Below are 144,179 nucleotides of genomic sequence, written 5' to 3'. Positions count from 1 at the left end.
TAAATTTTTCTAATTTAAATTATCAATTTATTCAATCACTAAAATTAACTGTTAATGGCAATTGTCATTAGCAAACTTATTATACTAAACTTGCTTTTTAAGTTGTAAACTAAGTCAGATTCTGTTGAAGATACTGATAAAAATATATTTTATTAGTAATTAATTGACTTCGATATGCTAAGTTAAATGCGTTTAGAATTTCTTAAGATTAAATATTTATATTTTATAAAATTTAAAAGTTAAATACTTACATTTTCTTAGTTAATTAGTTTTAAATATTTGTATATGGAAAGTGCAATGATATTAATAAAAAAAATAACGTCATCTTGTTTTTTCTTTTTAAAAATTTTATTGTTTTAAAAGAGTTACTTACTTTTGGCCAGAAATTTTTTCTTTTTCATTTGTTAATAATTTTTAAGATAGCTTTAGCAATTACAACTCTCACAGCGAAAATAATCCAAATTTCCTTTTTTCTTTTCTTAATTTTTTTTAAAAATTTCAAAAAATTCATAATGATCATGAAATAATACATGCAAATATTAGATGATCTCCTTTGCTTTATTCGTTTAAAAATTATTAAAAGAATAAGTATTTTTTTTTAAATAAAAATTAAAAATTGAGGGAATAGAATCTGATAACTCTCAGATTTATTTAAATACACTTAGTATCGAATTAAATTTTTGAGTGCTAAAAGAATAAATATTAAATTACATATATAACTACTTATTCAATATTAATTGTAAATATACATTAGTGTGATATTTTACATTCTGAATAAACGTTCAAAATTAAACAATGAGAAATAATACTCCAATAAATTATTAGATAAATGATTACATTTAAATAAGTAAATTATAATTATTAATTATAATATATCTCAAAAAATTCTTAAATGGATCTAAAAAATAATAAAATGGATTCCACGTGGAACCCAGTTAGATGCTTTCATCGGTTACATGTTCCATTTGAAAATATAAAGCAAGTACTGGCATTGTGTTGTAAAGGTATTGGGTTTTGGTCTTGGCCTAAACAGGCAAAATGATGTTTTTCTATACATGTTCCATTTTATTGTTTCTTGTAGCTGCAACCTCCTTAACTTGGGATTATCAATACAAGATTATAATTATATTTTTGTTTATATAATTAATTGATTAATAATAGAAAATATAATTTATTTTTATTTTATTTTGATTAGTTTGATTATAATTGATTAAATATCTCAATTTTAATTTTAATTTTTTTTACTTGTAATTCGTTTTATTAATATTTTAATAGTTAGTAAAATTTCAGTTAATTAAAAAATGAATATCAAGAAATTTCTACTTTTAACATTATTGCTTGCATCTAATTAGCCAGTGATGCATACAAGACAATCCATTAATATATAAGATGCATGTTGATATCTCACATGCAAAAATAGAAAGACTTAGTCGGCGGGAGCTATGCTTTGGTAGAAGAAGACATCAGCAACCTTTAACTATGCGTTAGCGGCGGCCTCCAGTACCGGGGCCTGAATGAATTGAACCGCTTCCAGGCGCTGTAGTTTTACTTTCCCCAAGATACTTTTGTTGCATAGTGCTTTTCTCCTCTGAAACGACAAATTGATAATTAATTGAATAAGCACGAAGTTATATATATAAGATTGCATATAATTAAAACAACTGGAGTGAAAACTTACTGAATTTAGGGGTTTTGTAGTGGTTAGCAGTCACATGATCAGCTGACTCAGAAGAGAAGAAGAGAAACGAAAGCAAGATGATAATGCATACAAGTTGAAGATAAAAGCTTCTCTTTTCCATTTCCTATCGATCGATATATGAGGAGCCACCGATCAAGACTCGTTATGCATATATATAGAGCAAAATTTTAAGAGAGTATTTGGCTTTACTAAATAAAAATTAATTTATAAACTCTTACTAGTTATAAAGTATTTAAAACTTAAATATAAGTATTAATAAGTAATTGATATATTTAATATTAAGTAGTTTATAAGCATATTTATTATTAAGATTATTAAATATAATATTAATACGAGACAGAAAATTATAAACAGGAAGGGAGAAAAAATGATTCGACATTGATAATATATATGTTTGAAAAAAAAAATTTTTTTAATATGCGTCGTGGAACGACGGACAATGTTGAAGTCTTGACAGAAAATAATAGCTTGAAAGGGTGGTGGAGCTCTTGAAACCAGAGGTAGCATGGCCCCAAAAAATATTTTAAATAATTTTTTAATTATATACAAAAATTATAATTATATTTAATATTAATTCATCTTTTTAAATATTTATTTTAACCTAAAATTAGGATTTTATTTTTTAGAAAAAATTTCATTGTATATGCAATATACAATTTATTTAGATTAAATTTGCATATTGAATTATATGTACGTTAATTTTAATTTTTAGATTAAATTTCAAAAATTTATTCACACAACATCACAGTAAAAAGTAGGGGTGATTAGTATTCGGTTCAAAATGAAAAAATCGATTGAATCGAATCGATTTAAAAATTTAGTTCGATTTTTTATATATTTCGGTTCGGTTCGATTTTTAATTTTAGAAATTTTGGTTATTTCAGTTCGATTCGATTTTAATAAAAAAAAACCGGAAAAACAGAACCGAACCGATTAGTGATAATAATATATTTTTTCAATAATATAGAGAAATTAAATCATATTAAAGTTAAAATATTTTAATTAAATTTTAAAATACTAAAAATAAAGTGTAAAAAATAAAAAAATTATTAAAATTCGAAACCGATCAAACCGAACTGAATTGAACTGAATCAGATCGGTTCGGTTCGATTCGGTTTCTGACCAAAATCAGTTCGGTTCGGTTTTTATAAACACTAAAATTTGGGTTTTCAGTTTATTCGGTTCAGTTCGGTTTTGAACCAAACCGACCGAATGCTCACCCCTAGTAAAAAGAAAATAATAATTTCATGAGAAAAATTAAATTTAGACCTAACTAAAATTATATAGACTAATAAACATAACAACTAGAATTATATAGACCAGCAAGCAAATAGACAGTTGTGGTCAGGACTATCTCCTTGCTTACATAAAAAATGACAACAAGGAAACTCTATTTCTTTTCATTTTCTTTTTTCTGTTTCTTTGTATATTTTCTTTTTCTTTATTTTTTTTTTAACGAATTCTCCTGTCTACGTAACATGAACATTTCATTAAAAAATATATTTTTTTTCAATGGATATATATACTAAATAAATTTATCATATAGAAATATAACTTAAATTTATTTTATATATAATTTATAAAAAAAATGGCAGCACGTCCCCTCCACGCCTCTAGTCCTTGAAGGGCTCCATCGTCCTCCTCTTTTCCAACTACCTTTTTCTGTCAAAACTTTCACGACGCCGGTCATTCCACGGCGCAAGTAAACTTCACTTATTTATTTATTTATTGTTTTTAATAATATTAATGGTCAACACTTTTGGCCCACCAACGATAATTTCCAACATTAATAGTCAATATTGATTTAACTTTTGAGAGTTAGTCAATATTGATTTAACTTTTGAGAGTTAGTACTCTATTAATTAGGTGTTAATTGTATCCAAATTAAATCAATAGATTTTAATTCAACTCTTTCAATTCTCTAACTTTAATTCAAAAAATATTTTATTAATTCAAAATATTTTAACAACATGATTATTTTATTTATTTCATTAACAAAAAAAACGATAAAAACACTTTAATAGATATAGATATGAGAAAAAATAATAACGTTTTAATATATATGAGAAAAAATAAAAACGTTTTAATAAATTTTTAAAAATGTATAAATTGACTTGTTAATAATAACCGTATATAAGGATTAAATAAGATATTTTATTTAATAATAAAATAAAATTTTAAAAATTTAATAATAAAATTAAATTTTAAAAATTTTCTTCCTCCTTTTTTATCTAATTTTAATGAAAAAAATGACGAAATAACTATTTTATTGACGAAAAGAAAAAATAAAGACGTTTTAATAAAATTTTAAAAATATAAAAATTAATTTATTAATAATAATAATATTTATAAATTAAATTATAAATCTCTCTTTTATAAAGTTTATTGTTATTATTATTGGATGAATAAGCATTAAACTTTTGATCTCATTTTAAAACGAGTGTCGATTGTTCAATCTGTCTCATTCCAACGCCTCATTAATCACTCCTAAAAATTTTAATTCAATAAATTATTCACGTTTGTAATGTAATTGTACATATTTAAAAAGTATATTGTAATAACTTTTTTTTATAAGAGAATTTATAAGGTTTGCATGTATAAGAATTTACATATATAAATTATTTTTTAAATAATATTTATATTTATTTTATAATTATAATTAGTTTAATTATATATATTAAAATTTATTTTAATATAAAAATTTAATAATTAATAAATACTAGAAAGAATAATATCATCTAAATACAATATAAATTCTCATGGGATGAAAAAAAAAAACTCTAAAATTAACGCTGATTGAAAAGACAACTGTACATTATCTATCAATTATCAACGGTCTTCTGAGAGTTACTAAAAACAAAAATGAACGGTTTAGAAGCTTATAGGTTATTAACTGATCAGCTATTAGGGTAACCAAACACTTTTTATAATAATATTCATTGCTATGATTTTCTACTTAAAAAGAAACATAAAATTTTATCAATTATCACAATAAGATCACGAAATTCAAAAAAAATTATCCTTTCATTTGGTACAATTTATTTTATAAAAATAATTTAAATAAATTTTTATAAATCATGCATGTTTTTATTTTTTAAAAAAATTAAAATTTTACAAATTAAAAAATAAATGAATTCTTACCTTTCAAATAAGAAATTAATAAAAATGAATTAAATTTAATTCATTTTTTATAAAAAAATTTATTCCAAATAAGAGTATACGATAAATAAATCTTTTTTATTTATAATTAATTAATTAATATTTATTATTATATATATTTTGGACTTAGGAAGGGCAAATAATAATTTACATTTATTTTTAAAAATAATAAATCAATTCTTGAATATGATTTTTTTTAATAATTCTTGAATATGATATTATTACTTGGTGTATTTTTAATATTTGGGTATGTAGTATTTATTTCACAATTTGCATATATATATATTAGTTTTTCACAAAAACTACATAATTGAAAATTAACTACTCATCTTCTTAATGATAATTGCTAATTAACAATTACAATGATTCTCATACCAACACTGTTAACTCATACTTACAATTAATATTGTAAATATATATAAAATAATAATTTTTTAACTGCTACGATAAATTTATTTTTATATTAATGATTTTGCATTTAGAAATAGCAATATTACATTATTACGAATGTAATATATTTTTTCACTAATATTAATTAACGATACAAAGTTCATACAATATTATATATATATATATATATATATATATATATATATAATTTATTTAAATATGGGAATTTGGTGTTTTCCGCAGAGGAACAGCCCTGGGATAAAAGCTAGGTAGCGGGAGGCGCCAGTCCATGTGGTCCGCGTACTGAAGGACTTCCAGGTGCTTCAGTTTTACTTTCCTGAAAATTGTGTAGCTGCTCTTCTGTAACAACAGATAATAAATTATTATTTAGTATTGAAAACCACAGAGCTAGCTAAAGATGACGAGTGAGAGAAAGCAGCAACTGATGATAACTAACTCACTGGTTGTAGGGACCTGCAGGACTTGTCTGGCTAGCACCATCTCAGATGGAAACAGCAGAAACACAAGCAAGCTGATTATGTAAATAACAAAGAAGAAGAAGCTCTTGAAGCCCATATCTTCTAATGAAATAAATATTCTATGGTTAGGTCCTCATCCCTTGTATCTCTTTTATACCAGGCAGCTGTCTAGGGTAGAAATTTCCTAGAAAGAAATGTGAGTTGTTGGTAAATCCTCATCAACCATTATTAACATTGCCCCAGTTTTTCAAGGTTTGGTCGAATAGAAATTAAGTTGGGATCAACAGAGGTTTAAATTTTTTTTCTTTCGAATTTGCATTTAGCTTCATCATAGTATGAAGGATATTTAACTTCTTCTTCACCACCACCACCCATTATTATTATTATAAAAATTTCTTTAAAATCAATGTATTTGTATTAATTTTACCATATAACAGTTATTTGTATAATAATTATTTTTCTGATTCTATCTGTCATATAAATAGCTTGGTGACATGTTCATCATAAGATCTTGATTTAACCATTAAAATTACGTGTCAATACGGGGTTGGTTTTACTATATACAAACTTAATAATAAACTAGTTAGTTTTTATATACAAGTTTAGTAATAACCGTCTGCTAATGGCAATTGCAATTGCTGTCAACAGTACGTTGATGGGTTAACTTTTACCATTTATTGATTAAAGGATTAAAGTTTGATAATTAAAAATATTATAAATCAATCTTTGTCTTTTAGAAACTGCTAAATATTTTGAAAATAAAAATCTGATTCTTAAAAGTTAAATAAATAAAAAAACTTTTCATATTAAAAAAATAAATAATTGAACATTAAAATACTTTTCATCCTTAAATTATATTAAAATTGACATATATATATATATATATCTTTGTTCTTATAATTCAACAACTAATTAGCCTTTATCATTTGATGTTGTCAAACCAAAGGTCGCTGGTTGATATTTGAAAACAATATATATATATATTTTTTTCGGTTTATATAGTTAACTAATTTTTTTTTAAAAAAAATACAAATTTTAGTTTTGACACAACGTAATGATAAAAATATTAAGTTTTTAAGGGAATTTTGGTAAATTTATAATAAATTTTTAAAAAATAGACAAAAAGGCTTTAGTTTAATATAATTAAATTAAATTATTAAAATTTAAAAATGAAATAACACAATCTCTTAATTTTGATATGCTTGTTATGCAACAATGCATATTTACCTACTGTGATTGTAAAATAAAGTTGCAAAGTAAGTATTTAATAAATTAATATGCGCTCTAGCGATAAAAAAGAAAATCTAAACTACTATGGTTCTTGAAATCGAAACAAAAGAAAACTTGAACATTTTAGAATAAGTTGAACTCAAGTCGATTCAGTTCGTTAGAATTTACCCTCTTAGCTATAAAGTGAGACATTAGACACTGTAAAAAAATTATCAAAAACCGTTACAGTTTAAAATATCTCTATTATATGATCTATAGTTGCACGATTATCAACTTATTAGCCGATAATATTACTTATTAAGCAGCCAATTATATCGTTACTGAATTATCAATAAATACTATATTTATATCATTTTTTTGACGGTACAAAAGGAGAAATAACCCTAACCTTCATGGAGAGGAAACTAACATTTACAATACTTTTATTTTCCAAAAGTTATTTTCTTTATTATTTTCCTCGCTAGCATTCAAGGAGAGGAAACTAATATTTCCAACACTTTTATATTTTTCCTACTTATTTCCTTCTTTTTTTTCATCTAAAATGCTTGTCAGATATTAAAATGTAAGGAGAATTATTACTAAATTTCTGAAAATTGAGAAAATTTATTGGCTAAAAATTTAGATGGTGCAAATCTCATTTTTGCTCCTAAACTATGAAGCAATGTTTAATTTTGTTCAAAGTTAAGTTTTGGACTCAATTTGCCTAAACCTTTTAAATTAAGATCAAATTTGCCCATTTTTACCAAAATATATTAAAATAATATTTTTTAATTTTTAATAATAAAATCTTAATTTAATACTTTTATCGAATCAAACCGATTATGTAACATCCTAAATCAAATCAAAATTAAATGAATTTATTTGAATTTTTCATCCTTTAATTCAATCGTTTTGTATTGGTATATGAATAAAGAACCCTAATTTCATTCCATATTTTCGATTCATATGGCCTTCTCATCTTTCTCTTCTTTGTTCTTCTTCAATTCTTCTTGACCAATTTGCCTTTTCCTTCCTTGCCCCACTTTTTTCTTTTCTTTATTCGATCAATGTAATCGATCTGTTGCTTTTTCCTCCTATTGAGATTTTTAAACATAGTCCACTTTATAACCATTCTGTTTTTTCTTCGATTGAAGCATCAATTAAACACCATTGAGAAACATGTGCTCCTACAGAGATTCAAACTCTTTATATCCTTGCTGTTGTGAGTCTGTGAGTTGCTTTTTGTTCTATTGTGTTCGTGCTTTTAGTTCCTTTTTATGTTACCGTGCGCTTGCTCTTGTTGTATGTTGATTTATTTTTGTATTTTGATTTTTAATTGTTAGTTATTTTCTTTTATTTATATTTTATAATTGCAGATGAAATCTGAGTTATATTCTTGAATTTTTTATAAAATTTATTTTGAAATTTTATTAACTACAAAACTTATAATATGAGATTTGTTAATAATGATGAAATTTGGATTTTATAGTTGGATTTGTTTTGAGATTCATCGTGAAATTTTAACATTTGATCTTAATAAAAGTGTGCTAATAGCATAACTGATGAATTGAATTTACTTTTAAGTTCAATTTTCTTTTTATTATAAACCAATCAATTATACAAAATTAAATTATTAGTTTTTATTTTTAATTATAATAATAAATATAAAATTAATATTTCATTATTAAAAATTAAAAAATTATTATTTTAATATATTTTGATAAAAAAAAAGGCAAATTTGATTCTAATTTTAAAAATTTGGACAAATTGAGTCCAAAACTTAATTTTGGATAAAATTGAACATTATCTCATAGTTTAGGAGTAAAAATGAGATTTCTTTCAAATTTAAATACACCCAACTTTTCATGGAGTTTAAATAAACACAATTATTACCTTTTGAACCTTTTTTTCTAAAAATTTGTTAATTCATTATAATTTCAAAATTATTCAAATAATATGTCTTTTTAATTTATAAAATTCAAAACTTTTATTAGTAGTAAAATAACGTATTAGTCAATTTCATCATTGGAACAAAACAAAGCTTTAAATTTTAATTTTCCTTGTGTCGTGGAATGACTGGCCATGGCATCATCAAAATTTTGACGGACAATATAAGCTTCATACAGGGGGTGGAGCCCATAAGAGACTAGAGGGAGGATGGACACCAAAAAATTATTATTTTTTCTCTAGTTATGTCTAAATATTAAATTTTATTTATATAATATATTTATCTTGGATTTATTTTTAAAAATGTTTATTATTTTTATTGAAATATTGTTTTATTTTTTTGAATGATCTTATATAAAATATTTCACAAAAATAAATTTAATGTTTTTGATAAAAAAAATTTTAATTTGAAGACAAATTTAAACTTTTAAACAAATTTAAACAAAATAAATATTAAAATTAAAATTTTTTTATAATTAAAGAGTATTTTTTAATAAAAAAATAGATTTTAATGTTTTTGATTTTTTTTATAATTTAGAACAAATTTAACCTTTTAACTATTTATTTATTGATTTAAGTATTATATATTAATTTTTACCAATTGATTATAATTAAAAAAATATATGGTTTAAAAATGAAAGTAAATTATTATATTTTGATTTTATAAAAGTGAAGGTCATAAACAACTATTTAGATTCCGTTAAAAGTTTTATAAGAAAAAAAAATAAATTTAAAAATTAAAAGTCTTATTGAAACTCCTTTTCAATTATGAAACTTCTTTTCAATTATGAAACTTCTTAAAAATTGAAAAGTAGTTTCTAATAGTGAAAGAAATTTATTTATAATAGAAATAAAATTCTAATATACAAAGGTTAAAATTCAATCATTATCTTCTAAAGATTTTGATAATTTAAATTTTTATTATTTAAAATTAAAAAATTATAATACAAACATGAATTTATAAAAATAATTTATATTATTTTATTTAATAAACTAAAATTTATAAAAGACATGGGCCACAAATTTGATATTGGTGGATTCTAATTTGATTATAGGCATAAGCTAATTATTTGGGTGGAGTCTCAGTCTAGGGTAGAAATTTCCTTGTAAGTGATGTGAGTTTGGCAAATGCTCATCATAATTGCTCCTTTTTCGTGGTTTGCTTGAAGAAGTTGATGACAGTCCCATTTCAGAAAAAAAAAAAAAAAAAAAAATTGACATCAGGGGAGCTTTAATTTGCCAAGAACTTGTATAGATTATTAAAATATATGTATGTCTCTCTTTATTGTTGTACATATCAAATTTTTCTTTATTTATTTTGTTTTATTTTTAATTTTAAAGTTTATTATTTGTTGGAAATATGTAGTTAAAAATAATAATAATAAAAAATACAAGTACAACTTAAATAGTATATGTGCATAATTTATAGGCAGTTTTGAGATATTTCATAAATCCATTTATTTGAATTAAATCTACATTATCTTGTTTGAACATGATAAAATTTAGTTTATTTTTATTTTTAGACCGTGTAGTTTATTTAATTTTTTTAATTCTCTATTATTGATATTTTTCTATTCGTGTGGTAATATTGGATAAATTTATTATTAATCTTTTGAATTATTCTATTTTTTCATAGAATTCTTAAATTTGATCTATAGAATTCTGCACCACTGTAAGAACCTTTTTTATAAGAGTATTTATATGGTTTGCATGTATAAGAGATTCACCTGCTCCACTGGGAGCATACCACTTGGTGTGGAGGAAGATCTTCCCTCCATTTTTTTTATAAGGAAATAAATTTATTTTTTAGTACCAGAAAAAACAGCATGCCAAAGTAACTGAGAATCTATCAAGAACAAAAGAAAACTAACCTAGTAAAGACATGTTACGCAAAACAAAAGAAAAGCTGAGCAAGACCAAAACCAAACCTGCAGAAAAGAAAACAAAATCTGAACCACAGCAAAACAAAAAACTTAAGGAAAAAAACACCCAAGCTATTAGATTTGCTAGCCGAAGGAAACCCAGCCCAAGGTCAGAAACAGAGTATGCCAACGCAAGTTTAAAGGGAGACTGATAGAGATGCGCAAAATTAACCTTCTCGATTTGGGTAGACAAGCAATCTAGTAGAAGAACATGATCTTCAGGAAGTAAGCTTGCTTGAGAGCACCATTGTGTACTTGTAGCTTATAAATATTAATAATTAATTAAATTATTAAATTTTAAAAATAAAGTAACAAGCTTAATTTTGATATGAATAGAAAAGTAGTTTGGCCATAAATAGGTAATAAAGCTTACTGGTGTTGTGGGACGACGGATGTCATGAAAGTTTTCTTGGGTGAATTGAATATAAAATCAAACAACTCTCAGGGAATTCATTGAACATAACTCCTTCAGATTTAATCCAAATGGCGTTTTATGAATTATATTCACGTCATGAAATAAATAAATAAATAAAGCTTACTTGCATCGTGGAATGACCGGCGTGATGAAAGTTCTGACAGAAAAAGAATAGCTTCAAACCGGGATGGACGATGGAGCCCTTAAATGAATTAAAATTATATTAAAATGTACTTGTTATATTTAAGATAGACCCACTCAAAAAAATAATATATTTAGTGAACTGTTAATTTTATGATTTAAATATTTGTTAAAAATTTTAATTATTTTTATGAAAAATATGATTTGATGATTAAGAAAATAGCATATCATTAGTATATTTAAGAAAATATAATATATTATTATTTCACCGATTCAACAAATATTATTACATATAACTATAATATCAATAATAAATATATTGTAATCACTGATCATGCTGTGTCTCATATATAGAAACATATATCATAATCCTCTGTAGAGAAACAGCCTTTGATGAACCAGCTAGGGAAGACTACTCCCGGGATCAAGGGCCCGGGGCACCAGAACCTCCTCCTGGGGAAGAACTTCCACCAGCACCAACTTTACTTTCCAGAAAATTTTTAAGTTGCTCTTCTGAAAAACAGATAAAGAAATTAAAACAGATCATAAAACTACATATACAAAATTAGGGTATACATCAAAACCAGTGGGCTAGCGAAAGATGATGCAGCAATTGAAGGGAACTCACTGGTTTTAGGGACCTGGACTCGTGTAGCTATCACCATCTCAGATGGGAACGAGAGAAACACAAGCAAGATGATTGTGTAAATAACAAAGAACAAGCTCCTTCTATGCACCATTTTTATTTGATAAACTAAAATTTGATGGTTAAATCCTGATCCCTTTGATCTCTTTTATAGCTTCAGGCTGCAGAGCATGATAATGACATTATACATTTTAGTCAAAAAAATATACATTTTAGTAAAAAAAAACATGAGACATAAATTTGATGTGATAGCACTATCTTTTTTTTCTTAATCAGATATTTTGAATTTAAATTTTTTATATGTAGCACCTTTAAAATTCAATTAAAAATTATTTATATTGAATTTATCTAACTTGAAACCGAATTATTCAAAAAGCAGATGTAAAACAAAAAATTGACATTTGTGGTTTCTAAGGCATGGACTAGCTAATAAGGGTGCAGTCTTAGACTAGAAATTTCCTGGAATTTAGATGTGAGTAGTTGGTAAACCCTGGCATTATATCGATTTGACTTCGTGGCTCCTAATTAAGGATAGGCATAGGCTAATTGATTAGGTGCAGTGTGAGTCTAAGTCTAGAAATTAATTTCCTGGAAATTAAGAGAAATGAGTTGTTGGTAAATCCTTATCAGTCCATTAAACTTTGCTCCCTTTCATGCATGGTTTGGTTGAAGAAAAAGTTGCTAGCAAGAGCGCTTTAATTGCCAAGAACTTTTAGTGGATTCCCACATTGGGAAATTTTTTGAATGCGTAAAGGTTCACTATGCATAAGTTACTTCAATCCGAAAATTGCAAATGGGAAACCATATTATGAGATTTTATAGGTTCTCTGTAATTCATTTATCGTTACCCTACTCCAACTTAAACGCATTTTATTTAAAAGTTCTATGTATTCTTGCATTTTACCTTGTGCGAATGGATGTAAAGAAGCAAGAGAGTTTGCACTTTACTCTTTTGAGTTTCTCTCTCTGCAATGAGAGTTTTCTTTTGCCTTTTCCTCACCGGAAGGAGATGTAAACGGTATATTGTTTTACTTTTGTGATGGCAGCGGGCGCTTTTAGGAGTTTTTTTCTTTTCTTTTATGTGCCGGTGACGATGGTCAGGTGATTTGATTGATACATTCTCCCTCTCTCTTTGTAACCACCTTCCATTATCTCTTCCAGATCTGTTGATGCATGTGAGGTTGAGACATATTTGAAGGTTTTCTTTGTCAACGAGAAGTTGTGGTGCTCCCACCTCTCTCAATGGATTTTTTGTCTAGGGTTCTCTTAGTTTTGGCTAGAGCCATACTGGAGATCGACTTGATTGCAAAAGTTTTTTCTTCTCTTTTCGATGGTATTTGATCTGCTCCGTTCAACTCCATCATGCCATTACATGTGTTTACTGTAGTTAGTGTCATTCTCTTGCACTTCATTTTTTGTTATTGGTTACGGACTAAAGTTTTCCTCTCCTTTGCGTCTTTAATCGGTGATGTATGACCTAAGCTACTGTTGTGAGACTCTGTTTTTCTTCCGTCGGATATAGCATCGGTTCTTCAAGGAAGGAGTCCAACGTTCAGATAATTTTTGCTTCCAGGACAGGTTTTGGTTCAAGGGTTTCTAGGTCTTAGTATTCTAAAGTTTCATGGGCTGATTTTTTTTGGGGGGAGACGCTTTAAGACCGTAATCTAATGTTTTAGTCCTTAAGCTTATAATCTTGGCCAATGGACTCCTTTATGAATTTAATCCTAATGGCTTCAAATATTAAAGTCGATATTGACATTATTGTTTAAAAAAAGAATTTGAATTAGTTTTTATAAAATTATTTATAATTTTTAAAAAAATTTAAATAATTTTTTAAATTAAAAAAATTAAATTATTTTATTTTAAATAATAACCTTAATAAAAAAAAATGACTTAAAATTGAATGTTGTATTTGACAGAAAAAAATGTAGATGAAATATAAATAAATAAAAAAATCCTTCAGAAGAGATAAGGGAATACGCAAAATTAAGAGTTGCCCAATAAACAAATAATTTCATATTAAATTAAAATAAGTAGATAAATTGAAATATATATATATATATATATATAATTTGGGATAAAATTGAATATAAAAAATAAAATTTCATCCATAAATATTTAGGGCCTTCTCCATAGTCGTCCTGATGATCTCGTCTTCTCTGGTTATTCTTCTTCCTCTAACCGAAATTTCATCAAGTTTCCGAAATGCCACTTCTGAAACCCCAAATTCACCATTCCATCCCCTTTCTCTCATCTCCCACAGATGCCCTTCTAGCAGACAAAGCCCTAACCCTCCTTAAACGCCATCCTTACCACCTAAATTCCCTCTCTTCCCATTTTACACCTGATGCAGCTTCCTGTTTGCTCCTCAAATCCCAGCATGACCAAACCCTCACCTTAAAGTTCATCAATTGGGCTCAACCTTACCCTTTTTTCGATCCTCGCTCCAAGTGTATTGCCCTTCATATTTTAACTAGATTCAAGCTATATAAACCAGCGCAGACCCTAGCCCAGGACTTAGCTATGAGTACAACGGATGATACCGGTAGTTTTGTCTTTCAGTGCCTTAAAGAAACATACCACTTCTGTAATTCGAGCTCTGCTGTTTTTGATTTAGTGGTAAAGTCTTACTCCCATTTGAATTTTACTGATAAAGCTTTAAACATTGTAAATTTAGCTAAATTTAATGGATTTATGCCTGGTGTTTTATCCTATAATGCTATTATAGATTCAGTAATTAGGTGTCAAAAACCCATTAGATTTGCTGAGGAGGTGTATGGGGAAATGATTGCAAGTGGGGTTTCTTTAAATGTATATAGTTATAATATTTTGATTAGGGGTTTTGTTAGGGCAGGTAATTTGAAAATGGGTTTGAGGTTTTTTAAGGAAATGGAGGGGAATGGATGTTTGCCTAACGTGGTTACATATAATACGATGATTGATGCTTATTGTAAGTTGAACAGGATTGATGAAGCATTTAGTTTGTTGAGATCAATGGGTTCGAAAGGGTTGGAGCCAAATTTAATTACATATAATATGGTTATTAATGGGCTGTGTAGAGAAGGAAGGATGAAGGAAACTAGTGAGATTCTTGCAGAGATGCGTCAAAAGGGTTATGTTCCTGATGAAGTCACTTATAATACGCTGGTAAATGGATATTGCAAGGATGGTAATTTCCACCAAGCACTTGTTTTGCATGCAGAGATGGTGAGAAATGGATTATCACCCAATGTCGTTACATATACTTCATTAATTAATGGTATGTGCAAGGCTGGAAATTTGAATCGAGCTATGGAGTTTTTTGATCAGATGCATGTTAGAGGACTTCATCCAAATGAGAGGACATACACAACATTGATCAATGGGTTTGCCCAACAGGGGTTCTTGAATGAGGCTTATCGGGTTTTGAATGAAATGATCAGGAGTGGATTCACACCTTCAATTGTGACTTATAATGCCCTTATTAAGGGACATTGTGTTTTGGGGAGGACAGAAGAGGCCGTAGGATTGTTACAAGACATGGTGGGCAAAGGGCTTTCCCCTGATGTTGTAAGTTATAGTACTATTATAGCTGGATTTTCTTGTAATCAAGAGTTGGAAAGGGCATTTCAAATGAAATTGGAGATGGTTGAGAAGGGTGTTCTGCCAGATGCCATTACCTATTCATCGCTCATTCAAGGTCTCTGTGAACAGAGAAAACTAACTGAAGCTTGTGATCTGTTCCAAGAGATGTTGACTATGAGGTTGCCTCCTGATGAATTTACTTATACGAGTTTGATCAATGCTTATTGTGAAGAAGGAGATTTGAAGAAGGCTCTTCATTTGCATGATGAAATGATACAGAAAGGATTTCTACCAGACATTGTCACTTATAATGTGCTTATTAATGGACTTAATAAACAAGCTCGGACAAAGGAAGCAAAGAGACTTCTGCTTAAGTTGTTTTATGATGAATCTATCCCATCTGAAGTAACGTATAATACACTAATAGAAAATTGCTGTAATATTGAATTTAAGAGTGTGGTAGCACTTATGAAGGGATTCTGCATGAAAGGTTTGATGGATGAAGCAGATCGAGTTTTTGAATCAATGATTGAGAGAAACCACAAGCCAAATGAAGCTGTATATAATGTTATTATACATGGCCATTGTAGAGGTGGAAATGTTCAGAAGGCATATAAACTTTACAGGGAAATGGTTCATTTTGGTTTTGTTCCTCATACTGTGACTATAATTGCTCTGGTAAAATCACTTTTCTCAGAGGGAATGAATGAAGAGTTAAATCAAGTTGTAGAGAACATATTAAGAAGCTGCAAACTTACTGACGCCGAGCTTGCTAAAGTCCTTGTTGAAATCAACCATAAAGAAGGGAACATGGATGTGGTTTTTAATGTGCTTACTGAAATGGCCAAGGATGGGCTTATTCCAAGTGGTGGTATTGGAAATCCTCCTAATCCTAGGGAAAGGTCTGTTTGATGGATAATTAATTTTTTTCCATTTGCCGTCAATGTTCACAGAGCATAGTTTGTCCTAGAGAGGGCGTGTGTGCTAAGTGCCGTGGTTTGCCTTTCTGCTATCTCAAGGGTCAAGTGCTATGGGGGCCTGCAGAGGCTCCTTATTGCTTCCCATATTTTCCCGTTATTGAGATGCCAGTGAGTTATCTTATCCATGATCAAACTCGTCTTTCCTTGTCAATAGTTCATGATAGATGTAATTGAAATTGCAGGCACTAACTGTCCACTCACCATGATATAATTATAGGACTTCCATTGCATGAGTTTAAATTGCTTTCCCTGCATGCGTTGCTATTTTCATGGTTAATATATGTTGCCATAAGAGTTTTTCTAAGCTTTTCACATCTATGCTGTCTTCTGCTGGACCTGTAGGATTAACCTCTGATTATTGTGGTGCTATATCCAAAGAAAAAAAAAAGAAAGAGAGAAGGAAAGACAATAAAAAAAGAAAAAAGGACAACGATACACCCACACAATCTCTTCCCTGTTTCTATTTGGTTGATCCAGTAACTAGGATTCTCTAGTATGATGGCATCTCTTTTGTGCAAGTACTTCACATCTCTTTTTATTCACCTTTTCCCATCTATATCTTCATGAATATTGAGACTTCCAAGAAAATTCATGCAAAGGGCCCTCCTATTTTCATGTCTTTAGGTTTCTAGCCTCTTTTTGTTGTCATCAGGTTATTTCAACCTCTAATATAATATTACCACATTAAGATGGGATTCCTCTCATCAGGTAACTTCAAAGTATGTGGGATTATATAATATTTCCACAAGAAGATGGAATTCCTCTCATCAGGTAACTTCAAAGTATGTGGGATTTCCATGTGGGAATGCTAAATGCAATGGGAGCCATGTGCTGATGTTCCTCTCTTCCCTCTTCCTCTTCTCTGCTTTCATTTCTCCTCCTGTTAGAGTTGAATCTGCTTCTTAGAAAGTGAATGTTCTCAAAGTTTTATCCTGACTTGTGCTTTTTCCCTTGTTTCTCCAGCTGGTTAAATCGGGTGGCTGATGTTGATGAAATGCTACTCCAAACTTTTGAAGAATTTAGCTTCTGCGGGATTCGGCCTTCTTTGATGAATTAGAAATCTTCTGCATCATGTAGTCATAATTTACTAGTTTATTTTTGTTCCCTTCTGTTGTCAAGATTTCATCAGCTTTTTACATTCTTCATTAATTTGTAAAGGTTCATCAGCTTTTTACATTCTTCATTAATTTGTAAAGGCCCTCGGTCAATTGCTTTAACCTTTGAGCTTTTATGCTAAGGTCAACGTGAAAGAGCTTCTTGATTACTCTGGAAAGCTCCTATTGCTTTAGCAAATAAATTAAGCTGGGCCCTGTGCCCCGGAAATTTTCAGTCATCAATTATTCTGGCATATTTCATGGGGTTTTCTCAGATCATGAGATCAGAGACGGTTTTACTATTTATCAAAACAACAAGCTGAATAAATAGAAGAAGAGATGGAAGCGGAAGTACCACTTACACCAGGGCTTTTCTAGTAGCTGGAGTTGCTGTCCATTCAGTTACCAGTGGGGCTGCACAGTATGGACGGGTTGTGCTTCAAATTATAGATGGGAGTCAAAATAATGGTAGGCTACTTTCTTCCCTACTTTCTTCAAAAATCTGATGCTGTATTTGTACTGCTAGCCTTGCCAATTTTGTTCTGTCTTCAATGGCAGGGATGGAAATCTGTCTTACAGTACATGAGTCTGTTAATACTGCATTTTTGTAATAGAATATACTCAACCAATCTGCTACAGGGATAATATGACTTATTGCATTTCTACCTCCTCAGATGCCAAGTTTCATTTTAATCGATTGAATGTATTGGGGCTTCATGCTGAGTTCTTTGCAATTCAGCTTCTCTTAAACAAACTACCTTTGCAGGATTTGGCAGGCGTAACCATTTTGTAGCATACTGTTAATATAAGGTAAGTTGCTTTTTTTTTCTCTCTATTTTTAGGATATTTTACAATGTATTATTGGGAATGACAAAATATGTTAACAAAATTTAAAAAGAAAAGAAGTCCTCGAAACATATTATTTTAACATGGCTTTTCAGCCAGAGCAATTTAACCGACCAAGAGTTCATATAAAACACATACAAGATCAGAATAAAATCATCAAGTTTATCTCGTTCATGAACTCTGATGATGATTGAGAATTCCATTCCAAGATTAGGTTGAGAAACCTCCATTTGCTAATCAATTAAACTAATATAATCAAAGCAACAAAAAAACACCATGATACCCAAAAAACATAAGACATAAGAAACATATAATGAATAAGAGGGAGAAATCTTCGTTTGGCAGTTAAAGACGTTGTTTTAGAACACCTCAAGCAGGCATGTGGCATGTCCTGGATATTATGGGTATGCTTTGAACATGTTCTGTCATAATTTCTTCCCAAGTTTGAATAACAAAATATGTTATTGTTTTTGGATATAGGAACTTGAAATTGGGCTATTTGACTATGATGAACTGATGATGCATATGTTCCATTGATTGATTGGATTCTAAAATTTAGGTTAGATTCATGAATGTGAATAGAAACTTTGTAGATTTGAACTACTTATAAAAAAAGTGGTGTTTCATATCTCCCTGAAATAAGTGCTTGTTCATAAAACTTTCCTTCAGAACAATTTAAACTAGTCATTTCCAAATCCCCTCATTTGAAATTCTTCTATCTAAATATAGCACAGGTGGATTTGGATTTTGTTTTCAATAATATGGAAGAATTGCTTTGCTAGTATCCTTCTCAGCTTGAACTGTTACTCGTCATTCTCATTCTCTCTTCACCTGTTATATGAGTTGGTTCCATACATGATCCTCATTGCGCAAAAGTATTGTGGTCGAAAACTGTCGTTGCATAACAAGTCAAATAGTTCCTTGTTCATGTTGGCGAGGCGAGACGCCCCAGCAAGAGGGGCTAGAGGCGATGCCTCACTAAAGCAAGCTTTAAAAAAAAAAAATGCAAGAGAGAAATTCTAGTCTCTTTTCATCTCTTTCAAAAAGCAGATAACACTTCTAAAATGTAAATTTTTTACACTTTTTTCTCCAAATACCATTAATCAGATATGTCTCCCATTTCTCTCTTCTTCTTTTTTTCTCCTCTCTCAACTGTACCTGCATAGCAGAATGTCTTCTTTTTTTTTTTTTCTTTTCTCCTTTTTTCCTTCTCTTCCTCTTCTGGTTGGACCTGGCGCATCAGCAAATTCTCTTTCTTTTCTTTTTTTTAATTTCATTTCAACATGTAATTTTTCTTCAATTGAAATATATATATATATATATATATATATATATATATATATATATATATAATAAACTTGTGGCTTTATCGCCTTTTTTAAAAAAAGAGTGTTGCCTCGCCTCGCCTCTCCCTTAAAGAGATAGAGGGATCCTGTCGCTTTTATCGTCTTTCGCCTTAGTATCGTCATAACCTACCCCTACGTCATAAACAACCTTTACCTGAAATGTCGGTTGCTGCTTTGTCAGACATAGTATTTAGCTCAGGTGAACTGGCCCACATAACAAATAACAATTGACTGCTTCAATCCAGACTTCACATTCTCATCGCTGTGGGTTTACCGTGATGTAAATTTCATAATTGGAGGAATTTAAAGAAGCATATAACTATGGAGAAAATTTAAATGGATATAACTGAAGAAAATGTCAAAAAATTATCATTGTATCCATAGCTAAGGATAAAATTTCCTCCTGTATCTGGATTGCATGATTGAAAATGGATGCTAACTAGTTCCCTGTGGGTAGGGTCATATGTCGAGAACTAATGCAGAAGTGATATGTTGTAATGATATTAGAACATTAAGGCATCGTTTGATTGAAATGTTTACTTCTTGACAGATGAACTTTCCAAAACCTAATTTAACTAGGTTAATGGATATAATTTAGTGAGAGCCTATCAAACAGGAAATTTGAAATTATTGAGTTGTGTTACCTAATCAATCAAGGCCTAAATAGTTGAGGGGATTCAGTTGCTCTGTTCTAATTGCCCTTTTTTTTCTCTGAAGGTAAGGAGAATCATCTGGCAGCCAAATAAGAAATGGTAGAATCGCATTTGCAACCTGCAAAAACGGATGTGTTATATTATTGAAATCTTTTTCGGCTCCTGAGATGTCTTTGCATATGCTCACAATTTGTTTTTTCTAAAGTATCACTGCAACTCTGCAAATAAATTCTAGAAATGAAAAGGAGTTCAGCAATTCAGCAGAATTGTGACTGGTAAAACCCAGATGACTTCTGACAACGTTCAAAGCCTGCCTGTTGTTTACCCAGTTTTTTGCATCTAAAAATGCGAGGAAAGAATTAAAATAACATGCACTTTTCTTTTATTTTAAAATTTTTCACAGCATCTGCACAGCCCACCATTGACTTGGACGATTGTGTAGGCCATGGAAATCGGCTATGGACACTGACATGACAAAGGAAAGGATTAAATTTCAACTCTGTCTTCCAACATGTAGCAGCAGTAGGCAAGTAGGGACTGATGTTGATCATTCACGGCTGTTGAATCCGTCCATTAAAACATGAATTTATAGATAGGATATTTTAATTCTGATTAATTTATATAATTGCTTGAATAAAAAAAATAATTTTATTTTGAGTAAGAAAAAAATTTAAAAGAAAAATAAATAATTAAAATATGATCTAGATTAATTCTGTAGTTTTTTTTTTTTTAACTTTCACTCAAAAATTTATTCAAAATTAAATTTTAAATAAAAATTAATTATTTATATAAAATTATAATAAAATTATAAAACTTAATAAAAAAAAAGTGTTGAATTTTACTACTCATCCTGTGGTGAAACCTTACAAGTGTTTTTGAGTCTTCTCGTTCAACCTTTGAATTTGCTTGGAGTCCAAGACAGAAACAAGACCCGTTTCACATCTTAATCAATTCTGGTCCTTGTTAATTATTCTAGAATAATGTAGACAGGAGGGATTTTTAATGTTCTTAATCACAACAGAAAATATTTTTAATTGTTTATTTTATTTCCTTTTTTGCTAAAATTTTTTAGCTGTTGGATCACTTTATTTTCTGTATTATATGTAACAGCTTTTGACAGTAACTTTTTCTAAATGATTTCTCTGCAATGCTTCCCACTCAAGCTTTGAATTGAATTAATAATCTCCATGAAAGCTAGTGAAAAGTTTTTAAATCCCAAGTCAATGAAGGAAATTGATTAGCAGAAGTATTAAGGTAATCAAGTATAATTCCTATAATTATCCATAATTCTTTTCCAAGCATTTGGATAATTGCAATTATACATAAAAATTTTCACTAGAGCAGCCATCTTATATCCAGTTTTATCTTTCTTATGATTATTATTATTATTTAAGTTTGATTGAATATGACTTTAATATAACTAGATTGAAGCTTATTAATTTAATTCTTTTATATCTTTAAATTATTTTTTTAAAAACAGTGTCATGATATGAATAGTAAGTCTCTACATATACCTCTTTTGGGAAAAAAATCATATTTTATTTTTCCTTTTAGAAAATTAAAGAAATTATTTTTTTTCCAACTATTATTTATTTATTCCTTACTTAATTATTATTCGTTTCTTCTTATAATTTTTATTTATTTTAATTTTTTATATATATTAAAAAATATAATATTTTATTAACTTTCTAATTATATTATTTTAAAAATATTAAATTTTATTAAATAATAAGAGATGTTTTGATAATTTTCATGGGAATAAAATAAAATAAAATAGAATTATCATTGTCAATTTATATATTATTATATTGTAAAAAAAATAGAGAATAATTTTAAAATAATAAAACTAAAAGAAATTTAAAAAGTAAGAAAATGATAAGAATACTATAAGATATTTTAGCAAATTATTAATACTTTTATGAAAATGATTTTATCCAATCATTTCCTATAAGATGGACCATTAAGCTACTAAGATAAGGCAAATATGTTAACCGTTTGATTTTTTTTTTCTTTAAAAAAAGGAGAAAATTGAGGTCTCTTTGGAAACTAAAGTTTCTGTACAAAACTTGAAATAAAACCTATGGTGGAAACGAAAGTAAGCAATTTCAATTATTTCTTAAGTTGACATAAGGTAAAGCAAGTTTGGCAGAAGAATGACTCTCTTTAACTTCAATCACTAGCTGAGGAAAAAAAAAAAAAAAACTTTTCGTCGTTGCATATTTCCTCGTACACCATATTTGATTTGGTTTGGTTAATAATTTTAAAAATATTAAATTTTGATTTGATTTAACTAATTTAACGATAAAATTGAATTAATCGAATCGATCAAATCAATAAATTAAGTTATTTTAGACCTATATCTCAAAAATTGAAAATCATAAGAGACACTTCATTCCCCAAAAGTTGACTCTTTCTCTGCTTCCTCAATCCTTTTACTAGAGTCTTAGAATTTTCTTCTTTCTCATTGGTCTCTCAATACCGCTCATTAGTTCTTTTATTTATCTCATCTCTCCCGCTAAATCACTCTTCATTTTGGTGACTCATTCTGTAAATCCATCATATGTTGTCTTTCTTTCTTCCTCGCATAGTCACGATGGAAATCTAAAAATGATTTCCTGAAGGTGATTGCTCTTTGCCGCTTATCTTTACTTTGCATGTCTTAATCTAAAGGTATTATTACTTTTCTAAGTTTTATCACATGTGGATCTCAAATTATATCAGAATTCTCACTGTTCCTCCTTTCTCTTCTTTTTTCTTTTGCAGATGTCATTGTGAAGATGCTCATTACTATTTTGATTTTTTTCTCGAATTTTTTTCTCGAAATATATGAGATTTATTATTGATGAAAATTGATTTTGTAATACCCGGCTAGAGTCCGGCATCGGAATTCTACTTTCCGGTGGAATCCAGGAAGTCGAAACCCTCTAGAAGGGTAATAGATATGTTTTCTAAATTGTTTTAGCATGTTTGAATGGTTTTAAGTGTAAAGGAAATAAGTTGTTTTAAAATAAAAGAGCCAAGGAAGAAATGCAAGGTTCGGCCGCTGACGGTGAAAGTTCGGCCGCCGAACATGCATGAGTTTGGATTCACGTTAGGCCGCCGAAGGTGGTCTGGCCAGCCACCTATAAAAGGCCCTAGGTCGGTGAAATGGATAAGTTTCTTACATTTTCACAGGTAGAGGTGAGACCATGCTCTTCCTTGGGTGATCTTGACTTTTACAAATCTTTCAAAGTTTTGATGAGTTTGTATGTTGTTTTGAAGGTTTTGAGCTAAAAACCAAGATTTTAAAGCTTGGAGACTTTGAGAGAGAATTGCTCCATATCTCCACGTTAGGATCACATATCCTCTAGATCTTCAAGAGGTAAGTGTAGATCCTTAGCTTCTTTGATGTTTTATGAAGGTTTTATGGAGGTTTATGGGTAGAGATGCATGATTAGGGTAAGTTGAGTTTTTGGTTGATTTGTGGTCAAAGTATGTATATGTGTTTGGTTGTGTTGTTTGTTGGGGTTTTAAGTTAGTTTTGGACCCCTTTGTGCCTATACTTGAGTATATGCAGGTTGTGGAATGTTGGGTTGCATGTTTGAGTGAAGATTGGGTACGTTTGCATGAAGCAGAACAAGTTTCTGCCTTACTGGCGAATCCAGTTTCGGCCGCCAAAAGAGGGTTCGGCCGCCGAACATGCTAAGGAGGTGGTTTCGGCTGCCTAAGCTCGCCCAAGCTTGCCCCTGAAAGTTTGGACTTTCGGCTCTGGAGGGGAGTTTCGGCCGCCGAAAGTGCCGCCGAACATGCATGAGTTTCGTCTCTAAGGAGGACTTTCGGCAGCCGAAGTGCCGCCGAAAGTGCTTGAGTTTCGGCTCTGGAAGGGACTTTCGGCCGCCGATCCTGCCCTGTCCAGCCTTCTTTTGCTTGTTTTTCTTGATGCTTTGAGGATGTATTAAGGGGGTTTTGGGGAGTTTTATAGAGTTGTTCTTGAGCTAGTTTGGTCCCTCATTTGAGTCCACCTGTGTAGGAACGGACCAGAGGCACCAAAGAGATCAGCAGTGAGCACTGCTTCAGAGTTTTCAGAGTCAGCCAGAGGTGAGTGGAACTAACCTTCATCTTTTAATATGAGAACTTAAATGTTTTTAGCATGTTTCATGCACCATGATTATGCCATAGGTTGAGTGCATTAGACATCACGAATATGTTGCATTGCATTCGATGTTGTTGATATGGGTGATAGTGGATGATCCAGTAGTCCCTGAGTAAGACCAGGACCCCATTCTACGGCCTGGCACGGTAAATAAGGAAGTCCAGGACCCCATTCTACGGCCTGGCACAGTATATGGTAAGTTATTATGATGTGTACAGGAAGACCAGGACCCCATTCTACGACCTGGCACGAGTTTAGGATGTCGGGACTATTTGGGGACATGTTCACTCGAGATGATGTGAATTATCTGTGATGTGATGCATTTCATGAGAGCATGTTTATAACATGTTTTATCTGTTCTACTCACTGGGCTAGTATAGCTCACCCCTCTCCCTTAACCCCATGTAGGATCAGAGTACAGGGGAAGTCAGAAGAGTACAGAAAGAGTAAAGAGTTTTGTAATAGTATAGTGTGGACATGTAATATGTACAGATTAGTATTGTGCTAGACCTCAATGTGTTGTCAATCCTTTTGGTATACATGATCTGTTTATTGTATGTAAATATTTTTATGAGTATGGAAACCAGGCTTACCATTGAGTTTAACCCGTCTAGAGCAAGCTCTAGTAAGGGGTTCTATAAGTACAGAGATAGTGCATGCACAGGTAGAGCCGTGGTTCAGAGCAGAGTTTTATACTTTTACAGAAAATGTATGATCATGTATGGGATTGTACAGGTACACAGACAGTATAGCAGGCTTGCTACGGGTCCCGGCGACCTTAAGTCGACCTGGATCCTAGCGCCGGTAGCGGTCTGGTTTTCGGATCGTTACAAATTGGTATCAGAGCCGTAGGTTCATATGGTCGGACCTATAGAGAGAGTGTCGGGCTCATAGGGTGTAGGTCAAGCACAATAGGAAATCATGTCCACTAGGATAGGATGTAGAGTCCTGTCTTTTTGATGCATGTGCATTGTTGTTATGTGATGTTTATTTGCTGATATGTGCTGTTATGTGTTGTTTTCCAGTAAGCTAAGATGAGAGGAACTCGTCGATCTGCACGATTAACTGGAGTCCTACCAGAAAGTGAGGGTACAGCTGCTCGTCCTCCTGCGTTGCCAAGGGCGAGATCTCAGAGATCAAGCAGGGAGGGTACGTCAAAGGACCCTAAAAGGTCTTTTGACGAGAGCAGAAGAGGAACAGATAGAGGAGGAAGGTCAGAGGAAGTGAGGGAAGTTATGGCTGTGGATCAGTCAAGAGAGGAAAGCATGGGTATGGATAGGTCGGAAGAGGGTATGGGTGAGTCTCAAGAAGGCGCTCAGGCTTCGGGGTTTGGTTATCCATCCCATTATCCACCCTTTTCACAGGGCCCGAGGTATCCGATGGAGGGTACGTCGGATTACTCTGGTTTTATCCCATATCCTACCTACATGCCTTACATGCCTTATCCTCCTTTTTACCCACCATATCCCATGTATCCACCCACACCTTTCCATCCCAGTTCAGCATACCCTGAACCAAGTGATACAGTACCTCCTCCACCACCAGAACCAGAACCAATAGTCCCTGTTGTCCAGGTACCTCAACCTAGCTCAGCTGAGGGAAGCAAAGTAAAAATGACAGAGTACCTGAAATTGGATGCTCCTAAATTCAATACGGGAGATGATCCATTTGAGTACCTCAGAACGGTTAAGATGATAACCGATGAGTTAGGAGCTGATGATAGCAGAGCCATTGAGATGGCAGGGTTCACACTGAAATGTAAGAAAGCTCGAGAGTGGTTCAAGAATTATGTGGACCCCAGGTTGGACAGCATGTCATGGGGAGAGTTCGCCAATGAGTTTGCAGGGTGGGCTTTTCCTGACAGTTCCAGAGAGCTGAAAGTGATAGAATTTGAGCAGTTGAGGCAGACCGAGGAGATGAGTGTAGATGAATACATAGATAAGTTCCTGGATCTGCTTCAGTATGTGGGTCAGGCTTATGACACTGACCAGAAGAAGGCAAGGAGATATACCATGAGACTTCATCCCAGGTATTCCTCCTTGATTCTTCCAGCAGAGAAGGAGAGTTTTCACTCTATAGTGGATGCCGCCAGGAAGATGGAGGCGAGTGCCATTATTCAGGGAATAGTAAAATTGCAAGTGGCACAGCCTTCGGGTTCTAAGACCCCCAGTGCAGCAGCTTCGGGCAGCAAGAAATGGGGAAAGGCAAAAGATACAAAGAATAAGTTTTGGAGCAAGATCAAGTCTGGTCTGGGAATGGGTAGTGGCTCCAGCTCTAGCGCAAGCAGTCCAGTATGTGGGAGATGTGGGAGACCGCATCAAAGAGTTTGTCGGTTGGGATCTACAGCCTATTATAAGTGTGGACAGGAGGGACATTTTTCACGGGAATGTCCTCAGGCGACCTTTATGGCACCATCCCAGCAGATGAGCTCAGGCAGTGTAGCACAGCCAGCAGCTCCAGCCATGCCTCAGAATAGTGGCAGAGGTAGAGGGAGAGGGTCAGCCTCTTCTCCAGCAGCAGGTTCCCGAGGTGGAGGTCCTGTAGCCCCAGCACGGATCTTCACTGTGACTCAGGAGGAGGCAAACACGTCGAACACAGTGGTGTCAGGTAATCTCATCATTGGGTGTTTTGATGTGTATGCTTTGATGGACCCCGGTGCTTCTCACTCTTTTATTGCTTCTGGAGCCGTGGAGAGATTGGGTCTGATGATCTCTGAGTTAGAGTGTCCTCTCTGAGTTAGAGTGTCCTCTCTGGGTTAGTGGACCCAAATGTGACCCATCAGTGGCAGAGTTAGTCTGTCGCTTCAGTCCAGTGTTCATAGAGGGTAGATGTTTTCCAGCTGACCTTGTGATTCTAGATTTGACAGATTTTGATGTCATTCTAGGGATGGATTGGCTATCTACATATGGAGCTACCTTGGACTGTAGAGACAAGGTAGTGAGTCTCAGAGACCAGGATGGGTCAGAGTGTGTCTTCAGCGGAGACAGGAGGGGTACTCCTAGAGGTTTGATCTCAGCCCTTCAGGCTCGTAGGTTGCTTAGGAGGGGTTGTCAGGGGTTTCTAGCTCATGTGAGAGAGTTAGATAGTCAGGTGAGGGAACCAGCCTCAGTACCAGTAGTCCGAGAATTTCTAGATGTCTTCCCAGATGAGCTTCCAGGACTACCACCTGATAGGGAGATGGAGTTTGAAATAGAATTGCTGCCTGGTACCAGACCTATCTCTATTCCTCCCTACAGGATGGCGCCAGCAGAGTTAAAAGAGCTGAAAGAGCAGTTGCAGGAATTGGTAGATAAGGGTTTCATCTGCCCTAGTACCTCACCTTGGGGTGCTCCAGTGTTGTTTGTCAGAAAGAAGGATGGATCCCTTAGGCTTTGTATCGACTACAGGCAGTTGAACAAGGTCACTACCAAGAATAAGTATCCCCTACCTAGGATCGATGATCTATTTGACCAGCTAGCTGGAGCAGGTTGTTTCTCTAAAATAGATCTGAGATCCGGGTATCATCAGTTGAGAGTCAAAGAGGCAGATGTGCCAAAGACAGCTTTCAGGACCAGATATGGGCATTATGAGTTCTTAGTAATGCCGTTCGGGTTAACTAACGCCCCTGCAGCATTCATGGATCTCATGAACAGAGTGTTTAGCGAGTATCTGGATCACTTTGTTATTATCTTCATCGATGATATCTTAGTGTACTCCAGAGATGCAGAGGAGCATGCCCAGCATCTGAGGACAGTTCTGCAGACACTGAGAGAGCATGGCTTGTATGCCAAGTTCTTTAAGTGTGAATTTTGGTTGAGGAGCATTTCCTTCTTGGGGCATGTAGTATCAGCAGAAGGTATTGAGGTAGACTCCAAGAAGACAGAGGCTGTAGCTAACTGGCCCAGACCCACCTCAGTGACAGAGATTAAAAGCTTTTTGGGTTTGGCAGGTTACTACAGGAGGTTCGTTCAGGACTTCTCAAAGATAGCTGCTCCTATGACCAAACTGACTAAGAAGAATCAGAGGTTCGTGTGGTCGGACCAATGTGAAGAGAGCTTTGAAGAGTTAAAGAGAAGATTAACATCAGCACCGGTGTTAGCTCTGCCTGTCAGTAATGAGGACTTCACAGTGTTCTGTGATGCGTCCAGAGTGGGATTGGGTTGTGTTTTAATGCAGAACGACAGGGTGATTGCTTATGCTTCTAGACAGCTGAAGAAGCACGAGTTGAATTACCCCACCCATAACCTAGAGATGGCAGCAGTCATCTTTGCACTCAAGATGTGGAGTCATTACCTTTATGGGGTTAAATGCGAGATCTTCACCGATCATAAGAGTTTACAGTACATCTTGAGTAAGAAGGAGCTGAATTTGAGGCAGAGAAGATGGGTAGAACTGCTCAGTGACTATGATTGCAGGATGCAGTATCATCCGGGTAAGGCGAATGTTGTGGCAGACGCCCTAAGCCAGAAATTACTAGGCAGTTTGTCTCATATAGCAGCAGAGAGAAGACCAGTGGTGATGGAGGTTTACAAGCTCATCAACGAAGGGCTACAACTAGAGTTATCTGGTACAGGTGCGTTGATAGCACAGATGAGAGTGACCCCAGTGTTTCTGGAGCAGGTGGCTCAGAAACAACATGAGGACCCTGAGTTAGTGAAAATTGCCAGGACTGTTCAGTCAGGCAACAGCGCAGAGTTCAGATTTGACAGCAAAGGGATCCTCCGCTATGGGAATCGACTATGTGTACCAGATGACATCAATTTGAAAGGAGACATTATGAGGGAAGCTCATAATGCAAGGTACAGTGTTCACCCTGGAGCCACCAAGATGTATCGGGATCTGAAAAGAGTGTATTGGTGGCCAGCCATGAAAAAAGAAGTGGCACAGTTTGTGTCCGCCTGTGAGGTTTGCCAGAGGGTGAAACTGGAACATCAGAAGCCGGCTGGAATGCTTAACCCACTACCGATTCCAGCGTGGAAATGGGAGAATATAGCTATGGATTTTGTAGTGGGCTTACCGGCAGCGTCCAACAGGATAGACTCCATATGGGTGATTGTGGACAGAATCACGAAATCTGCTCATTTCATCCCTGTGAGGAGCAACTACTCTGTGGACAAGTTAGCACAGGTTTATGTGGAGGAGATAGTAAGATTGCATGGGGTTCCCGTATCGATAGTGTCAGACAGAGGACCTCAGTTCACCTCCAGATTTTGGCGGAGTCTGCAGAGTTCTATGGGTACAAGGTTGGATTTTAGCACTGCTTTCCATCCACAGATTGACGGTCAGTCAGAGAGAACCATCCAGACCATAGAGGATATGCTCAGAATGTGTGTGTTAGACTTTGGCGGTTCTTGGAGGCAGCATCTACCTTTGGTGGAGTTTGCCTACAATAACAGCCATCATGCTAGCATAGGGATGGCTCCTTATGAAGCCTTGTATGGAAGGAAGTGCAGATCACCTGTTTGCTGGGAAGAAGTAGGAGAGGCGGCTCTAGCAGGGCCGGAGCTAGTAGAGATCACCAGTAGAGTGGTGCCCATAATCAGAGAGAGAATCAGAACTGCACAGAGCAGACAGAAAAGCTATGCAGATGTCCGCAGAAAGCAGATAGAGTTTCAGGAAGGTGATATGGTATTGCTGAAGGTGTCTCCAATGAAAGAAGTGGTTCGGTTTGGGAAAAAGGGTAAGCCAGCTCCACGATACATTGGACCCTTTGAGATCTTGCAGAAGATCGGGAATGTGTCGTATCAGCTGGATTTACCTGCTTCTATGGAGAGAATTCACCCGGTTTTCCATGTTTCTATGCTACGGAAGTTCTTGTCAGATCCGAATACGGTTCTTAGTGAGCCTGATGTGGAGATCCTTGGAGATCTCACCTATATAGAACAGCCATTGCGGATCCTTGACATACAGATCAGAAAGCTAAGGAACAAGGAAATTCCAATGGTGAAAGTCCTGTGGAACCACCATAATCTAGAAGAGTGCACCTGGAAGACATGGGAGTCTATGCTCCAGCAATATCCATATATGTTTTAAGGTTAGTTTTCCTCCTTTTTATGTGTTTTTTTGTTTGAGGAACATTCGGAGACGAATGTTCTTAAGGGGGGGAGATTGTAATACCCGGCTAGAGTCCGGCATCGAAATTCTACTTTCCGGTGGAATCCAGGATGTCGGAACCCTCTAGAAGGGTAATAGATATATTTTCTAAATTGTTTTAGCATGTTTGAATGGTTTTAAGTGTAAAGGAAATAAGTTGTTTTGAAAGAAAAGAGCCAAGGAAGAAATGCAAGGTTCAGCCGCCGAAGGTGAAAGTTCGGCCGCCGAACATGCATGAGTTTGGATTCACGTTAGGCCGCCGAAGGTGGTCTAGCCAGCCACCTATAAAAGGCCCTAGGTCGGTGAAATGGATAAGTTTCTTCCATTTTCACAGGCAGAGGTGAGACCATGCTCTTCCTTGGGTGATCTTCATGACTTTTACAAATCTTTCAAAGTTTTGATGAGTTTGTATGTTGTTTTGAAGGTTTTGAGCTAAAAACCAAGATTTTGAAGCTTGGAGACTTTGAGAGAGAATTGCTCCATATCTCCACGTTAGGATCACATATCCTCTAGATCTTCAAGAGGTAAGTGTAGATCATTAGCTTCTTTGATGTTTTATGAAGGTTTTATGGAGGTTTATGGGTAGAGATGCATAATTAGGGTAAGTTGAGTTTTTGGTTGATTTGTGGTCAAAGCATGTATATGTGTTTGGTTGTGTTGTTTGTTGGGGTTTTAAGTTAGTTTTGGACCCCTTTGTGCCTATACTTGAGTATATGCAGGTTGTGGAATGTTGGGTTGCATGTTTGAGTGAAGATTGGGTACGTTTGCATGAAGCAGAACAAGTTTCTGCCTTACTGGCGAATCCAGTTTCGGCCGCCGAAAGAGGGTTCGGCCGCCGAACATGCTAAGGAGGTGGTTTCGGCTGCCTAAGCTCACCCAAGCTTGCCTCCGAAAGTTTGGACTTTCGGCTCTGGAGGGGAGTTTCGGCCGCCGAAAGTGCCGCCGAACATGCATGAGTTTCGTCTCTGGGGAGGACTTTCGGCAGCCGAAGTGCCGCCGAAAATGCTTGAGTTTCGGCTCTAGAAGGGACTTTCGGCCGCCGAACCTGCCGCCGAAAGTACCCTGTCCAGCCTTCTTTTGCTTGTTTTTGTTGATGCTTTGAGGATGTATTAAGGGGGTTTTGGAGAGTTTTATAGAGTTGTTCTTGAACTAGTTTGGTCCCTCATTTGAGTCTACCTGTGTAGGAACGGACCAGAGGCACCAAAGAGATCAGCAGTGAGCACTGCTTCAGAGTTTTCGGAGTCAGGTCAGAGTCAGTCAGAGGTGAGTGGAACTAACCTTCATCTTTTAATATGAGAACTTAAATGTTTTTAGCATGTTTCATGCACCATGATTATGCCATAGGTTGAGTGCATTAGACATCACAAATATGTTGCATTGCATTCGATGTTGTTGATATGGGTGATAGTGGATGATCCAGTGGTCCCTGAGTAAGACCAGGACCCTATTCTACGGCCTGGCACGGTAGATAAGGAAGTCCAGGACCCCATTCTACGGCCTGGCACGAGTTTAGGATGTCGGGACTATTTGGGGACATGTTCACCCGAGATGATGTAAATTGTCTGTGATGTGATGCATTTCATGAGAGCATGTTTATAACATGTTTTATCTGTTCTACTCACTGGGCTAGTATAGCTCGCCCCTCTCCCTTAACCCCATGCAGGATCAGAGTACAGGGGAAGTCAGAAGAGTACAGAAAAAGTAAAGAGTTTTGTAATAGTATAGTGTGGACATGTAATATATACATATTAGTATTGTGCTAGACCTCGATGTGTTGTCAATCCTTTTGATATACATGATTTGTTTATTGTATGTAAATGTTTTTGAGTATGAAAACCAGGCTTACCATTGAGTTTAACCCATCTAGAGCAAGCTCTAGTAAGGGGTTCTGTAAGTACAGAGATAGTGCATGCACAGGTAGAGTCGTGGTTCAGAGTCGAGTTTTATACTTTTACAGAAAATGTATGATCATGTATGGGATTGTATAGGTACACAGACAGTATAGCAGGCTTGCTACGGGTTCCGACGACCTTAAGTCGATCTGGATCCTAGCGCCGGTAGCAGTCCGATTTCTGGGTCGTTACAGATTTGGACCATTTGGTATAGAATCTGCATATTAGTCTTGCAATTGACAGCTTATTGATTTTAATTTTTTATTGAATAGTTGATTTACAACTTTTATTGAATTTATTGATTAAATATTTAAATATGTATAAATACACTGAAAATTTTAAGTTTGTTGATTTCGATTTGTTTTAAATATTTTAATATTTAATTTAAGTCAATTTTAATATTCTAAATTTAAATTTTGATTTTATCCATTTGATTTAATTTAGAATCAAATTAAATTTGATTAGAGATTATTATTATGAGAATCAAATTTAAAATATTTGATAGAGAATTCATCTATACACCCTTAATCAACAACTATCATCACCATCAACAACCATGCAATGAAGCCATGAAGATAAAAAGGAATGATGTGGTACCATTATCTACCTACATGGACAGATTTCAAATATGAGTAAGTTGAAAAAATTATTTATATATATATATATATATATAAAAGTATATAAAAATATCATATAATTTTATATATTGATTTTTCATTTTAGAATTTACGATTCAATATTAAAATAGTATTTGTTAATATTATGTTATTAGCAAACCGCGGCGACGGCAAACCCTATTAAAAACCGGTGATGTGAAAATTATATTATTAGTTATTTATTTTGTATTATAATTTTTGTTATTTTTTCACATATTAATAAAAATAATTTTTTTTAATTTTTTAATTATATTTATTTTAAAAATATTAAATTTTACTCAATCTGTTATATAATTTTTATCTACTTTTTCTTTTTTAATTGTTATAAAATTATTATTCATTTTCATTTTAGAATATAGTAATATATAAATTGATTATTATAATTTTATTTTATTTTCAACAAACCTCTCAAAATGTTTATTAATATTTAATAAAATTTAATGTATTTAAGATAATATAATTATGAAAGTTAATAAAAAAATTCTATTTTTAAATATGTATGAAAAAATAAGGTGGATAAAAATTATGAAACGAAATGAGTATTAGATATTAAGTGATGTTTTGAGAGATTTCAACAGATGTTTTAGAAATAAGATAAAATTAAATAAAATTATATTAGCTAATTTATATATTAAAAAAGTAAAAATAAGTTGAGGACATTTTAAAAGAAAGGTAAAAAAATTATGGGATACTAAGAGTATTATTTTAATAAAAATTAAATCACATATTTTAAAATAAAAAATTGATAAAATTGCGTAATATTTTTTTTATTTTTTTTAAAATATTAAAAAATATTAATTTAATGTTTTTTAAAAGTGTTAAAAAATTGTCTCTGTTTATTAGTAACATACTGTCATGAAATATTATTTTAATATAAGTTAAACCATCACGTATTTTATATTTTTTTTATATATAATTATTTAGATATAAAAAGTATATTATGAATTAAAATTTTAAAATAAAATTATTGATTAAAATAATTTTTTAATTAAAACTATAAAATTAAAAAATTTAGATATTAATGGAATAACAATAATAGAATTTAGAGATAAGGTTGAAGAGTTAAAAGTAATAATTGAATTAGAAATTGAGTAAATTGATTTTGACAGGTAACCTATCCATTGTCATTACTGCTTGTTCCTCTACAAAGAATATAAGTGGAATTAAGAAAGTGAAAGTGCAAGGAATTATGAGTTTTCTCCTTTATAAAGCTATGTTGCATTCCAATTGCATGCATGCCTGTAACTCCCCTTTTCCCTACACAACTGCCTTTAAAAACCTAAACCCTTGTCCAAATATATTGTGTTTATTTTATTTATGAGAATATAAAATTGAAATTATTTTAATATTTTGTTTGACAAATTGGTGCCAAAAACAAATTGCAGGGACCTTTATACTGTATATGATAATAATTATTCCACAAAACTAATGATTATAGTAAAGGAAATGTGTTTGCAGCCATGTGTGCTGCCTTTTCTTTTTCGTCTATTGCCTTGCCATGTTAATCATTCTCCTCACCATTTCAACTTTCCGGAGATGAAGCTGGGAAGATGCCGTAGCCCCTCTCCTCTATGTATTTTAATTTCAAATGCCAACCCTTCTTCCTCCTTTTCATCACTTCAAAATTCACACATCTCACACACAAATCCTCAAATACCAAACTAGTTTGTGGGTACTCAGAAAATCAACTCTCCGTAATTATTATTGAGAGTGCTCATGCACAGGATAGACAGTAACTTCCAAAACTTCTGCTGGAAATTTAAGATCGAAAACGCTACAATCATAATAAATTTCTGTCTTTTTTTTTTTCTCTTAATGATTATGTATTTCTAACACAATTGTCTGTTATCATATAGATGGTGACACACCATTTGATTCACTCTAAGCAACAAATATGTCGAGATGAACGTTAAAATTCAGAATCATGAATAAAAGAAAAGAAAAAGAAAAAGAAAAAGAAAGAGCTATGTGCTTGGCTAAGAGAAACTGATCAATGGATCTGAATCATCCACGTGTCAAAGACCCAACTCCTCTGGTGATCTCATGCAGTCCAGGGTTGAATCCCAAGCAACCCAATAGCCCGTGCTTGTAAGGCAAAAAAGTTTTCCTTTTCATCTCCTCTGAAACTGCTCTGTTCACAGTGTAATGTAATTCATGAGCCGACACAGGAGCTCTTCTTCTGGAGGAGCCGCCCACGCTACTGTCTGTGGATCGAAAACTGCAATTCTTGACATCCTCTGCTATGTCTCTTTTGGACAAGACTGAATATTTTGTTAATGGATCTTTTCCTGTTGCTCTTCCTTCTGAGGCGCTTCTGAATAGCAAGAAATCCTTGAGCTTCCATTTCTTGTAACCTTTCGATGAAAATGATAGAGCTGACAAGAAAGAGGATGCATATGAAGTGGTGAAGGAGGATTTTGGATTGCTGCTTGTCGGAGCTGAAACTTTTTCATCCTGGGAATTCTCCTCTTGATCGAGCATGAGATCGTCCGAGACTCTTAAAGGAGACAAAGATCTGCTTCCTTTGTGTTTATAATTTGAAGACTTAGCAGAAGAAGAACTAGAGATGCTTCTTTCTCTTCCACGCTGCTGTTGTTTTTGTTTTTCTCGATGTTGTTGCTGTTTTGATTCCTTTCTTCTCGTCTCTTCCATGGCAGCTTGAAATGGGTCAAAATCTTTTTTCTGTGAAGTTCTTGATCTTGGTGACCTGGGAGAAGAAACAGTAGATACTGAAGAATCATAACCAGGCGGTGGCTTCAATGGCCGGATCTTGCCTCCATCGAAGAGCTCATCAGCAGATAAAGAAGTCCTATCTAACTGACCACTAAAACTGAACTCAAAATCATCATCACCATCATCATCATCAAAATCTTCAAGACTATGATCATTCTTGCTGCTGTAATTGCCTCCCCGACTTCCATTTCTTGATTTGGGTGTTCCAGGCTTCTCTTCCCAATCAAAAGGAACGGAAGAAGATGAATTGGTGGCAAGAGAAGCATCATTAAGCTCACGGTAGAAAGTGGAAACACGAGAAGGGCTAGTGGGAGCACTGAAGAGGTTGCCGAATCTCTGAGGACTAGAAGGAGCAGTCATGTAAGGGGAAGAACAAGTACTATCAAAGTTGAAGTCCACCGGCGGCACTGGCACCACCACCTCCATTTCCATTGAGACGAGGGCGAATTGGATTTTGCCGGTGAGGGATTGGTTAAATTGTGAGATTTATAGAGATAGGAGGAGGAGGAAGAAGAGAGGAAGCAGAGAAAATTTGACTCTGAGAAATTGGTCTTGGCTTGATGATAAGGCGGCTATATAAATCAACCAATTCTGCTGCACTTTCCATAGATTAATATTAATAAAAAAATAATTATTATGAATTTATTTTAGGAAATTAAATTACTCAACCATGGCTTATTTTACATTCAGTAATATTATTTATTTCTACGTGCTTTTGAAATTTAAACTTAAGAACAAATTCCATGAAATAAAAGCAAAATTCTCCAAGCTTTTTTTTAAATAAAAGAAAAAGGGAATTAAAGGACGATGAGAAGGCCAAGATGATTGAAGAATATCTGTCCTTATGTCCAGCTAGCTACTAATTAAGATTCTTTAAATTAAAAATATATTAAAATTAAATAAAAGGACTATATATTCTCTTGAATCATCATCACTTCACCTGATTTAATTTAATTTAATTTTAGCTCTTTAATTTATAAAATGGGTGCATTTCGAAATACATATTAAGATTGAGAAGAGGAAAAATGATGAAGATTCATGTGATGGAGATGTTTAGAGGTGGTAAAAAACATACATGCATGCTCCTCGGTATACGTATATTAATTGAAATTAATTCAATTAAAATAAAATTAATGTATTTAACACTTAAATTTATAAAAATTATAATAATTAAATATAAATTAGAGTAAGATAAAAAAGGTAATAATGGATTTGTTAGATGATTGTGCAGTGCATGTGTCACCCACCAGACATGACATTGATCTTCACTATTTCTGTCTTCTTGCCTTTTTACATGAATTTTCAGTTAATTTTACCTACAAACACTCCCTTCCTTTTCTTCTGTCTTCACTGCCATGTCTTGATACATTTGGGAACAGACATCATATTTTTAATGCTTCATGATTTTCTTTCTTTTTTTTTTAAAAAAAAAAAAAAGAAAAGAAAATTGAGCAATGGGCATAACCCAGTAAAGGGTTTTAAGATTGTTCTTAATTTTCAAAAATAATCCTTAGCACACCATATGACATTTGCAGAAATAGTCATATCTGCATAACAATTTTCCAATTACGGCTCTTCCATTTCTTATATTTACGCACACAAACGAAATTTAAGAATCCAAAATTGCCTTCTTTTTTTTTTTTGTTTTTTCATTATTTGCAACATTAATTTCAATATATCTAGAATATGAGCAAACATCAAATTTGATGGCTAAATTTCCGCTTAGAGACAGTAAATTATAAGATCTGTCATTGTTCTAATTTATCAACATTTGATTGTTTGTTATAGTCAACAAATGATTTTTTTTTTTAAATCTCATTTTAAAGAAAAAAAATACAAGGGCTCTAGGAAATGGGTGGATTCATTTGAGGCTAAAAGTTGACATATTTTCATATTCTGTTTACATGGGGAAATAAGAAAATGGTTAATTAAAAAAAAAAGAGTTAACCTCATTTTGTTTCTATTCGCTGCTTGAAAAATTTTTATATTTAAAAACATTCTTAAATATTAATAAAGAAAATTTCAATTTAATTGAATTAAAATATGTAAACTAAATTGTTGAATTTTAAAATTAAGCAACATATTATTCCCATTTGCTGCTTAAAAACAAAATAAAATTGGGAGAATTTGATGATACCACCATGATATTTATCTAGTCTACTCATCTACCAATCAAATAATAATTTTCAATACCATGTGGCTTTTGACTTTTCTGGAGCAAACAAAATAACGTAAAATTAAACTTATAATTATTTTATAAAAAAATTATTAATTAACTTATTTTCCATTTATTATTTTTTTTCCTTATTTTGTTTTGTTTTTAATTTGACATTGACAAATTAAGCATTGTTTATGAATGATAACTAATCTCAATCATGGTGTACTTAAGAAACTAATCCAATGTTGTTATTATTAGATGAACTTGAAACCCATTATTTATTTAGTCAATCATTTTAAAAATAAATTAAAATAATTCAATAATCATGCTGGCTCTCACTTTAATTAATATCATCTTAATCCCTAATCTTTTATTAGAATCACAGGTTTAATTTGCTTGCAAATGTTAGGTTTTGGTTCATGAACAATATAAAGAAACAATTTATTAAATAAAAATCATGATGCTTTGTCAAATACAATTAGAAAAGCTCATTAAAGTAAATGATTATTCCTTTCTTTCCCTTTTTTTCTTTTCTTTTCCAAAAGGAAAATAAATAAATAAATAAACAAGATCAGCGTCAGTTTGGCAATTTAAGAAATCTCATAATTTAAGATAAATTTTCTCTATAGCTACTACCAGTGTGTACTTCTGCAAGAGCTTCATGTTCTGCTTCACCATGCTTTACTGGATTTATGCATTGCAAAGTTCATCTGTCAAGCACTTCAAAATCTTAACTTACTGCTATATTTCTTTCAGGAAACACAAGCTATCCTTTTTTTAATCACCATAACCATCAGACAGCAATATTGAAGAAAAATGGCTGTCCTGAGAGGAGACGTTAACCACAACAATACAACAGAGCAATTCTAAACCAAGTTGATCGAGGCTTTCTAGTTTGTTCATATAAATAGAGCCACCCATAAGAGTTTCATATGTCTTATCAACGTAACTAAGTATCTCTAACATCATTTTTATCCTCAGGTTTTTGTTCCGAGAAAGCAAACAGAGAACCGTAAGAGGGAACGGTAGTAGAACAAGTCACAATAAACAGATGAACAACTTCAGAGAAGTGAGGATTTGGGTAAACAAATTTAAACAACAACATCCAGGGAGCAGCATGATTTCGGAATATGAGAAAATGAAGAAGAAGAAAGTGGATTGGCAGACGGCGAAAGAGGGAGCTTGCTTAATGCTTTAGCTGTGTCTCTGTTTTTCTGCCATCGAACTGTATAGCTTCTTTCTTTTCACTTTCCAGTTCCCTTTTGGGCCAGCTTGTAGCCCATGGAAATCTAGTTAATGAAATTGGGCTGTTTGAGCATAGTGAGAGATTCTTTATTAAAACATTTTTATTTTTCTCCGTGATAACGAAATATTCATTATCATTTTTTTATTAAAAGTATTTTTAAAATTTAATTTTACATTTAATAATTTTTTTATTAATAAATCAATTTTTATATTTTTAAAAATTTATTAAAATGTTTTTGATTTTTTTCTTCTGCTAATTAAATAATTTTTTCTCATTTTTTTTAAAAAAAGAAAAAAAAATAAAATAAAATAAAAAAAGAAGTAATTTAATTTTTTTACTGTATTTTTAATAATAAAAATAAGTAAAGTTAAATGAGAAAATTATTTATTGACAAAGAAAGATAAGAATATTTTTATAAATTTATTAAAATTGTAAAGTTGATTCGATAATAATAATAATAATATTTAAAAGTTAAATAATAAATTTAAAAAAACAGTAAAAAAAATTATAACAGGAGACGTGGCATTCTTGAGTATAAGATTATCTTTATGTCCACAAGGCTTCCACATGCCAAGCTATTAGTGGCTCTAGTGATCCCAGCATGCATGGCAAAAATCCACTAGGGATAAGTTGTGTCTGTGTTCGAGTGTCGCCCAAGTGTATGGTTGAATGTCCAGCACAAACATATACCCGATGCCCATCATGCAACTTCATTTCCAATGGCCATTTCCAGATCTCCAGACTGGTCAGTAGCTTCCATTAATTCTTGCAGAAACCCCCACCACATCATCATCTTCTCTCCTTCATGGAAGACCCTTTCGTTTCTCTCCCCCACATGCTCCTCCAATTTCCCTCTTTTTCATGTCAACTCTTCCAGTTGCCCATCTCCAATCTTGGAGGAGCCTTCCAGTGCAAATTTTCCTGTGGTTCAATGGGACTCGAGTGTTCAAGATTCTCAAGAACCCGACTCGGAGAATTTAAACGACTTCTTATGTGGGGTTCTGCAGGATCCACGAACTGAACACTTAGCATATGAATACTACAAGAAAGCAACAGAAAGGCAAGAATTTAAGCCAGAAAAATCAATGCTTAAGCTTCTAATGAGGTACTTGATAAGATCAAAGAACTGGGGTTTCATTTTATCAGTTTCTGATGATTTCGTCAAGTACAATTCGTTGCCTGATAGTCATACTTGTTCAATACTTGTTAGTAGTTGCGTCAAAGCTAGAAAATTCAGAATTGTGGAGACTTTGTTGGAAATTTTCAAATCTTATGGTGAAATTGCTGTCTTCGCTTTTGATTCCGCCATGCGAGGCTATAATAAGCTACATATGTATGGCAGAACAATTTTTGTTTACGAGAAAATGAAATTGACAGGAATTTCTATGGACTCTGGGAGTTATTACCAGATAATGAAGGCATACCAGAAAATTGGTGATACAGAGAAAGTTCTTGCATTGTTTCATGAATTTGAGAGTAGAAAATTGGAACATTCAAGGCCAGTTTTGATCCAAATTTTTAGGGTATTGTGTGAAACTTTAGGGAGATCGGGCAGAGCTTTTGAAGCTCTTGAATACTTCGGAGACATGAGAAAGAAAGGGATTTTAGGGGACTCTAAAATTTACTCTTCTTTGATCTGTTCATTTGCAAGCATTCGAGAGATAAACATAGCAGAAGAGATATTCAAAGAAGCTGAAGAAAAGAAAATGTTGAGGGATCCTGAAATTTTCTTGAAACTTGTCTTGATGTATGTGGAAGAAGGGCTAATGGAGAAGACTCTTGAGGTTATTGAGGTGATGAAGCGTGTAAAAATGAGGGTATCTGATTGCATTTTCTGTGCAATTATCAATGGCTTTGCTAGAAGGAGAGGGTTCCACGCTTCAGTGAGGATTTATGAGGAGTTGAAATCTGATAACTGTGAACCAGGACAGGTGACCTATGCTTCGATTATAAACGCATATTGTCGAACCGGGTTGTATTCTAAAGCAGAAATGGTGTTCATGGAGATGCAGAAAAAAGGGTTTGACAGATGTGTGGTTGCATATTCTAGTATAATTTCAATGTATGGGAAGACAGGGAGGCTCAGAGATGCAATGAGGCTCGTGGCGAAAATGAAAGTACATGGGTGCGAACCAAATGTGTGGATATACAATTCTCTGCTGGATATGCATGGAAGAGTCAAGAACTTGAGACAGATTGAGAAGCTGTGGAAGGAAATGAAGAGAAGGAAAGTAGCACCAGATAAGGTAAGTTATACTAGTGTTATTAATGCCTACAACAAGGCAAAAGAGTTTGACACGTGTGTGAGATACTACAATGAGTACAGAATCAATGGAGGCACGATTGATAGAGCAATGGCAGGAATAATGGTAGGAGTTTTCTCGAAAATTGGGCGAATCGACGAGGTGTTGAGGCTTCTTCGGAACATGAAAATAGAAGGTACACAGTTAGATGGGAGGCTTTATCAGTCTGCTTATAATGCATTGAGGGACGCAGGCCTGCAAATGCAAGCAAAATTGTTGCAGGAAAGCTTTGAGGCAATGTAAAAATAGTGCAGGTTTTATATATCATAGCCAATTTTCTGCTACTTTTCAAGGCAATGAAGGGTGAGAAAATGAATATGTTCTTACTTCTTAGGAATATATTGGATAAATTATATAAAGTGATGATTCCATGTAAGCAATTTACAAGCAATGGCAATCCATTTTTATAGAAATGCACAAAATGCATCTTTGGTATGGAACTTGCAGGTAATAATTTAGAAAATTTTTGCAAATTTGATAGAAGATATAAGATCTTTATGCTGTTAGGCTCAATTTGAAATGGGCTACGCCCAAGCCCAGATCGCCAAATGGGATGAACTAATAGATTCTGTATGCAAAAGAAACAATTATTCTGTTAGATTTATGGTGGATCAGGTCTATTTAATAATTTTTTATAAAATAATTATTTAATTTTTTAAAAATTAATCGTGTATTATCATTGAATTAATAATTTAATAGTTTTACTATATAGAAGCGATTCAAGTGGTTACTGTTTAAAAAATAATAAAGTGAAATAAAAAAGAATATAAAAGTTGAATTTATGATGTTTGAATGAAATTTCATATAAAGTGATTGAAATTAAAATTATATTTGATGAGCTGTTCTGCTAAGACTGCTTCAGCCTTCAGAAGTAGAAGTGTGAATAGAGACAAAATCATAGATACGAAGATAAAAATTATTAGGATTTTGCTTTTGCTTTGGTCTAACTCGTTCTATGAATGGGGGAAAAAATCCAAAATTTAATCCACTGCTGAGTTTGAGGATTGTTGAATTTTTGGTGCAAATAATCCCTTTCACATTTGGCTGACGCAGTCATTAATTAATACCACCTTTAATTCATGCAAAGACAATTTCACGTTAAAATCATAATATAAAAAAAAATAAATATAAGTGGTTTGAATTATAATATTAAATTAATTAATCATTTTAATTTATAAATTAATTTAATCATTTAAATAAATTTATAATTAATATATCTACAATTTCTCTAAATTTAACATTTATGGAAAAAGCTTTTTTAATTTTGATTTGATAGGTTTCCACATAAAAATTTCGTAAGATTCATTAATTTATATTTTAAATTTTTTATAAAACAGATTTAAATAAAAATTATTCAAATTAAAAATTGTGGGCAACAATAAGTCACAATCTACTTTTAAAAAGAGAATTCGAATTCAATTCAAAGAAAACATAAACATATAACACAAATGAAATTCACGTATTCATATTTAAAAAAAGTTTACTATAAGAAAATTTTTTAATTAATTTTTTAATTTTAAAAAATATATTTAAATATTTTTAAATTTTGAAAAATTTATTAATTATTTTATTAGTGTTAACCACCATTTAATTTGTAGTATGAAAAATTTATTAATTAATTTCTTAATTTTATAAAAAATCTATTAATTAATTCTTTTTTTGAAAAATATTTTAAATTATTTAACAGCTAGAATTAATAATAAAAAATTAACTAGTTTGATTTTTTAAAATTAAAAAATTAATTAAAAAATTTTTTATATTACAGACATCAAATAATAATTTTTTAATAAATAAAATACAAACAAAATTTTCTCATTGGTCAAAACTAAGAATCGTAATAATCTATATAAATTACAATTAATTTAATAAGAAAATGTGGTGGTCTTGAAAAACAATGTGATGCATGAGAAATCTTCTTGTTTGACAATTTGAACAAAAAGTTAAAATAGCATAAATTGAACTTGTACAGTAATGGAGGAATGAAATCCAGCTTTAATATATCCTACATTGGGGTCACATTCCAAATATGAATTTTATTATTATAAATTCAAATCCCCAAATTCATTAAAGACAAATTATACTTGGGAATATGGCTGCTAATCAATAAATAATCATTATCTTTGAAAGTACAGCTGCAATGGAGCTAGGTTTAATTAATATATAATTTAAATAAACGAATGTTTTCTAAGTCCATAGATTCTCAAAAAAAAATCTATTAACTCATTAGATTATTTTTATTCATATATTGTAATATAAACAATTGAAAATACCATGTCATTGTGTCATGTACTACTCTTAGTATATTATATAATTTTCCCTCACTTTGCATGCATGCGGCAGCCGAAGTCAATTTCGGAGATTTGGTCAGAACAAGGAACCGTTCACTGTAGCATCTTAGAGGTATCAAAGTTGAATTTCCGAAGTTTTTTAAAAAAAAAGGGGTAAAATGATGAATAGCTGCTACGCGTAATTGCCCAGCCAAACCCAGAACGCTGACCTTGCCCAGTATATATAAGGTGGCGAGCTTTCTTTCTTCTCCATCTTCAAATCACATCTCAGTTAATTCTTTTGCTTCTGTTTTCCTTCCAGAGAAGAAAATGTCAATTTCAGTTCTTAACATTTCAATATCTCCTGCAAAAGCTGCAGTGTTCTTGTTTATGGTGATGCTGTTTAATACTGCATGCCAAGCTCAGCTCACCTCTATGTTTTATGACAATTCTTGTCCAAATGCACTCAGTACTATCAGAACTTCCATCAGAAATTCAATTGCTGCAGAACGGAGAATGGCAGCTTCTCTCGTTCGTCTTCACTTTCATGATTGCTTCGTTCAGGTATACTTAACCAACAATCAAATGCTTGGTTTTCTTCTCTTATATATATAACATGTACCTGCAAATCCATGTGAGAAGTATCTAAAGCATCGTAATTGGTTTTTCAGGGTTGTGATGCTTCAATCTTGCTTGACGAGACTTCATCTATTGAGAGTGAAAAGACTGCAATTCCAAATAAGGATTCTATAAGAGGTTTTCAAGTCATTGACAAGGCAAAATCTGAAGTAGAAAAGATATGCCCTGGAGTTGTATCTTGTGCAGATATAATTGCTGTGGCAGCAAGAGACGCATCTGCATATGTAAGCATATATATTCAATATATATTCTTTTCATGTTATATCCTATTACAGCATCATGATAAATATATTTTTGGAAAAAAAAAATTAGGTTGGAGGTCCATCCTGGACAGTGATGCTTGGAAGAAGAGACTCGACTACTGCGAGCAGAACTCTAGCAAACAATGAACTGCCAAGCTTTAAAGATGGCCTGGACAGACTTATATCTCGCTTTCAGAGTAAAGGCCTTAGCGCAAGGGACATGGTTGCCTTGTCAGGTACCCCCATATACATTTTTATATATAGATAAACTTGAGCTCAAGGGCTTAGAGACTAATTGTTAATTTGCAACTGCAGGTGCTCATACCATTGGTCAAGCTCAATGCTTTACATTTCGTGATAGGATATATGGTAATATTTCCATAGACGCTGGATTTGCAAGCACTCGCAAGCGTACTTGTCCAGCTGTTGGTGGTGATACAAACTTGGCTCCCTTTGATTTGGTGACACCAAATTCTTTCGACAACAACTACTTCAAGAATCTTATACAAAAGAAAGGTCTTCTTGAATCTGATCAAGTTCTTTTTAGTGGAGGTTCTACAGACAGCATTGTCTCAGAATATAGCAGGAGTCCTGCAGCCTTCAACTCCGATTTTGCATCTGCCATGATTAGAATGGGAAATGTCAATCCTCTCACTGGTACTGCTGGGCAGATAAGGAAGATTTGCAGTGCTGTGAACTAATTTTTCTGCTTCCCTTATGTTTCATTCCATGCCTTCCTTTCTTCAAGTTAGATTGCATAAGCATGTATTCCTTTTACCTGAAGAAAATTTTGTCATTCTTTTTTTCCCCATTAAGTGTAAGGACAAAATATGTCTTTTTCATCTCATTTGTATTTCAATTGGTTAATTTATTTGAATTTTTCTTACCTAAATCTAATTGATTTTTCTCTTGGGACTTAACTCATGAAAATTAGCTTAATATTTATAAATTATTTAAAATTAGCTTTAAATTTTAACATGTTTGATAATAAATAATTTATAAATATATTTATTATTAAAATTATTAAAAAGTACATTAAATCAATTATGTGGCGAAGTTTTAAAATTAAATGAGAATATTATAATAAACTATTTAATCAAATTAAATTATAAATTCAGTTTTATAAGCACTATAATGAAAAGTCAATCCCTCAAACTTTTGGCTTATAGGTTAAACTTATAAATTTAAATAAATATTATAAATATATCAGATCATTTTTAGAACTTATAAGAATCAGTTTGACATTACTATTAGAGCTATAGTTGAGAAAATAATTTTTCTTTTAAAAATAATATCTAAAAAATATTTTTGATATAATTCAGTTATAAAAACACCAAAATAACAAAATTATTTATACTAAACTGTTTTTTTTAAATAGCATCTGATGATCTTCGGGTTTCACCATCCTGAATAAGACAAAATCCAAGAAAAACAGCGCTAACCCAGAGTCTATAGAGCCTTCCTTAGTTGTCCAGTTCAGTATTCCTGGCCCTACTCCAGATGCGCGGAGCAGGCCGGATTGTCTGTAAATCCATATCCGACTAGAAGAAATTCGGGCTTTTTATTTTTTCAAGTGGAAAAAAAAAAATTTCTCAAATCATGGTCCAAGAAATAATTTTTTCCAGATCAAAGTGAAAAGTGACTCGCATTTTAAAAATGCGTAGAGCCTACTGTATTTCAAAAACGCGGTAAGAAAGAATAAATAAAAAAAAAATTTATTTAGATATATTAACGTTATGTAAATATAAATTTAATTTTTATTTATTTAATTATATATTAAATTTATAAAATATAATTATAAAATTTATATTAATATTAATATTAATTAATTTAAATTATTTATAATATAATATTATATTTATTAATTTATATAATTTAGTTATATATTAAATTTATATAAATATAATTATAAAATTTATATTAAAATTATTATAAATATTAACTATTTTAATTTATTTACGATAAAATATTATATCTTCCATATCTATAATAATATTTTATTATTTTTATTATAATTAATTTATAAATATTTATAAATTATAAAAATTATAAAAAATTAAAATTTATTTTATTTCATATTTTTTTTCATGTGAAAATATTTTATAAATATTGATTTTTACTATTTTTATAACCTCCATAAATATTGATAGCCGAAAGTGATAGTATAAATGATGACCACTGATTATATATAACTCCACAATCTCAAATAAGAAAGAGACGTTTATATGGCACGAGAGGATATTTGATATTTTTAGTATTATTTTTTAATTTTATCATTTGTATATATTTTGATTTTATCATTTATTATTATTAGTATATATTTTGATTTTATCATTTATTATTATTACATTTTACCGTTTTTAAATATTTATATGTATTTTTTATTTAATTTTTTTATACTTTCTACATTAATATATATGATTAATAAAATAAATTGTATATATTCTTAATATTAATTAATACATTTATAAAATAAATTATATTAATACTTTTTTTTCTTAAATCTATTTAGATGCACATACCACCAGATTAAGTATGTAAATGTAGGGATGGCAGGCGAGCGGGTTTTCACGGGTACCCGATCCGCCCAAACCCTATTAGGACGGATTTTGGTTTTTACAAAACGGATTTGGACGGATTCGGGTTTGAAAAATTTTACCCGTTTCGGATTCGGGTAGGGTTCGGGATTAGGTGATCGGATACCCGTTACCCGAACCCGATTAACTATACTAACAAAACTAACCCTAATCTCTAATTCATTTTTTCATTTTACTCTTTCCTCTCTTCGTCTACGTCTCTCTCTCTCCCTCGCTTCCCTTCTCATAGTTCTCAGTCACGCCTCTCCCCCACTTCACTGGGAAGTTCTCAGTCACGCCTCTCTCCCACTTCATTGGGAAGTTCTCAGTCACGCCTCTCCCCCACTTCACACTGCCGGCAGCCCAGTCGTCACCGGCGATGTCACCGGCGACGTCTCCTTTCTCTACCCAATCGACGATAAATCTTCTCTCTCCCCCGTCAGCAATATCTCCTTCTCTCTCTCCAACGGCGACATCTCCGACTTTCCAGTTGAAGACAACTCTTCCCTCTGCCCGGTCGGCGTCGGCGATATCTCCTTCTCTCTCCCCAGTCGGGTGAAATCTACTCTTTTCGATTTACGCTTCTCTCCCCGCACTTCACTGACGCTAGAGACAACCCTTCTCTTCTCAATCGGCGACATCTGCTTTGACTATGACTCTCTTCAAGTTTCAAGATCTTTTATGTGTATGTTCTTAAAGAATTTTATAATTTATGAACTATTAATCTGATTATTTGGATATGTTAAAAAATCTAATTATTTGCTATTTGATTAATGTAATACTGTTGATTTTTAAAATTTATGGACAGTTAATCTAATTATTTGATTATAAATCATTATTTGCTGGGTTGCTGAGTTGCTGGTTCTTGTCATTTCTCCTCCTACTGGGTTGTTGTGCAACTGTTAGATAGTTTATTTGATTTTGTCATTGAATTGAATTAAAAAAATTATTTGCTGAGTTGTTGGTTTGTATCGGATTCGGATATTGTGCGGGTATTGTTAAACGGGTTTGGGACGGGTTCGGATAGTAAAATTAAAATATTAAACGGATTTGGGACGGATTCGGAAATTGTATATATAATCGGGTTCGAATTTGGGTACTCTCAATTTTGCGGGTACCCTACCCGTTTACATCCCTATGTAAATGCTATATTAATACATTTATATATATTCTTAGTATTAATTAAATTATATAAATTAAAAAAATAAATTAGTAAATATGATAAATATAATACTATATTATAAATAATTTAAATTAATTAATATTAATATTAATATAATTTTTATAACTATACTTTATAAATTTAATATATAGTTAATTAAATTAATAAAATATAATATAATAATTAATTAAATAAATATTAATTAATATTAAAACAATTTTTATAACTATAATTTGTAAATTTAATATATAATTAATTACATTAAATATAATAATTAATTAAATAAAAATTTATTAAATAATATTATTATAATTTTTATAATTATATTTTATAAATTTAATATATAATTAAATAAATAAAATTAATTAAATATAATAATTAATTAAATAAAAATTAAATTTATACTCATTGCGTGCGGCTGAGCCGCACTCATACATTACCGCTCACAGATGTGGTAATGTATCTAAATAATTTTTTTTTATTTATTCTTTTCTACCGCATTTTTAAAATGTTGCATACTCTAACGCATTTTTAGAATGAGGTAGACTCACTTTCCACCCTGATTCAGAAAAAATTATTTCTCATACCATGGTTTGAGAAATTTTTTTTCTTTTTAACTTGAAAAAGTAAAAAGCTCAAGAAATTCAGTCACATAAAAATATACGAACATACTGGCATAACAGAGATAGATAGCACTATAACAAATAGACTGTTAGATATTACTAGCAGATAAAAAAAAAAATAAAAGGAAGGAAATATTTTCTTCTTTGGCTAAATTTATATTGGCACTGTAAAATTTATTTTTTAAATTTCAGAACATTGACATTTAAAATAATTTTTTTTTATTTTAAAATATTTTTGTTGACTTGTAAACTCAATATCAAACGGGTTTTAAATTGATTTTACCTGTAAGATGATAACGTCCACTAAGTATCGCCTTTTAGAATTGCCTGATGAAAATTCAAAACCAGTAGTTTTATGATCAATGCATGTTACGATTTGTATTTAAAATTGATGAAATTATTTATTATTTATTTTAATGTTAATTAAATTTCTGATCGTGAAAGAATATATATCCTGTCCCAGACAAAAGAAAATCACTAAAGTAAGATAATTGAAAAATAAACATTAGACCGGATGGAAAATCTACGAGAAAGTGACATTTGAATGTGTATTATTATTATTATTATTATTTTAAAAGTTTGTGTCTACGTTGCCTTCTCTTTTCAAAATTATTAAAAAAATAAAATCAATATATATATTCAACCAATCTAAAAATATTATACATATCTAAAATTTAAAAATCAAAATATAATTTAGCATAAGTTAATCTACTTGATTATCTCTCCATGCCCACTGGTTGCCTGGAATGTTATAGCTAGCTAGCCAGCTAGCTGTACTTTCTGCTTTCTAATATCTCTGACCAGAAAATGAGGATTCGGTCGCAAAAACAAAGCCGAAGCGGCCTACGCGTTGTGGCTCAAGATAGAGACTTGGGCAAACCCATTGCGCTGACCTTTTTTTTTTTTTTATCTATATAAGCTTGTCACCCTTTTATCATTTCTTCATCTTCTATCATTTCTTTATTCTTTTGCTCCTCTTCATATCTTTAATTTCAAAAGCTGTTTCATTTGCTTAGTAAAGAAGTGTGCGTAGCTTGTTCTTGATCTCGAGGAAATAAAAAGAAATGGAAACTTCAGTTCATAACGTTTTGACATCTCCCGTAAAAGCAGCAGCTGTTGTATTTGCGGTGCTGCTCTTGAGCACTGCATGCCAAGCTCAACTCACCTCTACATTTTATGACAATTCTTGTCCAAATGCACTCAAAACTATCCGAACTTCCATCAGAAATTCAATTGCCGCAGAACGAAGAATGGCAGCTTCTCTCATTCGTCTCCACTTTCATGATTGCTTTGTTCAGGTACTATATATATATTGCTCTGTTCTCCTTCCAAAAATAATTAGTTTTATTCTATGAGCATCGCTTAATGAATTCTTGATCTTGCAGGGTTGTGATGCATCCATCTTACTCGAAGAGACTCCAACTATCGAGAGCGAACAGACTGCACTTCCCAATAAAGATTCCGCCAGAGGTTTTCGAGTCATCGAGAAAGCTAAATCTGAAGTAGAGAAGATATGCCCTGGAGTTGTATCTTGCGCAGATATCGTCGCCGTGGCAGCAAGAGATGCATCTGCATATGTAATTAACTATATTTCAAACTCTTGCGTTCAGATGCAATACTCTTCTCAAGTTATTGTTTATTAATTTTTTTGACATTTTCTTCTGAAATATATCAGGTGGGAGGTCCATCTTATACAGTGATGCTTGGAAGAAGAGACTCAACAACTGCTAGTAGAACTCTTGCCAATAGTCAACTTCCTAGTTTTAAAGATGGCCTGGACAGACTTATATCTAGCTTTCAGACTAAAGGCCTTAGTGCAAGGGATCTGGTTGCCTTGTCGGGTGCTCATACTCTAGGCCAAGCTCAATGCTTTACATTTCGTGACAGGATATACAGCAATGTCAGCATTGACGCTGGATTTGCTAGCACTCGCCGCCGTGGTTGTCCAGCTGTCGGCGGTGATGGAAATTTGGCTCCATTTGATTTAGTCACTCCTAATTCTTTCGATAATAATTACTTCAAGAATCTGATACAAAAGAAAGGTCTTCTTGAATCTGATCAAATTCTTTTTAGCGGAGGATCCACGGATGGCATTGTAAGAGAATATAGCAGGAGTCCTGCAGCTTTCAACTCAGACTTTGCTTCTGCTATGATTAAAATGGGAAATATTAAGCCTCTCACTGGAACTGCTGGAGAAATTCGGAAAATCTGCAGCTCTATCAATTAGTTTATGCTTTTCTTTTGTATAAGTTGATTAACAGTAAATATGTGGCCGTGTAATCCATTTCTCAACCAATTTTTTCATTGTTTAATTACTGAACCTAAATCCTTGCATAGTTCAAGATCGAGCCGGATTTAAAACATGGATAGATCAACTGTCAGAAATCGATACTTTTCGGAAAAAACCTTTTGAAATTCAATTGTCAAACTTAACATTGAAGGCAATCATTTTTATATTAAAAAATAAAAAAAACGTGATCAAGAAATCATTTTTTTTTTTTAATTTTCTGATACGCAAAATTATCTTTTTATGTATAGCCCAATAAAAATATAATAAATATAATATTTCTAAGTAAAATTTATTTATACATCAAAATTTTTTAAAAAAACTCATGATATAACTAGGTACATTATAATGAGCCTTTTTTATAATTTTCTGATTAATAAACCTATTTCAAATTAATTTTTGTTCGATGAATGAAAGAATTACACATTATTTTCATGACTTTATATAATTCAACAATTTACTCCCTGTAGTATAAATATATTATAAATACAATAAATTAGTCCTTAGGAAATATTACAATAGTAGTGATTTAACTATATTTTTCATAACAGAGGATAAATTACTGATTCTAAAATTCTAAGAATTAATTAGTTTACTTTTAAAAATATAAATATTAAAATTTCACAAAACCATAGGTACTAAATTGTAATTCACCATAAAATGAACTGTGAATGGAAGATCGCTTGGACCAGCAGCGTGAGTGCACACCGCCTGGCCAACCGCAGTCCGCATGAAAAATAATGTCTAATTTTTTAGTTTTTTTTATTTAAATACAAAAATCAATTTTTAAATAGCTTTCTTTTGCTTGAAGTTTGGATGATTGCGACAATTAGTTAGTGTCATATGGATTATGAAAATGGGATAAAAAGCTTTCCTTCCTTGGTTTTCTAGAATTATGTTGTAACTGTTCAGAAGCTTACTTTCTTCAGATTGACAATTATATTAATTATAAAATTTAGTAATTTAATAATTTTATTTTACTGCTAATAGCAGTTATGTAATACAATATAAACCATATAATATAATTTTATGTTATAAATAAAAATTTGATTTATTATAAATATGATTTTATTTAAATTTTATATAAAAAAACTCAAATATTTATATTTTAAATTGAATCTATTCTAAATAAAAATTATCCAAAATATTATGCAACGTCAAAAGTAAACAGAATCAACAACTTGAACCGAAATATTAAGTTAAGGTTACTTGCTATTTACATATTATCAGCTGCGTGGAATTTGCGATTCTACTGCATTCTAAATTAATTTTTTTAACAAATTCAAACCCAAATTTCATTAAAGACGAATTATACTTTGTGATCCATAACTTTGAAAGTACAGCTGCAATGGAGATAAGTTTAATATATATTGTGAATTCTAATGAAGAACGAATATTTTCAACTCCATATATTCACAAAGCACAAAGCACAAAGCACACAACTTCTACGTGCATGCATGCGGCCGCCAAAGTCAATGTCCGGATTCGGTCAGCACAAGGAACTGTTCATTATAGCATCTTAGAGGCATCGATGTGGAATTTTCAAAAAGAAAAAGAGTTGCTGGATAGCGGCTACGCGCAATTACTGGGACCCAGTCAAACCCAATCGGCTGACTTTGCTCAGTATATATAAGGTGGTGATCGCTTTCGTTCTCCATCTTCAAATCACTCCTTCCTTAATTCCTTTGATTGTTCTTTCCTTCCGAAAAAGAAAATGGCAATTCCACTTCTTAACATTTCAACATCTCCAGCAAAAGCTGCATTGTTCGTATTTGTGGTGCTGTTGTTTAACACTGCATGCCAAGCTCAACTCACCTCTACATTTTATGACAGTTCTTGTCCAAATGCACTCAGAACTATCCGAACTTCTATCAGAAATTCAATTGCTGCAGAACGAAGAATGGCAGCTTCTCTCATTCGCCTCCACTTTCATGATTGCTTTGTTCAGGTACTATACATATATTGCTCTATTTTATATTTCCTTCCATATATAACTAATATCATTCTATGAGCATTGCTTAATGAATTCTTGGTCTTGCAGGGTTGTGATGCGTCAATCTTACTCGAAGAGACTCCAACTATCGAGAGCGAACAAACTGCACTTCCCAATAAAGATTCCGCCAGAGGCTATCGAGTCATTGAGAAAGCAAAATCTGAAGTAGAGAAAATATGCCCTGGAGTTGTATCTTGTGCAGATATCCTCGCTGTGGCAGCAAGAGATGCATCTGCATATGTAATTAACTATATTTCAAACTCTTGCATTCAGATGCTATACTCTTCTCAAGTTATTGTTTATTAATTTTTTTGACATTTTCTTCTGAAATATATCAGGTGGGGGGTCCATCTTATACAGTGATGCTTGGAAGAAGAGACTCAACAACTGCTAGTAGAAATCTTGCCAATAGTGAACTTCCCAGTTTTAAAGATGGCCTGGACAGACTTATATCTAGCTTTCAGAATAAAGGCCTTAGTCCAAGGGATCTGGTTGCCTTGTCAGGTGTATATGCTAAAACTATATTCATATATTTTATATAATCATATATATTACAAATCTTTTTCTTAGCAACAAAACATTTTCTTGGCCTTTATATGCTAAAAATATTTTAATTTCCAATTGCAGGGGCTCATACTCTAGGCCACGCTCAATGCTTTACATTTCGTGATAGGATATACAGCAATGTTTCTATTGATGCTGGATTTGCAAGCACCCGCAAGCGCACTTGTCCAGCTGTTGACGGTGATGCAAACTTGGCTCCCTTTGATTTGGTCACACCTAATTCTTTCGACAACAATTACTTCAAGAATCTCATACAAAAGAAAGGTCTTCTTGAATCTGATCAAGTTCTTTTTAGCGGAGGCTCCACAGATAGCATTGTCCGAGAATATAGCAGGAGTCCTGCAGCTTTCAACTCAGACTTTGCTGCTGCCACGATCAAAATGGGAAATATCAATATTCTCACTGGCACTGCTGGGGAAATAAGGAAGATCTGCAGTGCTGTGAACTAATTTTTGTGCTCCTTTTATGTTCGTCCAATGCCTTTATTGTATAAAAGCATGTATTCTTTTTACCTGAAAATTTGTTAATTTTTTTATTATTTCATTTAGTGTAAAGACAAAATGCGTCTAGTTAATATCACTGTATTTCGATTCATCAATTGATTTATATTCTTCCAGATTGAAATCTCCAATTTAATATGCTTAAATATAATTTAGATAACTTTGTATTTATAAAAAAGTATTGATAATCAACTAAAGTATTTGTAGTACTTTTACATATTTTTGTCCACCTTAGAAGATAAATTTTTTATTAACTTTTTAATTTTATACATTTTAAAAATATTAAATTTTATTAATACTAAAAAAATATTTTAAATATTCATTTTAAAGTTATTTTGAAAATAAAATAAAATAAAATAAAATAAAGCTATAATAATAAATTTATATATTATTATAATATAAAAAAAATAAATGAATAATAATTTTACAACCATTAAAAAATATATATAAAAATTATCGAACGAAAATGAGTAATATTATTATTCAAAACGGGTGAAAAAAATCTCCAAAAAAGTAACATAAACGATGTGAATACATGGATTGTGTACTTTATTATTATTTTAAAGTTTTATGTCTAAGCTATCCTTAAAAGAAAAAAAAAAAAAAGAAATATGTCTAAGCAGCCTTTCTTTTTCAAAGTTACTATCGGCTAAATCTTACAACTATGAATTAAATTTTAAAATCGCTGTCATTAAGGGGCTTAACTTCAATACAATTCTCTACGATGTAAATTAAATAGTAAAAGTCCTTTTTTATACGCTGACTGGCAGAGAAAAATAAAATAAAATAAAAATTATAGGAGGATTGAAGCATAATTCAAATTACCCATGAAATGTTCCAGATGAATGAATTTAAAAAAAAAATTAAAAAATATATATTAGTTAGTTTAGTAATTATTAAATAATTTAGATTAATTATTTTAAATAATATAAAATAATTATGCAAAATTAGTGAATTTGTAAGGAGAAGACTACTCGTGAAATGATATGGACTACTCATATGAAATGATATGAGTGATCCGAAATACTAACAAATCACAGTACTCGAGAGTATTTAGTTCAGCACAATACGATTGCAATAAGATTATCATAAATTTAGCGAGAATGTGAAATCTGTAGTAAATATGAAATTTCATACTATTAAATATATATTCTGAATATTTTGAATCAGATATAAAATAAATTTAAAAATTATTTAAATCAGTTTAAATTTTACAACTACGTAATTCAGTTATGATATAATAGTTTATATTATAAACCACTGAACCAATAATATCAGTGTATTAATTTTAGAAGATAATAAATATAATTAAAATCCATGTGGGAGAGGATATGAAGACTGTCCTCGTGGTATTTTTAAAACCAAGCTAGAAAATGTCCCCAATTCACAAATATCGTATTTTGCAGATTGGATTCCTAACGCAACTTTAAAACGCTGCCAGATGCAATGGTTGCAAATTTTCATTAAGGGTCATGGTGTATTTGCCATGAGAGCAAAGCATTCTACTTTTCAAGGAACACACTATGAGGAAGACTATTCCTGCGGCAACGAGGAAGAAGCAGCTGTCGGTAATGACGATGGCTTTTGGAGGATGAGAGAAGCGTGACAATGGACTACAATGGGAGGGAGAGGTAAAAGAGATTGGGGTTGTGGTGAAAGCTAAAAAAATAAGTTTGGACAAAGAAATTAGGGATTTAATTTCTCATCGATTTGACGGGCAGAATCCCTTGCAATCTAGCACAAATACTCCCTCACTCTCAAAGTTTAAAAAAAAAAAAAAAAAAGCAAACTGAGTCAACAATTTACACCAAACTGATTAAGCTAAGGTTACTTGCTATTTACTAATCAACCACGTGGAATTGGCAATCCCACTGCCATCACTTGTTTTATTTTACATCCACATAAGGTCAATTTCACATGTTATTATTAAAAAATTCAAATCCCAATTGCATTAATTAAAGACAAATTATACATTAAATTATGGCTGCTAATGAATAAATAATCCTTATCTTCGAAAGTACAGCTGAAGTGGAGATAAGTTTAATAAATTGTATTGTAAATTCTAATCACGAACGAATATTATCAACTCCATATATTCACATAGCACAAAGCACAAAGCACACCAACTTTGCATGCATGAGGCCGCCAAAGTCAATGTCCGGATTCGGTCAGCACAAGGAACTGTTCATTATAGCATCTCAGAGGCATCAACGTTGAATTTTCAACCAAAAAAAGGAGTTGGTGAATAGCGGCTACGCGCAATCACTCGTTGTACAGTGACCCAGCCAAACCCAATCCGCTGACTTTGCTCACTATATATAAGGTGGTGAGCGCTTTCATTCTCCATCTTCAAATCATTTCTCACTTAATTCCCTTGCTTCTGATTTCCTTCCAAAAAGGAAAATGGCAATTCCGCTTCTTAACGTTTCAATATCTCCAGCAAAAGCTGCAGTGTTCGCGTTTATGGTGCTGCTGTTTTACACTGCCTGCCAAGCTCAACTCACCTCTACATTTTATGACAATGCTTGTCCAAATGCACTCAAAACTATCCGAACTTCCATCAGAAATTCAATTGCCGCAGAACGAAGAATGGCAGCTTCTCTCATTCGTCTCCACTTTCATGATTGCTTTGTTCAGGTACAATATATACATTGCACTCTTTTATATCTCCTGCCCTATATAATTAATTTTATTCTATGAGCATCGCTTAATGAATTCTTGATCTTGCAGGGTTGTGATGCATCAATCTTACTCGAAGAGACTCCAACTATCGAGAGCGAACAGACTGCACTTCCCAATAAAGATTCCGCCAGAGGTTTTCGAGTCATCGAGAAAGCTAAATCTGAAGTAGAGAAGATATGCCCTGGAGTTGTATCTTGCGCAGATATCGTCGCCGTGGCAGCAAGAGATGCATCTGCATATGTAATTAACTATATTTCAAACTCTTGCCTTCAGATGCTATACTCTTCTCAAGTTATTGTTTATTAATTTTTTTTGACATTTTCTTCTGAAATATATCAGGTGGGAGGTCCATCTTATACAGTGATGCTTGGAAGAAGAGACTCAACTACTGCTAGCAGAACTCTTGCCAATAATGAACTTCCCAGTTTTAAAGATGGCCTGGACAGACTTATATCTAGCTTTCAGCGTAAAGGACTTAGTGCAAGGGATCTGGTTGCCTTATCAGGTATATATGCTAAAACTATTTTCATGTATTTTGCATTATCATATATCTTACAAGTGATCTTTTTCTTAGAAAAAAAACATTTCCATGTCTTCGATATGCTAAAAATATTTTAATTTCAAATGCAGGAGCTCATACCCTAGGCCACGCTCAATGCTTTACATTCCGTGATAGGATATACAGCAATGTTTCAATTGATGCTGGATTTGCAAGCACCCGCAAGCGCACTTGTCCAGCTATTGGCGGTGATGCAAACTTGGCTCCCTTTGATTTGGTGACACCTAATTCTTTCGACAACAATTACTTCAAGAATCTCATACAAAAGAAAGGTCTTCTTGAATCTGATCAAATTCTTTTCAGTGGAGGTTCCACAGACAGCATTGTCCGAGAATATAGCAGGAGTCCTGCAGCTTTCAACTCAGACTTTGCTGCTGCCATGATCAAAATGGGAAATATTGATATTCTCACTGGCACTGCTGGAGAAATAAGGAAGATCTGCAGTGCTGTGAACTAATTTTTGTGCTCCTTTTATGTTCGTCCAATGCCTTTATTGTATAAACACATGTATTCTTTTTACCTGAAAATTTGTTAATTTTTTTTATTATTTCATTAAGTGTAAAGACAAAATATGTCTAGTTAATATCATTGTATTTCAATTCATCAATTGATTTATATTCTTCCAGATTGAAATCTTCAATTTCATATGCTTAAATCTAATTTAGATAACTTTGTATTTATAAAAAAGTATTAATAATCAACTAAAGTATTTGTAGTATTTTTACATATTTTTGTCCACCTTAGAAGATACATTTTTTATTAACTTTTTAATTTTATACAATTTAAAAATATTAAATTTTATTAATACTAAAAAGATATTTTAAATATTCATTGAAAAGTTATTTTAAAAATAAAACAAAATTAAATAACGTTATAATAATAAATTTATATATTATTATAGTATAAATAATTTTACAATAGTTAAAATTATCTAACGAAAATGAGTAATATTATTATTCAAAACGGGTGAAAAAAATCTCAAAAAAAGTAATAGCAACGATGTAATTGTGTACTTTCTTATTATTTTAAAGCTTTATGTCTAAGCTATCTTTGAAAGAAAAAAAAATATATATATATATTTAAGTGGATATTATCGATTAAATCTTATAGCAGCCTATAATATTGAAAATTTAGTCAATACATTACGTTATTTGAAGTTAAAATATATATGAAATCAACTATAAATTCAACTATATTACAGTTCTATTAGCAGCATTTTATAAATGTAAAGGCCTTGCATAATAAGCTCATTGAAAATCAAAGGTGAAAGCAATAAGATCAATAGGATATAATATATATTGTAGCAGCTCCAAATAATCTCTAATATTTGAAAATTTTCCATGGATAATACCTTGAATTAAATATTTGAATGATGATCAAAGATCCAAGTTTAAAGTAGAAAAAAATTAATATACTCAAAAGGATTACAATTATTCAACAGAGAAAGCAACTAATATCAACTAATAGGGGAAGGAGTTAGGGATTTAACTCCTCATCGATTAATTTTTATATGAAAATATTCACATATAGTGAAATGGTTTTAAGTAAGAATTATCCAAAACATTATACAACAGTCAAAAAGCACACAGAGTCAACAATTTACACCAAACTGTTTTATTTTACATCCACATAAGCTCAATTTCACATGTTATTATTAAAAAATTCAAATCCCAATTGCATTAATTAAAGACAAATCATACTTTGAATTATGGTTGCTAATGAATAAATAATCCTTATCTTCGAAAGTACAGCTGAAGTGGAGATAAGTTTAATATATATTGTGAATTCTATAATCACGAACGAATATTTTCAACTCCATATATTCACAAAGCACAAAGCACAAAGCACACCAACATCTATACGTGCATGCATGCGGCCGCCAAAGTCAATGTCCGGATTCGGTCAGCACAAGTAACTGTTCATTATAGCATCTTAGAGGCATCAATGTTGAATTTTCAACCAAAAATGGAGTTGGTGAATAACGGCTACGCGCAATTACTCGTTGTACAGTGACCCAGCCAAACCCAATCCGCTGACTTTGCTCACTATATATAAGGTGGTGAGCGCTTTCATTCTCCATCTTCAAATCATTTCTCACTTAATTCCCTTGCTTCTGCTTTCCTTCCAAAAAAGAAAATGGCAATTCCACTTCTTAACATTTCAATATCTCCAGCAAAAGCTGCAGTGTTCGCGTTTGTGGTCCTGCTGTTTAACACTGCCTGCCAAGCTCAACTCACCTCTACATTTTATGACAATTCTTGTCCAAATGCACTCAAAACTATCCGAACTTCCATCAGAAATTCAATTGCCGCAGAACGAAGAATGGCGGCTTCTCTCATTCGTCTCCACTTTCATGATTGCTTTGTTCAGGTACAATATATATATTGCTCTGTTCTCCTTCCAAAAATAATTAGTTTTATTCTATGAGCATCACTTAATGAATTCTTGATCTTGCAGGGTTGTGATGCATCAATCTTACTCGAAGAGACTCCAACTATCGAGAGCGAACAGACTGCACTTCCCAATAAAGATTCCGCCAGAGGTTTTCGAGTCATCGAGAAAGCTAAATCTGAAGTAGAGAAGATATGCCCTGGAGTTGTATCTTGCGCAGATATCGTCGCCGTGGCAGCAAGAGATGCATCTGCATATGTAATTAACTATATTTCAAATTCTTGCGTTCAGATGCTATACTCGTCTCAAGTTATTGTTTATTAATTTTTTTGACATTTTCTTCTGAAATATGTCAGGTGGGAGGTCCATCTTATACAGTGATGCTTGGAAGAAGAGACTCAACTACTGCTAGCAGAACTCTTGCCAATAATGAACTTCCCAGTTTTAAAGATGGTCTGGACATACTTATATCTAGCTTTCAGCGCAAAGGCCTTAGTGCAAGGGATCTGGTTGCCTTATCAGGTATATATGCTAAAACTATTTTCATGTATTTTGCATTATCATATATCTTACAAGTGATCTTTTTCTTAGCAAAAAAAAAACATTTCCATGTCTTATATATGCTAAAAATATTTTAATTTCCAAATGCAGGAGCTCATACTCTAGGCCACGCTCAATGCTTTACTTTCCGTGATAGGATATACAACAATGTGTCCATTGACGCTGGATTTGCAAGCACTCGCAAGCGCACTTGTCCAGCTATTGGCGGTGATGGAAACTTGGCTCCATTTGATTTGGTCACACCTAATTCTTTCGACAACAATTACTTCAAGAATCTTATTCAAAAGAAAGGTCTTCTTGAATCTGATCAAATTCTTTTTAGCGGAGGTTCGACAGATAGCATTGTCCGAGAATATAGCAGGAGTCCTGCAGCTTTCAACTCAGACTTTGCTGCTGCCATGATCAAAATGGGAAATATCGATATTCTCACTGGCTCTGCTGGGGAAATAAGGAAGATCTGTAGTGCTGTGAACTAATTTTTTTGCTCTTTTTATATGTTCATTCCATGCCTTTATTGTACAAGAACATGTATTCTTTTTACCTGAAAATTTGTTATTTTTTTTTATTTATTTCATTAAGTGTAAAGACAAAATATGTCTGGTTAATAGCATTGTATTTCAAATCATCAATTGATTTACATTTTTCCAGATTGAAATCTCCAAATTTAATGTGCTTTAATCTAATTTAGATAACTTTATTTTTGTAAAAGATATTAATAATCGACTAAAGTATTCTATATTATTTTTCACATTTTTTTTTATTTCTTTAATTATATATATATAATTGAGTATAAAATATTAAATTTTAAATAATAATAAATAAAAGTAAATTTGAAAAATAACGAGTAATTTTTTTTAATTTTTTAAAAGAGTAAATTACTATAAGTTTCTTGAATCTTTATAGAATTAATTAATTTATTTCTATTTCAAGATCATTTAATTAAAATTTCTCTATATATTTTTTAAAATTTAACCTCTTATTTTTTTCTGTAAAAAAACTGGAGTTATTTTTAATTATTTATATTATTTATATAAATAATAATTATTATTATTTATATAAATAATAATTATTGAATGATTGGTAATTTTTAATTATTATTTTAAAAGACTTTACTTTAATGGAATTCTCAATTAAATGTGAAATAAAAAAAAAGTTTATATCATGATGAAAATATAAATTAAAAATTAATTAAAGAAATAGCACATAAAATCGGGTTAGTTTTAGTCGAAATTAAATATCTTAATTTTAAAATATTAAACATTAAATTTAACTTAGATTAATTCTAAAATTTTTATATAATTACATTATGTTTTTTAAATTCTTTGTTAATATTTAAATATGATAATTTTTAATCTTCTAATCATAATTTCAATCAAATGGATACGTAGCAAGGGCAAATCTCTCACTTACGCTGGAACATACATACATCTATTTAATTAATAATTTATTAAAATACTAGTCAAACCAATTATAAAACATAATTAATCTAAGAATATAAAATTCTATCTTTTGAACTACGTTCTTAAATTTCAAAAGTAATTAACAGAACTGATTTTTTTTTTTTTTTGAAAAGGAGGGATAGAGCCCTTTAATTTATTATACGATCATGAAAAATATTCATACAGTCAGCATTCAAGAGGAGCTTAATACTAGATGAAGGCAAATCAATAAGACTCATACCAAAAACTCCACCATGCGCACTATTCGCAAGATAATCAGTTACCATATTAGCTTCCCTATATATTTGCTCGACCTTATCCTCCCATTCCCGCCGGATAAGAGCTCTGCAATTAATAACTAAAGACTGCAATCTATAAACACCACTGTCTTGACCTTGAAGAAGCTGAACAACAATTTGAGAATCAGTTTGAATAACAATTTTCCGCCATCCCCTACTCCAAGCCACATTCAAAGCATGATATATAGCCCATAATTCTGCCTCAACCACACCACAAACTCCCAACACACAACGAAAACCAAGTAGCCATTTACTTAATTTTTTGGAAAGGATCAATAGGAGTAGAAACCAATCGGAAAAGAGGTCCAACCGAAAGCCAATCATCTTGCCAAAACTTAACATCAATACCACTACGAACGTCAATAGAAACACCGCTAGAAACTAATTGGAGGCCCCAGCATAAAGCCTTCCAATTCATAGAGGCACCAGGAGGTACTCGAAGATTCCAAGAAATTCTATCATTATTATATTTCCAAAGAAGACATGAGATCCATAAGTCAGATGGGTTCATAAATGCCGGCCAACATAATTTACCCATCATAGCTTGATTCATTAATCCAAAATTCCAAATGCCTAACCCACCATTTTGCTTTGGATATAGCAAAGTTTGCCAATTAATCAGATGAACAGCAGAATCCCCACTTTTACCATGCCAAATAAAATTATGGCAAAGCCGCTCCATTTCCTTACAAATAGACACCGGCAATTTAATAGATTGCATAGTATAAATAGGAATGGAGTTCAAGACTGATTGGACCAGTGTTATTCTCCCTACTCTAGAAAGTGCACCCGCCTTCCAACCAGCAAGCCGGCTTCGCATATCATCAACCAATCCACGAAATTGTACCTGAGATACTCTATCATGAAGAGATGGTACACCCAAATAACGCCCAAGGTCAGAGACCAAAGGAATCCCTGATTTAGAGGATAAACGAGAGGCTGTAGATGTACTCACATTCGGAGAAACAAAAAGGCTTGACTTTAAAAAATTCACCTTTTGTCCAGAAGCATTACAAAAGACAGTTAAACAATTAATAATAACATCCAGCTGTTCTTCCGTAGCTTCAGCAAACAATACCATATCGTCGGTGAACATGAGATGTGAAATCAACGGACCATTATTGGAAATAGGAAGTGGATGCCACTCCCCTTGTTCCACCGAATGTTTAATAATATTGGAAAGTTGCTCCACACAAAACACAAAAAGATAGGATGATAAAGGGTCGCCTTGCCGAACCCCACAAGTGGGCAAAAAAGACTCCAACTTCTCATTGTTCCAAAGAACTGACATAGTAGCAGAATGAACACAATGTCTCACATTCGTTCTCCATAAACTGGAAAAATTAGCTTTCTCCAAGCTCCAATCAATAAAGCTCCATTCCAACCTATCATAGACTTTTTCTAAATCAATTTTCAAAGCCATAAATCCATTGCCACCGTTCATTTTCCCCATAGTGTGAAGAGCCTCTTGGTAAATGACTACATTATCCGTGATTTGCCGACCCGGAACAAAACTATTCTGCTCTGGTCCAATTAATGAATTAAGGACTTGTTGTAACTTGTTCACCAAGACCTTCGTAATAAGCTTATAAAGCACATTACAGAGGCTAATTGGCCGAAATTGAGTAATAAATTCAGGGGTAGCCATCTTCGGTATCAATACCAAAACCGTCTCATTAATCATGCTTGGGAGCTCATTGCCTTGTAAACAAAAAAGAACAAAATCAATCACCTGAGTCTCAACTATTGGCCAAGCCTTCTTATAAAATTCAACAGTAAAACCATCGTCGCCAGCCGCTTTACCACTCGCCATCTGGTCCAATGCTAGCTTAACCTCCTCTGGAGAAAATGGTCTATCAAGTTCTATAATTTGTGTCGTGGAGAGCATAGGATGGGCATATTGGAAAGGAATATCCAAAAGCTCACCCAAATCAGAAGTATACAAATTGCGGAAAAAATTGATGGCCATACCTTTAAGAACCGACGGATCAGTAACAACCTCCCCCAAATCATTCTTTAAAGCAGAAATACAGAATTTTTTCCGTTTGATAGTAGCTGCTAGATGATAGAAATGAGTATTCCGTTCGCCGTTCGCTATCCATTCCTCTTTTGATTTCTGAAACCAGTACATCTCCTCTTGGCGTAGAATCTCTTCCAATCTGCGTTTCAATTTAAATTCAAGCTTTACAAGGCTCCTTGTCCGGCTTTCAGCAAGATCTCTCTGAACACCACCTAACCTGCGTAAAAGCCTTCTCTTGTTATCAAAGATATTACCGAACTGAGTCCTATTCCACTCTCCAAGCTGAATTTTTAATGTGCTCAGATTATGAATTAGGGAACGATTTGGATCCCAAGAGCATGCAACTACTTGATCAAACTGAGCATGTAGTGTCCAAGCTGTTAAAAACCGAAAAGGACGAACTCCAAAAGCTAGAACCCCTTGACATTTAATCACAATTGGGACATGATCTGAATGCAATTTAGGTGGATGTTCAACAATAGTATCAATATAATCCAGTCTCCAATCAGTAGATACAAAACATCGATCTAACCGAGCAGCTTGATAGGGAACATTTTCGCCACTTCTCTGCCATGTAAAACCACTCCCAACAAACCCCAGATCAATAAGAGAGTGCTTGAAAATCCAGTCTGAAAAATCCTGAGCTCCTGGAGGATTAGAAGAAGAATATCCGCTTTGTTCAGATGAGTCCACTACAGAATTAAAATCACCCGCGACAATCCATTTAGAAATGGATAGACTATTTTCTCCAGAAAGAGATTGCCAAAGCTTCCTCCTTAAATAAATATCAGGACTTGCATAAACTACACTAAACAACCATTTCTCTCCAGTAGAAAAATTAATTGCTACCGTAATGAATTGAGGATCGGTAACTGTAACGACCCGAAAATCGGACCGCTACCGGCGCTAGGATCCGGGTCGACTTAAGGCCGCCGGGACCCGAAGCAAGCCTAACATAATACCTGTAAACCTGTATAATCCCATACATGATCAACAATAAGCATAAGAATTAAAACTTTTCTTTGCATACACACCAACCAAACTCAACCTGTGCATGACATTAATATAACTATGATCCCTCTGTGGGATTTCATCTGTACCCCCAATGGGTAACATAACCTGTGTTGAGCTGGTCTACATAAACATTATCAAAATCTCTAAGATCATGTATAAAGAGGGATACAACATTCTATGGTCAAGCACATACTAACATCCATAAAACTCATTACATAACTATATTGTACTTTTACATTACAATTTTGATCATGTCCATTGCTATCTATTACATAAACATGACTTCTTTACTCTATCCGGACTCCCGCTCTATACTGTACCTGCAATCCTGGGGGTAAAGGGAGAGGGGTGAGCTAAAAGCCCAGTGAGCTGAACTATTAAAACACATTAATACTATGCTCTATGAGAATGCATCATAACACAAACAATTCACATAAGGGTTGGGTGAACTTGTCACCAAATAGTCCAAGTTAACTCTGTGCCAGGCCTGTAGAATGGGGCCTGGTCTTCCTGTCATAACATACATTACTTACCATTTTCCAGGGCCTCCTCTGGGCTCCTGGCCTTCGAGTCCCATAACTGTGTTTTACTCTGTGCCAGGCCTGTAGACTGGGGCCTGGTCTTTCTTACTCTGTGCCAGGCCGTAGCATGGGGTCCTGGTCTTCCTGTCTTGGACTAAATGGGTCATCCAACATTCACCCACATCAACAACAACAGATGCAATGCGACATATTCGTGAGACTAATGCAATCATCCTATCGCATAATCATGATGCATGAAACATGATAAAACATTTAATTTAAAAGATTAAGTTTAGTTCCACTCACCTCCGGCTGACTCTGACAACACCGCAGCTGAACTCACTGCTGGGGTCCTCGGTTCCTCGGGTCCGAACCTACACAGGTGGACTCAAATGAGGGACCAAACATGCTAGAACATAACTCTAAACTATTCCCCAAAAACCCCCTAAAACATCATAAATTAACCATAAGAATACATGCATGAAATGGCTGGACAGGGCACTTTCGGCGGCAGGTTCGGCGGCCGAAAGTCCCTCCAGAGACGAAAGTCAGGCAGGTTCGGCGGCACCTTCGGCGGCCGAAAGTGCCAGACAGAGACGAAAGTCTCTTTTCGGGGGCACCTTCGGCAGCCGAATGCTGCCTCCACAAAAGGGGTTCGGCGGCCGAAACTCCCTTCGGCTGCCGAACCTGGTTTCTGCCAAACGGGCAGAAACTTGGTTCAAATGAACCTCCTGCCTCCCAAAACCATAAATCATGCATATATCTCAACCAAAACATGCATACAAGTTCCTAGGGGCCTCAAACATACATAAACCCCATCTACAACACTTCAATCACACACAAACAAGCTACATTGCTCAAATCATCAATATAACCCATAAACTCAACATATAACCTAACATGCATTTCTACCCATAGATCTTGCATAAAACTTATTTAAAACACATAAGGAGCTTAAGATCGGCCCTTACCTCTTGGAGATCGAGAGGGAGACGACCTAAACTTGGAGATCCTCGAAAATGAGCTCCTGAGTTCCCAAAGCTCTAAAACTTGTTTCAAAAGCTTAAATCTTCAAAACCAAGTGAAAACAAGTGAAAATCTTGAAAGATTTAGAGGAAGAACATCAAAAATGGGTGAGGGACGGCGGAAAGCTCACCTTGGCCGAAAATGGGAAAAAAGCTCGCCCGTTTTCGGCTAAGGGACCCTTTTATAGTGGCTGGCCAGACCACGTTCGGGGGCCGAATGTGCCTCCGCATGCATGCCATGTTCGGCGGCCGAACATGAGGTTCGGCGGCCGAACCTGAACTTCCCTCACTCATGCTTTCGGGGGCCTAACGTGCCTCCAAAACGCATGCATGTTCGGCGGCCGAACTTGACTTTCGGCGGCCGAACCTGGGTTTTCCTCCAATGCTATTTTCATGCAAAAACTCATTTTATTTAATACTTAAAACCATTAAAAACATGAAAATATTTCATAAAATATGATTCTACCCCTTCTAGAGGTCTCCGACATCCGAGATTCCACCGGACGGTAGGAATTCTGATACCGGAGTCTAGCCGGGTATTACATTCTCCCCCCCTTAAGAACATTCGTCCCCGAATGTTCCTCACTAGCACACATAGCATGGCAAAGAACATAACATACATACAACATATAGAGACTAACCTTAAAAGAGATGAGGATATTGCCGGAGCATGGACTCCCGTGTCTCCCAAGTGCATTCTTCTATATTGTGGTGGTTCCACAGGACTTTCACCATCGGGATTTCCTTGTTCCTCAGCTTCCTGATCTGGGTGTCTAGGATCCGTACTGGCTGCTCAACATAGGTGAGATCCTCCTGGATCTCCACATCAGGCTCACTAAGAACCTTGCCCGAATCTGACACGAACTTTCTCAACATAGAAACATGAAAAACCGGATGGATCCTCTCCATTGAAGCAGGTAAATCCAGCTTGTACGATACATTCCCAATCTTTTGCAAGACTTCGAAGGGTCCGATGTACCGCGGAGCCAGTTTACCCTTCTTCCCGAACCGAACCACTCCTTTCATTGGGGACACCTTGAGCAATACCAGATCCCCCTCCTGAAACTCTACTAGTCTCCTGCGGATGTCTGCATAACTCTTTTGTCTGCTTGCAGCTGTCTTGATTCTTTCTCTGATCATGGGCACCACCCTGCTGGTGATCTCTACTAGCTCGGGTCCTGCTAAGGACCTCTCTCCTACTTCTTCCCAGCAAACAGGTGATCTGCACTTCCTTCCATATAAAGCTTCATATGGAGCCATCCCGATGCTAGCATGATGACTGTTATTGTAGGCAAACTCCACCAAAGGTAGATGCTGCCTCCAAGAACCGCCAAAGTCCAGCACACACATTCTGAGCATATCTTCTATGGTCTGGATGGTCCTCTCTGACTGTCCGTCTGTCTGTGGATGGAAAGCAGTGCTGAAATCCAACCTAGTACCCATAGCATTCTGCAGACTCCGCCAAAATCTGGAGGTGAACTGGGGCCCTCTATCTGACACTATAGAAACAGGAACCCCATGCAGTCTGACTATCTCATCAACGTACACCTGCGCCAACTTGTCCACAGAATAGCCACTCCTGACAGGGATAAAGTGAGCAGATTTGGTGAGTCTGTCCACAATCACCCATATGGAGTCCAATCTGTTGGACGTCGCCGGTAACCCCACTACGAAGTCCATAGCTATATTCTCCCATTTCCATTCTGGAATAGGTAGCGGGTTAAGCATTCCAGCCGGCTTCTGATGTTCCAGCTTCACCCTCTGACATACTTCGCAGGCTGACACAAACTGTGCCACTTCTTTCTTCATAGCTGGCCACCAGTAAACTTTCTTCAGATCTTGATACATCTTGGTGGCTCCGGGGTGAATGCTGTATCTTGCATTATGAGCCTCTCTCATAATGTCTCCTTTTAGCCCTATGTCATCTGGTACACACAATCGACTCCCATAGCGGAGGATCCCCTTATTGTCAAATCTGAACTCACTGTCCTTGCCTGACTGAACAGTCCTGGCAATCTTCACTAACTCTGGGTCCTCATGCTGTTTCTGAGCCACCTGCTCCAGAAACACGGGTGTCACTTTCATCTGAGCAACCAAGGCACCTGTACCGGACAACTCCAACTGTAGACCTTCCTCGATGAACTTGTAAAACTCCTTCACCACCGGTCTCCTCTCTGCCGTGATGTGGGATAGACTGCCTAGTGACTTCCGGCTTAGGGCGTCTGCCACGACATTCGCCTTACCCGGATGATACTGAATCTTGCAATCATAGTCACTCAGCAATTCTACCCATCTCCTCTGCCTCAAATTCAAATCCCTCTGACTCAAGATGTACTGCAAGCTTTTATGATCTGTGAAGATCTCACATTTTACCCCATAGAGGTAATGCCTCCACATCTTGAGTGCAAAGATTACTGCTGCCATCTCAAGGTCATGCGTGGGGTAATTCATCTCATGCTTCTTTAGCTGCCTAGAAGCATAAGCAATCACCTTCTCATTCTGCATAAGCACACAACCCAGTCCTACACGGGACGCGTCACAAAAGACTGTAAAGTCCTCTCCACTAGATGGCAGAGCTAAAACTGGTGCTGAAGTCAACCTCTTCTTGAGCTCTTCAAAACTCTCCTCGCACTGGTCGGTCCACAGAAACTTCTGGTTCTTCCTGGTTAGTCTGGTTAGAGGAGCTGCTATCTTTGAGAAGTCCTGAACGAACCTCCTGTAGTAACCTGCCAAACCCAAGAAACTCCTGATCTCTGTCACTAAAGTGGGTCTAGGCCAGTTAGCCACAGTCTCTGTCTTCTTGGGGTCTACCTCTATTCCATTCTCTGACACTACATGCCCCAAGAATGAAATGCTCCTTAGCCAGAACTCGCACTTGGAGAACTTGGCATACAAGCCATGTTCCCTCAGGGTCTGTAGAACCAACCGCAGATGATGGGCATGCTCCTCTGCATTCCTGAATACACTAAGATATCATCTATAAAGACAATAACGAAGTGATCCAGGTACTGGCTAAACACTCTATTCATGAGATCCATGAATGCTGCAGGGGCGTTAGTTAACCCGAACGGCATCACAAGGAACTCAAAATGCCCATATCTGGTCCTGAAAGCCGTTTTTGGCACATCCTCTTCCCTGATCCTCAACTGATGGTACCCCGATCTCAGATCTATTTTGGAGAAGCAACCCGCTCCTGCTAGCTGGTCGAATAGATCGTCGATCCTTGGCAATGGGTACTTGTTCTTGGTAGTGACTTTATTCAACTGCCTGTAGTCGATACAAAGTCTAAGAGATCCATCCTTCTTTTTCACAAACAGAACTGGAGCACCCCAGGGTGAGGTACTCGGTCGGATGAAGCCCTTGTCTACCAACTCCTGTAACTGCTCCTTCAACTCTTTCAACTCTGCTGGCGCCATCCTGTAGGGAGGGATAGAGATCGGTCGGGTTCCAGGCATCAGTTCTATCTCGAACTCTATCTCCCTAGCAGGTGGTAAACCTGGCAGCTCGTCTGGGAACACATCTAAGTACTCTCTAACCACTGGCATCGAGGCGGGCTCTCTAACCTGACTATTTAGCTCTCTCACATGAGCCAAATACCCCTGACATCCCTTCCTAAGCAACCTACGAGCCTGAAGAGCTGAGATCATACCTCTAGGTGTACCCCTCCTGTCTCCTCTGAAGACAACCTCTGATCCATCCTGACCTCTGAACCTGACTACCTTGTCCCTGCAGTCCAAGGTAGCACCATGGGTAGATAACCAGTCCATCCCTAGAATGACGTCAAAGTCTGTCAAGTCTAAAACCACAAGGTCGGCGGACATGCATCTCCCCTCAACAAAAACTGGACTACACTGACAGACTGACTCTGCCACTGATGGATCACACTTGGGTCCACTGACCCAGAGAGGACACTCTAACCCAGAGATCATCAACCCCAACCTCTGGACGGCTCTCGGAGCAATAAATGAATGAGATGCACCAGGGTCCATCAATGCATAAACATCCGAACAACCTATGACGAGATTACCTGCCACCACGGTGTTGGATGCGTCTGCCTCCTGCGGTGTCATTGTGAAGATCCGTGCTGGGGCTGATGGACCTTCACCTCTGAAACCCGCTGAAGAAGAGGCTGCTCCTCTCCCTCTGCCTCTGCCACTGGCCTGAGTCATGGCTGGAGCTGCTGGCTGCGCTACACTGCCTGAAGCTGTCTGCTGGGACTGAGCCATCGGGGCCGCTCTTGGACAATCTCTAGCTATATGCCCCTCCTGACCACATCTGAAACAGACGTTCGCCCCAAACCGACATACTCCCTTGTGTGGTCTACCACACCTCGCACAAACTGCATTATCCGCACCAGAGCTTGAGCCACTCCCAAATCCCAGACTGGATTTGACCTTGTTCCAGAACTTATTCTTCTTACCCTTGGGTTTATTCCATCTCTTACTGCCTGAAGCTGCTGCACTCAAGGTAGAGGGATCTAACCTTCCCCCTCCCGGAGTTTTAGAACCAGAAGCTTGTGCCACTGTCTGCTTAACTGTCCCCTGGACGATGGCACTAGCCTCCATTCTCCTAGCCATGTCTACTATGGCATGAAAACTCTCTCTATCTGCTGACTGAACCAAGGAGGAATACCTGGGATGGAGCTTCATGATATACCTCCTCGACTTCTTCTGGTCTGTGCTAAGGTCTTGCCCTGCAAATGGCAGCAACTCCATAAACCTGTCGGTATATTCGTCTACACTCATATCATCAGTTTGCCTCAACTGCTCGAATTCTATCATCTTCAATTCCCTTGAACTATCAGGAAAAGCCCATCCTGCAAACTCGTTTGCAAACTCTTCCCAAGTCATGCTGTCCACTCTCGGGTTCACATAGTTCTTGAACCACTCCCGTGCCTTCTTGCACTTAAGCGTGAACCCGGCCATCTGAATGGCTCTACTGTCATCCGCCCCTATCTCATCTGTAATTGTCTTGACCCGCTCTAAGTACACGAACGGGTCATCACCGGTTTCAAACTGGGGAGCACCCAGCTTCATATAGTCTGTCATCTTAACCTTGCTCCCACTGGCTGAGCTAGGTCTAGGTGGCTGAACAACTGGGGCTGCTGGTTCTGCAGGTGGTGGAGATGGTGCAACATTTTCTGAGGTAGGATTTGCTGGATTTGGATAGTAGGGTGGAGGTGGATACATTGGGTACTGAGAGTATGGTGGGTAGTATGGTGGGTATGGCATCTGTGTGGGATAAGGGGTGAAACTAGGGTAATCCGATGCACCTCCCATCGAATACCCGGGATGTTGTGAGAAATGTGGGTAGTGAGGTGGCTGTACAAATCCCGAGGCCTGAGTGCCTCCTTGGGACTCTCCCATTCCTTCTTCTGGCATACTGACTCCCAAACTGCCATCCCTCCTCTGTTCTACGTCCATATCATCCCCCATATCCTCTGACGCTCCTCCCTGAACTGTTCCTCTGACTGACCTGCTTCTACCCAGATCCAGAGACCTTCTAGGGTCTCTTGCTACTCTGTCCCTGTTGGACCTGCTTGACATTGCCCTAGGCAATGCTGGAGGACGGGCGCTCATGCCCTCATCCTCAGGTGGTACTCCAGTCAATCTTGCTGATCGACGAGTTCCTCTCATCCTATTTTCTGAAAAACAGTGCACATCACAAGCAACATTAGCATCATATGGTTCATGTGGGCACACATGAACCCTCATCACATACATCACATATCATAGCATATCATTAATGCACATGCATACAGTCATGGCATTTCACATCATCATGCAAGACAGGACTCCACATCCTACCCTAGTGGACATGATCTTTTCCTATTGTGCTTGACCTTCTATAACCTCTATGAGCCCGACACTCTAGGTCCGACCATATGAACCTAGGGCTCTGATACCATTCTGTAACGACCCGAAAATCGGACCGCTACCGGCGCTAGGATCCGGGTCGACTTAAGGCCGCCGGGACCCGAAGCAAGCCTAACATAATACCTGTAAACCTGTATAATCCCATACATGATCAACAATAAGCATAAGAATTAAAACTTTTCTTTGCATACACACCAACCAAACTCAACCTGTGCATGACATTAATATAACTATGATCCCTCTGTGGGATTTCATCTGTACCCCCAATGGGTAACATAACCTGTGTTGAGCTGGTCTACATAAACATTATCAAAATCTCTAAGATCATGTATAAAGAGGGATACAACATTCTATGGTCAAGCACATACTAACATCCATAAAACTCATTACATAACTATATTGTACTTTTACATTACAATTTTGATCATGTCCATTGCTATCTATTACATAAACATGACTTCTTTACTCTATCCGGACTCCCGCTCTATACTGTACCTGCAATCCTGGGGGTAAAGGGAGAGGGGTGAGCTAAAAGCCCAGTGAGCTGAACTATTAAAACACATTAATACTATGCTCTATGAGAATGCATCATAACACAAACAATTCACATAAGGGTTGGGTGAACTTGTCACCAAATAGTCCAAGTTAACTCTGTGCCAGGCCTGTAGAATGGGGCCTGGTCTTCCTGTCATAACATACATTACTTACCATTTTCCAAGGCCTCCTCTGGGCTCCTGGCCTTCGAGTCCCATAACTGTGTTTTACTCTGTGCCAGGCCTGTAGACTGGGGCCTGGTCTTTCTTACTCTGTGCCAGGCCGTAGCATGGGGTCCTGGTCTTCCTGTCTTGGACTAAATGGGTCATCCAACATTCACCCACATCAACAACAACAGATGCAATGCGACATATTCGTGAGACTAATGCAATCATCCTATCGCATAATCATGATGCATGAAACATGATAAAACATTTAATTTAAAAGATTAAGTTTAGTTCCACTCACCTCCGGCTGACTCTGACAACACCGCAGCTGAACTCACTGCTGGGGTCCTCGGTTCCTCGGGTCCGAACCTACACAGGTGGACTCAAATGAGGGACCAAACATGCTAGAACATAACTCTAAACTATTCCCCAAAAACCCCCTAAAACATCATAAATTAACCATAAGAATACATGCATGAAATGGCTGGACAGGGCACTTTCGGCGGCAGGTTCGGCGGCCGAAAGTCCCTCCAGAGACGAAAGTCAGGCAGGTTCGGCGGCACCTTCGGCGGCCGAAAGTGCCAGACAGAGACGAAAGTCTCTTTTCGGGGGCACCTTCGGCAGCCGAATGCTGCCTCCACAAAAGGGGTTCGGCGGCCGAAACTCCCTTCGGCTGCCGAACCTGGTTTCTGCCAAACGGGCAGAAACTTGGTTCAAATGAACCTCCTGCCTCCCAAAACCATAAATCATGCATATATCTCAACCAAAACATGCATACAAGTTCCTAGGGGCCTCAAACATACATAAACCCCATCTACAACACTTCAATCACACACAAACAAGCTACATTGCTCAAATCATCAATATAACCCATAAACTCAACATATAACCTAACATGCATTTCTACCCATAGATCTTGCATAAAACTTATTTAAAACACATAAGGAGCTTAAGATCGGCCCTTACCTCTTGGAGATCGAGAGGGAGACGACCTAAACTTGGAGATCCTCGAAAATGAGCTCCTGAGTTCCCAAAGCTCTAAAACTTGTTTCAAAAGCTTAAATCTTCAAAACCAAGTGAAAACAAGTGAAAATCTTGAAAGATTTAGAGGAAGAACATCAAAAATGGGTGAGGGACGGCGGAAAGCTCACCTTGGCCGAAAATGGGAAAAAAGCTCGCCCGTTTTCGGCTAAGGGACCCTTTTATAGTGGCTGGCCAGACCACGTTCGGGGGCCGAATGTGCCTCCGCATGCATGCCATGTTCGGCAGCCGAACATGAGGTTCGGCGGCCGAACCTGAACTTCCCTCACTCATGCTTTCGGGGGCCTAACGTGCCTCCAAAACGCATGCATGTTCGGCGGCCGAACTTGACTTTCGGCGGCCGAACCTGGGTTTTCCTCCAATGCTATTTTCATGCAAAAACTCATTTTATTTAATACTTAAAACCATTAAAAACATGAAAATATTTCATAAAATATGATTCTACCCCTTCTAGAGGTCTCCGACATCCGAGATTCCACCGGACGGTAGGAATTCTGATACCGGAGTCTAGCCGGGTATTACAGTAACAACTAATTCAATTCGAAAACCATCTTCTGACCAAAGCAACCAAATACCACCACTAAATCCGACTGCCTCAACACGGATCCAATTTTCATACCCCAACAAACCACAAACTTCATCAGCCGCTTCTCCAGAAATACGAGGTTCCACTAAACAAAAGATGTTAGGATGATATAGCCTCTTGTATTCCTGAAAAGCATTGCGAAAGGTAGATGATGCTGCACCATGACAATTCTAGGTTATAATTATCATTAAAATAAATATTAAAAAGAGCATCATCAGATTAATCTCACAAGGGTATCACATACGCTGTTGGTGCTCCAAAGGAGCAACCAAACTAGCAGAAGTCGCCTTATTCAACTCATTCAAAATTGTCCCAGCCACAATCAACGTGACATCATCCTCACTCCCATTGACTGTCTTCTGTCGAGGGACAATATTCGGGCTAGACGGATGAGGGAAAGATGGGTTACGAAAACCTGGTGGATTTGGAGGCACATGATTCAAGACACTCAACCCCACCTAATCTTCAGAAGAAACAATCCAAGATTCTACCCTCTCCTTCCCATTACCAACAACTACAGTATGCTCAACCTCTGCCGCTGCTTTCCTTGATAATCCAATTCTAGTATTAGGTCGTACTTCCCTAGAAGTCGTAGCAGAGGATGGAATTATCTCGACATTAGCATTATTAGCCACAGCCTGACCTCCTCGTCCTCCACGAAACAGCCCTCTACCACCACGACTCCCTCTCTGGATTCCACCTCCCCTAGATACTACATTATTTGCCCAGTTGCTAGGACGCTCATCATGGACAGCCATGTGAATCTCCTGAGTGCCCAAACTACCATTATTCTGCTCCTCTGGTATGACCTCTTCCTCTAAATTAAGTAAAGAGTCAAAACGATTTCCCGTAGACCAATCTGCAACTACCCTTCGAACCTCATCTCTATCAACTCTCTTAGGCCCAGGCCTGATACTTTGACGATTATCCCTACGTCGATCCCTCCGAACCAACATCCAATCCCCAAAATCCTCAGTAGCAGCAGGATTGACAGGCAAACTCTCAGGCATTTTGTAAGTCTCACGGTTCAGCTCATGACCAACAACAGCACCTTGCTGATTAACAGAATAAGGCTGATTAACCTGCATTGGTTTAATACTAGGACAAGTTTCCTTCATATGCCCATACTTACCACACTCAAAGAACACCATATGCAAACCCTCATATTCAATCCGGCGAACTCTACGGTGTAGCTTGAATTTAGATAGAAGGGGCTTAGTCAAATCCAATTCCACACAAACTCTGGCAAAATGTCCTCGAGTCACAAGGCTAGTATTAGAGTCAACTTTAACAGGCTCACCTATTTTACGGGCAATGCGTAACAAAAGTTCCTCATCATAATATTCAATAGGCAAGCAAGGAAAACGAACCCATACAGTTAAACGTTCTAACACATCCTAAAAAGGGTCAAACTCCGGGCACCATTGACGAATAGTCAAGTAGTGGTCAGCAATAATCCAGGGTCCCTCCGATCTAGCAAAGTCCAAGTCCCCAGAATTAGCGAAACGGACCAAAAAGAAATTGTTATCCAAAGCAATAACAACCATTGGAGCAGAAGGTTTCCAGAGTTCTTTCAATCGTCTACACAAATATGTATAGCCTATTGAACGTCCAAAAAGTTTCACAATAAGGGAATTTTTCCAAGGTCGACACAATTGACGTTTATCCACACTCGAAAGTCTAATCACAGGGCAACGATCATCCTCATCATCCTCCTCACCATCCGAAACAAAATGAAACTCATCGTCTTCAGGAGCCATGTCACTCCCAGAAGCTCCCTGCAGTCCTGGACCGTTTCTATTCGTCACTACATCCTTAAAAGAAGGTCCATTAACAAAACCAAGGTTCACAGGATTATTCTCAGTCTCTATCATCGGATGATCAGCTGAAGAATCAGGATCATCACAAATCTCATTCAATGAAACACCCATCTCACCATCTTTACGTTTCCTGCGTACACTACGCTGGAGAACATCATCCTCTTCCATCGAAGTCATTATCCTCTAGCTCGCGAACGACAGAGCAGCAGCAAGCGGTTGCGGCTGGGTGCGGCGTGCGGCGTGCGGTTGCGTCTCCGATATTTTTTATTATTTATTACTTACAAATAAAAGAATTCAAATTTTTTTTACTTAAAATTTTTTTTAGAAAAAGGCTAGAAGCTCCGAGCATACCACCTTTGACCACCAAGATCATTTGATTAGTGTGCGAGCTCTCTATGCATGCCCACTGACTGCCTCAAATGTTACAGCTAGCCAGCCTGTACGTTCTATTTCTCATATCTCTGACTACAACACCCAAAAGCTAGTGGGCTAATAGGATTTGGTCGTAACAAAGAAGGCTGCCACCGCCTACGCGTGGCTACTCAAGATAGAGACTTGGGCAAACCCATTGCCGCTGACCTTTTTTTATCTTTATAAGCTTCTCACCCTTTTATCATTTCTTCATTCTTTTGCTCGTCTTCATATCCTTAATTTCAAAAGCTGTTTCATTTGCTTAGTATAAAGAATTGTGCGTAGCTTTGTTGTTGATCTCGAGGAAATAAAAAGAAATGGAAACTTCAGTTCATAACGTTTTGACATCTCCAGCAAAAGCAGCAGCTGTTGTATTTGCGGTGCTGCTCTTGAGCACAGTATGCCAGGCTCAACTCACCTCTACGTTTTATGATAATTCCTGTCCGAATGCACTTAGTACTATCCGAACTTCCATCAGAAATTCAATTGCCGCAGAACGAAGAATGGCAGCTTCTCTCATTCGTCTCCACTTTCATGATTGCTTTGTTCAGGTACAATATATGTATTGCTCTGTTCTCCTTCCAAATATAATTAGTTTTATTCTATGAGCATCGCTTAATGAATTCTTGATCTTGCAGGGTTGTGATGCATCAATCTTACTCGAAGAGACTCCAACTATCGAGAGCGAACAAACTGCACTTCCCAATAAAGATTCTGCCAGAGGCTATCGAGTCATTGAGAAAGCAAAATCTGAAGTAGAGAAAATATGCCCCGGAGTTGTATCTTGTGCAGATATCCTCGCTGTGGCAGCAAGAGATGCATCTGCATATGTAATTAACTATATTTCAAACTCTTGCGTTCAGATGCTATACTCTTCTCAGGTTATTGTTTATTAATTTTTTTGACATTTAATTCTGAAATATATTAGGTGGGAGGTCCATCTTATACAGTGAGGCTTGGAAGAAGAGACTCAACAACTGCTAGTAGAACTCTTGCCAATAGTCAACTTCCCAGTTTTAAAGATGGCCTGGACAGACTTATATCTAGCTTTCAGAATAAAGGCCTTAGCCCAAGGGATCTGGTTGCCTTGTCAGGTGTATATGCTAAAACTATTTTCATATATTTTATATAATCATATATATTACAAGTGATCTTTTTCCTATAGCAAAAAAGAGTTTCTTGGCTTTTATAATGCTAAAAATATTTTAATCTCCAAATGCAGGAGCTCATACTCTAGGCCACGCTCAATGCTTTACATTCCGCGATAGGATATACAGCAACGTTTCCATTGACGCTGGATTTGCAAGCACTCGCAAGCGCACTTGTCCAGCTGTTGGCGGTGATGCAAACTTGGCTCCCTTTGATTTGGTCACACCTAATTCTTTCGACAACAATTACTTCAAGAATCTTATACAACTGAAAGGTCTTCTTGAATCTGATCAAGTTCTTTTTAGCGGAGGCTCGACAGATAGCATTGTCCGAGAATATAGCAGGAGTCCTGCAGCTTTCAACTCAGACTTTGCTACTGCTATGATCAAAATGGGAAATATCGATATTCTCACTGGCACTGCTGGGGAAATAAGGAAGATCTGCAGTGCTATCAATTAGTTTATGTTCTTCTATCCTACTTGTTGCTTAATGTGTAATCCTGTTTAGACCAATTTTTTCATTGTTTTAATATTTCATCAACTGTGTAAAAACAATGAAGTATTATTCTTTTATTCGTTTTTAATTGTAATTTGTTGCATAATTTGTATTCTTCAGTACGTTGAATAAGAAAAAGAAGAATTATCATTATTATTATTATTAAAACTAAGTTTATCTCTAATTACGTGACAGCAAAATCAATAAATGTAGTTGAGCCAATTTTCCGTCAAAATCAAATGAAATAAAGAAAAAAAAAAGCAGGAAAAGAAAAGGGCTATTAATTAGTCGTGGGTCGGAGAGAACAGGGACTGGAATCTGTAGCACTCTTGCCTTGCCTATATAATGTCATGAGCTCCGTGCTTACCTCTCCATGATCTCTAATCCGTTCTCATTTCTTTTGCTTGGGTTAGGGGATGTTTGGTTTCGAGGTTTGAAGTTGATGATGAAGGTTTCACATCAAACGAATGTTAGCATATTTATTTGGTAAAATCATCAACCAGCTGCTACAGCAATTGGTGATTAGCTTCTGTTCAGTTAATAGACCCCTTAAGCTACTACATTTCAGAATTAGAGCAATTGGTGATTAGCTTTATTGTTTCAATATAAAAATATCATTTTACCCTTCATTTTATATACATATACACACGTATAAATACACAAAAATATGCTCTTATTTTCTTATATTCTTTAAATTTATCTATTTTAATAATAATATAAAAATAAAATTTATATATTTATTTGAATAATAAATTAAATTATTTAATGTAATAAATTAATAATTATGTACTTATTATTTTTCTATAATATATATTTTTATTAGTGGAGTTGAGTTGAGTGTAGATTTTTTTTTTTTAAATTGTTTGTTCTCACCGGTTGGAGACTTAGTTTCTGCACCGTGATTTACTGATTTAGTCTCGTGAATGACAATTATAGTGGTGGCTTGGCTTGTGGAGTAAGTGTCGAAGGCGTGATTGAATGGTCAAAAGGAAAATTACATGTAGCTACCTCCACCGGCTTTCTAAGGCTCCAGTTGATTGGGCCTTTATATTTCTTTGGTTTTGTTTACTTGGGCCTTACAGACCTTTAATTTTGAAGCTACGTTGTGTATACTTTGAATCTTGTACCAATATGTTTTAATTTTTGTTTAATCAGATCCCACCAATTTGTACTAATAATATCACTACCTCTTTCGACAAATAATAATAATAATCCAGAATTATGTCTCCACGCACATTACGAAAAACCATCAGGTGGGGAAGTCCACCCTGGACAATGAAGCTTGGAAGAAGAGACTTTGCTACAGAAAGTCCAACTTCGGCCAATGGAGAAATGCAAGTTTTAAAGATAGCCTGGAAAAACATATATCAGAGGCCTTGTTGCAAGTGACACGGTTGCTTTCTCAGATTGGAGACAACATGTCTGACATACAGGATTAACCTGTTATGCAATTTGCTTCTTCATGGTCAATTCCCGTTAATGTCTCCAGGGATTTTCCTCTTTCCACGCATTTGTCCTCTTTTTTTTTTTGTTCTTATTCAGTTTCGTCGTGTAATAAAGTAGAACCTAATCCGTTTATTTATAACTGGTAGTTCTTTTCATTAATTTAATTATTCCCAGATTCAAATAGGACCTGGAATTATATAGACAGATATGTCTCGATCCCATAGTCACCATCAGTACCATTTGTTTTCTTTTTACTTGAGCGATCATAATTTAGGCACTTGGATTGATCGCACAAAATCTAATTCCTCTATTTCCCCACCAGCATCCCAACAAGATATCCACTCGGGCACAACTCAATCCCTGAGAAAAATGAGGGCCACAAGATTGCATTTCATGTTCCCAGTGGCGACAAAAAAGAAGGGAAAATGAAATCCCACATTCAGCAATTTATTGTCAGGCCCCATCAAGCAAAACTTCGAGAGGAAAACAGAGTGGATTTTGCGCCACTCAGCAATTACGGCTGCACAACTAGCAGGAAGTACAATGCAACGTCGCATCAATACCACCCACAGAACCAACAAAAGGAAAGCCACGGGACTAATCTTTTTAACTATCATAAAGGCTAAAGCAAATATGACGACAATTCTGCCTAACAAGTTACAAACCATGACTGTTTTACAAGTAGGGGGCGTTCCTTCGTCAGCCTGATTGACAATTAGATTGATCAGAAATAGGCACACTTCCATAAAAGCGAAGCTCAAAATATACAGATGCCAAGTGAAAGAATTGAAGTCAAAACAAACTGGCAGGTCAGCTGTGAAAATAACTTCCAATTCACGTGCTTCCAGGAGCATCACTTCCTGCAGCTGGCTTACGATTTAAGTAGCGAATTACTGCATCTTCGACCCTGTAAAGTTACCAAAGTAAATAAAATAAGATCAAATGTTTATTTGAGCTGACATGAGGACATGGAAATTAGATTAGACTTCCCAGGCTTGATTGACTCTGCATCAAAGTCCATAAACGTCCTTAACCGTTTCTCACCCTCCACCTCCCAAACCCACCCTCTTCCCTTTTTCTACAGATAGTAAACCCTCATAAAGAATTACGGAAGTAACTATCAACTATAGCACTTTTATGTATGATAGAGCAATCAATAACAGATTTCAAAATCAAACCTAACCGTGAATTTCAATGGAAGAGGCAGTGTCATAACCTAAATAAGGAGGCATTGAGCAGGACATTTTCTCTCTCAAGTATTAGGTAAATCCTATGTAAGGACGATATCAATTTAATGGCAAAACTAATTGAGTTGTATCTAGATGAATAGGCATAAAATAGTAGTGATGACAAATAAATAAGGAAGAATTTTAAACAGAAGTGAATAGCGACCAAGCTTACCATGGTTGGTTGAAGAAATCAGCCCGCCGCTCCTTCTCAGCACTTCGACTAGCTTCTCCAGCTGCAAGCTTCAAATCCTTGCTTTGAGATTCAATCAAAGCATTAATGAATTCCACAGGTGATTGGCTGAATCCAAGGAAGAAAGCCCGCCTCCTACGATGTTCGTGAATTTTCCGTATTGCAGCACATATTGATTCATCACAGGCTTCAATCTCTTTGTTCTTTTCTGCATTGGCCAACAGAGCATTCAGTTCCCTCTGTATTGGGAAGGGGACATCTACCACCACATCATAGCATGCAGTTCCAGCCGGACTGTTCCCTGAAAGCTTTATCTTGTGCTCCAAAACTATTGGTTGAGGAGGAGATAGATGCTGCGATATCTTCTGTGAAACCATGGTAAATTTCATCTTTGCTTCCCCAAATACTTTCTGAAGAGGTGGATCACAATTAAAGAAAGAAGGGTCCTCTGGATTCTGCAGTTTCCTAGCCTTCACATAATGCCAGATTGCAGCTATTATTCTTGGACGCGTGTCAACCTCAATACCAAGCACTTCCATCAAAGCTGGAGACAGCTTAAACTTCTCAGGCAAATAATTCATTTCCAACCGTATAGTCACTGTAAACTCTTTATCTCCCCTTCTCTTTACTTCAAAACCCTCATGAGTTGCAGGTGATCGAGAATGGTCCCATACAATCATATGATTATCAGGATATAATCTCTGATCCAACATAATCGTCACTCTCTTGAAAAAATATGAGAACTTTGGATACAAGGGGTTTGATTTCTGAACTACTCCAGGTTGGTCAGGATCTATCCCGTCTTCCAATATTCTTCCAACAATCTTAAGAGTCCAAGTTGGGGGCTCAGCACTAGGCTTCTTGGGAATTGTTCTGATCTGATCAGCAAATGTGTTGAAAACGTAAATTCGAAGTGTTTTCTGAACACAAGGAGGACTTTTAAGTGCCTCCTGGATGTCAACCTTTTTTCTAGATAAAGCTGCATCAACACGAGCCTCAAATTCAAGAAGTTGTGTATACAAAGCAGACTCAGGGAGAATTGCTGCTACTCTATCTTGTAGTTGCTTCTCTGGAAGCTTCTGCTTCTTCCTGCGAGCTGCAGGGGTGAGATCCATTGTTTTCAACGGGGAAATTATGCTTGGCATAGGAACACCAGGAGGCCGAACTGGGGGTTTTTGAGATAGCCGCTTGGCATTCATGTTACCGGGAGATGAAAATGAAGGTGAGGATGAACCTAAGTTTCCCAAGACAGCATTTTGGGCTGGGCTAAGAGCAATTCCCTGTGCCTGCAACTGAGCCTGGAACTGTGCATGTGCTGCTTGAACTTGAGCAGCATGAGCTGCTTGGGCCTGCGCTTGCACGTGAGCCTGTTGTGCTTTCAACTGTGCAGCAGCGGCCTGTGCTTGGGACAGCTGGAACTGACCCTGAAAGCCAGTGCCAATTTGCATCTGAGATTGTGACTGTGAGAATGCTGGGTTGATGGGCACCGGACTGCGCATTCCCACATTGCCAAAGGGTGATGAAGGCTGCCCAAGGCTCTTGGGATGATTACTATTGCTATTACTATTACTGTTATTGTTGTTGTTGTTATTCACAGACATGGTTAAGACTTGACACTATCTAATGAAATCCCCAAAAAGGATCTAAAACCATAAATAAGAAAAAAGATTTACTCGAGCATAGTCTCCAAAAATATCAAATCTCAATAACCAACAAAAAATACGTAACCGAAGACAATTATCACCAAACCCTAAACCTAGAAGAAGCAAAACAATAAAACCAGAAGAATCAAACGCCCAAGGCTCCGTTTAGATCCAAAGACAAACTAAATGGTAATTCGAATACCATTCAATTCCCATGTAAATGATGTTAATTTTGGGAATTAAATAAGTGATGTACCCCCATGTCAGAAAAAGATCGCTAGTCTTGTAACCTTAATTCTTGGTGGTACTGGAATTCGGGTACTAGTATCTATTAGGCGTATGGCCTTTGCCACTACAACTCCAAGCACCCACGCCCCAGCTCAGCTCCGTCCTCTGAACTGACGCAACCAACAGATCAAACCATTCACCGAGAAATTAACTCTTCAACACAGAGACAGAGATACAAGCAACAGAGAGAGCGAGAGAGAGAAAGAAAGAGCACTTACCAGGAGAAACAAGCGGAGAATAGCTCAGCTGGGTGTGCAAATTCGAGCGAGAAGGCAGAGCGAGGTCTTCTGCCCTAGTTGTTGAAGCTCGATAATGGGCTGGGCAATGAACATTTCTTCAGAAAAAGCCCAAATCCGACGTCGGTTTAGGATTCGTCCTAGTAAAAGAAAGGATGAGATTACTGAGTAATATATTTTAAAAATAATTTTATTTCATTTTCTTGAAATATTTTAGAAAATGTTTTTCAAATCATAACGATAAGGGACATGTTACTTTAAAATACGTTTTACCCATATGAGGAATGCTACTTTATTTTCTAAAGGTTTTTATTTGAGATAAGGGGAGTTTTTAAGTGATATTTTAGAAAATTAAGAAAATCATCTGTTCATTTATAAAATTATAAAATATATTTTTTAAAAATAATATTAATCTTATATTTTTAATTAAATTTTGGCGAATAAAATTTGTTATGACGATGGAAGCACAATCAATAACACAAAAAATAATGAATTAATATTGTGTTAAAAACTGTTTATTCCTGTTTCGGATTAGGTTTAGGTAAAAAAAATACAAACTAAAATTTTTGCATAAGGAATATATACTGCTTTCTTTAAAATCAGTGGAAATTAATTAATTAATGACTGAATATAATAAGAATCACAATTCTACAAATGCACTTTGCCAGTCCATATATATCTAAAAGAATGGCCGAGTGAGTCTAAAAATAACCTCACCAACTTAATCAACTAAATAATTTTGTTTTTCCTTCTCATGTTTGGTCTGAAATAAGTGATTGAATAGCAGTCGAAAGCTTTGTAACAGCCATAGCAAGATTGGCCATTCCTTCACGGTTCACTTCATTTCTTGCCTCCTCAAGCTGAAGCCTACGTTGTTCGATCTCCATCATTTCTTGATGTCTCTTGTCTTTCTTCTCTTCGCAGTTTCTGATTGTTTGGGCTAAGATTGAAGCGCTGTGCTTGATGCTTGCACCTATGTTCCGAACTTTCCTTCGTTTTGTGCCTGTGTCAAGCTTGTCACTTGATTCCGTCGCTGATGATTCTGATCCTTCTACAAGAATAAATAAAAATAGCCGTATATATGCAAAACATGAAAAATGAGACACTTGGAAATCTGAAATAATAACACTAACGTATCAATACTTGAATTTCTAAGATCCCGTAAGTATTAATAAGAATAGAACGCAACAAACACTACTACATTATAAAATTTATATAACAGTATCATAATAGCAGTATAAAATTGTTGTTTTAATACTAAGAATCCGCTAAGTTCATCATTCATGGCAAAAGGATGGAGAAAGACTTGAAGGAAGAAGTGGAATGTTAAACAAGTAGTACAAAAAAGAAGGTAGGAAAATAGAATCCCATGAAGTTTTTGGCAAGAGGGTGAGAGGCCGTAGTACATTTTGAAAGCAGTACAACTTGTGAGAACTGAAAAGATCAGTGTTGGGTAACATGTGGACGTAGGGTTGGAGCCAGTCGACAGACAGTGTGACAGTAAAGTAAATTCACGATTACCCTTTACAGTAATGGGTCAGTCCACAAGATTTTGACTTGACGATTACTATACAAATATATATATATAGATTTTCGATCAGAATGCTAAAAGGATCCAAAAGGCTTATCCTCTTATATATAATAAATCTTAAGATTTTCTCTCCTTTTCAAGCTTTTATTTAATTTCTTTCTTCTTTTCTTCTCAATAATGAATAATATGGAGAGAAAAGCAAGAAGATTTAAAGGCTAGAGGGGTCAATGAGTTGAGGTTACTTTTAATGCATATCTCTATATATTATTGAAGAGGTCAGGATCACTATAGTAGAGAATGATGAGCAAGTGGTTCCTGGGTGGCTTGCATGATTGCTTCCATCCTTGCTTCCTTTAAATTATATATAAAAAAAAAGTGTAAATAAATAAAACCAGTGTCGGCTCAGCTAATTTTTCATCAAAAAGCACAAAAAAAATTCATAAAATTGTTAAAAAATTATAAAACTAAAACATATGAACAACCTTATTTTAAAAATATGTTGTAATAAACTTACTTTGTTCTGACTTATCAAACAAAATTAATTTCTACATTGAAGGCCAAATGTAGTTAATAATAATTATCTGTAATTAATAACTATTAATGCCACCATTAATGTATAAAGAATGAAACAAATGGGTAATTAAATAATTTTCCTGATTTATGAATTCATATATATATATTTTAAAAATTTTGGCAAAAAGGGAAAAATAAAAATGGAATAGGAACAGGAAAAGAATAATATACACAGTAATATTAAATGTAGTGGCAGAGAGTTTTCAAACCTGCAAGTTTGACCAAAATAATGCTATAACCCAAAGGCAGAACAAACAAAATAGTTCTCATTTGGGACTGACACTGACATGGTAACAATACTACTACTGCCAAAAAAAAAGGAACAAAAGTACCTGAAACCGCCGGGAGATCCATCACCGGCTCCGGCAGAGATTCCCGCGTAGTCTCCGGAGGTGGAGAAGCAGCAACAGCAACTGAAAGTTGTTGTTGCTGCTCCTGCTGCTGGTGTTGGTGTTGTTGTTGTGAAGGAGGTAAGCTTTGTGGTATATTATGGTATCTTCTCTGAACTACTTCATTAAGAGCTTCAAAAACATCGGGGGACATATTAGAAGGAAGATTATAGAACTTGCGCTGCTGCCTATCCATGGTCCAGTAAGAAGGGGAGGAATCAGAGGCGTTGGATCTCGACTGATACTCTCTGACTTTCTTATAGTCGCGAAGGAGATTATCCCACTTGTCATTGCATTGGTTCTGACTGCGGAAACATCCATGTGCCCAGCAGTAGTTCTCCACCCATTTCCACCGGAGCTCACCTGGTTTTGAGGTTGAAGGGATGGAGGGTTTTGAGCGGCGCTCGTCGTCCAGTTTCTTGGCGGTGATAAGGGTTAGGGTTTCCTGGATTGTCCAGTTGCCTTTACGGTATTCCCGGTTGGCGGGGAGAAGTGCGGGTGGTTGTAGCTGTGGTTGTGGTGGTGGCAGTGGCGGTGGTATGGGCGGAAGTGTTTGTGGGATTGGGGTTGGTGGTTGGGACATAAGGTATAGCTAGCAAATATGATGATAAAAGAAGAAGAGGAGGAGGAGGAGGAGGAGGAGGAATTGAAGGGAAGGGGGGAGAGAGACAGTGAAGGAGAGTGGTGTTTGTTGTTTTGTGGATTACAAATGAGAGATGGTGGTGGTGGGGAAGGCTTGAATTTTGTTGCTTAGTTTGTCACAGAAACACAGACAGGAGAAATGGTTGTTTCCTTTTCCTCTTTCATCATTCAGAATTTTTTTTTCTTTCTTTTTTTTTTTCTTTTGCTATGAGAGTAAAAATTATAAATTATTTTTATCATTTTAAAAACAATAAAAACTCTACAACAAAATTAAAAATTATCTAATCCAATACTAATTATATGAAAAAAAAAAAAAAACCCAAAACAAATCGGGGGAGTGCGATTCTCTATCCAATCCAATCCAAGATTGCAGGCTCTGAATTCCCAAGGAAAATTCCTCTCTCCAATACATCCTCTCTCTTTCCCATCTTTGTTAATTATTACACCGTTAACTCCAACGAAATTCCATATTATGGTCTATTGCTTTAGCAGCTCTTCTTCTATTGCTCTCTCCATCACTTCTCACGTTCCCCCAGCTTTCACCAACGCCTTTTCCTGCACTCTTAAGCTGTCTCATTCTCTCTAGCAAGCACAACAATGGAAGAAATGATGTTTCTTCCTCTTGTTAGATCTTTAATTGGGCAACTTGTTCATTCTCTCTCTTTGATATTCATGCGATTTGGTTCTGCTAAGTCGATTTTGTGGGTTTCTGCAAAATCTTTTTTTTCCGTACCAACTTTTGCTTTGTTGTTTATAGGAGTATAAGGAGCAAAATCGATTTTAATTTATATTTTTTTACTAAAAATTTTTAATTTATGTGTTTATATAACAATGTTTTGATATAAGTATTAAATCTAAAATTATTAAATTTATTTTTATATGAGATCAAAAAATTAATATCAAACATATCTCAAACTAAAACCCTATAATAACTTGTCAGAGTACTCTCTCAATTAATCACTGCTTGAATCTTATATCAATTTTTTATTCAAAAATTTCGTAATATAAAATTGTGGGGTTTATTTTGAAATACATTTCATTTCATTGCATTAGAACCTCTAAGAGCAGAATTACAAGATAAAGAACGCAAGGCCTAACAAATTCAACCCCTATAGAAAGCCTAAACTCTCCAGAGAAAAGGACAACATAGCTTCTTCAGTATACCTTAGATCATTGTTGTCCAGACAAGAAGCAGCTTTGGTCAACACAACATTCAATTCAATTGAAGATCTCAAAGCCTTAACAATTCCAGAAGGAAAAAAGCAATAAGCTTAACAGATCACCATTGAAAGATATTTGGTTTTTACGTGGAGGTTGAAAAGCATAGCTAAAATATTCTCACCATTTTGTGGAGAAAAAAGAGAAATATCACGAAACTTGATCCAATTGCTTGATCATGTGCTCTAAAAATAGACAATTATGTTATAACAAAAATGCCCACATCAATCCTTGACATGCGGCCTCTAGATGTACCATGTCGCTACACTGGAGCTCCAATAATTGTGGAGTCATAGAACAGAAGAGTGGCCGTCCCGTCGAGGGATAGGCTGGAAGGTTAGGGCATTGATGTACAAGTCAACATCGTTGGGGTAGGAGTAGTCATCGGCGGCATCATAAGAGGAATTGATAGCAACTAGACACTAGCTCTTCTTTAACGAATGGCATGAGAACTAGGGGGAGACTCCGGTTTTGCAGGGAAGAAATGGCCGGAGAATCTTTTTTTTTATTATTAATAATGCAAAAGAGGCATAAAGGATAATAAAATGGGCAGGCTATATAATAGGAAGGCGACGTTTCTTCTCACTATAGAAGTGAATATTATCAAATAAGTAGAATGAGATACTCAATTTTGAAACTTCAGCTATTTTCTACAGGTAAATTATCTATGACGAAGATTTTTTTTTATTTATAAAAAAGAAACATACATTATAATTTTATTTTAGATATTCAAATATTTTTATTTACTTTTGATCCGTTTACTTAACGTAGAATAACTTTGAGTCATATGAATACAAAATCTAAAGATTAAATATTTTTTAATACATTAAGTTATATATGTGTTAATTTTCATGGAAATGAAGGTTAAAACATTTTAATCTTTTATTTAAATTTTCTATCTTAAAATTCTAAAATTTTAATAAATCTCGAAATAAAAAATATCTTCTTTGAAACTAATTAATTTTTTTAATGATTCAAAGAAAAAAAATATTAAAAAAATATATTTTTCTAAAAAATATTGTTCAAAAAATAAATCAAGATTAAGATATATATATATATATTTATCACACCTCGATTTCTATTATTGGCTTTACTAATTTTTCTATTATGAAGGAGAAAAGTTTACTAAATTTTGAAGTTTTACCACAATCTGTTTGATGACCGCTGGGTTCCTTCACCCATGTCTAAGAGTCGGCCCATGAAAGACAGCCCACGATATGAAAGCATCTAGATCTTCCCCAAGAGTCAGACCTGGCTCATTCCGCTGCGAGATCGTACTCCACCTAAGCTTTCCTTACAAGCTGGCCCAAACCCTCTGGGCCCACAGTCCAGCCTTCTCCATCCTTGGCCACAACTCCACCTTTTTGTCCGACCTGGAAGACAGAAAGCGACCAGCCTTTCTTGCTAGCGGGTCCTCTTGCATGCGTGTCAGAGGCGAATCAAAGATCGTTACGCATGTAGCAGGAGTCTGATATGTTCGTACGTCCGTATCTGTATAGCAGAGACACGTGACCCAACAATGAGGGTTCCGTTATATGTCACTAGCGGACGAAAGGAAAAGGATAAAAAGAGAGACCCTTCCCTAGACCTCTAAGTTTTTTCCATTGCCTACAAAACTTCTGTAAAATCCTATTTTCTGAATCTCAGATTATTACTGTTGATTGCAACAATTTAAAAAGTTGATTAATCAAATAGTTAATGTGAAATTAAGATGACATTGAAAAGGGATTAAATTAAAATATTTAATGCATTAATTGAATTATTTCTACATATTACAGACATGGTTGTATAACCACTATTAGAAAAAGGAATTATTTCATAATAAATAATTTCATATTAATATGATATTGTAATTAAAATATTTAGCTTGTCTTTAATATTATTATATCTGTAGAGAAAAAACAAATTATTGGATGTGCTTTGACAACTTAGAACTGAGTTTTTTATTTTATTTTATTTTTTCCAGTTAGAAAATGATAGGAGGAGAAGAGTAGGATAGGGTAACGTGTAGGTGAATCATTAAACCGAGTATCGTACTGCTCTTAAAAGAGCACCGCGTATTAAAGCATGCACGTGGCGACATTATATACTTAGATATACTGTACGGGTCGATTTTTTTTCTTCCCTACCCATTATTACAAATCCATTTTCCAGCGGATTTGTTTTGTTCCTTTTTTTTTTTTTTCGTTTCCATTCTTACGATTGCTTTTTTCTTTTTTTTAAATATATATATAAATAACTTTTCTCTTAGAAAAAGACCCAAGTAATTAGTCAAATACTAGACAAATAATTATAAAAGAATATAAATAATTATACGTGGGCAAGCCAGTCAACAGCTAATCCGACCAACCTAACAATGAAAAGCAAGAGTTTAAACTGCAAGATGTGAAGAATTATGGTGACATAAATTATATAATATTCTTAATTAATAAATTAAAATATTTATTATTTTTTTATTACACAATATAAATTATATTAAAATGTCAAAAAAATCATAAATATAAGTATCCGTGCACGAATCTAGCATTCTCACGCTGCTTTCACCGTCTCAACCACACAAATTCCATTGTTACTCCAATCATACTACAAAAGCAAACATCGATACAACAAACCAATCAACCATGACCAAAGTCACATGCAATAAAAGAAAATTAACAGTAATCAAAGTATCAAGGGAGCCAAAACTACCAAAAATAACCAGCAAACAGGAAGGTGTTTCCCCAAATACTAAAGTAAAACTTCAAGGAACAGCATCCACAACCACCGACAGAAAGTTAAATCTATGACGATTTCAGACTCCCATAACTAATGAAACCGAATAATCACTAATTCCCGCAATTTTAATGAAGCACCATTTCAACCAAGACTCAAAATAAAACCAAAAAATCCAAAACATGATAATACTTATATACAGAGGCATGTTTTACCAGAAGACGAAGGAGCCCTGAAGACCGTTCAAGTTCCCTTGCCTTTCTTCACTCGATTCTGGCATCCTCAGACAAGTGATTATGACTATTAATTCATTAGATTATTTTTATTAAAATATAAAATAACTACTGTCCATAACGTAGTTATTAGAGAGACACCTCACTAGATGATATTCCAGTGTATTCTATAATTTTCCACAAGATGTTTGTAAAACCCACATACCAAATATATAAATTCAATATAAATATATAGAACTGCAAAATCCACATATTTGTGTATTAGTGAGTTGGACAAAAGAATATACAAGGACTGCATAATTAATATAAGAATGCACAAGGTTACAAATGAACAAGAGTAGATAAATGAGTTGCAGAGCCAAAAGAATCATTCACTGATATCATTAAACTAAACACAGACTCCAGAGTCGTAGAAAACACTTTCTTCCTTTTTCAGTTAAAAACTAGAAGTGGGTATTTCAAGTTTGAATCCTCCACTGTTTGCACCACTGGCAAAGCATTAAATAACATTGACTGCATAAACACCTAAAGATTCATAGATCATAGTGAAACTGAAACATGGAGAATTTACATGATGAAATAACCACGGTACTGCTTATCAGTGCACTTGTCCTCACAGACCATGCAAATGTAGGCAGCTCTTAATCAAATCTCTTCAAGACGCCTTGTAAGGTTGATTTTCATTCCCAAGCAACTGAGATCATAGAGTTGGCCAACCCTGACTCTCCAAAAGACACTTTACTCTCATAATCCAGACTCTTTGCTCCTGGGATTGCCTGGGTCAACCGAAACGGCCTTGTCCCAGTTTCTTCTAATTGGGAATAGCAGAACGACCACAGCAGCTGCAGAAAATTAGTCAGAGAAATTCAGAAACCAATGCAAGATAACAGTTAAATTTGTTTCATTCCTCTGGTTTAGAATGCCAATAATATATCTCCACAAATACAATGCTATAAAGCCTTGAAGAAAATAGCACTCCCAATACCAACCTGATATGAAACTTGCAAAGACTAGCTAGCATGCAATCTAAGAGTTATCTTAGCATGAGCTACAAGAAGCAGCGAGTTCTCATCCTCCTTCCATTAGTTTAGGTTGGAGACTTCATTAAATAAGATCTAACAGATAGTGTTAAACAGAAAAAGAATGGATGGCTCCAAGTCTTTCTAATAGATGGGACTCAAAACTATGATAAATTTACATACTCAGGCTATTGGTTGCCAGAATTCAACATTTCCATTCAGAATCACTTTCCTAGGAGAGTAACTTCCCAATAATATGATCTTAGAAATGAGATATTACCATGTTTGATTATAATTTTAATTTTCTCTAGAATGTACAATTCTTATATCTGATTAGATAAAGAGTTTAAAATAAAGTAGATTATTCTAGTACCCTAATCTAAATAAGTAAACATATCTTATGAATATATAAATATACTATGTAATGAGATTTATCATAATATCCACGCTGATAAAATATAATTATTATTACAAAAATGTTAAAACAAATATCATACATTTTGTTTAGGATATATGTTTAAAAAATAAAATAAACAAAATCAAAATCATGAGATTAAAAATTGAATAAGAGGCTGAAACTCTTGTAGCCTACTCATCATCTTCTAGGTTTGTCAGGAAGATCTAATAGATTTTTTTTATGAATATTATTGTAAAAAGGAGTATTAATGTTTAAATATATCTTTTTAATTTCCTGCACCCATTGTAGAGAAGATTTATATAGTTGTTTTTTTTTGTAAATATAATTGTAAAAAGGATATTTATGTCCACGTACTGTTTAATTTCCTACCTTTGAGTACTTAAACATAAAATGTTCAGGAATTGAGCTTCCCTTGGAATGTAACATTCCCATACAAAACCAAATATTGGACTTTAACATTCCCAGTCACATTCCTGGCAGATTTCAGCAACCAAACACCACCCCTCCAACCAACCCCCAAAGAAAGAAACGATAAAAAGGGGAAAAACATGTCCTGCACTCATTCAAAGCAACCTGAGCTCATTCAACACTCCCCCCCCCCCCAGAACAAAAAGAAATTAAAAAAAAATAATGAACAATAATAGAAATTGCCACTAGAAAAGGCACCATTCAGTTCTTCCACTTAGAGCCTGTTTGACATTAAGTTTGGAAGCTAGAAAAGTGCTTTTTAGAAAAAACATCAATTTTAGATGATGTTAAAAAAAGCAGTTTGGGAAAGTTGTTTTGTTATTTTTATATTCTTATAGCTAAACTATGTCAAAAATAATTTTAAATTATTTTTTAATACTTTCTAAATAGTATTTTTAATAAAGTGCTTTTCTCAACACAGCACTAACAGCAATGCCAAACAGGCCCTTAATGTTTGGAGCAGACAGTATTAATGTATCCAACAACTTTTACAGGGCTACTAAAGCCATCCCCTAGTACATGTTGAAAGACAATAACAAAATAAACATATATGCATTTTACTAACCATAGATGATCAGATGAAAAGTTGGAAGGTCAGCAGAAAGAAAACAGAGAAGGGGACAAAATATAGGCCGTCATCCAGTCTTACACAAATGTTAAAACAGGACAAAAGAATATGAGGACAAGTAAAATAAGCTTTCTCACCTGTATTGGATCAGATTTTAGGAAATTTCTCTGGACCCTACGTCCATCAGGAAGACGAAGTCCAACCCTGCAAAGAATGCTCCTGTCACCCTTGGGTTCTTCAGGCAATGGTGGATATGTGGGTTTCTTAGATGAGCATGATTCTTCCTCCTTTTCACCAGTAGTTGCATCTTTATTGTCAGAAGCCATTATATTTGAGTCTTTCATGCCCTCCATAGAAGCAGCCAATGCCCGCAGCATATCCTCATCTTCTTCATTAGTTTCAACTGAGGATGCTATAGACAATGAATATATTGCTAACAGGACCATGGATAGTGACAAAGCATGGCATAGAGACACGAAAAACCCACACAAGAACATACACTGTGCAGCAGACACATCCACAAACACGTGCATGTGGCAGTGCAGAATGCAAAATTGAAATGTCAAGGTCTAACAAGTACAACAGTGTCTGATTTTCACTCATTACTAGAGCTTCTTAGTTCCTTTCAGCAGAAATAAAGCACCCAGGTACAAATTATAGTGTCTGATGAAAAAAATATACAAAGAACACATAGAAGGTTACCATAAACAGTAGGACGTATATATTGTAGTCTGGAGATAGAAAATTATGAAGAAAGATAGAAATAAGAGGAATGAGAGAATATCTCAAATAAAGGGAAAGAGGGCAAGAAGGAAAATCATAAACAAGCATGTATTCCTCAACCAAGTAAAATATTTTAAATAAATTAATACTTCAACTATGAATTATGAGAAAAAACTAGGTTACAAAAATATCAACTCCTTAGATAAGATAAACCCTGTTAAAATTCTAAAGCGTAAATTGTAAGAAGCAAAAAGAAAAAAAACTACTATATACACTCTTACTTTCGCTGTATGTCTCCTTTGTATACACATTGTTATCAATTTTGAGCCTAGGTCTCCAAAAAGAACACAACCATGCAATTGAAAACCTGACAATTGCACCATACCTGGGCAGTCAATGCACAAATTTCCAAATTGTCATATGCATATGCACCCAGAATGAGTTTAGCGAACAAATGGAAGCAGAGCATCAATGATAATAAAAGAGTATCAATATTCATAAAATGACCTGTTTAAAACTTTCCACTCCAACAGACACATAAGAATTGAAGAAACGTGGCATAACTTGCCTTTGATTTTCTGTGGAGCCTGAGAACTTCCCCTCGGACGCTTATGTGATAGAGTTGCATAGTGATCCCTCGGCCCACCATCCATGAATTGTACTAAATCCTATAATTGGGAACATATTTACTCAAATCAGATAAAGCAACCAAAAAATTTTAAGACCCTTCTCCAGAATCACATAATCATGCAAAGAGAACACCCAAAACAAAAAGATACACATCAATGCAACGCATACCTCTAGCAAACTCTCGGGCTGTATCATTCCATTCCATGCACGCATCTTTTGTCCCGTTATTGGGTCAATGACAAGGACCACAGGAATGGAATCCAACTTATAATAGGTGCAGACTTTCCTGCCCTCACTTGTATCATCATATACCTATCTCCATGGACCAAAAGTCACAAAAATGGTCATGCTAAATATTTTAAGGGCTATTGAACAAAAAAATCCAAAAGTAAACTAATTTACATTTATATCCAACGCTTTAAATCTTGGATGGTAAAGCCAAACCTTTTCAATTTACTACAATAGTACTAAATTGAATTTATATAAGTTAACAGTAAATTATAATATAATCCCTAAAGTTCTATTTGAATAATAAAATAGTGCTCAAATACAACAATGTCATTTTTTATTAATCTCATTATTCACTCTCTATTCCCACTTTTACATAATATCGTAGATATTAATAAAAACTTAAAATATAAAAATAAAATAAAACTTCACAATTTAAAACATACAATATTTCATTTTATTAAGAATATTATTAATAGCAAGTAAAGTTTTTCAAATATAAAAATTATACTCACAATTTATAATATTGAGTATAAACATTCAATGCAAGACTTTAATGTATATTATTTATATGTGATGTTTTATAAAACAGAAATTTATTTGTAATAAATATTTATTTAATAAAATATATTTAATATTACATAAAATAAATATAAAATATATTTAGTTTCAATATAAAATTTAAATTAAAGGAATATATGTGTTATTAATAATATAAAACTTTAAGCACTATATTGTAATTTATCATTAACTTTCCCAGATTCAATTTAGTCCTCTTGACTACAATCGTGATAACCTGAAAAGGTTTGGATTTACCATCCAAAATTTAAACTGTTGGATATAAATACAAATTACCGTAAACTTTTGGATTTTTTTGTCCAATATCCCACATTTTAAAGGCCAAAAACATTAGTTCAAACATTCAAAAACTCAAAACTCCCAAATCATCAGCATACATGATAACTTGTCGAAACAGCCACTAACAGGCCCCTTCTTTTGGAACATGAATCTCCTCTTTTAACTCTCAGCAAAAAAATAAATAGATAAATAAACACAGACACTGAAGAATGATACCAACCTGCCAAAATATAAAATTAGTACTGATGGTTTGAGCAACAGCTTCATTTGCCCACGTATCTCGATTAAGCTTCAGAAAGCAAGGAATGCAACATCAGAAGTAAGACTAGAAACAAATGTTTTTTTAGAGTGTTGGAATATTTAAAAAATCAAGTGGAGACATTCAAACGCTACCATATGAGAACTGAACTCCTTTGCGGACTGTATATTCACCAGGAGCCATTTGTCTTGAACGGAAGCAGCACCTTTTGCCTGTACTTCAACACCCAGAATTTAAAATAAAATAAACTTAAATAGGAATAAAATAAAGGATGTCCAAAAAACTTGAGACAAAATAAACATGAAGAAATTCCCTTGCCTTTTCAAATGACCCATGAAACATCAGATGAAATGGAGGGCGGTATAAAGAAGCAAGATTATCTCGAGGGTTTTCTGCTGTGGATGTAGCACCTTGGTCTGATTCCCAAACCCCAGGACGTCTCATTTCCTCATCAAAGTTGCGAAATGCAATTAGTGAACTGGATTCATGGGGAGGATAACCCATCCTTGATGTTCTATATGAACAGAAGAGGCATTGCACATTTAGTTGCAATCATGTAATGGATGTGAAATGCACAGCACAGTTCCTAAATATATGTTCAAACAAAAAATCATAGCGGATAACAGGATGCAGAAAAGTTGCAGATGAATAAAGCATGTTACATGCCAAACTGAGAAATGCATTCTTTGTACGATAGCACTTCAACTAATCTACAAAGTTGACATCGGCAAATTAATGAACGAAATAAAAAACATAAAGCAGGAGTAATACATTCTCTGTTCTAATTGAAAAGGAAGAGAAGGCATTTAAAACTCAAAAACAACAATTTCAAAAGGCCATCATAAACTAAAAGTTATTGAAAAGCAACAACCAAGAAAATAATTTAGTTTCTTCAACTCTATCACCTTACCTTATATTATGCATTACACATTCTTTAAAAGAAATGTACTTGAAAGAGAAAAATTGAAACAATTGATTGATATTTCAATTTAAATATCTGTAAATCTTATGAGATACAGTGAAGAATGGATATTTTCCAAGCCTTCAAAAGTCTAACAGCATAACTTGGAGAAACCTGGAAAACATTAAACTTTTTTAGCTTTACTGGGTAACTGGTAAAAGATGACAAAAATACAAACACAAGCAGTTAAAGATAAAACCCGGGAAAAAAGTATCAAACTGTTATGCAAATCATGTATTATGTAACTACAAGATTTACAGTCTATTACTTATTTGTTCTTCGTTTTCATATTTGATATCATGCTGCCATAGAAACTGAAGAGATACAACATGAAATCAATAAAGTGAAAATAGAACATTTAGAAAGCGTGGATAACATACCTATAGAACATTGAATCATCATAAAGAGTATCCCTCACAACAGGTAAAGGAGGCCGCACTTCCTCCCCACCACCTTGTCCAACATTTTCATTTTCATGGCCTTTCAATGCACTGAATCAAGTTGTTTAAAATATTGCATAAATAAAGAAATAAATTAAACCAATGTATTTGATGACAAAAAGCATCAAAATTAAAGCACATTCCAACTCACCCAGTATTTTCTTCTGCCAAGGTATTTGCATTATCTGCTGGTGGAGAATGTGATACCGATGCAACCGGCCCACCTTCGTTGCCAACATAAAATAACTGAAGAGCTTCGTCAAGTTTCCAGCTGGTGGCCTGTTTTACATTCCAACTTACCAGTGTTAAGTTTCATTCAAGAACATAGTAAATATGTGGCAAAAACTCAAATACTCAAGAATCCCCCACTAAGATCATATTAGAGCAGTAGTAAAAAGATGCTTTACAGGTGCAAGCCCATATGCATAATTCAATTATATCTACATAAAATGATAATTAAAAAAGAAGAATCATTAAAACATCAACGATAACCAAATGTCAAGTATTGGTAATAGATATTTTATCACTACTATTGCTCAATGCAGACAACCTGACTTCTCAATCTTGGACATGTCTTAGTAACTTCAGCAAACACCAGCTCATTAAAAGTGCAATCTTTAAGGCTCGGGTAAACAACATTGTGTCCTTACTGCTGCTCTAGATAAAAGCCAGCTGGAAAACCCATCGTCAAAAAGATCGTTCTGTTATGTCTCGTAATTCCCTAGAACATCTAAAATTTAAAAATACACGAAAATGCGATTCGCCCAGAACCCAATACTTCCTTGGCAACAAAAAGAACACACTTTTATCAATGCCCAACAAAAAGAACGAAAAAATAATATTCTATTAACCTCATCAAGCCATCAAAATATGGACACGCTAATAACCAATCACAGATTCACTCTCATAACGAAAGAGGAGCAACAGACTTTAACAGCCAAATTACACAGATAAACTCATATCTCTAATTGCATAGGAATATTGGTACCTGGAGGAACTGAGTAGCAGTCTCGGCGGTTTGGCCGACGGCGATCTCGAGAAAAGAAGAGACCATGCTCTGCTTATCACTGCCGGACAACATTCTCTCCATAGCTAAGAAAATCCCCAAATCCAAACCCTAAATACCAGATAAAAAAAGAAGGAACTCCAATTGGGAGAGAGAAAATCAGCTGATATCTAGGGTTAGGGAGGGATTGTGCAGAGAGGAGGAGAAAAGGAAAAAGGAGAAGGATACTGTAGAGCGGTTCTCTAGTTTTATAATTTTCGGCTAAGCCAAAATATTTGAAAAGACTCGCTTTCGGTGCATATTGCATATGCCTTGCTGTATGGTGATACGAAACGTTTTCCTGTATCGCAAGTAAAGGCTATTTTTGTAATTTAGGTTTCCTCGTTTTGTTGGAAAGCTACTAGTTCACAATCACTGGTGATATATGATTGGGTGTCCACAAAAAATTAGTAAAATTTTAATCAATTTAATATTTGAATTTACTTTAAATTTGATTGAGATATAATCTAAATTACCTTACTCCATCATAAGTTTCATTATTATTAGTAAAAGTATTCGAGTTCATTTAATTTTGTAAATCTTAATTCAATAATTTATGTAAAATATAATTTAAAGATTAATTATGTTTTAAAATTTTAATGAATATTCTGTAAAATATATTATTTATAAAAAATAAATATTATTATAAAATATATTTTTATGTATATAATTTAAAATAGTAATATTCAATATATAAAACCCAACTTTAATTTTAAAGGAATGTAAGTATCATTTTTAAAAATATATAAGAACTATTTTTAAAACTCAACTCTAATTTTAAATGAGTATAAATATTATTTTTAAAAGTTGAATTCGAATTTAATTATATATTATTGGTATCTATTTCAATAGGATTAATTGAATTTTAAATGAATATAAATATTATTTTTAAAAATATATAAGTATTATCTTAAAAGTGGAATTCAAATTTAATTATATATCATCCATATTTATTCCAATAGGATTAACTGGATCTAACTGTTCGCAAAAATTCAACTTGCAAACAACCCTAAGCTCATCTAGTCATTGCTGTTTGAAGGTTTAGGATGAAGATTAGGGATTTCTTTTTTTTTTTTTTTGGAATATGGTGAAAGAGCTAAGTAGCAAAATATATTAACTATTCAATTTCACCGATGTATTTATTGAAAATGCACAATTTTAATGCAATATTTTTAGTTAAAATTAATTTAAATTTGTAATTAAAAGAATAAATTATATTTTTGACTCTAAATTTTAAAAAAATTAATAAATTAGTCTCTATTTTAAAATTAAATTCTTAAATCTTTATATAACAATACTATCAAAAAACACAATCTTTTTTTTATGAGTTTAAAAGCCACCGATGGACTCAAACTCTGTTTGCGTTATGAAAAATAGTTTTAATAAAAATATTTTTTATTATTTAAAATATTCAGAAAAAATAGTTAACAGAAAATTTCATTGATTTGAGAAATTTATTAGAATTTTTATATATAAATTTATTAATATATTTTATATCTTAAATTATAATTTAATAATAAAAAATAAGTTATTTTATTAAAAAATATTTTGTATAAGTTATTTTTAATAAAAAAATATTTTTTAATATAAATTATTTTCTACAAATAAATAGAGATTTAGAGTCATTTACTCTTTAAAAAATATAAGAATGAAAAATAAGGAGAGATTATTGTTTTTCCTTATTTGACAAAAAGAAGAAGATTAAGAAATTTAGGAAATTAAGTATTGTTTTTCTTTCATTATTTTCTCTCCAATTTGGAGAGAAAATAAAAACAAGCTTAATTTTCTTCACTTTCAAATATAAAAAAAGAGAGTAAAGGAAAGAATATTAAAGTACATTCCTTCATTTATTTTTCTTTATCCATGTTAAAAAAAATATTATATTTTAAATTTTGAATTTTAATATAATTAATGAATTAATTTTTTAAAATTAAATATTTAAATTTTTATATAATTAATTCATTTAAATAAAAAATGATTCCATTAGTCAATTAATTAAATTTCATTTGTGAATCAGATTAAAGAGAAAATAAATGTTTTAAATATTTAAAATATCCTAATAAATATTTAAATTATTTTTAATATAAGTGAAGAATTTTATATTATAAATATAAAATAAAATTTATATATTTAATTTATATTATAAATATAAGATAAAATTTATATATTTCATATATTTAATTTATAAATTCATATAAATTTAATTTAAACAAGAATTATCCAACATTTAATATATAAATATTAATTATTCGAAATAAATAACTATGCTTCACTTCCATTATTTTACTCTCTAAATTAGCTATTCTATGGTTTTTACTTATGTCTATGTATGTAAATATTTAAATTATAAATGAAGAGGATGATTTGGAATAAGCAGCGGCTTCCTGTTTGTTGCTTGGTTTTTAAGGTTTCTTGAAAGCTTTGGTCTGATTTAAATGGTTTGATTGATAGGTTTGATCTGTAATAGGTTTGATTTGTTTCTCGAACTTTGTTGCCTTAAAAACTATTGAAAAAGCAAGAAATGCAATTCTCCTTGCTCACGAGATCTTTGTGACATTATAAAAGAACACAAGCCCATGATAAAAAAAAAAAAAAAAAAAGGGTGATTTTGGAGAAGGTCTCCATATTTTCATTGGTCCAGCCCCGGCAGCTTTCTTAACATCTCTAATCTAAGTCTAGTAAATTGAATACAATATACCATCAACATGTTTACACAGATGAACAACAGAGAATCTTGAACTTCAAAGCATGACATGTTACTGAACTTCAAGCCAAAATGAAGAGAACCACCAAGGCAAGATGAGCCAGCCAGTTTGCAGACACATTACCCTTCTCTTATCTGCACACATGGTTTATGAGAACAGTCAGTCGCAAGTTGACAATTGCTTAATAGTGAACTCCAAGCCAAAAGAGCCTACATGATTAACTGCTTGTGTCTCTTGGCTAGTGGATGCAAAGCTACGTGACCCCATTTTCACTGATTTGGATGGAAAGCTAGCTAGTTGGTGTCTGTTGGCTAAAATTTAGATTTCACTGCTTGTGTTGAAGCTACAAGGTTAACATTTGGCCTTTCTCCTTCTTCTTTCTTCTTCATGGGTCAGGTTGAAGGCCCCTTAAGATTGCATGCCAGTGAAAATGGGGCAAATATTTCCTGATCAACAAGAATATGGCTGCATATGTTGTTATTGTCTGACAAAACTCTGCAGGGTCTCTTTCTAGACGTAGCATAAAATTAAACTACTAGTGAATTATATATTTTAAACAAAGTTGCTAATTAATAAAAATGATAGAATAATTTATAATGCTCACAAATAAATTACTTTTAGATAAGGCTGCAGATAGTATGCTTTCCTGAAGAAGTTTGGTAAAGTTATTGGGCTTTTTGCAAAATTAGGGGTGGGAAAAAACTTATTTGTGGAGTTAGGGTTGGAGATAAATTATTTGCGGATTTGGGGTTGGACTACCACGTGGCAGTCGAGCCAGGCATTATTTTTTGTTTTTTTAAGAATGGAGTGGCGCCAGGCCATTCTTTTCTTTTTTTTATTTTTTTTATAAAATTATAAAATAATATTATTATATAATTAAAAATTATTCATATTATTTAACAATAATATTATATATTATTTAAAATATTATAATTATATTAATTAATTAATATATGAGTGTATAAATATTTAAAATTATAAAAATTAAATTTATTTTTATTAGACTGCTATTATGCAGTCGTACAAAATAATATTAATATCATAATATTTTAGAGAATTATGAAATATACTATTCTAAGTGGCACTAGGCCATTATTTATTTTATTTATTTTTTATTTATTAAAATATTATAATTATATTAATTAATTAATAAATGAGTGTATAAATATTTAAAATTATAAAAATTAAATTTATTTTTATTGAATTGCTATTATCCAGTCGTACAGAATAATATTAATGTTCTAATATTTTAGAGAGTTATGAAATATATTATTATATAATTTGATAACTGCCGGACTTTTCTCACTCTAAGGGAAATTAAACCCGAAAAAGTGAAATAGGTCTAAGGTCTCATAAACCCACTTTATTTAGCCGGTCGAGCATATTCAGTCCTGATCCAGACACGGGACAGATCGGGTTGCTTGCGAATCTGGATTCAGCATGAGGAGTCCAGCCTTGTGATGTGACTTGAAGAAGGACAGCAAACCCAGTCAATTCGCAGCTCTGCTCGCATGCGCGCTGAAGAAATTAAATAACCGTCTGACGTGAAAAGAGTCTTGGCATTTCCATACTAACGATCTAAGTAGTTTCGGTTGTAATTAAATAATATTAGATATTTTTATAATAATAATTTTTTTTATAATTTTAATATATTAATATTGAATAAATTTTATTATTAATTTTTAAATAAAAAATTACTGTAATTTATAATTTCATAATTATAAAATTAATATTATACTGATTAGATATATAAAAACAATTCAATTGTAATTAGATATATAAAAATAATTTAATAATATTATATATATTTATTTAATGATAAAATTTTTTATTATTTTAATAAATTAATACAATAATATTATTATTAAATAATATCAATAATTTTTTAATTATATAATAATATTATTTTATAATTTTATAAAAAATAAAAAAAATAAAGAATGGCATGGCGCCACTCTAAGTGGCGCCAGGCCATTCTTAAAAAAAAAAATTAATGTCTGGCGCCATTTAAAATGGCGCCAGGCCCTGGCGCCGGTTAAACAAGCGGCAGGTTTTCTTTTCGACTGCCACCTGGCAGTCCAACCCCAAATTCGCAAATAATTTATTTTCAACCCTAAATTCACAAATAAGTTTTCTCCCGCCTCTAATTTTGCAAAAAGCTCAAAGTTATTTGAAAATTAGCTCCGCTTTGTCAAAAAGTTGTGAAACAAAACTTATTCTGAGAGGAAACTCCTATCTCACATCCATTACATATGCAGAAATAACATGCTTTTATAAAAATTTCCATAGTTCTCCACTTTTGAATTAATTTTTAAAATTAAATTTTAATCGAGATATTTTTTCTTTTACATGTTATTTGGTATTCGAAATTTATTAATTTAATTAATTTAAATTCGTATCAAATAAGTTTATTTAGGAAGCAAAAAGTTTTTTTTCAAATTTTAAATCCAAAAAAAGATGTTATTTTACTTTTTGGAAAGAGCATCAAAGATATATATTATTAATAATATATAAAATATCAAATTAAAAAGTACACACCCTTATCAAAGGAATATATTTACCAGGAATATATTTTGACATATAGTCAAAGAATATACCCCGTCATTTTCCGTATAAAAGGACTAGGTTAGAAAATTAAAAAGGAGTCCTTCCTCTCACTTCTCTCTTTTTTCACTAAATTTCTCTTAAAAACTTCTAATTTGAGCATGAAGATTATTGGCTGTGCATTTATATGTAAAAGACTTCTTTTGATAAAGTCACGTGTCTACGGTCTAATAGTCTTATTAATCGAGCAGAACCCATTTTGAAATAGACCAAATAGGTCGGACACGACCTTAGAAAATCATGTTATTAGGCCAAACCCAACAAGGTGGTCATTTCTTTTAAATATTTCTAAAATCATATATACTTTACTTTTAACATTTTGTTTTTGTTGAGGAGTTTATTAAGTGTATGACATTGTTTAGGTATATGAATACGAAATTTTAGACAATATTCTGCGTTTTTTAAATTAAATTAAGATCAAATTATTAAGAATATAAAAAAAAATCTCAATAAAGGTATACTAATTTATATATCCTCACACTACACTAGAATACTAAATTGATTTCAATAACGTTTTTCACGAATGATCTTAAACCTAATAGTAATTTAAAAAAATAAATTAAACATTTTTCATGCTTTTAGGTGAAAAAGCATATCCTCACAAGTTAGTCTTTCGGTGTCAAATTCATATGGGTATTTTTTTTTCCTTTTGAGGAGTACCACATGTTGTGTAGTGACTTTTGACAATAGAATTATGAAACATGAATTGACTTTTACCTAAATCGGACAAATTCCACAACAACATGCACAAGGAAAACACTTGCCTGAAACAAATGGCATGGTGAGTTGAAGTAGGTAGAATGTACAATCCCACTCACCCTCAGACTCACACTTGTATTTTCTATTTTCTTTCGTAATATTTTATTCTGCAGCCTTGACTCCCCTCCTAATTAATTACTGCCGATTGCTTGTCAACTTGCAATTAACTTGTAGTGTGTTCCTAGGAATTGTCATTAGCCTCTTATGACAGCTGATTAATATAATTAATCTCTCCCCCTCCCTCTCTCTCTCTCTCTTTCCCTTTCTTTTCTTTTTATAAGATGTGGAAATCAATTGCCAAATTAAATATGAAAATTTACTATTTAATTTTTTAAAAAATAAAAAAATTATTAATTAATTTTCCAATTTTAAAAAATAAATTAAAAATAACTATAAATATACTAATTAATCATTCAGTTAGCTGTAACCTTTGTACAAAATTATTAATTAATTCTTTCAAATATAGAAAAAAAAATTTTCAACTATTATTTTTAATTAGTTGACTATTAGTCCAACCTTATCTATTCGTTGTCTAATTTCAATTGTTTGCTTCTTCCTCTTTTATTATTGTTAATTTGTTAACTTCCTTTTTTTTTAACGACATGAGAATTTAAATCCACGGCAGACAGGCATGCGAAGCGTTGACTTTCCAACTACAGCCTAAATCATGGTATTAGAAAAAGTAAAAAACAATTGGCCACACCTTGTAGATCGAATTACAGTCCACGATTACATATATAATTTCATATCCTTAATTTCACGTTTATTTCACGATTTTCAGTACAGTATTTATCAAATATTTTATATTTGAAACATTAAAAAATTTAATTAATAAAAAAATTTAAATTATTTTTACAAAAGAACTTTATTTTCTACATTTTAAAGAATTTATAATATTTAAATAAATTTAAATTATTTAATAATTATATATTTATATAATATCCTTTAATAATTTGTCAATGTGGAACAAATCCCACAGCATATACACATTGATTTATTTTTTTAATAAAATTAAAAAAATTAAATAAAGAAAAGTCAACCTAAGCCACCTAGTCAGACCGACTCACTTCTCACCCTAAAAACCCTAGGAAGCAGAAAAAGCAAGCACTGCCGCTATTACAAAGAAGCACCACCAAACAAACCATCACAGACCAGTCGAAAAGCTAAAAACCCAAAAAATTCAATTATTAATATACACATATTAATTAATATTATTAAATTTATATAAATTTAACTTATGTTAAAAAATTAATTTAAAAAAAATATTTCAACCGATGGTGAAATTCAATAATTATACACAATTATTAATATAATATGAAACTGTAATTAATATTGAAATATATTTTTATAAAAGTCTATTATCCTTGTATAATCTTAACATGTCTCAATCGCCCGATCTATTTTTTGAAAATAAAATAAAACGATACACCCACCGCACCTTAATGTTAAAGGCAATTGTCCCAGATAGGACAAAGAGCTGCCATCTCAATACCACTAAGGTTTTCTATATTAACAGAGTTCTTATTGGCTTTATTATTAATTTATTTAAAGGAAAATGGTGCTCATATAATTCACCCAACTTGGCTAAGATTTTCATTTGTTTATTCTATGTTATTTTATTTTATTTTTTATATTATCTTTTTGGTTTTAGAAAAGAAACGTTTCGAGTTTGAGGTGCTGAATAATTTGCTTCAAATTAGCTATTGGGTGTGTGGAAGAAAAATCATCCCATGACGGCTCCAATATATAAACACGTGCTAGGCTTCACTCCACATTCTCCACCGTGTGTTTCTGTATATGTTATTATTATTACTATTAATCAATGATAATGTTTTTATTTTGATATATTTTTATTATATTAATTTGTATAAAATATAGTTATACATTAAAAATTAATTTTATTTTTGTAAAATAATTACGTTAAAAATAAATATCATTTTATATCAATTTATAATAAAAATTTTACTAAATAAATTTATAGAATTCCGTAAAGATGTCAATTTCCATAGCTTGAAGCTACCTCATATCGCAATTGGAGCGTGTGTATATATATCAAAAATTGCCAATTGCCATTAGGATTAGTGCATGGACCTAATTTTAATATTTGATTTTAGGGTTTTTGTTACTTAATTTTCCCCTTCCCTTTTATTCCATTGCCTCGTGGCCATTTCTCCATGCTTGAATGGGACATAAACATTAAAAATAAAAATGAAAGACCAATTAAAAATTGTAATAAAAAGCAAGCTTATTTATAAAACCTTATGGTTATAATGGCTGGGCACAATTGTTTGGATAAAGGAATTGGTCGGTCAATAGAACAAAATTAAGTGATAGCCGATGTTTGTTGTTATAATTAACATTTCTTGTAATAAATATATTAATTAATAGATTTTTTAAAATAATATTAACATTTTAATATTTTTTTTAAAATTAAAAAATTAATTAATAATTTTTTTTATACTACATACAATAAATAAAAAGTTTTTTAATATTTGTACTAGTCTTGGTTGATTTATGAGTTTTTCAATGGAAGATAAAATTCTAAAGAGAATAGAGGAAAGATAACGATTATTTTTTACATAAATATTACTCAAGTAGAAGACAAACTCGTTTAGAATTGTTCTCCTAAAGTAAGATGTCTATAATTTAATATAATTATAAATATTTAATCTGAGTGGGGAGATTAGGAAGAAGCATTGCACTTTCTCTTTATATTTATTATATTATAGGTCAACTTCAATCATTCCTTTTCCTTAAATAATAATAATATATTTCTTTTATATAACAGAAAATTATTTACTTAGGCGAAATTCAACCACTAAGCGAAATTGAATTAAACACCTAAATAAATAATTTGGTATACACATATGCAGAACTACATATTCTTTTTAGTATTTTAGACGTAAGTATAATTTTTAAAAATTGAATTTTACCCCTTAACACGCAACATGAGCATTTTTATAAACATAATAAAAAAAATAATTGTGTATTGAGGCATGTGGATTGATCTACGCCATCAAACTTATATATTTTCTGATTATAAAGAAGTACTCAGCTTGAGAAATTAAAAAATAATAAGGCATTCAATGAAGGATTTAGCGGTGAATTAACAATTTCTCGCTAATAACTGTGATTACTGATTAGCAAGGGATTTACATCAATTGTAAATATTTAGGGTTGAGCAAAATCCGTCGCTGGAAGTTAATTTGACTGAAATCCATCGCTAAAAGTCAATTTTTAGATCATTTGAGAGAGTGAAAAATTATCTAAAAGATTTTAGCGATTAATTTAATTACGGTTAAAAATTATGGATTTTTAGTGGATCTGAAATAAAATCAACAGAAAAAGCAAATAAACTCTCTATCTACAGCGAGAGAGAAAATGAAAGGGCAAAGAATTTAAAAACACAAAAACAAAATCAAAGCAAAAACCAAAACAAACAAACCTTTGGGCAGGGGAGAAAGAATTAACAACGATGGTGAGAATCAAAATAGACAACCAGAAATAGTAATAGTAGCTAGATTTCTACATGCCTTTTTCTTCATAGAAAATTAAGAACTCATCAAATTTTGTTTGCCCATGTCTAGTTTAATTTATTTTAGAAATATTAAAGAATTATAAAAATTATTTAAATTTTAAATAAAAATAATAAAAAAATAAATAAAACAGATAATCTATATCAAAACTTCAATTCTTAGAAAGATTTCAATAATAAATTAATAAATATTAAATATTAAATAAATTTTTCTATATATATAATTATATATGATGTGACATAAATGAGTTTCCATTTCATAAGCAACTGCAATTTGACTATATTGAGATTATAATTTGGTATACCTTAATCTGCAAGTCAATGAATAATACTTAGTATAAAGAAACAAAAGTCAAATTGAGAAGAAGATTGTATAAACAATGAGAATTGATATATGGATATAAGTCACTCCTTAATTGAATGGTAACAGTATTGAAAAGTCGATAATTTCAAGTTTGAATTATCGTTTCTCATCTCTTACATTTGCAGTATAATATCATTAAAAAAAAATCATTATAAAATTTTATCAAAAAATAATTAATAATTTAATAGTCGATATTTTAAACGATCGGTGGTGTGTAATTATTTAATAAAGTAAATTTATGTGTACAGTAAAAATAAAAAAATATTGAGAAGCTATACTTCAACTAATTAAGAATGAAATTAGTAAGAGCGAATAGTATTCGGTTCAAATCGAAAAAATTAACCGAATCAAATTAATTCAAAATTTTAATTTTAATTTTTATTTTTTTCAGTTTAATTTTTATTTTAAAAAGTTTAATTATTTCGATTAGATTCGATTTTGATTAATAAAAATTAATAAAATTAAATTAAATCAAATCGATTTGATTTAAATTAATTTTTATTTAAAATTAATTTAATTTAATTTTTATAAATATTTAATTTTTAATTTATTTAGTTTAATTGAATTTTAAACAAAATTAATATTCGCCTACATGTAATTAGTCAACTTAATAACATCATCACATTTGCACAGTTTTTGTGTATTGGGTAATGCTGATGATTGGATTTCAGTGTGACATCTGCTAAGCTTTTCTTGAGCCTTATTTTTTTAAAATATTATTTTTAATAAAATTTTAAATTATTTTTTTAAACTAAATTAATTGTTGAATGTGCAACTCATATTATTTAATTTAGTTTTATCCATTAATTTATTCATTGGAAAATTACCAATGCCGTTCTATAATTATTTACATTTTGCACCATTTATTAATTATAATAGTTAATTAAGTAGTATTGGAGTGATTTTTAAAATTAAAAGATTATAAATTTGAATTCAATCGAATATATATATATAAAGCTGTGAGCCTGTATGCAAGCAGAAAAATACAGAAGAGGATTTGTTCCCTGTTAAATTTGGGTCAGACCTAACTCATCCCAAAAGGGAGCTAAGGGGAGGAGTGCCTATGGCCCCAAGGGACACATTACTCCTTTTCACAACCAATGTGGGGTTCAACACACCCCTCACATCCAGAATTTTATTGGTGCCTGACATATTCATAGGAGGCCCAACATCAGATGGGAGGCTCTGATACCATATTAAATTTGGGTCAGGCCTAACTCACCCCAAAAACTAGCTCAAGGGGAGGAGTGACTATGGCTCATATAAGGGGCACATTACCCCTTTTCACGACCAATGTGAGATTCAACATTCTCCAAGTACATATATATGCATCTATTGATAATATATAAATAATTGGATTTGTTAGGATTGCAACACGCACATACAAAATTCGAAAGCTTTTCCGTTTTGTTGATCGAGCAACCCCATTTATGAGGTATGAGAATTAGACTACTAATACTCTTGATCTTGTCAAAATTTAGAATGAATGGGCAGACCTCTTTAAGGTTCGTACCACAACAAGGTATTAAATGCGAGCGTGACCGACTATAGTGACCGCAGCGGACCTACCTCGATATAGATCGAGTGAGCTGAACGTGACCTGATGAGACCAAAATAGGATGTCTACCTCCTACACATTGGTCGTCTCCTTGATGTATCACCGAGATCATAAATGTGTTTACAGTAAAATAGACTGATGTGACGTTCACGATAGACAAAGTATGAGTTAGTAGGCTTTACATTTATTAGTTAAATGTCCGCTATTAATAAGCCGTTTGACACATCTGCACAAACACACCCCTATCTATTCTGATAGAACGTGATTTAGGAGGTGTCAGAATGATCAGGGTATATATATCTCTAATCTAACCCAAATGGGAGACGTTTTTCTAATAGACAAACCCTCATTAAACCCACTGATAACATAATAATAATAGATTCCATTAAGATCGTGATACGTGTACAAAAAAAACAGAAGAGTCCCTCACACCAGACCATCCGATTCTACCTGACAGTAAAAGGTCCGACTTGCATAATGTATAGATCAGACCTCCTATATCTCTGATCTTATCTATTCCCGGAATGAGCAAGCCGACCTCACCAACGCTCAGAGCAAGTAGACCGATCTCTTTAAAGTGCTCAGAGTCTTGCTAGGGTTATAATTGCGTGTGTAGTAGGACTGACAGAAGTGACATGCGTGATGAACAGAATATGGACTAAGCGGCTTAGCATTTATTAACTGACTGTTTGCCAACAATTATTATTGAGTCGCCCTTGTCACCATCCCCTTACCTCACCTGATCTCAAACTTATCACCCACTAAATTTATTTTCCTCAAAAAATCTTAATCTCTTCAAATTAAAGACCTAGTCCATTAACTCCATTTGTTCTTTCATTTACTCCCAAAAAACTGATTTCGAACCATTAATTTTCTTAGTGAAACGAATTTTTATTCAGATGTTGGCAAATGATATGCCCACCGAATCTCATCTATATATATATTGCTATCCTTACCTGGTTCTTATATATATTAATTCTGCAAAATTAAAATACCATATACTTTGCTTCATTCTGGTAAGTGGACAATGGAGCAAATCTTGATACATGCGATTAGGGCCACAAAATTTTTCTCTAAAAATTAATTATGTCTTTCTATTTTCTGGATAATATTTGAACCCACAATTAGGTTATTGATTTGTGCTATTGGGGAATCACATAATTATGATTATAAATCATGTAGTTTATGAGTAAAAAATTAATAAATTGAACGTTGATAATATGTATCATAGAAATATAATTGAATGAAATGTAGATTTTTTAACATTTGATCATGTTGATAGCTATTTATCATAATTTTTTTTTCAGTTTTATTCCATATATTCTCAATTTAATAGACTAAAATTAAATTATAAGAATTGAACTCTTAATCTCACTTAATATAAAAAGGTATTGAACCAATAATTTTTAGTAACTATTTATGATGGTGTTCTAAGTGGCTCCATATATAAAATAGGGAAATACTTACTTCAGACTAAAATATTTTTAAAATATAAATAAGTGAATTTCTTTATAAAAAAACAAATAAAATTCATTTTAATATCTCTTAAGAAATTTGTAAAATATAAACAAGTGGGTTTTTTTATGAAAAAATAGATAAAACACATTTTAATATTTCTTAAATTCATGATGTATTGGTGCACATAAAATTTCAAATAAAACAATTTGCATGCTTGCAGTCTCGAGAACAAAGTTAAAAAAAAAATGTATTTGTTTTTTTTCCCTCAATTAAAGGTTGTAAAAGGCTTAGTAGTACAAAAAGATTTGCATTTTGCTTCTACAAACTCCACTTTTGCTTACGAACCACTAATGTCACATATATATGTGCAAAATCCTTATACATGCCATAAATAAATAAATCAAAATGTTGGTATTTTTTCACGCGGAGAGAGAGAGAGAGGCGCATACAATTTCTGTCCAATAAAACACACCATGAACAGTAAATCAAACTCATCCAACAACCTTCGAGATGAACAAGTAGCATCCCCTAAGGCCAGCCAAAGCTATTTCTTCTCTGACTGGCCCAATCCTTCTCCATATAATAATTGCCCACGAAACCTTAGTGGAAAAACTCAGGTTGCATATTTTATTGTCTCCCATATAATTGATGCATGTATATACAACACACTATAACATGTAAAACCTACGTCACCACCAATGGATTTCTCGTTCTATAACTCTCTTTAAATTCCCACTTCCTCCACCCACACAGAAAGGAAAGAAAAAGGAAAAAGGAAATCTACCCATTAAGCATTTTCTCTCCACTAGCTAAAGCTACCGAGAGATATGGCTCAAGAATGCTGTGAGAGCTCTGTGGCTATTTCTTCCTGTACGCCTTCTTCTGCTGCTGCTGCTGGCTGGTGGGATGTTCACCATGCATGCTCTCTCTCTTCATGGACTAATAATAGTAGCTGCAGCCCATGGCACCAGCAGCAGCCAAACCCTAGTTCCAACTCCTCTTGTGAAGAGGATGTTTCCATATCTACATCTTTTACTAATGCTTCTAATCACTCCGGGCTAACTGTTGAGTCCTCTCGCCGACTCGTTGAACCTGCTGCTTCTTCTCCGAGCGAATTCATGGCAGAACATGCTTCTGATAGTCAACTATGGAGTCATATTCTTTTGTAAGTTTATTCACATATATTATTATTATTGGTTTCCCTTTTCCATAGATCGATGTGTGTGAATAAGCACATAATCATAGTGCAAATAAAAATACCACAAGAACGTTTCATAATCTTTTTACCTATCTTGAAATATATTTGAAAAAACTTAGTGGAATGAAGAATCTTCTAGCACTCAAGAACGAAGTAAGGTTTTATATTTAATTTATACTTTCTAATTTAGCTAGAGTTATGAGTTCATCTAAGATTAGAAGGGCTTAGAATTGTTTTCCTCGTGAAGATCCTTTAACCCTCTGGCGCTAAATCTTGCAGTGGAGTTGGAAGCAATAATGGAGATCTTCACAACATCCAAGATGTCGGAGAAAACTTACTTGATGCACTATCATCCAAGAGTATCTCAACAGGGATATTCGAACCTGCATGTGACTACTTAAAGAAAATGGAGAATAACAACTGGGAATTCACAAACTCCCCTTCCTTTAACACCTTTGAGCATAAGCATGTAAACGGCTTTAGCACTGATCATCTCAGCTCGATCGAAAGTGAAAGGGTGACCAAGCTATCCAACTTGGTTAACAACTGGACTATTGCTCCACCTGATCCAGGAGTCGCAGTTAGCCACGAGACAATCGATCCAATAGCATGCAACATATCGTTGGGTTCTACTGTAAATCACTACTCTCAGCCACAAACTTACAGCGACTCTGCGTCGTGTGGGACGGAAATACTGAACACAAAATCTGGTTTTTTGTCGTGTTATGATGGCCATGATATAAAGCTAGAAGATGAACGCCGCCATGTTGAATCGCCGGGGTATATCTTTAGAAGGTCGTTTAATAATTGTAATGGTGTTGGATATGATATCGGCCTGAGTAGCGGCTCGGTGGTCGCCGATAATAGCAAATACTATTATGGAGTGCCGAATAACACATGCGCAAGTGCAAGAAATTTCACTGATGTAGCTTTTAACGGTCGATTTAACAAGCCAATGATCGATATTCAAGGGAATACACCCTGCTTTAAATCTTTGAATTCATCCGATTGCAGAAAGCAAAGGGGTCAAACTTCTTTACCGGTAAGCTCATGAAAGCGTCATCTTTTCTCTTTCTTGATTCTCTGTGTTATTTTGGATCTTGAGAAATAATTAGGGTTTTGATTTATAAATTTCCATCTACAAATTTCTTTAAGTTTACTAATTGAATCTGTCCTAATTAAGCATATATATGTTCTCCATCCTCACCTTTTCACCGTACCAAGTTGATTTAAAATATTATAATTTTTTTTCAAATTAAAACTATTAATTAGATAAAATACTTAATTGCATGCAGCAGGGAAGAGGAAAAGGGAGTACAAGTGAAACAAAGAAGAAAAGATCCTTTGACACTTCTCCGGCGGTCCTTAAAAAGCCTAAGCATGAAAGCTCCACAGTTTCATCCGCAAAGGTACGTGTGTTTAAATTATCAATAACACCCACTCTTCCTTTAATTATTTAATTTTATCCTTCATCATATAATTTACAAGAAAAATAACAAAAATAAATACAATTATCAAGTGAGATTTTGAATGTTTGTTTAAACAGATGCAGGTACCAAAAGTCAAGCTTGGGGACAGAATCTCAGCTCTTCAACAAATTGTGTCGCCATTTGGAAAGGTAAACTCAGTGGCCACTATGTGCATATTGCTTTTCCTTCTGACAATGAAAATTAGAAAAAAAAGTCTATTATTTTTTTTAAGATGGGTATAATTAACTTCTCTTCTTTTTTTTTGGGTGTTAATTTTCAGACTGATACAGCATCTGTGCTGCTAGAAGCAATTCAGTATATCAAGTTCCTGCAAGAGCAAGTGCAGGTAATTATAATTCATTTCCTTCATAAACTAGTAACATTCATGGTTGCGAGTTTTCGAATTTGAACCGTACGTAGTTAGAATACTCAGAAAAGATGGTCGAGAAAATTCTAACTTTAAAGGGATTTTGTTTTTTCCTGATGGGTATCACAATTGATTTTGGTTGCAGCTTTTGAGTAATCCTTACATGAAGAACAATTCACACAAGGTAAATAATGATCACATGCAAATTTGAAATTTAATTAATTAAGCTCAAGAAATGGAGAAGTTAGAGAGGTGATGATTATTATATATGATTTGGTTGGTGAAATTTCATCAGGATCCATGGGGAGGCTTGGAAAAGAAAGACAAGGGAGATCTAAAACTTGATCTCAGGAGCAGAGGTCTAAGTTTAGTTCCTATTTCATGTACACCTCAAGTTTACCAGGAGAACACAGGATCAGATTACTGGACACCCACATATAGATCAGGATGCCTGTATAGATGAAATAATTAATGAATTCATAATTTTAATGTGGCTTTTTTTTTTATGTTAATTTCTTCCCATGTAACTTCATAAGCATGATAGATAAGTTGCTCAGAGAAAATGTAAAAACTTTTTTTAATATAATCGATTTCGGTTAGAATTTAAATTTAAAATTTTATAATCTTAGAAATGACTAGATGTTTATAAGTTAAAATAGTCATACATAATTTCTCTGGGTAAAATGCATTTCATAATTGCTTTTAATTAGTGCCCAAGTCAAGATTTTATAATATAAAATTTCTATCTCTTTCCTTTCTAGATTTATATGTCTATTATATCAATGAAATGATAACCAAATTGTTGAATACAACATTATGGAGGGGCTTCAATGCTTTTCAAGGTGGCCTCTCATATGCATATTCATTTTTTTTTTTAAATATATTGTCACTAAGTTTTATTTGATGAATATTTTTTTAAGTACTTAAAAGAAAAATTAATCATTAAAAATATTTTTTATTAAAAAAAATATTATTATATATTCTCTATGAAAAAATTCACTAATTGATTTCTCTATTTTAAAGAATACATTAAAATATCTCTAATATTTTAAAAATCTATTAGTTCGTAAATCCGTTAATATTAATCGTTAAATATTGTAAAAAATTTAAAATATCCTTAATATGGAGGATTAGTTAGCAAAGTTTATAAAAATTTGAGAGACTAATTAATAAATTTTTTAAAACTATAGGAATTTAGTAGTAAAATATATATTTAATGGCTAAAATTAATAAAATGACTAATTAGTAGACATTTTAAAATATCAAAAACTTTTTAAAATATTTTTCAAAACCGATCAATCAATTAATGAATTCTCATATTATAGAAACTAAATAATAATTTTTTCTAAATAAAATTACTTATTTTCTTGAAAAAAAAAATCATTTTCTACGTTTTGAAATCTTTATTAAGCCTACATATATAAATTTATTAATAAATTTTATTTTTTAAATTAAAATTAAATAATAAAAATAAATTATCTTATAAAAAATATATTTTTCATAATTTTTTTTAAAAAATATTTTTAAATATAAATTATTTTCTAAAAAAAAGGATAAAACTTCATATTCATAAACTACTCCTATACCAATAAACTAAAATTCATTACTCATATACACAATTGCACCAACAAATTGGCATTTAGGGATAATTCTGTAGAAGCAATCACTTCATAAGAAAACGCAAAAGTTAATTGGGAATTAAGAAAGGGCCAAGGTGTTCACTTTTCAAGAATTTTTGGCGTTCTTACTATTCACAAGGTTGAAATTACTCTCATATATCATAATTTCAAGTGAAAAAATTCATTAAAAAGAAAAAAAAATAGATTCAATTTATTATAAATTCAAAATATAAAGTATATAAATCTTCTTAATTTTACTATAAATATTGCTATAAAATTACTATACACTGAATTTAAACAAAAGAAATTTAAAAAAAATACTACAATTCTTGTAATATGAAAAACTCATTAATTAATTTTTTAATTTTAAAAAATATATTAAAATGTTTTTGCTTTTAAGAAGTCTATTAATTAATTTTTTCATTAATTTTATTGATTAAATATTTTATTATTTAATTTTTATAATTTTAAAAATTTATTAATTAATTTCTTATATTTTTAAAAAATTTATTAATTAATTTTTTTTATATTAAAGATATTTTAAAATTTTTATAATATTTAATGATTAAAATTAATGATGAGATTATATTATGATGTAATAGTTTATGTTTTAATAATTAAAATAAACAAAATCTTTCTTAAAGGATAAATTTACATTTTCTCAAACGTGAATGTCTCAAATTTTTTGTTGATTAATTTTTTTTCACATAATAATTAAGCATTTGATTAGTTGGATTTTGAATTGAAATTGAAAAATTAAAAAATTAGACTTATAAAAACTATCTATCGAAATAGAAAGAAATCAAATTAAATTGAATTGATTTGATTTAATTTGATTTTAGAATTAAAACTGAACCGTCAAATTGGTAATCACATGCTTCAATTCAAAATTTTCCGTCCCAAACTATGATAATTTCTTATCTATTTTTTAGAGATTTTCAGTATCCAAATCATAAATTTTCAATATTCAAAATCACAAATATAATTTTAAATTATAAATAAGTTGATAATTCTAAATTTAGTCAATAAAAATCTTAAATTAAAACGATATGATCCTAACAAATCTAATAATCTACAATTCATATGAATCAATACCAAAAATAACAAGAAAAAACTCGAGAGATTTTATTAATAAATATTCCATATTGCACTACCCAAATTAACAAGAATGAAGCATACAGGAGAAAAAAAAAGAAGGAAAAGGAAATAATTGCAGCAACATTTTGTGGTTTTGACATAACACCACATCTGGATCAGTGATCAAGCATCAACGAGAACGATTTGAGATTTGAAGCCAAGGTTGCGACATGTAACGCACCGAAAATCGGACCGCCACCGGTGCTAGGATCCAGGTCGGCTTAAGACCGCCGGAATCCGTAACAAGCCAAATATGAACTCTGTGTACCTAATAAATCCCATACATGATAAAAAAATAAAGATAAAAAACTGAAAATAACCTTCCTACCACTTACCAAGCTTGACCTGCATGTACTATATAAGGCCCAGGCTCAGGCCTATTAATTTTAATAAAAGAAGCACAGCTGAATAAATAGCCGATTACACTCTGTATATGCACCGAACAGATAGCACCTTGATGACAAGTGATTCATTTTCAGCATGATATATATTTATACTGTCTTTGGGACAGCGCTTGATATACAGACAGTCTTTGGGGCGTATGTCAGGTGGTCACCCTTTGGGGGTAGCTCTGCACATGTGTATGACCAATATTTTATTTGCTCTTGGGCCAAATTTGTCATCATAGAGCTTAAGATGCCAGTATTGCTCTCAGGCTGTCATTATTTTATTACATCTGAGATGCCAGCATTATCTGCAGGGAACATATTATGAGTGTATGCAGATTCTATTTTTCACAGTTTATTTTATGTTGATGGAATTAAATTGTATTTATTCAGCTGATTTATTTTAGCTAAATATTTGGTACTATTAAGTACCTAAACTTATCTTTTCCCCTTTGTTATTTTTTTATCCGCTCACCGAGTATTTTGTACTCACCCTTATACTTTTAATATTACAGCTCCTTTTTGGTGACCCGCTCAGCAGTCCTCATCTTCCTGTTTGTCATTCCTTCCACATCGTCCACTCAGAGTCTATAGGAGGTCGGACCAATCCTAAGTCTTTTGTCTTTTTTTTTTTGTAATTTTGATAGATCATGTATAGATTGTACAGCTCAGTGGAAAATGTATTTTATTGATTGTAAATATTTTATGAATTGACAGGTCCAACTGTCAGTTTTTTCTCTTATATGCTTAATGTATTGAAATTATAGCAGGTTATATGTATAATATCAGGGGAAGTTCTGTCAGTTTTTCGGGTCATATCCGTCTCTACAGTTTGGGGATTGGGTGTGACACACTATGTCTGTAAACATAGAACCCACTCTCATAGGGTCAGCATACCATATGTCAGCCTTGGTTTGACACATTTCTCATCAAGAAACATAAAACATGATCATGCATAACAAGGGATTAACCATACACTAGCGCCAAGCACAACTCTATCCATTATATGACATTACATATCTATACATCACTTTACATACTAGTCGTTTAATTTACATCATGTCCACTACTCTATTACATAGCCAAAACCTTTACCCTTGATGTCTTCCTAGACTTTCTCTGACCTGCAAAATTGGGGTTAAGGGAGAGGGATGAGCTAAACAGCCCAGTGAGTAGAAACAATGAAAATAATTCATTAATTACATACTTTCATAAAATGCGTCACTGCACAAACAAATCACACCACGGACGGACTGACCCACAAAATCCCTCAACTCATTGTCCGGCCCTAAAAAGGGCACCACAGGACTTTGTACTCATTGCCCGGCCCTCTAAGGGGCACCACAGGACTTTGTTATATGCCCGGCCCCCTAGGGAGCACCACAGGACTTTGTCATACAAGACACAAGGGCTAATGGGTCCTACTCAGTGTCCGTCCCACATTCACGTAATAATGCAATGTAACATCGTCGTGAATATTAATGCCATGCATAACAACCTATCATACACATGGCATTTATGATGCATGGAACATGCTCAAAACATTTAATTTCTCAATTTACAAACATTAAGTTTAGTTCCACTCACCTTTACCAACTGCTGGGCTAACTCAAGACCAGCTGACTCTGCTGACTTCCTCGGTTCCCCGAGTCCGATCCTACACAGGTGGACTCACATGAGGGACCAAACAACTCTAACATAACACTAAATATCTCCCCTAAAACACCGCAAAACATGCATGCAAAACAGGCAAAGGAAGGCTGGACAGGGCACCTTCGGCGGCAGGTTCGGCGGCCGAAAGTCCTCTCCAGAGACGAAACTCATGCATGTTCGGCAGCACTTTCGGCGGCCGAAACCCCCCTCCAGAGCCGAAAGTCCAAACTTTCGGGGGCAAGCTTAAGCAAGCTTAGGCAGCCGAAGCCACTTCCTGAGCATGTTCGGCGGCCGAACCTTCCTTCGGCGGCCGAACCTTCCTTCGGCGGCCGAACCTGGGTTCTCCAGTATGGCAGAACCTTGCTCTGCCTCACGCCAAACCTCTCCAATCTTACCCAAACACACAAAGCTCAACTCCTCAACATACATATACTCAAGTATATGCACAAAGGGGTCCAAAACTACCTTAAAACCCCAACAAACAACACAACACCACATATATACATGCTTTTATCCAAATAACACCAAAAACACTCTATTTAACCTAATCATGCATCTCTACCCATAAACTCCATAAAAACCTTCATAAATCATGAAAAGAAGCTCAGGATCTTCACTTACCTCTTGAAATAAGAAGATGAACGATCCCAACGTGGAGATATGAAGCAACTCTCTCCCAAACTCTCCAACCTTCAAAACTTGGGTTTTTAGCTCAAAAGTTTCAAAACAACATTAAAACTCATCAAAACTTTGCAAGATTTGGATAAAACATGAAGATTACTCACAGGAGACATGGTCTCACCTTTGTTAGTGAAAGGAAAGCAAATCTTATCCATTTCACCGACTGAAGACCCTTTATAGGTGGCTGACCGCCTCTCCTTCGGCGGCCAAACCTGCATGCAAAACCTCACCACTTTCGGCGGCCGAACTTGGGCTTCGGCGGCCGAAAGTAAGCCTCTTTCGGAAGCCAAACTTGAGCTTCGGAGGCAACAAAACCATGCAATGTTCGGCGGCCGAACTTCACCTTTGGCGGCCGAACTTGGCAAATGTCTCCTTGGCCTTTTCTCTTCACAACTCAATTCCTTTTACAGTAAAACTATAAAATCATAATTTTAGCAAACACATTTTACCCCTCTAGAAGACGCTGACATCTTTAGAATGTCAGATTTCAACGGTAAGTCCACCGGAAGGTAGGGATTCCGATGTCGGAATCTAGCAGGGTATTACAAGTCTGCCATGGAAATAATAAGGAGGTCTTCGAGAAGGATAATGTCCTATACATAATAGGAAGAAAATAATAACATAATAAGAACAAGAAAAATTAAGAAAAGAAAGAGATTAAAAGAAATTGGAGTAAAAGGTCTATCGATCAAAATTTTAGAAACTGAAAAGGATAAGGTTTAAAGTTAAGAAAATGAGAAAGGATAAACATAATTTATATAACGGTGTCAAAACAATGATAAGCTTCTTATAATATTAGTTTGATTTGATTTTTTTTTTTTAAAAAAATTAAATCCAACAAAAATTATTTTTTTTTAAAAAAAATAATTGAAAATTAATCGAAAACCTGAATCCAAATTAATTTAATTTAATTTTTTAATTTAAATCAAAAATTACGGACGTTAGTAATAATAATTTGTATGTATTTTATAATTAAATAATATATTAAATAATAATTAAATAATAAAATTTTCCTTAAAATATTCATAGAATTGACTTATTTATTTTTTTAAGTGGCAAACTTAATATTAATATTTTTGATAATGGACCGAGTTGTTCTGCGGTGTGTTTATATGGGTTATTTATTAAATTATTTTAATAATATATTTTAATATTCATTTTTATATTTATAAAATTACACTAAAAATTTTGTTAATGATAAAATTCATAATCACACTATATTTCATAATTATAAAAGCAGGTTAATATATATATATGGTGAGTTAAAGTTTTATTCTACGAATTTTAATTTTTTAATAAATAAAATAATAAGAGTTTTAGATAACTAATTTTCATATGATATAGAATTTTAGCAGTTAATATTTTAAAATATTTCCATAAACTTAATGTTTAATAAGTTAACTTAAATTTTTATATAATTAATTTAAAATGAAAATAAAAATTATGTATAATGTTATTGAGATGAATGAGTGACAAACTCAACTAAAACTTTTAAGGCCCACCTATGTATATATATATATATATTCGGTTAATTTAATACTTGTTTATTGAGTTTTTTTTTATAATATGAATTTATATTTATTAAATATTAATAAATTATCTAACTAATTATTGTATAGATTTCCATAAACTGTGGTGGTAAATTGTAATTACACTATTTAATATAATAGTAAAATAAATTTGGATTAACTGCCTATATTTTGTAATTGGAGGAAGAGGTGAATTTGGAGGAAGAGGTGAATTTGGAGGATGATGGCATTGTAAAGGATTTGAGGAGGTGGCTAGCCTCTTCCGGCGAACCGAAGCCGTCGATATGTAGTTGTTGATGATGATGATGATCACGAGGAGGAGGGGGGGGGGGGGGGGAGGGGGAAAGCGAGTCGGATTTTGGCGGAGGTGTATGATGTAGACACGAGCGAGGAGGAGGAGGAAATGAAGATGGAAGAAGATTATGTGGTGGGAAAGGCATTGCAGAAGCGCGCCAAAATATCGGCGGAGCTCAAAAGGGAGCTGTACGGCTGTGCAATCACCGGTGCATGCTGTACGCCGAGGTGGAAGGTTCTTCAGAGAGGATTGTGACTCAGGTACTCTTTTTGTTGTTAGTGCTTCTTCTATCTGTTTGTTTGCCGAGAATGTTGCAGTAGAGATAGGAATTGGAGTTTGTTTTTTGGTTGGCAATTGGATTTATTTTTTCACGATTTTATTGGGCGCTGTCAATCTTTATAGTTCCGCTCTCCAATTAAACTTCATCTTCTTTAGTTAACGATGAAAGTGAGAATGACAAGAAATGAAGTATTGGACATTTCTATTAAAACTCACTTTGACAAATCTTAGTGTTTGTCTTTCTTCACCACCTTCTTCTCTTTTGCATACGGCTCCTCGTTGGTATAGATTTTATTTATTTATATCTTATAGGGAGATTTCTTTCTGGTTGCTCAATTTTTTGCAAACTGCTACGACTAAGGGGCCATTGTTTTTCCTCTCTATCTATTGTTAAACTTGTCTGCTGAACTGGGGGAAGGGTAAGGTCACCGTTTGCTTTCTATTTTGAATAACATTGAGACCGAACTTTTTTCTTTTAATAAAGTTTATATCCCCCTACCTTGCCTAAGCATTGAGAATTACTAACTACAAACTTTCTGCAATGACTGGGACGAGATAGTTTGATCGTATTTCGGTGTTTTGGAACCTTCTCTCTGGTTAATAAGTTAACTGCAATTTGAGAGAGAAACTGAATAAGGGTTTCCAGTGTTTTGTATTTATTGTTGATTTGTTGTTTCAAGATTGGATTAATTATCTCAATTTAGCTATGTAACAGTATGGTGAGTACAAATATCGCAGCTGAATATTAAACAGTCCTAGATGCTTTAAGCTGATTAGATAATGAAGATTTCACTTAAAATAAGTTGACTGACTTGGGCTGAGTTGGCTGAAAGCATATGCATATGTGTTTACATGCTCTCACATGCATGGCTGTGTAACTGAGCATTAAGATGCATGCAAGTGCACATGCATGTGTATGCTTGTTCTGTAATCCCATATGGTAGAAAGCCTGTGACTTGTAAATATAATTTCTTTGGCTCTGCTAATTCTCTCTGTAGTCAACATAAAATAAAGTTGCTTTTTAATGTTTAATCTTGAATGACAATCTCATTTTATTCTTTCAAAATGATATTGCTGCAGCATGTGGAGCTGTGGATTCAGATTTCCATCCTGTACTTAAGCTATATCAGCTGGTTGGTGTGAACTTTCTTCTTCTGCTGTACCAAAAAGGGCATCGGAGGAGGTATTTCTACTATTCTTTGTCATCATGCTGTGATATATAGGGCTGACCATTCATGATAAGGGAGTGCTATTGCTAAATCCTAAATCTTCATTTTATTTTAGTTAACCTGTTTCTTTTTTATTATTAATGAAAAGCGTGACTTTCAAATCCTTATCTATATGATACAATTAAAACAAACTACTTAACGTCCACATTCTTTTTTCAGCCATTAGATATGATTTTCAGCAGATTGGATTCTGAAGGGTAGAATTATTGTTACTTGTTCAAGCACTTGGAGGTTTGCTATTCAAGCATAATAGCTTATTACATGCTTTTCTGTTAGTATGCTGTAAAGTTGGTTATAGTCCTCGCACTTGTTCTTGGGAAGGCTTGTGAAAGGTGCTTCCTTTTTTTTTGTAGGTTTACTTAAAATCAAGTCATGATTTTAGTGAGGCTCTTTTCTTGATCTAGGAATGGGCAGCCTTTTGGGGACACTTCCATCTGGCTTGATTGTTTCCTGGCAGTATTTGATTGACTATACTTTTCTTGTTGTGCTTGGTAAATTGAGCTTCCAATCCTCCTCCATTCCTTTCTTCTCTGCTGGCAAGGGAGTGTTCTTTCTTAAACTTGGTGAGAGCTTCTGAGTTGTTATTGAGCTATTTGAGTTGACATTATAATAGAGTTCAGCTAGTGTTCCTTTCCTGCATCCAACACCTAGAGTTGTCATGATATCAGCTATCCTTGATGTTGGAGTATCTAAAATTGTTTGGATGAGTCATCTGCATTTGAGAACGTGATTTCAATGTGTCCTCAAATTTTGGCAAATAGTAATATCAGAATATCCTTTTAGTTGACTTTGGTGGTCAATTATTGCAAGAGCTTGTTATGACTAAGAAGTAGAGTAGTTAATGAGTTCGTGAGGGAAATATAGATATCGATAGAGAGAGAGAAAGGAAGTATTTATAGAACTGTCATGGAATCTGTTGCAACCAGTTGAGTATGTCTGGGACAGTTAACTAGGTCCTGGAGTAGACTGAGTATAAAATGAATGGAAGGCACCTGTATTCCTCATTCAAGAATCAAATACAAGAACTATTCTTCTTGTGTATTTTTCTCTCTAGAGCTTATCTCCTTTCTGATTTTTTCTTATCCCACTCTATTTCTATCTCTTGCTCTTCCTATTTATCCTTTTGGAAGGGCGTTGCAAGGTTGATACATAATGATTGGTATCAGAGCAAGGTTCCAAGCTTCCCAAATTCCAAGTTTTTCTTCCACTCTTCTTCAGTTTTTCTGTTCTATCTTCTTCATGTCTTCATCTTCTTCTTTCTTTCCTTCTTTCTCTTTTTCTTTCTTTCTTGAAATTCTTTGATGCAAACAAAATTTTAAAAGATGGAGAAAAAGAGAAACAAAGGTTTGAGAGAAAGGAAATTTCCTGCAGGAACCAACAATTTATTCATTCAATTGATTATATGCATACATATCTTCATCTGATTATAAGCCTATATAGCTAGTACAACCAGTCATGGGTGGATCCATGATGGGGGTAATGGGGTCCTTTCTATATGATTAAAATATTTTAATATTTCCCCCATTAAATTTATCAAATTTGCCCCATAGTTTACTAAAGTTATCAATTTCGCCCTCATTGTTTACTTAATTTACTTACTTGTTGTACTTAGATTAAATACAGGTCATTATTTTAATTTTAATAAAAATGCTGCTCAAATATAGGAAATAAATATAATTATTTCTAAATTAAATTAATTTATTCATTAAAGTACATATTTTTCTAGGTTCAATCTCATTAACAACATTTCGCATCCTTAAATTAAGAAAGTCTCATTAATAACATTACCCATCCTTAAATTAAGAAAGAAAAAAATTATGTATTGCCTCCACTGATTAAATTTTTCGGATCCACCCTTGCAACCAGTATTCTGTGGAAATTTTGTGGAGATGGAAGGAAGAAAAAGTAGGGATACAATTAAAAATTGCACTCACTAGAAAATATTAATTTCATTGAGAATTAAAATTTTTATAACAAAATAAAATATCACTCAAATATAAATATTTTCACTACACTCGCTACCACCCACTTCTACCCTTATTTTTCTCACTCACACTTGAGACTTGCTATGCTCAACTAACAATAGTTTTTTAACAATCTTTGCATCACCAAATGCCTCCAACAATAGATTTAATTCAAGTGCAAGTTGTACTTGTTCTACCATCCTATCATTTCTAGTCCCAATTTTTCCACTTACCAGCATTGACCCATGCTCAGAATCTTGCTTTTCTTTTTTTTTTCCTTTTAGACATTTAAGAATGGTTATTTCTTTAATAAAGTCGACATTCTTGCCATCTCCCTCAATGAAATCCAAGTCACCGATGAATTCAACTAAGAGATCTTGATGAGTTGAAGGCCCTTGGTTCTCACTTCTCTCTTCCTTATTCTTCCAAGAAGCACCAGTAATCGCATTGTCCATTTTTCCATAATCACTTGAATATAATTAGTCTAATCTTCCTCAAAAAGTTGTTGGTTCCCTAAATCTTCTCCATGACAAAATTCTCTTCCTCATTTGCACCTTGAATTTGCAGTAAATCATGTTCATCCTCTTCATCATTAATAATGGTCAGTAAATCATTCACTTCAAAATTATTTTTGCCTACCAAAATTGCATTCATTTTCACCAATCCCAATTCATCCCATGAATCCTCATCCAATCAAATTGCCACTGAGCCACTAGTCTTTCACTCACATTGATAATTCTTATCATCTTCCTTGGATTCTCCATCCATCATAAACTCATCCATATCGTTCCTTTTCACTAAACCCTCATTATTCTTGGAATTTGACAATGAACCACGGGCCTTTTCTTGCACAAGCTCCACATTTCCACTAAATATGAACATTTCAACTTTCTTAGCCTCATTTGACTCTGAATCAGCAAGCCCCATTTCTAATATTCCTTTTTCTTGAAAGCAATCAATTGAATTCATTGTCATAACATCATGAAGAGCAGGTTCACAGGTTCAACAACTACAAATTGTGATGCAGACTTAGGTCTGATTGGGTCCAAAATCACACCATCTAATTTTTCTTTAGTGTTTGGATAATCATCTTCCTTATCTTCTTCATCATCAATGATGGTCACAAATAATGGTGCCTTGTCACAATTGTGGCTCAATGAATAGATTTCTTCACACTATAAACACAAACCTTGCTCCCTTCTTTCATTTAATTCTGAGATAGTCCTTGTGATTGAGAGATGAATATCAATCGTAGGGGTCTAATAGGCTTGAGTTTACGTAATTAAATGGGCAAGAATTTAGGGATGCAATGAGAGGAACACAGTGAACATTGAGAGAATGGGCCAACAAGCTGTTTGTTAACCAGGAAAGTAGAGAGAAAAGAGAAAGAGTACAGAAAAAAATACAGATACACAATTTGCTATAAAGTTGCATCCAGTTGGTTCTTTTGGCTTTGAGTGTACCTTGGAGTTTGGACAGAGTTATTGAAGAACTCAAGAGCTATGCTGAATTTTCTATTCACTGTTAATTTTAATTTTCTTTTTTTTTTAAGTGGTCTATACTAAGAAAGTTGAGTTTTTCCTGGTAAGCAAGTGCATAAAAACTACTTTTCCGTTCCTCCAGTTCTGGTATGATGTATATCCATATAATATAGTATCCTAAAGTAGACTTGTAGAGCCTCTATTTCAGTGCACATGACAGAGATGTCACAAATTAGCTGCTTTTGTGCATGGATTGACTTGAAGCAGCATTAGTGCACTCAAGCATAAAGGGTGCATGGCTACATGGGTAATGGTGTAGCCAGGGTAGTAATAATGGGATTCCATAACTTGAGAACTTCTAAACTGTATGGTTTTGATAAAGAAGCATCCTCCCTTCTCAAAACTTGGATTCACTATCACAAACGGTTGAGTCTCAAATCTCAATAATAACAGAAGCAAATGCTGAATTCCTGAACTTTTAAAGTATTTTTACCTTTGGGTGGAAATAGGATGGATGCTGTACATTCATTAAAAAAAATAGATGTTATATTATTTGTGGAAAAATCAAATTACAACTATTTCCTCTAGGATGACAATGAGTAACCCAACCAAAGTGAAGGATCTCTCTTCAAATTTCTTGATCCTCAAACACCTCGGTCATATTTAGTTCCAGTTTATGTTATTATAAAATAATTATCATGTATGAATTAATTAATTATTTATTTTGTTTTTCATCATAAAGCATACATTGATTAAAACTGTGTGATCAACTTATAGTTAGTTTCAACATTAAAGTAGAAGAAGTGTTAATAATACAATGAGTGTATGCCACTAACCATTCACCAATGGCTGCTTCGTGATTTCATATTTTATCCGTCAGTTTTGGGAACCATAACTTGTTTGGTAATGGATGGGCAGATCTTTTGCTGAACTTATAGAAATTACTGCACATCAAGTTTGTATCTAAATAATTACACCTCCATTTTGAATTTGACTATTCCAACTTTGAACAATCTGTTTAGCTTTTATGTCATGATGGAGTTAAGATGCTAAAGGAACCTTTCAGACAAGCGTGTCATGCTTTCAGCAAAACATCAATTACGGATTAATTAATTTCACCTGATTTTTCTTTTAATTAAAATTTTCTGAGCTAAAATTTCAAAAACACATATAATGAAGCTCACACTATAGGAAATTATTATCTAGACCCTGTCCATTATGAACCCAAGATATGAACATGTGGGACCCACCTATTTAATAGGTTAGTCTCACTATACATCTTGCGGCATGGATTCACAGTGGACCGGATTTAACCAAGAAATCCCTGATACTATAGGGTACATTTCTTTGCTGATGATTAAGGTGCTAGCTGAACTTCTTCTTGCACTAAGGTGGGATGGACTCAGTTTTGATGTTTAGACAGTGGACATCAACCTTAGAATCTTAGAATGGATTTTGAATGTGATTGGGGATGCTGATGGGAGTTTGTATTCATCAACTTGGATTTTGACGATGAAGCTTCATGTAATTGTCAACTTGGAGCCTTAGGGTCATTGCTGATGGGTAGATTGTTGGTCCTATGGAGGGCTGCAATCAACCTTTAACTCCACTACCATACATTGGCATGGTACTCTGTGGAGTTACTGTTTCATTGGATGATGTGCCTGAAATGTGCATTGCAAAACCCCTATACCCACTCATAGAGTATGAGATGTGAGGCTCTGTAATGTCTTAAATGAAATACGGTGTCTCTCTACCTTTGGTAGTTACTTTAATAGATATGTTAACACATGATTCTTAGAGTTGACATGTTAAATATGATCAGGTTGGATATCATCATCAGTTGCTCTAGGTAGAAATGATAACACATGATTCTAAGAGCTCTCGGGTTGAACATGCTCATGCTGGAGCAGCATAAGGATAGGTAACCTACTAACACCTTCATTGCTTTCTTGGTGGTTTCTTCCTTTCCTTGTTATTAGTATAACAAGATAGTCCTCCTTGGATTTTAGGCTTGGCTAGTTTCTATTCTACAAACATTAGTCTTTGGAACTTTATTCAGATTTTAGTCATATATCTTAATGTTAAACCCACTGTTGATTTTGCTGAAATTTATTTCTAACGTTCATTGGGTTTAACTTATTCTGGACACCACTTTGAGTGACAGCACCGAGGTGACAGAGAGACAAACCATAGTTGATGCTTTCAACAATTACACTTCTATATTTGCATGCTTGCTGTCCACTAGTGATGGACAATGGGGTTTGAACTTGACTGGAGCTGATAATGTTTTATCCATGGCATGAATTTCAACAAATTGATTGATAGGCAGAAGATCAATGTCATAACTATCAGTAAAAAAGGCTTGTCGCCATATGCAGGTGCGTCATCACTCATCCTGTAGGAGGAAAAAGAGCACGACTAAAATGAAGATAAAGAGAGAATGAAGTTGGAAATAAAATCACTCCAATTCCTTCTCTCCAGTCATTGTCCCATTTACATAAGTTTTACAGTCTTGCAAACTATATAGTATGTGCATGGATTTTACTCTAGTCTCCACCTTTTTCAAGATAGTGAACTGAGGGTACAGTTGATGAGATGGCAAAATGAAAGCTTATTTTGGATGCTGCTGTTCTTGATTCTGGGTTGTAGTGGATAATTAGTATGCATCTAAGAAGACAATGGGACATAGCCAGATACTATCATCACTTTTGGGCTAATAAGATCAAATGCATCTGATTGCAACTCATCATACATCTTCTCCCATTTATTTTGTCCTTCCCTTTATTTTCTTAATAACCATTATTAATAGCCTTTAAATTCATGAAGTGGTGAAAGTTAATTGTCAATTGGACTTGATTGATTCAGTCAATTATAAGTTTCTAAAGGTATTAGTGTGATATTCTTGGAGCCTCATTCAACTCTATATTTGAGCACTTCTAATTGTATCAATGCTGAAACTGTCCAGGCATCGGAGCCGCCTCACTTTGTTCACAAATATCCTGAATTTTAGAACCATGCATTTTGCTTACTAGAGATGAAAATAAGCAAAATAGATGTTGGTGTGCCCATTGTGAACAAGGGACAGTGTGGAAAAAAGGTGCTTGATTTATGATTTAGCTTGAGCAATAGCCTAGCTTGTCACTAGTGTACGAGTGAAAGGTATTCACTTGTACTCGTTAATTTCCCACAATTTTTTAGCGATCAGTAATTTATTTATTATTTGGCTGTTTTACGTTATTAAGTCTTTATAGGAATCTTCATTTTTCTTTATTTAAAATAGTTTGTAATGTGAAATTTCCGATATTATTTTTTTGGTCGAAACTATGACATTAAATTTAATATGCAAATAATGGTACTTGATGGATTGGTGAGTTGCTGAGTAGGCAACAATCTTGTGCAGGACACCAGGCGTATTGACATGGATAAGCCAATGAGTAGTGCATGCAAATTCTGAAACACAAAATCTAATTTGTTTATCTTAAGCAAAGCAGAGAAAAATTGCAAGTTGGGATGGGAAGATATACACATCAAGCCATCGAGGGAATCTCTTCAAACAGCTTTTATGCCGGTGAATCCTTTTTTATCCCTTTATTTGGAATTAAAGATTTCATAATGATTAAATTCAATATTTTCATTTTATTAAATTTCTTAATTGAAATGAAAAAAAATTATTTCTTTTTTAATTAATAAAATTTTTATTTTTAATTAATAAAATTCATTTCTTGAGAAATGAATTCTGTTTAAAACGAAGAGTTGTCATCCTTGTGGGATGGTACAACTAGGAAGCTTCCCTCTATTAAGCTACTCATTTCCTTGCTCTTTTCTCTTCAAACAGTAACAGTAGGGTTTATGCTTCTGGTGATTGTCGCAGAACGTCTCTATTTGTAGCTTCTATCCATAAGAATAGAGAATTACTGTTCACAGAATGCCAATGGGACCCTTTTTGTGTCCTTCCTATGTCACCATCATTCACATGGATGTAGCCCAGTTGTTCACATGTTGGATTTTTTTTCCCCTCCTCTTCCTCTTTTCTTCATGCTGTATGCAATGTTAGTTTAATTCACTTTGATGCAATTTTGGATGAGCTGGACTTTCAAATAAAAAAATGGAGAAAATTATACTTAGGTCCCTTAAAGCTTTGTTTAATTTGTTTATACCTTGAGAAAAATAATAAATTGAAAATAATTTTATTTAAAATTGAAATCAAATATGCTTTCAAAAATATTGAATAAAGTATACAATTTTAATGTTAAAATTTGTCAAATTCAATTATCAAATTATATAAATAAAAATCTGAAAATATTTAATATTAATATTTTAATTAATATTTGTTTACCTCTAATTTATAAATATGATTATAAAAAATAATTTATATTTAATTAATTGTTTATATAAAAATATATTCAAATAATAATAGTAAATAATCAGTATATAACGTTTAAAGTTAAATCTGTCACAAGTATATATTATTATTATTAAATTTAAACTCATTGTAAATTTGATTATATTGCTTAAATTCAGTAACACTCAAAACCACCCTATTTCTAAATGGAAAATTTTGGTTGGACTTAATTTATCATGAATTAAAGACAATCACATGAAATAGGGTTTCTAATGAATCAAATTCATTTAAAAAATTTTCCTTCTAAATTACACCCATGTATGGCTTGTTTTCGATAGCAAATGAATATCTTTATCATGAATTATGTTATGTTGTATTGATGCATTATATATATTAACAATCCAATTAAGGTAATTTTTTTATTAAAAAATAGTTTAGTTAATATTTTTTAATCTTTAAAATGTAAGAAGTTAATGAGATTTTGAGTTGAAGTCTGGAATGATATTCAAAAGCCTAGAAGGCTTTATCGTCTTGGGTAAGCTTACCCCTCTCATAGGAGGGCCACCGCAGAGGGCATGGCTAATAAATAATCCCTCAGGCGGAGGCTTCAGGTTGAATCATACAACAGAACTGTGTCGTCAAATTGAGGCCTGCCACCAAGTCAACGTCTTTTCTCTGACTGAAAGATCCGTAGTTTGTCACCTTCATGAATAATAAGACAAATATATTTATTGAGCTGCCATCTTTTATTTTTTAAAACAAAAGAGTTTTTTTTAATTTAATCTAAATTTAAATACCTATAATTTCAAAATTATATCAAATTTATTAATGAGTATTAAAAAAATAGTTTGATATTTTTATCGTTTAAATGAAATTAAAAAATCAATTTTTATAAATAATAAAAATACTCTTTGAGAGCAATTTATTTTTTAATGGAACAATTCGATATGAATAGTGTGTGATATTACTCCAATAAACTAGAATACCCTTGGGTTATATTAAAAAATTTATATATGTGAATTTTAAAGGAAAAAGAGTTGGAAAGGGTGAAGGTTAACACAAGATAACCCAACCCAACGTAGCTGAAGACGAGCTGCCCAGGTGACCCATCATCCAACTTAGCCCAAGGGATTGGCTTTGGACGAAACAAAAGATTTAAAGAGAGCATTAAATGCAATGGCTCCCGTGACTAACTTACTTTCAATGTGGGAAATGCAATAGTGCTCTGCCTATTACTTTATATTCAGGCTCCCATTTATTGCTTGTCTCTAAATTTTGTCCTTCTTCCTTCCAACTTTCATATTACCATTTTCTAAATCCCAAACGACTTTGAATTTTACATTTTTTTTATATAATTAGCTCTAATTAGATTTAAATTCGAGATCTAAACTTTTTTAATTTAAAAAGATTCCAATACTAATGAGTTAGCTTCTATTAATTATATTAATTTTACTGAGAAAAATTATGCCTTTGATAATTAAAAATAGTTATAATATGTTTACGTCATTGTCCTTCTTTCTTCTTTCTTTTATTGTCATAGAGTTTTCTTGATGAAAATAATTCATCAATAAAATAACTTCTATTGCAACTGACTTTTTGTATTAAATGAACATGATGATCTGAAATCCAGAAAAATAAGATTTACAAAATATCTGTCTTAAAAATAAAACTTGGCTTGTGAGGAGGATGTCTCCCTTTTTATCCTGCCTTTTTCTTAGCGTGTCACGACCTTTCTGCCACAGGACCACACTTGCTGTCGTATGGATTCGTATGTACGGATAATGCGGCGACCCTCTCTGGGTCAGGTGGCTATTTAATTCCCTCCGACGCGTGAATGAACAGGATTGCGAAGTGACCAGACCTGTTATCCTTTCTTCTCATGACAGGGTTGGAGAGAAGTGGACTGATCCAGGTGGAGATCTGGTCTCTAGACCCACTGGACTGGGCCGGTCTGACTGGGGGGTCTGAATAGACCCTAGTCTTAAGGCTGAGCGGGCTGGTTCTAGTTCATTCAAGAGACCAAAAGGCTTTTAAGTGATGAGCTATCGTTATGGGCCTGACCCCAGACCGGAATAGAGGAATCCAGCGGTTATCAATTGCCCCTTTACCTTCTCATCAGAACATTTTTTTATCTCTAGTGAAAAAAAAGGTGAGCCATCATAAGTTGCTATATTTTGATAGGGAATTTGAAATTTTTTATCCAAGCAATGGATCTGACAAAATGCTGAATATTGAAACCAGAGAAGATCAAGGTTGTAAGATTTTTATTTCTTTTGTGTGTAATAGCCATGTGTATGAAAGAAACATTATTTAAATGACAAAAATAATATTTTAACTTATTAATATATTCTGTGGTTGAGCTTATATTAAAGCTGATTCTTAATAAAACTGAAAATAAAATAAAAACCTGAACTGAGAGAGGAAAGCAAGGGAGGTTTGTCTTTCATGGCGTCGTTATTGTGGTGCCGGCAACGATTCTTTCAAGGGCGGTACTCTAGTGGGATCCACATTCACTTCTCCTTTCTAGAGAAAAAAAAAATTGTTTGATAATAATTTTTAAAATAATATCTAATATTTTGATTAAATTAAAATATTAAATTTTTAATAAAATAATTATTTATTAATTATTAAAATAATTAATATTATCGAACAGAACTGAAATGAAATGAGTACCTCTCAACCGGTGGAGCTCTATCTTCATCTCAGTCCTCCGTGGGACATGGGGAATCCTTACAAACCGCGTAACGCCTCTCCCTTAAGATAAACCTCACCCATTTCTTCATTCCAATTTTTTCTTCTATTTTCTTTTTCTTTATTTGCTTAATTATATCATATCTTCTTTTTTATTTTTCAATCACTTTTTTAATTATGAAAAATCTTTTCAAGAATATTATGTTAGATATTATGTGAGTTCAAATTATTAGGTGTTTGTTGCTAAAAGTTGGGGAAACAATTATTATTTTAAAGGGAGCAAAATAATAATAATTGTGCTTGTTATATTATTAACTTCCTCCTCCTGAAATTTATTATAATTATATTTTAAATTATATTTCATCCTATAATAAGAACCGCTAGGCCTCACATCCACTTGAATTGAGTTGAAACTCATAAAAGCAGATCAGGCCTTGAGATCGGAATACTCTTAGATGGACCTACCCAGCGGCTTCAGCTCGGATTTCAGCATAAATGATAGGCCGAGTCGTTTGCAAGCCCGAGTCCAGTAAGAAGGAAGCCGGCCCGATGATAAGACATGGGAAGAAATGAGCAGGCATTAAATGCCCGCTTGGCGAGAGGCAGACGTCTAACGCTTTCGTACGTACGAATCTGTATGACAGAGACAGGTGGTACTGTAGTTGTGAAACAGACAAAAGAAAAAGGATAAAGGGAGGAGGACACTTTTTCCATACTCAAACTTACACGCACATACTAAAAACATATTCTCTGAATTTCAGAACATTATATAATATATTTTTATAGCGTCAAAATCTAATCTGATAAAATTATATTCGAGTTTTTGTTTTATAGAAGATTATAAGATGAATATCAAATTTAATTTGATTCAATGATTAGCATATAGTTTACCAATTATTACTTCAATTCGTTATAACTATAATCAAAATATATAAAACAATAATTTATTATCATGGTTTTAAAAATATTTTTATAGTAGTGATTTTTTGATCCGCTGTATATATATAATTTTTAAATTTAGTTTGTCTCCTAAAATATTTATTTCTTAATTAATATTCAACTGAGAGAACATGGCTCCATTAATAATGATTTGAAGTTATTACACACTTGGTAGCTATAAAGTGTATGAGTGACAAAACCATAAGCATAGTGAATTATCACAATAATTTGAAATATCAAAATTTCAAACAGCAAGAGGGCATTATATAATTACATTCTTGAAAAACAAAAGAAAAGGAAATTCCCTTTCAATCATAGTCATGCCTTCATATTTAAATGGCCAAACTTTAATGTCACCATCCTTTCATTAGCTGGAAAAGCTTTGCAAACCATGTATGTCTAAGTGAACTGATTACTTTCATTATTATGTTTTATATATATATATATATAAATAATTTTCATTACTGTATTTTAGGTTTAAATAGAAGGGATGTAAAATTTTTTCTTTCATAATAGTTTGATAGTAATTTAAAATGATTGTAAAATAAATCTAATTTTTTTACTATATAATAATATATTTTAATAATAAATTTTATATTTAATAAAATTATAATTTTAATCTTAATTTTTATTCATTAAAAAAAATAAATATAACGATTTTGAAATTGGACTGCTATCGGCGCTAAAATTTAAATCAACTTAAGATTACAGGAGTTCGTAGCAGGTCTACTATATATTTTGTTACATTTGATATAATTTCAAATATAATTTTAAAAATATATAAAAAATATTTTTATCTCATGAACTAAATCTCGACATGTGAATGCCACATAACTAAAAATATAAAATACATACTAGAGCTCTCATTAAATGTTTCGGTATGGTTATCATTACATGCCTCAGTTTGGTCCAAATAAATCTTAAACTTTAAAATTTTTACATATAAGATCGTGAACAAAGAGATTATAAAAGAAAATTCGGGTGAAACACAATTCTAATCCACAACATGAATTACATATCCACAACTATACTATTACATTAGAACTATACCATATAACATTGCTGACCTCTCGGGCTAACGCTACTCCTGCAAATCTGGAGTTAAAGGAAAGTGATAAGTTATAAGAGTCTAGTGAATATAAATATAAACAAAAGCAGTTTAATAAAATATATGATCGTATAAATACGTCACAACACAAACAATTCATATCAAAATGAACTTGTCACCAATAACCCTCCATAATTTCAATAGTGCTCGACCCACAACGGGTACTCTTTAGGATTTCTTCTTAAACATAATATATCCATAATGTCAGGTGCGTAGAATGGATACCCTGCTATTTCTCTTACATAATGCCAAGGGCATAGAATGAGTATCGACCTGGACTTTTGTATCCATCATAACATATCATAACATGCTCAATGGTTAGTAAGTCATCCAACATCCATCCATAATAATAATTAATTATGCAATACATCATATTTATGAACTCTAATGCAAAATAACTTAATTATATATACACGACATTCGTGATACATGAACATATTTAAAATATTAGATTTCTTTAATAGTTTAGTTTAATTCTACTCACCTTTAGCTGACGTAAGCTTAACTCTGAAGCAGTTGTTTCATTGTCTATCTCTACAGTCTCCCAAGTTTGATCCTATACGGATAGACTTAAATGAAAGACAAAATATAACTTTTACAACACTTGACACTACCCTCAAGAAACTCCTAAAAATATATAAGAAAACATATAGAAAACAAACCGAAAACTGCTGGATAGAGGATTTTCGGTGATAAGTTCAACGGCCTAAAGTCTCTTACAGATCCGAAGATCAAACCTTCAGAGGTCGGCTAGGAAGCCAAAAGGCAGCCTTCCAAAGCAAGTTCGGCGGCTGAACTTGAGTTTTTCTACAATACAAAATCTGATTCTGTATCATTCTACAGCCACCAAAATGCAATAAAACCTACATGCAATAGCTCAAAACTACAAAGAAACATCCAACATTGATTTAGAAGGTTTAAAATGACTCTATAAACACCAAATCACTGACATGCAAATAACTCAATATATAGACATTCAAGATTCAACATAAAAGAGGAAAAAGACATAACCCTTTTACATGCATTCTCATTTCAGCAGCTCAAATTGCATACAATTCACATTGAACCAAAAAATAATGAATTTTGAGAAGCCAAACTTACCTCTTGAAAGAAACACAACCACAACAACAAGGAAAAGATTTCAGAGAAGAATAATGGATGAGCTTCGAATATCCCAAAAGCTAAAACTCGAAAACTCAACTTGATTTTTCAAAACGAAGGTAAAAATTCGAGCTGAAATCCTTTTATAGATGGGTCTGTCAATCAACATTCGACGACCAAATTTGGAAGGTTCGACGGCCGAACACTAATTTTTTTAACACATTAGTTTCCGGTTTTGATATTTCAGATTTTAACAGAGATTTCGTCGAAAAGTTAAAATTTCGACACAAAAGTTTAGCCAGATATTACAACAAAGCACTACTATATAATATAACAATATAAAAAGTTAAAATTTCGATACAAAAGTTTAACCATATATTACAACAAACCACTACTATACAATTCATATCAAAATGGACTTGTCACCAATAGCCCTACACAATTCAATAGTGCTCGACCCACAACGGGTACTCCTCAGAATTTCTTCTTAAACATAATATATCCATAATGTCAGGGGCGTAGAATGGATACCCTGCTCTTTCTCTTACATAATGCCAAGGGCATAGAATGAGTCTCGACCTGGACTTTTATATCCATCATAACATATCATAACATGTTCAAGGGTTAGTGAGTCATCCAACATCCATCTATAATAATAATTAATTATGCAATACATCATATTCATGAACTCTAATGTAAAATAACTTAATCATATATACATGATATTCGTGATGCATGAACATATTTAAAACATTTGATTTCTTTAATAGTTTAGTTTAATTCTACTCACCTTTAGCTGACACAAGCTTAACTCTGAAGCAGTTATCTCACTGTCTGTCTCTACAGTCTTCCAAGCTTGATCCTATACAGATAGACTTAAATGAAAGACAAAATATAACTTTTACAACACTTGACACTACCTCCAAGAAACTCCTAAAAATATATAAGAAAACATATAGAAAACGAGCTGAAAATGGCTGGACAGAGGATTTTCGGTGATAAGTTCGACGGTCTAAAGTCCTTTACAGATCCGAAGATCAAACCTTCAAAGGCCGGCTAGGTGGCCAAAAGGCAGCCTTCTTAAGCAAGTTCGGCGACCGAACTTGAGTTCTTCTACAATACAAAATCTGCTTCTGCCTCATTCTACAGCCACCAAAATGCGATAAAACCCATATGCAATAGCTCAAAACTACAAAGAAACATTCAACATTGATTTAGAAGGTTTAAAATGACTCTATAAATACCAAATCACTGACATGCAAATAACTCAATATATAGACATTCAAGATTCAACATAAAAGAGGAAAAAGACATAACCCTTTTACATGCATTCCCATTTTAGCAGCTCAAACTGCACACAATTCACATTGAACCAAAAAATAATGAGTTTTGAGAAGCCAAACTTACCTCTTGAAAGAAACACAACCACAACAATAAGGAAAATATTTCAAAGAAGAATAATGGATGAGCTTCGAATATCCCAAAAGCTAAAACTCGAAAACTCAACTTGATTTTTCAAAATGAAGGTAAAAATTTGAACTGAAATCCTTTTATAAGTGGGTCTATCAATTAACATTCGGTGGCCAAATTTGGAAGGTTCGACGGCCGAATACTAATTTTTTTAACACATTATAAAATATTTAAAATTCATTTTACTTTCCTAAAATTTCCAGTTTTAATATTCCAAATTTTAACAGAGATTTCGTCGAAAAGTTAAAATTTCGACACAAAAGTTTAGCCAAATATTACAACAAAGCACTCCTATATAATATAACAATATAAAAAGTTAAAATTCTGATACAAAAGGTTAACCATATATTACAACTTTACATATTTTTAGAGATGTGCACTATCCGCCCCATCTCTTAATTCTAAAAGATATTATTTAATAGTTCAATTAAAAGTTAAAATATCGCTTAATTATTGAATATAAAATCATACTTTTAAAATATGAACAGTTTTGGCTGAAATAATATTGATCTTAAATTTGGGTGTATTGGATGAATCCAAAAGATTCAGGGTAATTTAGATATAAATGAAAATTATATTTTTTTCCTTGCTATTTACATAAATTATTAATTAAAAAATATAAAATGAAGTTTAGGTGTTATTCAAGTAAAAGTTATAACAATTTCAAATGAATTTTAATATAAATATTATTATTAAAAATATTAATCGAGTTGAGAAAAGTTTTTATTTAGAACTCTATCCAACCACACATATATGGTGGCTACGAGCAACTCACCACAAAACCTTAGCTACACGCTGCAGCCTTTGGCTATTCAATCCGTCATGGGCGTGTGTGTGACTCACAAGCCGCCGATGATATTAGCATCTGCTTTTTGGCTTATTGTTTGTTCTGTGCAGCTGATCTATTATCTTACCGTCTTTATTAATATATGTACGGAAAAAAGATCGAGCATGTATGTGTCTGTATATGTATAAAGATTAGGTTGAAGAGAAAGGGTTGGATAATTAATGGATAAAAATGACATGGAAAGGACTGAGTTTTGAGGTGTTATAAGAGGAAGATTCCTCTTGAAATGTAACGTAGAAGCTATAGCCTACAGGTAGGTGTAGCAATGGAGAGGAGTAACCATCAAAACTAAAAATAGGAAAGAGTGGATACATATACTCTTTCTCACGATGAAAGATATGGCAAATAATATCTCATACGTGCTTGGCTTCCAGGAAAATGCTGAGAAAATTAACTAAGGAAAAGAAAAGAAAAGAATATTTAATTTCTTTAATTAATTAACTTATTGACATTAAAAACAGGATACAAAACAAGGGAATATAAGAAAAAATTTATTTTTTAAATCTCTTATTTAATTTAAAATATTTTTTTAAATTATAAAATAAATATATTATTTATATTAAAATTATTTATAAAAGGTGAGATAAATAGTATAATTTTTTTTAATTAGAGATTTCAAGTATAAATTAATATAGAGTATTTGTGACCGTTAAAATAATATACAAAACGTAGATTTTAGTTTTAATTTATAATTTTAAACGGGCATATTTATAGATTTAATTTGGGGATAAATGTATTTGAATAAATAGGAGAGATTTTATGTTTTATTTTTTTAATTTTTATTTTTATTTAAATAAAAAAACTCCAAAAGGCAATCAATGGAGGAAAGAATTTAAATCATCATATTCACATTTAAAATAAAATAAAAAATAAATTCAAGATCTGAATTAAAAAAGAACATAGGTAGGTGTTATATTCTGGTTCAGAAAACTACATTTGGGAAAAAGCCAATAATTGATAGATTAGATAGGCAACCTATTTCAGGAATAAGAAAATGTTTTTTGCTTGCTAAAAAGAAAAAAATTTGCGCCATCCGATGAGGCCTTGGGACCCACCTGACTGCTTCTGATTTAATCACAGTTAATCAAATTATCCATAGGTGGGTCCACAAGAATAAAGTTGACTAAATATGACCATGGGAGGACTCCCAGCCTACTACACCATAAAAATCATCACCATTAGATTAGATCAAATATTCCCCCTGGCCCACCCTTATGTAGAAGAAATTATATCGTCCCATCCAGGATGTTGTATCTTTTTTTATAATATGGTCCCATTACATATATGAGCATGATACATGCATACATTTCCAAATAAAAAAAAAATTATTTTACCAGAATTTAGTTAATTAGTACTTATTTTTCAATCGGATTAAAACGTTTCAATATTTTTTAAAAAATGGAATAATCAAAATTATTAAGAAAAAATAATATAATATAAATTATTAAATTACCATGATTAAATTTTTAAAATTATTATTTAATTTTTATAATATAAAAAAAAATTATTAGATAACTTTTTAAAATATATATATATATATTAAAACATATTTAAGGCTTTTAAAAATTTATTTATTAATTTTAATATTATAAAAAATTTTAAAATAAGCTCAAGACTAATAATTAATAAATATTTTTATAAAAAAATAGATTTACTAATGAGTTTTTTTTATTAGATAAACTAAATAATAAAATATTTAATTGTTAAAATTAATAAAAAGATTAGTTAGTATATTTTTAAAAATTTTAAAAAAAATTAATATATTTTTTAAAATTAATGGATAATAATAAGTTTTTTCATATTGCATGAATTAAATATTGAATTTTTTTTAATAAAAATATTAAACAATTTTATTTTATGAAATAAAAATAAATATTTTAATTAGATTGAAAAAAGAATAAAATAGTAAATTTCAATAAAATATATGGATTTAATAGTAATTCAGCCTTGAAAGGAACAAATGAAAAGAGAAGGCATTGAGGTTCTGGTGGACAGAGGAAACTACACCACAGAATTAGGGTTTCACAACCCAACAATTTATGTCCCTTTCCATCCTACTGAAAATCACAAATTATTATTATTTTTTTAAAAAAAGCCAGCAAATGGTGAGATTTGAACTTTTGAACTTTTTTTTGGGGATGGGTAGAAAGGCAAAATCTAAAAACGAAGGTTCCTTTGTGGGGAGAACAATAACAATTCTCAAAATCACACAATGGCATGGAAACAAAAATTCATGAAAAAGTGTTTGTTTGAAGCATTCTTCAAGATTTCTTTTTTTTTTTTTTTTTTTTTTTTTTGTCTTCTCTTCTTTTTCTTTAATTCTCAAAAGCTTCATCTCTCTCTAAATTCATGGTCCTCAAGAAGCTAAGAGTTTAGATATATAGATTAGCTATTATTTACCAAATTATATTTTTTAATTCAACTCTTTATATATTAATTCCTTAGAATGAAATTTTCTGATTTCTTTAAAAAAATTAAAATCAATACCTTTTAGTTTCAGCAAGTAAGAAAATAAAAAAAATAACTATCGAGATTTTATACCGTTAATCCAAATGATTAATAAACGGTGAATAATTTATTTTATTAATCATTTTTTTATAATTTCGTTGATAATTAAATTTCGTATTGAAAAATTATATTTTTTATTTTGAATGAAATTTTTATAAATATAAAAGGACCAAAATAAATCTATAAAATATTAACAGATAAATTAAATAATATAAAAACTATGAATAGAATTTGCATAAAATTTTTTTTTTTTTGAATTCAAGAATTTGCATAAAATTAAGAGTCAGAAAAAAAATAAAAAATATTAATAGGAAAACATAATTTTTTTTAAAAAATATATATTAAAATTTATAGGTGAAATTTTAATTTAAAAATTTAGAGGAGCAAACTGTAATTTAAAAAAAAAACATAGCCAGCTGTCTAAAACTATAATATGGGATAAGAAGACCCTTCCTTCTATAATTTTTATTCAAACTTTTATAAATATTTTAAAATTACCATTCACTTTCTTTTTTTAATATTATAATATATAAATCAATTATTATAATCCTATTTAATTTATTTTATTTTCAATAAATTTTTTAAAATATCTACTATTATTTAATAAAATTTAATATTTTTAAAATAAATATAATTAAAAAAAATTATTTTTTAAAAAAATTATTTTTTCAAAATTTTTCTCATCCTTTATAAAGATCAGAGATTATGAACTTTGGACACCGTGAATCTAAAATGAAATTGGCAATTTTATTATCGATCCTCATTGTTCTTGAGCTTCACTCTTTTCCTCTTCTCCAGTTCGGAGATCCAAACAAAGTGTTTTTTTCTTCGAAGAAGAAAGAAAAATTAACCTCTACCCTTTTCTCCTATTTCTTGAAACTTTTTTTTTAAGAACCTATTTCCTGAAACTTGGCAAGAAGAATTACACATAACACAAAACAGAAGAATTTGTAAAATGAATTTTAGCTGAAGTTTAATTCTCTTTTTTATTCAAAAAGTCATAAAATCTAAATATAATTAATAGGATGCACAATAAAAAATTTTCAATACAAAGATTGAGAGAAAAAATCCAAACCTCAAAAGTTATTGATAATTCATCTACATGAAATCATTCATAATATTATTATAGAATTATTATATATATAATCGCTGTATGGTAAAATTTTTGATATGTGAGTTGGCAGATATAGAAATGATGGCAAGCGCAGGTAGAAATTTTGAGAGAGAAAATTAAGGATTAAGAAGCAAGGGCCACATCCCAAACGTAAAGCCAGAGACACAGAGAAAAGCAGGCAAGGAGTGACGAAATGGAGCCTGCGTGTGGCCCCAACCGAGGGCCACAAACGACGCCATTTGGCTGCTCTTTACAGCGGCTAATGACAGTAGCTCACAAATCAGTAAAATTTACTCCTCAGTAGTCATCACCATTTTTTCCATTTTCTTTTTCCTTTTCTGTAGATTTATATGTAACGGCAAAAGAATCAGAAATGCACAAGTTACAGAGATAATAATAATTAAAAAATAAATCAAAGGAAGAATGACTATGTGAATGGTGGTCATGTATGTGTTGTCCATATACATGCCGATAAATGATTGACGAACAATTGGATCCATTCTTTCTTTCTTTCCTCTATATATATATATATATATATATTATAAAAACAACAACTTTGCAGAAAGAAAAGAAGCAAAATACGTCTAAGGATTTTGCTTGTTTTCTTCTCTTCATCTCCGGATTGTAGCTGTCCCCTTTATACTTTTCTCTTGGTTCTTTCTGGGTTTTAATTTAAATCTTTCCTCTTGGTTCTTTCTGGGTTCTATCTGGAAG

The 144,179-nt window shown here is 33.2% G+C and overlaps 14 protein-coding genes and 2 long non-coding RNA genes across 24 annotated transcripts in view; 11 read left to right on the top strand and 5 right to left on the bottom strand.

The window, feature by feature from the left end:
- Nucleotides 1-11,597: 11,597 nt before the first annotated feature.
- On the bottom strand, nt 11,598-12,195 carry LOC110605660. The gene is made up of 2 exons (XR_002486432.2): nt 11,990-12,195; nt 11,598-11,874 (listed from the first exon to the last, which is right to left on the bottom strand). It is a non-coding gene; the product is annotated as an uncharacterized LOC110605660 (long non-coding RNA).
- Nucleotides 12,196-14,109: 1,914 nt separating this feature from the next.
- Nucleotides 14,110-18,318, top strand: LOC110605348 (pentatricopeptide repeat-containing protein At5g39710). The gene is made up of 2 exons (XM_021743852.2): nt 14,110-16,659; nt 17,515-18,318. The coding sequence occupies exon 1, from the start codon at nt 14,213-14,215 to the stop codon at nt 16,481-16,483; it is 2,271 nt and encodes a 756-aa protein (XP_021599544.1). The 5' UTR covers nt 14,110-14,212; the 3' UTR covers nt 16,484-16,659; nt 17,515-18,318.
- Nucleotides 18,319-35,025: 16,707 nt separating this feature from the next.
- LOC110604489 lies at nt 35,026-36,561 on the bottom strand. The gene has a single exon (XM_021742669.2). The coding sequence runs from the start codon at nt 36,405-36,407 to the stop codon at nt 35,247-35,249; it is 1,161 nt and encodes a 386-aa protein (XP_021598361.1). The 5' UTR covers nt 36,408-36,561; the 3' UTR covers nt 35,026-35,246.
- A 2,233-nt stretch (nt 36,562-38,794) lies between these two features.
- On the top strand, nt 38,795-45,703 carry LOC110605650 (lignin-forming anionic peroxidase). 2 transcript variants are annotated; one of them, XM_043952245.1, is made up of 5 exons: nt 38,795-38,845; nt 44,376-44,513; nt 44,621-44,812; nt 44,901-45,066; nt 45,146-45,703. In XM_043952245.1, the coding sequence occupies exons 1-5, from the start codon at nt 38,795-38,797 to the stop codon at nt 45,529-45,531; spliced, it is 933 nt and encodes a 310-aa protein (XP_043808180.1). In that variant the 3' UTR covers nt 45,532-45,703. The 2 variants fall into 2 exon arrangements, with proteins under 2 accessions (XP_043808180.1, XP_021599977.1); XM_021744285.2 differs by lacking the exon at nt 38,795-38,845 and having other exon boundaries at nt 44,155-44,513.
- On the top strand, nt 40,019-42,165 carry LOC110605649 (pentatricopeptide repeat-containing protein At5g13770, chloroplastic). Its single transcript, XM_021744284.2, has one exon. It carries the CDS (start codon nt 40,099-40,101, stop codon nt 41,923-41,925), a length of 1,827 nt encoding a protein of 608 aa, XP_021599976.1. The 5' UTR covers nt 40,019-40,098; the 3' UTR covers nt 41,926-42,165.
- Nucleotides 45,704-50,153: 4,450 nt separating the features above from the next.
- On the top strand, nt 50,154-51,590 carry LOC110605562 (lignin-forming anionic peroxidase). The gene is made up of 3 exons (XM_021744182.2): nt 50,154-50,489; nt 50,577-50,768; nt 50,867-51,590. The coding sequence occupies exons 1-3, from the start codon at nt 50,256-50,258 to the stop codon at nt 51,416-51,418; spliced, it is 978 nt and encodes a 325-aa protein (XP_021599874.1). The 5' UTR covers nt 50,154-50,255; the 3' UTR covers nt 51,419-51,590.
- Nucleotides 51,591-53,155: 1,565 nt separating this feature from the next.
- LOC110605555 (lignin-forming anionic peroxidase) lies at nt 53,156-54,651 on the top strand. Its single transcript, XM_021744176.2, has 4 exons — nt 53,156-53,426; nt 53,520-53,711; nt 53,810-53,975; nt 54,099-54,651. Exons 1-4 carry the CDS (start codon nt 53,193-53,195, stop codon nt 54,482-54,484), a joined length of 978 nt encoding a protein of 325 aa, XP_021599868.1. The 5' UTR covers nt 53,156-53,192; the 3' UTR covers nt 54,485-54,651.
- A 2,247-nt stretch (nt 54,652-56,898) lies between these two features.
- Nucleotides 56,899-58,401, top strand: LOC110604726 (lignin-forming anionic peroxidase). Its single transcript, XM_021743006.2, has 4 exons — nt 56,899-57,172; nt 57,266-57,457; nt 57,557-57,722; nt 57,848-58,401. The coding sequence occupies exons 1-4, from the start codon at nt 56,939-56,941 to the stop codon at nt 58,231-58,233; spliced, it is 978 nt and encodes a 325-aa protein (XP_021598698.1). The 5' UTR covers nt 56,899-56,938; the 3' UTR covers nt 58,234-58,401.
- Nucleotides 58,402-59,848: 1,447 nt separating this feature from the next.
- Nucleotides 59,849-61,375, top strand: LOC110604727 (lignin-forming anionic peroxidase). The gene is made up of 4 exons (XM_021743007.2): nt 59,849-60,146; nt 60,234-60,425; nt 60,524-60,689; nt 60,819-61,375. The coding sequence occupies exons 1-4, from the start codon at nt 59,913-59,915 to the stop codon at nt 61,202-61,204; spliced, it is 978 nt and encodes a 325-aa protein (XP_021598699.1). The 5' UTR covers nt 59,849-59,912; the 3' UTR covers nt 61,205-61,375.
- A 16,339-nt stretch (nt 61,376-77,714) lies between these two features.
- On the top strand, nt 77,715-79,170 carry LOC110605608 (lignin-forming anionic peroxidase). Its single transcript, XM_021744239.2, has 4 exons — nt 77,715-78,032; nt 78,120-78,311; nt 78,410-78,575; nt 78,704-79,170. Exons 1-4 carry the CDS (start codon nt 77,799-77,801, stop codon nt 79,087-79,089), a joined length of 978 nt encoding a protein of 325 aa, XP_021599931.1. The 5' UTR covers nt 77,715-77,798; the 3' UTR covers nt 79,090-79,170.
- Nucleotides 79,171-80,991: 1,821 nt separating this feature from the next.
- LOC110605173 (SWI/SNF complex component SNF12 homolog) lies at nt 80,992-84,288 on the bottom strand. 3 transcript variants are annotated; one of them, XM_021743539.2, is made up of 3 exons: nt 84,140-84,288; nt 81,973-84,026; nt 80,992-81,478 (listed from the first exon to the last, which is right to left on the bottom strand). In XM_021743539.2, exons 2-3 carry the CDS (start codon nt 83,589-83,591, stop codon nt 81,406-81,408), a joined length of 1,692 nt encoding a protein of 563 aa, XP_021599231.1. In that variant the 5' UTR covers nt 83,592-84,026; nt 84,140-84,288; the 3' UTR covers nt 80,992-81,405. The 3 variants fall into 3 exon arrangements, with proteins under 3 accessions (XP_021599231.1, XP_021599230.1, XP_021599229.1); XM_021743538.2 differs by having other exon boundaries at nt 81,973-84,031; nt 84,140-84,280; XM_021743537.2 differs by having other exon boundaries at nt 81,973-84,215.
- Nucleotides 84,289-84,766: 478 nt separating this feature from the next.
- Nucleotides 84,767-87,513, bottom strand: LOC110605067 (trihelix transcription factor ASR3). Its single transcript, XM_021743369.2, has 2 exons — nt 86,594-87,513; nt 84,767-85,208 (listed from the first exon to the last, which is right to left on the bottom strand). Exons 1-2 carry the CDS (start codon nt 87,231-87,233, stop codon nt 84,910-84,912), a joined length of 939 nt encoding a protein of 312 aa, XP_021599061.1. The 5' UTR covers nt 87,234-87,513; the 3' UTR covers nt 84,767-84,909.
- A 4,263-nt stretch (nt 87,514-91,776) lies between these two features.
- On the bottom strand, nt 91,777-99,306 carry LOC110605325 (plant UBX domain-containing protein 7). 2 transcript variants are annotated; one of them, XM_021743817.2, is made up of 10 exons: nt 99,016-99,306; nt 98,179-98,306; nt 97,968-98,078; nt 96,945-97,140; nt 96,761-96,838; nt 96,588-96,656; nt 95,450-95,593; nt 95,220-95,319; nt 94,066-94,340; nt 91,777-92,297 (listed from the first exon to the last, which is right to left on the bottom strand). In XM_021743817.2, exons 1-10 carry the CDS (start codon nt 99,115-99,117, stop codon nt 92,136-92,138), a joined length of 1,365 nt encoding a protein of 454 aa, XP_021599509.1. In that variant the 5' UTR covers nt 99,118-99,306; the 3' UTR covers nt 91,777-92,135. The 2 variants fall into 2 exon arrangements, with proteins under 2 accessions (XP_021599509.1, XP_021599510.1); XM_021743818.2 differs by having other exon boundaries at nt 94,066-94,331; nt 99,016-99,304.
- A 13,484-nt stretch (nt 99,307-112,790) lies between these two features.
- Nucleotides 112,791-115,714, top strand: LOC110604730. 2 transcript variants are annotated; one of them, XM_021743010.2, is made up of 7 exons: nt 112,791-113,220; nt 113,533-114,295; nt 114,552-114,662; nt 114,800-114,871; nt 115,003-115,068; nt 115,235-115,273; nt 115,385-115,714. In XM_021743010.2, the coding sequence occupies exons 1-7, from the start codon at nt 112,883-112,885 to the stop codon at nt 115,550-115,552; spliced, it is 1,557 nt and encodes a 518-aa protein (XP_021598702.1). In that variant the 5' UTR covers nt 112,791-112,882; the 3' UTR covers nt 115,553-115,714. The 2 variants fall into 2 exon arrangements, with proteins under 2 accessions (XP_021598702.1, XP_021598701.1); XM_021743009.2 differs by having other exon boundaries at nt 112,792-113,220; nt 114,549-114,662.
- A 6,593-nt stretch (nt 115,715-122,307) lies between these two features.
- On the top strand, nt 122,308-131,476 carry LOC110604568. Of its 4 annotated transcripts, none has more exons than XR_006349264.1 (5): nt 122,308-122,649; nt 123,749-123,851; nt 129,168-129,266; nt 129,510-130,913; nt 131,181-131,476. It is a non-coding gene; the product is annotated as an uncharacterized LOC110604568 (long non-coding RNA). The 4 variants fall into 4 exon arrangements; XR_006349266.1 differs by having other exon boundaries at nt 129,168-130,504; nt 130,746-130,913; XR_006349265.1 differs by having other exon boundaries at nt 129,168-130,913; nt 131,217-131,476.
- A 12,529-nt stretch (nt 131,477-144,005) lies between these two features.
- LOC110605474 (protein indeterminate-domain 5, chloroplastic) overlaps nt 144,006-144,179 on the top strand; it is a 3,427-nt gene continuing 3,253 nt past the window's right edge. Inside the window, exon 1 of the mRNA XM_021744071.2 lies at nt 144,006-144,179. This exon is cut by the window's right edge and continues 13 nt beyond it. The gene's annotated coding sequence lies outside the window, so the exon portion shown is untranslated.

Source organism: Manihot esculenta, chromosome 17 (assembly GCF_001659605.2).
Source record: "Manihot esculenta cultivar AM560-2 chromosome 17, M.esculenta_v8, whole genome shotgun sequence".
Taxonomy (NCBI): Eukaryota; Viridiplantae; Streptophyta; class Magnoliopsida; order Malpighiales; family Euphorbiaceae; genus Manihot; species Manihot esculenta.
This window is presented reverse-complemented; position numbering and strand designations above follow the sequence as displayed.

Coding starts and splice junctions, on each gene's coding strand:
- LOC110604489 (XM_021742669.2), bottom strand. CDS start 36,407: ATGGAAATGGAGGTGGTGGTGCCAGTGCCGCCGGTGGACTTCAACTTT.
- LOC110605348 (XM_021743852.2), top strand. CDS start 14,213: ATGCCACTTCTGAAACCCCAAATTCACCATTCCATCCCCTTTCTCTCA.
- LOC110604727 (XM_021743007.2), top strand. CDS start 59,913: ATGGCAATTCCACTTCTTAACATTTCAATATCTCCAGCAAAAGCTGCA. Junction 60,426..60,523: donor CAAGAGATGCATCTGCATAT/GTAATTAACTAT, acceptor GAAATATGTCAG/GTGGGAGGTCCATCTTATAC. Junction 60,690..60,818: donor GGATCTGGTTGCCTTATCAG/GTATATATGCTA, acceptor TTCCAAATGCAG/GAGCTCATACTCTAGGCCAC.
- LOC110604730 (XM_021743009.2), top strand. CDS start 112,883: ATGGCTCAAGAATGCTGTGAGAGCTCTGTGGCTATTTCTTCCTGTACG. Junction 115,069..115,234: donor TCCTGCAAGAGCAAGTGCAG/GTAATTATAATT, acceptor TTTTGGTTGCAG/CTTTTGAGTAATCCTTACAT. Junction 115,274..115,384: donor TGAAGAACAATTCACACAAG/GTAAATAATGAT, acceptor AAATTTCATCAG/GATCCATGGGGAGGCTTGGA.
- LOC110605173 (XM_021743539.2), bottom strand. CDS start 83,591: ATGTCTGTGAATAACAACAACAACAATAACAGTAATAGTAATAGCAAT. Junction 81,479..81,972: donor GATTTCTTCAACCAACCATG/GTAAGCTTGGTC, acceptor GTAACTTTACAG/GGTCGAAGATGCAGTAATTC.
- LOC110604726 (XM_021743006.2), top strand. CDS start 56,939: ATGGCAATTCCGCTTCTTAACGTTTCAATATCTCCAGCAAAAGCTGCA. Junction 57,173..57,265: donor TTCATGATTGCTTTGTTCAG/GTACAATATATA, acceptor TTGATCTTGCAG/GGTTGTGATGCATCAATCTT. Junction 57,723..57,847: donor GGATCTGGTTGCCTTATCAG/GTATATATGCTA, acceptor TTTCAAATGCAG/GAGCTCATACCCTAGGCCAC.
- LOC110605555 (XM_021744176.2), top strand. CDS start 53,193: ATGGCAATTCCACTTCTTAACATTTCAACATCTCCAGCAAAAGCTGCA. Junction 53,712..53,809: donor CAAGAGATGCATCTGCATAT/GTAATTAACTAT, acceptor GAAATATATCAG/GTGGGGGGTCCATCTTATAC. Junction 53,976..54,098: donor GGATCTGGTTGCCTTGTCAG/GTGTATATGCTA, acceptor TTCCAATTGCAG/GGGCTCATACTCTAGGCCAC.
- LOC110605608 (XM_021744239.2), top strand. CDS start 77,799: ATGGAAACTTCAGTTCATAACGTTTTGACATCTCCAGCAAAAGCAGCA. Junction 78,033..78,119: donor TTCATGATTGCTTTGTTCAG/GTACAATATATG, acceptor TTGATCTTGCAG/GGTTGTGATGCATCAATCTT. Junction 78,312..78,409: donor CAAGAGATGCATCTGCATAT/GTAATTAACTAT, acceptor GAAATATATTAG/GTGGGAGGTCCATCTTATAC.
- LOC110605650 (XM_021744285.2), top strand. CDS start 44,280: ATGTCAATTTCAGTTCTTAACATTTCAATATCTCCTGCAAAAGCTGCA. Junction 44,514..44,620: donor TTCATGATTGCTTCGTTCAG/GTATACTTAACC, acceptor TTGGTTTTTCAG/GGTTGTGATGCTTCAATCTT. Junction 44,813..44,900: donor CAAGAGACGCATCTGCATAT/GTAAGCATATAT, acceptor AAAAAAAATTAG/GTTGGAGGTCCATCCTGGAC.
- LOC110605325 (XM_021743817.2), bottom strand. CDS start 99,117: ATGGAGAGAATGTTGTCCGGCAGTGATAAGCAGAGCATGGTCTCTTCT. Junction 98,079..98,178: donor TTGGCAGAAGAAAATACTGG/GTGAGTTGGAAT, acceptor AACTTGATTCAG/TGCATTGAAAGGCCATGAAA. Junction 95,320..95,449: donor AGCCCGAGAGTTTGCTAGAG/GTATGCGTTGCA, acceptor TCCCAATTATAG/GATTTAGTACAATTCATGGA.
- LOC110605562 (XM_021744182.2), top strand. CDS start 50,256: ATGGAAACTTCAGTTCATAACGTTTTGACATCTCCCGTAAAAGCAGCA. Junction 50,490..50,576: donor TTCATGATTGCTTTGTTCAG/GTACTATATATA, acceptor TTGATCTTGCAG/GGTTGTGATGCATCCATCTT. Junction 50,769..50,866: donor CAAGAGATGCATCTGCATAT/GTAATTAACTAT, acceptor GAAATATATCAG/GTGGGAGGTCCATCTTATAC.
- LOC110605649 (XM_021744284.2), top strand. CDS start 40,099: ATGGCCATTTCCAGATCTCCAGACTGGTCAGTAGCTTCCATTAATTCT.
- LOC110605067 (XM_021743369.2), bottom strand. CDS start 87,233: ATGTCCCAACCACCAACCCCAATCCCACAAACACTTCCGCCCATACCA. Junction 85,209..86,593: donor GGATCTCCCGGCGGTTTCAG/GTACTTTTGTTC, acceptor TTATTCTTGTAG/AAGGATCAGAATCATCAGCG.